This window comes from Monomorium pharaonis, chromosome 4 (assembly GCF_013373865.1).
Source record: "Monomorium pharaonis isolate MP-MQ-018 chromosome 4, ASM1337386v2, whole genome shotgun sequence".
Taxonomy (NCBI): Eukaryota; Metazoa; Arthropoda; class Insecta; order Hymenoptera; family Formicidae; genus Monomorium; species Monomorium pharaonis.
The window spans coordinates 21,639,195-21,752,965 of NC_050470.1; the positions used below are offsets into that span (position 1 = coordinate 21,639,195).

Here is a 113,771-nt window from a genome sequence, read left to right on the forward strand (position 1 = left end):
ACGTGAACGACCTGGTGAAACAGTATGATTAGGATGATCGAGCCGTGATGCGTCTGGTAGCAGGCCGGCTGAAGGGGCACGCACGACAATAGTACGATGCGCGACCACGATTGGCCGCTACATGAGCAGAGATGAATAAAGCGCTGAGACGGCAGTTCCGTAAGTCTGTTCCATTCACTAAATTATTACGACAAGCCGCCGAAAGTGCACGAGAGTGCACCCGGACTCGGCGATTGCTATTTTCAAAAGTTGAGTAAGGATCGGTTGTTCCAACTTCTTGGTAAACTTACCTACCAGGTAAGCATGTGTCTATCTTCATTTCTTTTCTTAAATAAATAAAGACAAGCATATATTTATCTAATAGGTAAATTTATCAAGAAGTTGGAACAACCGACTCTAAGTTGCGTAGATTGGACGTTGAGATACCTAATAAGTATATCTCATCGATGCAATAATCGACGGAATCATGGACGAGAATATTGCGAGGACGGTCATTTACTACTAACTTTACGCATATTATGACACTACGTTAGGTAGCATCCTGCTGAAAGGTAACAGGGATAGGGATGCACCGGGTTCGACCGTAAAAAACGACTGGCGGAGTGTTCGCAATCAGATCACACGGACGTAGACGACGAGAATACCAAGCCGACGAACAATAACGATACCGCGAAGGGTTATCGAGAAAAAACACCTCACAGATTACACAATCAATACTCGATTGTGAGCGATATATAGATAAAATATAATTTGTTTAAGGGGTTAGGCCACTCTAGCGGCGGAAGAAATAAGCATATTTGGGAATATTTTTCAGCGGAACAATGAAATAAATCAAAATTCTGAAAAAGGTCCTTTATTATACAATCAATAAACTGTAAAAATTATTTTTATCAAAGCGATACAAAACAAAAAAATGACGGCTGTACAGCTTTTCTTCGATAAAGCCTTTTTTTTAAGGGTGGGCGGTCGGACCAGCGGCATCTGCGATTTTTAAGTTAAGCTGAAAAACTTTTTTTTCAATTATATGTGAGACTAGCTACAGAAGTACGTAGGATTTTTTTGATATATCGATTTTTGCAAGAATAGCGCGTTTAAAAAAAAAGTTTAAAATTATATATTATATATAAGTAGTTTAATATTTATTTCCCCTTTAATTTAATAATTTTAAGTGGTATATTAATATAGTTATTTTTTAATATTTTATATACAATTGCACTTTTTATTAATAATGTGAAAAAAAATTTATTTTAGTAGTTATTACAATTTAACAAAATTAATGTCAACGGCACATGGTATTCACAAGCAGTCACTCATTTAAGCACAAAACATGCTCACCGTTACTTGACTTCAGTGATTGGACGAGAACTGGTTTTTTTTAAACAGTGCTTATTTGATCCATTATACAATATATAACTTTATATAAACCCAATAAACAAACTTAACCGTATTTACAATGCTTAGTAAGATCGTTGCGGGCTCATCAGAGCTACTCTCAGGAGTTTAATAATATCGAGATATTAAAAATATCTTAAAGTAATTACATTGTGGCTTAAAAATAATTAATTGTATAATTGCTTATGGCAATTACTTAATATTAAACTTATCTCATATTCTAATACGATAACCGGATAAAAAAGGATGAGCAAAAAAGTCCGATGACAATTTGGGACGAGAACTGATATCTCCAACGTGATATGGCCGTTGACGAAATACATACTTTTAATTTTTACAGATATTGTATAAAATATGAAATATATGTTAAATATTCTACGCGAGTATTGTATAGAATTATATTAAAAAGTGTATTGTATAAATTACTACAACTGTTTTAATATTAAAATAAAAATATATGTATAATATAAATTTAAATTATACTGATATATTTAAATCTTTTTTATGTTACATATTGATAAAATATGGAAATTTTTTAATTAGATTGGAATATTTTTAAATAAAAGTATACTTCTTCACCGTACATTTTTGAAAAAAAAATTTTAATTGCTATTACAGTTTAAACTAGCAAAAATAACATCAACGGCACATGGTGTTCCCAAGCGGTCACCCATCCAAGTACTAACCATGCTCAACGTTGCTTGACTTCAGTGATCGGACGAGAACTGGTATCTCCAACGTGATATGGCCGTTGACGAAATACATACTTTTAATTTTTACAGATATTGTATAAAATATAAAATATATGTTAAATATCCTACGCGAGTATTGTATAAAATTATATTAAAAAGTGTATCGTATCAATTACTACAACTGTTTTAACATTAAAATAAAAATATATGTATAATATAAATTTAAATTATACTAATATTTAATTCTCTTTTATATTACATATTAATAAAATAGGGAAATTTTTTAATTAAGATTAGGATACTTTTTAATAAAGGTATACTTCTTCACCGTACATTTTTGAAAAAAAAAAAAATTATTTTTAATTGCTACTACAGTTTAAACTAGCAAAAAAACATCAACAGCACATGGTGTTCCCAAGCGGTCACCCATCCAAGTACTAACCATGCTCAACGTTGCTTGACTTCAGTGATCGGACGAGAACTGGTATTATTATTTATTTATGAAATAGTTTTATTGCTGGTAAGTGGAGTACATTATTGTTTTATATGAGACGTACGTTAAAACTATCAAAAGTACGTTCTAGATTTATCTTACTGTTGTGTTTTGAGCGGTACGGCCTTTCGCTCTCGTCGCTGCGTACAATGTTTGTTAAATTGTAGAATAATCGATGTATTTAAGGATTTATTTAGCTTATTACAAAATGTAATTTATAGCTTGTATGTTTTCTTAACGTGTTATTTTAGCGCAAAAAAGTGCGGGTCCAGCTGATGCCGTGAAAAAATCGCTATATCTTGTCTTATTTTATTACTTATAATTAGGTGATTACTTACTAACTAGGTGTTTTATGAGAATGGGTGTGTACGCGATTGATGAGATGAATATATTTACAGGTGATATTTTAATGAGCTTGATGTGATGTATTATGTATATAGGTAACAGTATCATATTCGCTTAATTACGTTTAGTACTAAGTGTGGGAGTAACTACTGACTTGATGAGAGTATTAGGTAAGTATTGAAGTATTTTATATATTATTATCTTAATGAGGTAGTTGTTTTTGGGCATGTTTCTTTGGTAGTATAGTACTTATAATAGTTGTAATATTACTTTTTTTTTTTTTTTTTTTTTTTTTTCCCCCTCCCTTCACTTGGGATTAGTGTGTGTGTGCTTGTGTGCTTGTGTGTGTGTGTGTGTGTGTGTGTGTGTGTGTGTGTTTGTTGTGCTGTCAATCTGTTACCTTTGTGTGGTATTTTTGGGTCTTTCTCTTTCTATCTAGTTTTACTTTTATGCTTCTGTTAGCCACCAGTATCTATCTTTACTTTTATTTTTTTTTTTTTTTTTTTTTTTTTGTTTTTAGGTATATTTGGGATGGACGTTTCATATTTCCACGAGATGTTGGAGTCCTGTATATTTGAAAATGGTAAGTATTTAATTTTTTTATTGTTATTATGCCTTGGGTACAGGGCCTGTGTGGCTGTCAAGGGGTTAGAAGCCCAACTGCTGCCGAATTTCTGTTCCAGAGACCTGGTGGCGGTTGTGATCGAGGCCATCAGTGAGACTAGGACTAGAAGGAGGGTGGTGGTGGCGTCGGGTTACTTTCCACACGAAGAGGACGACCCACTACCATCGGACCTGGTGGTTCGCCTGGTGGAGTACTGCCAAAAGGAGCAGCTTTCCCTCATTTTGGGGTGCGATGCGAACGCGCACCATACGGTGTGGGGAAGCACGGACACCAACAGGAGAGGAGAGAAGCTATTGGAATTTCTGGTGTCTACCGACCTGGAAATTCTCAATAGAGGTAACGAGCCCACCTTTGTCACTGCGGTGAGAAGGGAGGTGCTGGATCTAACTGTCTGTTCTAGGCAGTTGGTACGGGAGATGACCGGCTGGAGGGTCTCCGATGAACCCTCATTGTCGGATCACAGACAGATCACCTTCAGACTGGCAAAGGCCAAGGCGAAGGTGAGGACTGTGAGGGACCCAAGGAAGACGGACTGGGATTCATTCCGTGAGGACCTGGCTGTCGGTCTCAGGGAGTTCCCCAAGAGACACGGGACCTCACAAGAGATCGAGCTGTGTGTCGAGCACCTGCAAAGGGCGCTCATCAACAGCTTTGAAAGCAACTGTCCGGAGAGGACGGTAAGGAATGACAGAAAGGTTTCCTGGTGGAGCCCAAAGCTGCAGGATCTCAGGGGTGCGGCACGTCGGGCCTGGAATAGAGCCAGGAACACGGGCCGCCAGACTGACTGGGACCTTCACCGAAGGGCTCAGAAGGTCTACAGAGACTCTGTGGTAAGGGCAAAGAAGGAGAGCTGGAGAAGATTCTGCGAGTCGGTGGAGGGGATACCCGAAGCCGCCAGACTAGGCAGGATCTTGGCTAGAAGTCAGGACGCGGCCTTGGAGGCCATCCGGCTCGATGACGGGACGATGGTTTCCGGGGAACGTTGCCTGACCTACCTGCTGGAATCGAATTTTCCGGGCTTCTGTAGAGACCCGGGAGCAGACATCCAGCAGGGAACCTTGGACCCATGCAGGGCACGAGGGAATGACTGGTCTCTTGCAGCCAAAATTGTGAGGCCCGACAGGGTCAAAAGGGCTGTAGGAGGTTTCAAGCCCTTCAAGTCGGCTGGACCGGACCGGGTCTTCCCGGCCCTTCTTCAGGAGGGGCTGGAACAGATCACGGGGCCGCTCACGCGGACAATGAGGGCTTGTTTGGCCCTGGGCTATACGCCCAGAGCTTGGAGACAGGCGAGAGTTGTGTTCATCCCCAAGGCGGGAAGAACGGGATACAGCTCCGCCAAGGATTTTCGTCCAATCAGCCTGACGTCCTTTCTTCTAAAGACGTTGGAAAGGCTGGTGGATATTTACATACGGGATGTGGTTCTGCTGCGGCATCCGCTGCATGCGAACCAGCATGCGTATCGTACGGGGTATTCCACCGAAACGGCGCTTCACTCTGCTGTATCGTTCATCGAGGAGCAATTGGAGAAGAAGGGTTACGCGGTGGGCACCTTCCTAGATATTGAAGGTGCTTTTAACAACACACCGCATGAGGTGGTATGTGAAGAGGCTGCTCGCAGAGGTGTGCCGGAGAAGATTGTGGAGTGGATCAAAGGCATGCTCAAGCGACAGGTAACGGCCTCACTGGGAACGGTGAGTGTCAGTGGCTGGGTGGAGAGAGGGTGCCCTCAGGGAGGGGTTCTTTCTCCACTCTTGTGGTGTCTGGTGGCAGATAGTCTGCTCGGAACACTGAACGAGAGGGGGATTCTTACATTGGGATATGCGGATGACCTGGCTATCCTAGTACGAGGCCCCTTCTTGGAAACACTCCTGGAGCTCACGCAGGGAGCATTGGAGGTAGTCGAGGAGTGGTGTGGCAGGACCGGTTTGTCGGTAAACCCACTGAAGACCGGGCTTGTGGTATTCACTCGCAAGTACAAGGTAGGTCCGGTGGAAGGGCCAGTCCTTGGAGGGACGAGATTAGTCCCAACCGGGACGGCTAAATATCTGGGAGTAATCCTAGATAGGAAGCTGGCTTGGAGGGAACATCTTGAGAACCGATGTAAGAGTGTATGCTCTTACTTCTGGATATGCAGGAGGACATTCGGACAGACATGGGGTCTGAAACCGAGGATAGTCCACTGGATTTACACGGCGATACTCAGACCCAGGCTGCTATACGCATCTGTCGTGTGGTGGCCGAGGGTGCTGAAGAAAACCGCCGCGTCAGCGCTGGAGCATATCAGGGCTCTGGTTTTGAGAGGGGCCTTGGGAGCTATGCGGACCACGCCGGTGGCGGCGATGGGCATGCTGCTGGGCATCGAGCCCCTCGATCGGGTAGTAGTGGCGGCGGCGGCAGCGGCGGCCTACCGCCTGAGGTGCGAATCAAGGTGGAGGGCGGGAGCCCTGCACACAAGATTCCCTGAAGGAATTCTATCGGGCCCCATTTTTGCGATGGGGCAAGATAGAAGGCCAGTAATTCGTACCTTCGAAAGAAGGTACAAGATAAGCTTTCCCAAGCGCTGGGAGTGGGACGGCTCCAAGGGACCGGTTCCTCGGGATGGGGACGTCTGGTTCACGGACGGCTCCGGAACGAGCACGGGCTCTGGAGCTGGGCTCTACTGCCAGCGCGATGGAGCAAGAATGATCGTTCCGCTTGGCGAACACGCAACGGTATTTCAGGCGGAAGTGGTAGCTATCATGAGATGTGCCCAGAACCTACTGGAGCTCGGTAGGGTAGGAGGGCGCATCAGAATTTGCTCGGACAGTCAGGCAGCGCTCAAAGCGCTGGAAGGTCCGAGATTTAACTCGCGGTTGGTCTGGGATTGTAAAATTGTACTAGACGAACTGGCGAAGAATAATGACGTTGGCCTAGTATGGGTCCCCGGGCATTCGGGGATCGAGGGCAACGAAATAGCCGACTTGCTTGCCAAGGAGGCAGCAGAAACAAGGTTGGTGGGACCGGAGCCGGCTGTTGGGATCTCCTTCTGCCTGGGCAGGAGGAGGATCGGGAGCTGGCTCCGGGACCAGCACCTTGAGCACTGGAGGAAAGTTACGGGGGTCAAATGCAGACAGGCCGGAGCCTTGCTGGGAGACTGTCCCGGTGAGGACCTGGCCAGAAGCATGAGATCCCTAAATAGGAGGGACGCCAGGCTGGCGACGCAATTGCTCACGGGCCATGGCGACCTTAATTATCACCTGTATAAGCTGGGCAGTAGCGATACGCCCGACTGCAGGTGGTGTGGCGAAGAAGAGGAGACTAGTCTCCATATTCTTGGGAACTGCCCAGTATTGGTCGGACCAAGAGCACGCCTGCTGGGCTCAGGCATTCTGGAACCGGATCAGGTGGGACAGCTGCCCTTAGAGGATCTTCTCCGCTTCTGGAAGGAAGCGGGGCCCCGCTAAGGACAGCTGACAACGGGGAGATACAATGGACTCTGTCTGAGTGTCAGAGGCGGGACCCATTTGAGGACTGCCCCCCGAACTCATTATTATTATTATTATTATTATTATTATGCCTTGGGTAATGGTATATAATTGGTATGTTGTTTTGGTCTAATATGTATCCCATTTGGTCGAGGAAGATGAAACCTTCAGGTGGTATGTTACCGGTTGTTAGTGTGTAGTCATAGTATAATGGATTTGGGTATAGCGCGCTAAATACTAAGCTGTTCTGTTTTATTTTTCCTACTTGTAAAAAGTGTTCTCGGGTTAGATATATCATGAAATTGTCTATTCGTTGAATTTCTGCTTTGCTGTATAATGCATTGTTGGTTACATATTTGGTATAGTTTGATTCGGCAGTTCTATTCATGTTTAGACATGCTCTTAGGCATTTTCTTTCGAAGAGGCGAAGCTTCTCCATGAGAGACGCACTTATGTTGTACCATATGGGGCAACCATAAGTTATGATTGGTCTTATTAATGCAGTGTAGCATATTATTTTTACATCTGTGTTTAGTAGTTTGGAGTAGAAGAGTCTTTTTAAACTCATGAATGTGTTTGTTGCTTTTTTTAATTGTGTGGTTACATGATTTTTGAAGTGTAGTCTCTCATCGAGATATACGCCGAGATATTTAACTGTATTTTTGTGTGGGATGGTCTGAGATTCGTCGTTTTTGGGTCTACTTACTATTTTGAATTTTTTGTAGTTATTTCTGACGTTGCGATTTGCGTACATTAGTGTGGATCTGAATAGGATGGTTTCACATTTATCTATATTTATTTTTAAACGCCAGGTCTCGTAGTAATCTTCTAGTTTATGTACAATGTCGTTAAGTTTTTTTTGAATATCGGTAATCCAGCGGTCCGCCACATATACAATTACATCGTCCGCGAAAGCTATAATTTGAGGGTGTTCTGGTATATTTAGATTAAATAATTTTAGCATATCACTTGTAAATATGTTGAATAAGACGGGTGCGTTGACTGTTCCTTGTTGTAGGCCGTTTTGTAATTCGTATGTTTTATTTGCCATTACTTCTCCGTATGCTGTTATGAGTTTCCTGTTTTTTAGCATGTTCCAGATTAGTTTTGTCAGGTTTTTTGGGAATTCTTTTTTTATTAATTTGAATAAGAGGCCTTCGAGCCATACGGTGTCGAATGCTTTTTCAAGGTCGATTAGGCATGCTCCTATACAATTTTTCTTGTTCAGGTTCCAGTTGATGTCCGACGTTAATCTATTTATAGCGTGGATTGTGGATAGATTTTTTTGAAATCCGAATTGTGATTCGGGGATGATTTCTTTTTCTGCGCAGAAACTGATTATTTGTTCATTTATTATGGTTTCGTATACCTTGCTTATATTTGGTAGTAAGCTTATCGGTCTGTAGCTATCTGGTTTTTCTTTATCTTTATTTTTTTTCTTGATTGGTACTACTTTTGCTATTTTCCATTTGTTTGGGAAGGCGTTATTATTTAGGAGGTTGTTGAATAGTATTGTGTATATGTTAATTAATTTTCGTGGTATATGTTTTAATACTATGTTGGGTATGTCGTCTAAGCCTGTTGATTTTTTGTTGTTTAATTTTCTGAATATTTTTATCAGCTTTTTTACGCTTATAAAAGGTTGATCTGGTGCTGGGTTGTCAGATGTGTTGGTGTTGTTAAAGTTACAAATTGTTACATTGTTGTTTTCGTCTTGTTTTATTTCTTTTATAAAGCATTTTATTTTTTTATTAATTATTTCGTTGAGCTCTGGTTTATTGTTGTCTCTTGTCCCATTGTTTATGCTAGCAAAGTGGGCTCCCATTATGTTTAGCTTATCTGTGTCATTGGAGATTGTTATCTCATTTTGATCGTCTTTTTTAAATTCGTTTTTGTTGATACCTGCGTTCGCTAGTAGTTGTGAGTCGTAGTCCAGTTTTAGTGGGTCGGTTTGTGCTATTTCTTTTTTCCTGAAAATTTTGTTAATTTGAGGGAACATATTCGCTGATTCTTTTTTTGATATTTTTGATATTTTGTTTTTCCAGTATTTGTTAATTGATAATGTGAACTCAATTTTTAGTTTTTCTCTGATTTCGTTTAATTTCTGTTTCAGGTTTTCCGCTTGTTCAACGTTGATATTTGGCCAATTTCTCCGGTTGTGATGGATTAAGGTGAGTATTTTATTTTTTTGTTTTTGCAGTTTTTTGATTTTTTGGTTTATATATGATTCCATTGTGTTTTTGTCTTGTATTTTTGGTATGGTTTCTTCCATTGTTGTGATTATTTTTTGGTTGCATTGGTCAAGGTACTCTTCTACTTCTGTTAGAGTTAGATTTTTGTTGTTAGGTATGGTGTCTGTGATTGATTCTTCTAATTTCTTGGCGAATTGACGAGAACTGGTATCTCCAACGTGATATGGCCGTTGACGAAATACATACTTTTAATTTTTACAGATATCTTATGAAATATGACATATATGTTAAATATTCTACGCGAGTATTGTATAGAATTATATTAAAAAGTGTATTGTATAAATTACTACAACTGCTTTAATATTAAAATAAAAATATATGTATAATCTAAATTTAAATTATACTGATATATTTAAATCTTTTTTATGTTACATATTGATAAAATATGGAAATTTTTTAATTAGATTGGAATATTTTTAAATAAAAGTATACTTCTTCACCGTACATTTTTGAAAAAAAAAATTTTAATTGCTACTACAGTTTAAACTAGCAAAAATAACATCAACGGCACATGGTGTTCCCAAGCGGTCACCCATCCAAGTACTAACCATGCTCAACGTTGCTTGACTTCAGTGATCGGACGAGAACTGGTATCTCCAACGTGATATGGCCGTTGACGAAATACATACTTTTAATTTTTACAGATATTGTATGAAATATGACATATATGTTAAATATTCTACGCGAGTATTGTATAGAATTATATTAAAAAGTGTACTGTATAAATTACTACAACTGTTTTAATATTAAAATGAAAATACATGTATAATATAAATTTAAATTATTCTGATATTTAATTTTCTTTCATATTACATATTGATAAAATAGGGGAAATTTTTTAATTCGATTAGGATACTTTTTAATAAAAGTATACTTCTTCACCGTACATTTTTGAAAAAAAAATTAATTTTAATTGCTACTACAGTTTAAACTAGCAAAAATAACATCAACGGCACATGGTGTTCCCAAGCGGTCACCCATCCAAGTACTAACCATGCTCAACGTTGCTTGACTTCAGTGATCGGACGAGAACTGGTATCTCCAACGTGATATGGCCGTTGACGAAATATATGCTTTTAATTTTTACAGATATCTTATAAAATATGACATATATGTAAAATATTCTATGTGAGTATGTATAGAATTATATTAGAAAGTGTACTGTATAAATTACTATAATTGTTTTAATATTAAAATGAAAATATATGTATAATATAAATTTAAATTATACTGATATTTAATTGTTTTTTATATTATATATTGTTTTATGGTATCAACGCGAATATTTTACTATCCACGCTGCGTTTAGGTTTGTAGATGAAGAGTCTTGTGATTATGGTATTTATTACGTTTGTAATTATTTTATTGACATAGCAACACTCCGCGTTTATAATGTTTGTATTATTTATACCAGTTTGTTTGTATAACGACGAACTATATGTTTGCCGTATTCTTATTGTTTATTGTAATCGGAACGTGCACAATTAGAGTACAAATGATCGTAACACTTCGCTCGTGTATTCACGTTGTTATAGCGACAACGCCTACGAGCACGTATGCTCTGAGTCGCTGTAGATTGGCGATGTTGCGTTTGTGACCGTCATGGACCGCCTAGAGGTATATACCCTGAGACAGTCGTTTGGCGATATTGTAAGAGGCGCGACGATAGAAGCGCGGGTGTGTCGCGAGGTAGCGCACCCTGCGAGCGGCCGTCTCTCAATTCGGAGATGTTTTTTTGTTTTTCGGCGAGCAAGACGAGTCAGTCAGAATCTGATCGCGCTGCGAAGCGGTAGCGTGTCCTTACGGTCCTTATGTATTTTTGTTGCCTAAGTTTCTTTATGTACACATAGTCGGTGAAATATGTTTGTTATCGATTCAATTACGTTCTGGAATCATCCTTTGTGTCTACAAGCCGCGCGTGTGTTCCTGACATTAGCATTACTTAAATTGAGACATGTATAATTGTGAGTCCGAATTCGGTCATCTTCTCACAATATCGACTAAGATTTGTAGATCTTAGGATCGCTATTATTGTAATGCGCGTCGTGACTCGAGATTGTCGCGTATCGCGTCGTGTATTGGTTAACGCACGAGATGTTAGCGGCGAAGGGTCGGACGATTCGTTTACTGCGTATTTCGCGGAGAGAAGAAAATTATGCTTGCTGCCCGAGGACCGAATAGAAAGTGTCCGCTTTCCCTCAAAGGGCATGCCTTTATACGAATTTCAACTCGTTCTGGAAAATTCTCATTTTTTGCTCGATGCACTATCCGTAAACAAAGAACGACCGTTGGCGACGGCTGTTACAAGCAAGTCTGAACATGTTCATGCATGCATGCTAGCGTCACGTACGATTCTCGAGCCCGAACACGCTGTTGAATGTATTCGTGATATTTTGATATTATATTAATTTTATCGTGCACGATTTGTGTACGCAACAAAAGCAGAGAGGAATTCAGTAGCCATGGCCGTTGACGAAAGGTATACTTTTAATTTTTCCAGATATCTTATGAAATATGACATATATATGAAATATTCTATGTGAGTATTTCATAGAATTATATTAAAAAGTGTACTGTATAAATTAGTACAACTGTTTTAATATTAAAATGAAAATATATGTATAATATAAATTTAAATTATTCTGATATTTAATTCTCTTTTAAATTACATATTGATAAAATAGGGAAATATTTTAATTAGATTGGGACATTTTTTAATAAAAGTATACTTCTTCACCGTACATTAAAAAAAAATTTCAATTGCTACTACAGTTTAAACTAGCAAAAATAACATCAACGGCACATGGTGTTCCCAAGCGGTCACCCATCCAAGTACTAACCATGCTCAACGTTGCTTGACTTCAGTGATCGGACGAGAACTGGTATCTCCAACGTGATATGGCCGTTGACGAAATACATACTTTTAATTTTCACAGATATCGTATGAAATACAACATACATGTAAAATATTTTATTTGAGTATTATATAGAATTATATTAAAAAGTGTACTGCATAAATTACTACAACTGTTTTAATATTAAAATGAAAATATATGTATAATATAAATTTAAATTATACTGATATATTTAAATCTCTTTTATGTTATATATTGCTAAAATATGGAAATTTTTAAATTAGATTGGAATATTTTTTAATAAAAGTATACTTCACCGTACATTTTTGAAAAAAAAAATTTTACTTGCTACTACAGTTTAAACTAGCAAAAATAACATCAACGGCACATGGTGTTTCCAAGCGGTCACCCATCCAAGTACTAACCATGCTCAACGTTGCTTGACTTTAGTGATCGGACGAGAACTGGTTTTTCTTTTTTTAAATATGTGTTTATTGGATTCCTTATTACAATATGTGACATTACAAAGCTAATAAACAAACTTATCTATATTTACAGTTTATGAGATCGCTGCGGGCTTTTTCAAGCTACTCTCAGGAATTTTAGCGGTATTATAGTGTTACAGTATCTTAGTGTAATTACATTATGTGTGCTTATAAACTATTTAAATAATTGCTACGGCAATTTTGGTAAAAAACTTATCTTATATTTTAATATATAAACCGGGTAAAAAAGCGATGGGGACTAAGGATGGTCAACGATAGCTCGTAACTAAAACTTTTTCACATAAATTTTTAAACTGTACTACATAAATTGCGAAGCTAAAAAAATTAAAAGTTGATTAAAAACATTAAGAGAATCATTTTATAGTATTTTTATTGATATACTTGAATTTTAAATCATGAAAGAGAATAATTCGTTGGAAATCTACTACAGTTTATGTTCTTTCGTAATTTTGCAAGCTTATCAGAACTGTATGTAAAATTAATATATTTTGTTATTATCTTTATACTAGCAGGTCACTTTACAGCTTTCGGAAGATGCGCCATAGTATTTTCAATGAACTACAGTTTTAAATTAATAAAACCGAATAATTCATTAAAAGTCTGCCGCTTCCGATTTTTTCTCGCAATTTTCCAACTTTATTGATTAAATATGTAAGGTTAATATTTTTGGCCACATATTTTATACTTGTAGACCATTTAACAACAAAGAATATGTCATATTAATTTCATTAATATACTTGAATTTTAAAGAAATAAAAGCGAATAAGTCATGAACAATTAATTGTTTCCTATTCGTTTTGGAAATTTTGCACGTTGGAATAAAGTCTACAAATTGTGAAGTCTGCTGTTCGTGAAAATGTGTGTCTACTTACATTTTATAAATAAACAAAATATATTAATTTTACATACAGTTCTGATAAGCTTGCAAAATTACGAAAGAGCATAAGCTGTAGTGGATTTCCAACAAATTATTCTCTTTCATTGATTTAAAATTCAAGTATATCAATGAAAATACTAATGAAATGATTCTCTTAATGTTTTTAATCAACTTTTAATTTTTTAGCTTCCCAATTTATGTAGTACAGTTTAAAAATTTATGTGAAACATTTTAGTTATGAGCTATCGTCGACCATCCTTAGTTCCCATCGCTTATCGCTATGAATAACATTGCAATGAATAGCAATGAATTTTATTTGCGCTGTCCTCGCCTCGCGGCGAGCGACGACGATCATCTTGTTTCCCACCGCGCTCGTGTTTCCGTTATAGCCGTGCGTATATTGGCAATATTTCACTATTTTCCGACAATAATTATAAGAACTGTACGCATGGAATCGAAAAAATTTAAAGAGCTTTTCGTCTTGGATTTTCGTGGGCAACACGATGGTATAAATATTATGCGAAGGTTTATTAACACCCTGTATATAATAAAAATAATAAAGATAAATTATATATAAAAGTAAGATACAAGTGCGGATATAAATCAAATATCCAGCACAGGACGTTCTGAATAGAACATCCGTTTAAATTCCAATAATGGACATCCAATGAATGTCCATTTTATGTCCCTGGACATGCGGACCTGAATCGGACTTAAAATGAACGTCCTTGAAACATCCAGTGCTATTTGGGAAGTGATGTGTTGTGATTCATGTTGTTAGTGAACGTTGTGACCTGCTTGTCTACATATTCTGAAAATTTCGGTTTTCTTATTGTTTCTCTATTATTAGTATGGGCAAAGAATGCTCCCATCGCGTTTAGTTTGTCGTTTGTATCAGTTATGTGTATATCGTTTCGAGCATCCTTTATTATGTTTGAGCTATCTAAATTGTATATGTTTAAGATATGTTGTTCAGTAGTGGGTATTTTTAGATTTGCAACTTCTGCTATGCTTTTTTTCTGTATATTTGGTTTATTTGTGGAAACATTGAGGCTGATTCTTTAAGTGGTATGTTCTTGATTTTTCTCGCCCAATATGTATTTATCGATTTTCAGAATTCTTTTTTTAATTGTGCTTTAATGTTTATCAGGAGGTCTTTAAGTATTTGAATTGTATGTGCGTTCTTATTTGGCCATGTCTTTTGTGTTTTATGTAATTGTGTAAGTATGCGGCTTTTAAATTTCTGTAACTTAATAATGTCTGTCGTGATGTATGAGTCTATTGAATTTTTTGCCGATATTTTGGGTATATGTTCTTGCGTTGCTGCTATTATTGATGCGTCTATTTCTTTTAAATATGTTTCTGTTTCAGTTATGGTTAGGTTTCTGTTGTGTGGTATGTTTGTCATATATGAGTATCCTAACTTTTTAGTAAAGTTCTCCCAGTTCGTTTTTCTGAAATTGTGTTTGTTTAACTCTTTTTGGGCTTCTATTTGGAGACTATTATTTTTGATAGATACTATTGCTAATGTAGCATTATGGTCGCTATCATATGGAAAATTCGGGAGTTTGAAAGAGTCTATCGTATTTTGAAAATCGAGTCTAGTATCTGCTAGAATCAGGTCGAGGAAGGATCCGCCGGGGAAGGAGGGGGATTGTGTGCAGTATAACTTTGTTTTATATATGAATTCTTTGTGTTTTATCCATCTGTCAAGAGCTATCCCTCTCTGATTATTATTTATGTTTAGCCAATTGGTATGCTTGGCATTTAAGTCACCGGCAAGAATAAAATAGTTATTGTCAAGATTTAATTTTAATTGTTTAAATAGATTTTCCAAATCAGGTAGAAATTCCTTTTGGTTTCCGCATGCTGCGTATCCTGCTATAATATACAGGTTTGCATTTGCTTTAATTTTTATTTTTACTATAGTATATTCTAGTATCGGGTTTTTGCTCGGATTGTATATATTTATTTTTTGATAAGCAATATTTTTTTTATAACTATGGCAGTGCCCCCGCCCTGTCTAAGACTTCTATCTTCTCTAACTACGTTGTATTCCGTGAATCTCATCACATGTTCCTTTCTAAGTTTTGTCTCGGATAGGCACATTATATCTGGGTTATGTGTTTTAATCGTGTTATAGAGAGATAATCTTTTCTGATTTGAAATAACGGAATTTACGTTTATTGATATTATTTTTAATTTGTCTGTGTGTCTATTTTGGGTCGTGTGGTTAATCATTTTGAGGCATCAGTGTGTCTATAACGTTTAAAATATAGTTTGTCTTATTTTCGGTGTTTTCTATTAGTTTACTTAGATTATTTAATTGTTCTTGTTGTTTCTGTAAAGTGGCTATTATTTGAGTTTGAAATTGTTTGAATAGCTTGTTTATGCTTTCTGCATTTTGTCCTACTTGTGGATGTGTGGCCGTGTTGGAGGGGACTTGACCTGAGTTTAAAGGAGGGGTGTGCATAATGTGTTCTTTGTTTTTTGTTACCTCCGCGAAACTGATGTTTTTTCTGATGGAAGAATTTAGTTTTATAATCTTTCTATCTCTTTCTTCTTGTATTTGCTTTTTCTTTTCATTCGCTTTCTTTTTTAGTTCTATTAAAATAGGGCATCCTCTGTAAGACGCTGGGTGTCCGTATTTTTTACAGTTTATGCAAAATAGATTCTCTTTGTTTTCCCTGCTCGTCGTAGGTGTTTTACAGCAGCCTGGCTCATGTTGTTCGCTGCATTTTACACAGCGATACTTCAAGTTGCAATTAGAGGCGACGTGACCTAATCTCTGACATCTTTTGCATTGTATAATTTCTTTTCTTTTTAATTTATCCCAGGATATTATATGGTGGCATAATCTATTTACTTTTTGTAATTTATGGATTTGTCCGTTTGCCTCTAATTGCACCAAGAATATCGGAAGCAAGATGTTCTCAGCAAGAGATCTTTTAGTTGTAAAATGTGTTACTCTAACGAAGTTCAGTCCTTCTATTTCAAGTGCCTGTAATTCGTTTAAAATATCTTGTGGGCTGTATGAATTGTGCAGCCCTTTGAGCAGAACAGATATTAATTTATCCTTTTTTGGGGTATATGTATAAAAGCATGTATTTGTTGTAACTAAAATATTTTTGGCTTTATAAAAGTCCTTTGCTGAAAGCATCTGCAGTGAGTGCTTGGTATTATTTATTCTTTTTATGACGAATTTTACCTGACCTAATTCGCTTATTACTAACTTTTCTGTGTCTTTCGGGCTTTGATACAGGATATTGATTGGTGGGGGTTTTTCATCCTTCTTCTTTTCGTTATTTGAGGTGTCTCTATTGGCCTGAGTTTCCTCCGTATTGCGGGTATGGATTGACTGGTCTTTGTTTCCGACGTCCTGCTGTGTCAGGTCTGTTTTGCCGCTGGTTGCCTGGCCCTTTATCGTATTGTTCTTTTTTTTCAGGTACTCGACGAAACTTTCGCTTTCGCTTTCCACGTGTTCGGTATCCATTGAGACCGCGCTGTTGCTGAGCGCGGCATACTTATTATTAATTATCACATTACAATTTGACTAGATATCGGTGTGTTGAGATATTAGTTGGTGTGATTCTTCTTTAGCGACTTCTTGTGTATTGGTATGATTCTTCTTTTCTATCTTTTTGGGAGAGCTGCTTTCTTGCTTCCTCCTTTTGGGGGGGGGGGGAGTCAACGTCATCTGATTTGATTGCTTATTGAATCTTGTCATCTTGATGTTCGGTGTAAGATTTTGTTTTCTAATCTTGTTATCTTTTATGAGGGAGCGGCGTAGTTTATATAGTGCCGCATCTGCTCGTTCCGGTCTCAGCGCCGGAAATTTTTTAATCAGCTCATTTATGTTGAGACCACAATTCGCTGGATTAACTCCAGCGGAGAAAAAGTGCCCTACGTCCGTACCGTACGGCTGCCAGACGAGAACTGACGAGAACTGGTATCTCCAACGTGATATGGCCGTTGACGAAATACATACTTTTAATTTTCACAGATATCGTATGAAATACAACATACATGTAAAATATTTTATTTGAGTATTATATAGAATTATATTAAAAAGTGTACTGCATAAATTACTACAACTGTTTTAATATTAAAATGAAAATATATGTATAATATAAATTTAAATTATACTGATATATTTAAATCTCTTTTATGTTATATATTGCTAAAATATGGAAATTTTTTAATTAGATTGGGATATTTTTTAATAAAAGTACACTTTTTTACCGTACATTTTTGAAAAAAAAATTAATTTCAATTGCTAGTACAGTTTAAACTAGCAAAAATAACATCAACGGCACATGGTGTTCCCAAGCGGTCACCCATCCAAGTACTAACCATGCTCAACGTTGCTTGACTTCAGTGATCGGACGAGAACTGGTAGATTTAGATTTATGAAATAGTTTTATTGCTGGTAAGTGGAGTACATTATTGTTTTATATGAGACGTACGTTAAAACTATCAAAAGTACGTTCTAGATTTATCTTACTGTTGTGTTTTGAGCGGTACGGCCTTTCGCTCTCGTCGCTGCGTACAATGTTTGTTAAATTGTAGAATAATCGATGTATTTAAGGATTTATTTAGCTTATTACAAAATGTAATTTATTGCTTGTATGTTTTCTTAACGTGTTATTTTAGCGCAAAAAAGTGCGGGTCCAGCTGATGCCGTGAAAAAATCGCTATATCTTGTCTTATTTTATTACTTATAATTAGGTGATTACTTACTAACTAGGTGTTTTATGAGAATGGGTGTGTACGCGATTGATGAGATGAATATATTTACAGGTGATATTTTAATGAGCGTGATGTGATGTATTATGTATATAGGTAACAGTATCATATTCGCTTAATTACGTTTAGTACTAAGTGTGGGAGTAACTACTGACTTGATGAGAGTATTAGGTAAGTATTGAAGTATTTTATATATTATTATCTTAATGAGGTAGTTGTTTTTGGGCCTGTTTCTTTGGTAGTATAGTACTTATAATAGTTGTAATATTACTTTTTTTTTTTTTTTTTTTCCTCCCTTCACTTGGGATTAATGTGTGTGTGCTTGTGTGCTTGTGTGTGTGTGTGTGTGTGTGTGTGTGTGTGTGTTTGTTGTGCTGTCAATCTGTTACCTTTGTGTGGTATTTTGGGTCTTTCTCTTTCTATCTAGTTTTACTTTTATGCTTCTGTTAGCCACCAGTATCTATCTTTACTTTTATTTTTTTTGTTTTTAGGTATATTTGGGATGGACGTTTCATATTTCCACGAGATGTTGGAGTCCTGTATATTTGAAAATGGTAAGTATTTAATTTTTTTATTGTTATTATGCCTTGGGTAATGGTATATAATTGGTATGTTGTTTTGGTCTAATATGTATCCCATTTGGTCGAGGAAGATGAAACCTTCAGGTGGTATGTTACCGGTTGTTAGTGTGTAGTCATAGTATAATGGATTTGGGTATAGCGCGCTAAATACTAAGCTGTTCTGTTTTATTTTTCCTACTTGTAAAAAGTGTTCTCGGGTTAGATATATCATGAAATTGTCTATTCGTTGAATTTCTGCTTTGCTGTATAATGCATTGTTGGTTACATATTTGGTATAGTTTGATTCGGCAGTTCTATTCATGTTTAGACATGCTCTTAGGCATTTTCTTTCGAAGAGGCGAAGCTTCTCCATGAGAGACGCACTTATGTTGTACCATATGGGGCAACCATAAGTTATGATTGGTCTTATTAATGCAGTGTAGCATATTATTTTTACATCTGTGTTTAGTAGTTTGGAGTAGAAGAGTCTTTTTAAACTCATGAATGTGTTTGTTGCTTTTTTTAATTGTGTGGTTACATGATTTTTGAAGTGTAGTCTCTCATCGAGATATACGCCGAGATATTTAACTGTATTTTTGTGTGGGATGGTCTGAGATTCGTCATTTTTGGGTCTACTTACTATTTTGAATTTTTTGTAGTTATTTCTGACGTTGCGATTTGCGTACATTAGTGTGGATCTGAATAGGATGGTTTCACATTTATCTATATTTATTTTTAAACGCCAGGTCTCGTAGTAATCTTCTAGTTTATGTACAATGTCGTTAAGTTTTTTTTGAATATTGGTAATCCAGCGGTCCGCCACATATACAATTACATCGTCCGCGAAAGCTATAATTTGAGGGTGTTCTGGTATATTTAGATTAAATAATTTTAGCATATCACTTGTAAATATGTTGAATAAGATGGGTGCGTTGACTGTTCCTTGTTGTAGGCCGTTTTGTAATTCGTATGTTTTATTTGCCATTACTTCTCCGTATGCTGTTATGAGTTTCCTGTTTTTTAGCATGTTCCAGATTAGTTTTGTCAGGTTTTTTGGGAATTCTTTTTTTATTAATTTGAATAAGAGGCCTTCAAGCCATACAGTGTCGAATGCTTTTTCAAGGTCGATTAGGCATGCTCCTATACAATTTTTCTTGTTCAGGTTCCAGTTGATGTCCGACGTTAATTTGTTTATAGCGTGGATTGTGGATAGATTTTTTTGAAATCCGAATTGTGATTCGGGGATGATTTCTTTTTCTGCGCAGAAACTGGTTATTTGTTCATTTATTATGGTTTCGTATACCTTGCTTATATTTGGTAGTAAGCTTATCGGTCTGTAGCTATCTGGTTTTTCTTTATCTTTATTTTTTTTCTTGATTGGTACTACTTTTGCTATTTTCCATTTGTTTGGGAAGGCGTTATTATTTAGGAGGTTGTTGAATAGTATTGTGTATATGTTAATTAATTTTCGTGGTATATGTTTTAATACTATGTTGGGTATGTCGTCTAAGCCTGTTGATTTTTTGTTGTTTAATTTTCTGAATATTTTTATCAGCTTTTTTACGCTTATAAAAGGTTGATCTGGTGCTGGGTTGTCAGATGTGTTGGTGTTGTTAAAGTTACAAATTGTTACATTGTTGTTTTCGTCTTGTTTTATTTCTTTTATAAAGCATTTTATTTTTTTATTAATTATTTCGTTGAGCTCTGGTTTATTGTTGTCTCTTGTCCCATTGTTTATGCTAGCAAAGTGGGCTCCCATTATGTTTAGCTTATCTGTGTCATTGGAGATTGTTATCTCATTTTGATCGTCTTTTTTAAATTCGTTTTTGTTGATACCTGCGTTCGCTAGTAGTTGTGAGTCGTAGTCCAGTTTTAGTGGGTCGGTTTGTGCTATTTCTTTTTTCCTGAAAATTTTGTTAATTTGAGGGAACATATTCGCTGATTCTTTTTTTGATATTTTTGATATTTTGTTTTTCCAGTATTTGTTAATTGATAATGTGAACTCAATTTTAGTTTTTCTCTGATTTCGTTTAATTTCTGTTTCAGGTTTCCGCTTGTTCAACGTTGATATTTGGCCAATTTCTCCGGTTGTGATGGATTAAGGTGAGTATTTTATTTTTTTGTTTTTGCAGTTTTTTGATTTTTTGGTTTATATATGATTCCATTGTGTTTTTGTCTTGTATTTTTGGTATGGTTTCTTCCATTGTTGTGATTATTTTTTGGTTGCATTGGTCAAGGTACTCTTCTACTTCTGTTAGAGTTAGATTTTTGTTGTTAGGTATGGTGTCTGTGATTGATTCTTCTAATTTCTTGGCGAATTTCTCCCAATTTGTTTTTTTATAGTTGAATTTTTTTGTTTTTGTCTCGTGTTCTTTCATTATCTCGTGCTCTTTCTCTAGTGATATTTGTATTTTTACAGCATTGTGATCGCTGTCGTAGATTATATTTTCTAGATCGTGGTCGTTATTGATGTTATGTACTTTTAGTCTTGCATCCAGTAGTACAATGTCTATATATGAGTTTCCATTTGGGTATGAAGGGTATCTTGTGCTTAGCATTTTCAGTTTGTATTGTATGTTGTGTGTTTCTATCCATCTTTGAAACATTTCTCCTGTGTCGTTGTTATTTGCATTTTTCCATACTGTGTGCTTAGCGTTTAGGTCGCCTGCAATAATGTAGAAGTTGTTCATTTCGTTTAGTTTCAGATGACTGAATAATCTATTAATTTGCGGGATGAATTCTTTATGGTATCCACTTCTTGCGTATACTGCTATAACGTATAATGATTTTTCATTATTCGTGTCTAGTTTGATGATAGTGTTTTCAAGTATTTTATTTTCGTTATTTTCAGGTAGTGTTATTTTTGTGTAATTAATTTCTTTTTTTATTGCTATAGCTGTGCCTCCTCCAATGTGTTGCTCGTTCCTGTCGTTTCTGATAATGTCATACTTTTCGAATCGTAGTACGTGTTGTTTGTTGAGCTTAGTTTCATTTAGCAGTAGTATGTCTGGTTGTTGCGTGTTCATTATATTTAGTAGTGATGCTCTTCTTTGGTTTGTGACTATGGAGTTTACGTTGATTGATAGGATTTTTAAATCTTTTAGTGTGATTTTGTTTTTTCTTTCTTTTTGTCTATCCATGGGATTCCTGCGTTTGTATAAGTTTTTCAAGTAATGATGCTATTGTGTTTATTTTATTCGTGTTTGCTTCCACTATTTTCTTTAGATTTAGGTGGTTATTTATTATTTCCTTCATCATGATTTCTATTGTGGGTTCAAAATTTTGATTATATATCCTCTTGGACGAGAACTGGTATCTCCAACGTGATATGGCCGTTGACGAAATACATGCTTTTAATTTTTACAGATATCTTATAAAATATGACATATATGTAAAATATTCTATGTGAGTATGTATAGAATTAAAAAGTGTACTGTATAAATTACTACAACTGTTTTAATATTAAAATAAAAATATATGTATAACATAAATTTAAATTATACTGATATATTTAAATCTCTTTTATGTTACATATTAATAAAATATGGAAATTTTTTAATTAGATTCGGACATTTTTTAATAAAAGTATACTTCTTCACCGTACATTAAAAAAAAAATTTCAATTGCTACTACAGTTTAAACTAACAAAAATAACATCAACGGCACATGGTGTTCCCAAGCGGTCACCCATCCAAGTACTAACCATGCTCAACGTTGCTTGACTTCAGTGATCGGACGAGAACTGGTTTTCTTTTTTTTTTTTTTAAGAGATGTTTATTTAATCCAATTATACAGTGTTCTAATATATACAGTAAGTCAATAAACAAACATAGAAACTATTTCTTAATTTAATACAAATATCACTGCGGGCTCAGTTCGAGCTTTTCTCAGTAATTTACACTTTTCTTTTTAGGCTATATTTTAAAAGTGCTCTTTCTTAATCGATAATTGTGACAATAGTCACTGCGAAACAATCTTGCTTTGGCTTTTTTTTTGGTGTTATCCGAAGAAAAAAGGATGATAAAAAAATTTTCGGAGCGATATCACATTTTTCTTTTTTAAATTATAAATAAATACTTAACCTAAATCTTATCCTAGTCCTAATTTTAAGAGGGGGGGGGGGATATATACATGGGGGTGGTAAGGCTGTTTCGCCTTTACAATTTTGATCTACAATGCGTGCTTAATTATCTAGCCACCAGTACTTATCGGTTTTACGTCTGTATTTGTCTGTTTCGTCTTTGAGTGGAAGTGCCCTACTATATCTTATTTTGTCTTTGTTACCTATCTCTATACAGTCTGTGTTTGGATTGTATGTTACTTTTTTAATATTCTTATGTCTATATATATGGTAAATTATCGGTATGTTATTTTTATCTTGGATGTATCCTTTTGCGTCTAAGAATATGAAAGCTTCCGGTGGAATGTATCCTGTGTTTAATGTTTTTTCATGGTATAATGGGTTAGGATATAGTGCGCCATAAATTAGACTATTTTGTCCTATTTTTGCTATGTTGGCAAAATGGTCTCTGGTCAATTTTAATATGAATGAGTCTATTCTTTTTATGTCTGCTTTGTTATATAGTGTTTTGTTGCTAAAATGTTTTTTATAATTTGATTCCGGAGTTTTATACATATTGAGACATGCCCTTAGGCATTTTCTTTCAAATATTCTTAACATTTCCATCTGTGACGCGCTCATATTGTACCATATTGGGCATCCATATGTAATGATCGGTCTTATTAGTAATTGGTAGCATATGAGTTTTATTTTTTTGTTTAGGTGTTTTGAATAAAATAATCTTTTTTGTGAGAAAAAGATTTTTTTTGCTTTATTTAACTGTATGTTGATATGTTTGTTGAATTTTAATTTGTCATCTATGTTAATTCCCAAGTATCTTACTACGTTTTTGTGAGGGATCTTGACGTCACTGTCTCTACTTTCTTTAATCTGGAATTTTTTGTAATGTCTTTTTACGTTTCCGTATGTTAGGTTCGGTCTGAATAGGATCGTTTCACATTTTGACGAGAACTGGTATCTCCAACGTGATATGGCCGTTGACGAAATATATACTTTTAATTTTTTCAGATATCTTATGAAATATGACATATATGTAAAACATTGTATGTGAGTGTTGTATATTTTTGCTGCTAGATCCTTGGGAGTATTCTAATTTCTTATTGTTATTGCGTCTGGGAAAGTGATAAATAAGCGTTATATTATTGTATCCTGTATCAATTCTTTTTCGTCTAGATACAAAAAACCTTCCGGTGGAATAAAACCTGATGAAAGCGTTTTTTCGTAATATAATGGGTTCGGGTATACTGCGCCGTAAATTAAGCTATTATGAAGGATTTGGCTTGCTTGTAGAAAGTGTTCACGAATGAGATAAATTATGAAATTGTCTATTTTAGGTATATTTGCTTTGTTGTATAGTTTTTGCTGTTAACGAATTTTACATAGTCTGATCCTTCGGTTCTGTTTATGTTCAAGTATGCTCGTAAACACTTTCTTTCTAGCACTCTGATTTTCTCCATGATAGCTGCATTAATATTGAACCAGATGGGGCAGCCATAGGTTATTAATGGTCTTATGAGTAATTGATAGCAAATTATCTTAACGTTTGAATTTAAGTGTCTAGAAAAGAATAATTTTCTGAGGGATATAAAAGTCTTAGTTCCTTTTGAAATCTGTGTTTCCATATATTCTTTATAATGCAGTGTCTCATCAAGATAAACGCCTAAGTATCTAACGGTCTTTCTGTGAGGTATCGATGGTTCGATGTTGTTTTTCGGTGCCCTTTTAATTGCAAATTTTTTATAATGTTTTCTGACTACTCTGTTTGCATATGTTATTGCCGGTCTAAATAGTATGGTTTCGCATTTTTTTATATTAATCTTTAACTTCCATGTTTCAATATACCTCTGTAGTTTACAGAATATATCTTGTAATTTGTCTTGTATTACGGTCGGTCAATTATCCGATACATACACTATTAGATCATCCGTATACGCAATGGTTTTGGGAATTTTTTGGTTTATTTAGTTCGAATAATTTAAGCATATTACTAGTGTATATATTAAATAGTACCGGGAAATTAATCATATCTTGTTGTAAGCTATTTTTTAATATATATTTTTTCTTGAGAATGTTTCGGCGCTATTGATTATTAATGTCTTATTTGTAATCATTGAGTATATTAATTTTATCAAGTTGCTTGGAAATTGTTTTTTTATTAATTTGAATACTAAGCCGTCTATCCAAACTGCGTCAAAGGCTTTTTCTAAGTCTATGAGGCACGCTCCCAAGTATTTATTACTGTTAAGAGCCCAGTTTATATCCGATGTTAATTTATTAATTGCGTGTATTGTGGAAATGTGTGGAATGTTTGGCGGAAGCCAAATTGACATTCAGGGATTATATTATTTTTGTACAAAAATACAATATCTGATCGTTTATGATGCTTTCGAATATTTTATTAATGTTAGGCAATAAACTTATTGGTTGACGAGAACTGGTATCTCTAACGTGATATGGCCGTTGACGAAATATATGCTTTTAATTTTTACAGATATCTTATGAAATATGACATATATGTAAAATATTTTATGTGAGTATTGCATAGAATTATATTAAAAAGTGTACTGTATAAATTACTACTGTTTGGGTATATAGAATATATTGACGAGTCTGAGAAGGCCAGCGCGATACTGGCGAACATTGTATTATTGTATATGTATTTCGACAACTGACCTCGGAGTCAGTCGGCATCTAACCGTCGAGAGATACACATGCAATGAAGAGCACGTATTTCAAATAAGATATTCTAGTCTATAATCTCTGGCGGCTTTTTCTTAACGGAACGGCTGCTGTTCAGAAAATTAAAGGACGCATATGCATGAGAAGGTTTCTATGTAGTTGTGTACATTCGTACATGATTGATACCGAGGACGTTGACCGACTCCTCGACGCGACTCACGTCTGATCTTGCTTTGTTTGACCCAAGTTCTCTTGACGACGCTACAAACAGACAGTCAGATTTTCATTCATTCTTTCTGAGACGAGCGTCAGAGTAAGACGTTCATTCAGATTACAATACACACGTATTGTAAAGGTTTTCGTTACGTGCCACGTATCTCGTGCAATTGGTTGCACATTCAAAGTAGAGACTTACCACGGCCAAGTACACTGCATAATCAGTTTCTGCAGACCCTACGGGTTGCTGAAAGATAGAGTTCGAGTTCAATTCCTGCAGTCACCACGACGAGCAGAAAGAGTGAGAGAGAGGGACATTCGACCCTAAATTCTACGGCCTATCGAGAGAGTGAGAGAGAGGGACATTCGACTCTAAATTCTACGGCCTGCTTAGAGAGAGAGACCAGGAGATCGAGCTCCAGGTACACGGAACCTCTGTAGAGAGTTTTCAATTGAGTTCTTGAGAAGTTTTCATCCTGTTTCGGATTAGCACGACGGCGAACCGACAGGACAGAACTCAATTCAGAGGTTCCCATTCAGCTGTACTATGCAGCAATTATTCAGAGACATTTCATACCGTCGTACTTTCGAACGTAATCTATTAGATGCGTTCACATGTTGGCGTCACTATCAGACGTCATTCAATCAACTGTTTAGAGACATTTTTTGATAAATGTTAAACATGTATGAATCAAAAGTTTCAGTGTAACCTTCTTCTGCATATGCGTTAATTACTTGAAATATTGTAAATTCATTTGAAATACTATTGATGTAAAAATCTAGAATCACTGTAATGTTCCGTAATTCTCATTACGCTTATCATTCTCAACTAATTTTATGATTCATTTGTAAATATTACGATTATAATATGATTGCATAAAGCTTATGGTATGGAATGCATGATTATTAATTTGAATAACCGTTTGACGTATTGTATGAATAATTTTATAATTTATTAACCCTAGTAATTTCTGATTGTTGTGTATTCTTATATGTATTCTATTCTATATGTGTGTAATTCCATATGTGTTATTAACTATATTTGTTGTGAACGTCCGTCATTAACCGAATTGTCATAAAGTAATCAGAATATCATAGATTATCAGACTTGTCATAGATTAAATTTTATATTCTGCCAAAATTATTTTAAAGTTATTAAATTTTTCTGCCACCTTTATTTGACTCTGTAATCATTTTCAACCGGCGTGCTTGTTTATTAACATTTTTTGGTCCTTCGAGCGGATATATATAAAACAAAAAAAAAAAAAGAGAAGAGAACGGAGAATTATTGAAGATGAGGCTCAGCACGTGCAAGCTCACATTGAGCAACAGTTTATTTTATCTAAATTCATACGAAGGCATATGATAGTTTTGTTGGTGACGGATTGTCAGATGTTACTACGAATAGAGTAAAGTCTCGCTTGTCGACCTTGAAAGATGACTGGGAGCGTTTCTCTGCTTGGAACACAAGGCAATATTAGTAGCAATGCACGAATTAAATGACGATGATCGTCTTGTTATTCAAAGTCACGTATATTTTACTACAAATCTTTATTCTCAAACTCATGAATATTACGTTAATGTAGTTGACAAAATAAATTCTTTACTCGAGTCTGAGCAGGAAGGCGTTCCTAGTACACCGTCTACTCAGGTCGCATCATTCTCCTCTCCTGAAATTCCGGCATTCTTTCATCATGCGCGTCTCCCACGACTTGATCTCCCAAAATTTAACGGAACTCGTCGGATTGGCTTTCATTTAAAGATTTATTTCAATCGCTTGTTATTTCAAATCCGACATTGTCATCCGTAGAAAAGCTTCAGTATTTGATAATCAGTCTCACTGGCTCCGCCGCCTCAATATTAAAAAATACAACGTTATCAGCTGAAAATTTTCAGAGATCATGGGATCACTAAATTCATTTTATGAAAATAAACGTCTTCTCGTTCACGCAGCAATGAATTCATTGTTTTCAATCAAGCGCATGACGAAAGAATCTGCCGTGGAACTAAAGAAATTATATACACAAGTTATGCAAATTTACCGAAATTTCGAAAGTTTAGAACGCCCTGTCTCGACATGGGATGATTTTCTTATTTTTGTCGTGGTGCAACGTCTCGATTCCGAATCTGTTAAGGCTTGGGAGAAACAATTAGGATCATCCAAGGAGCCGCCTACTTGGCAACAATTTAGTGAATTTCTCATTTCTCAATTGTTAACTCTTCAAGCATTTGAAAATTCTCGATCTGGTTTACTCCACTACAGCCAAATTCAAAAGCAGTCAAATCTCATTATCAAGGAAAAGTCAACCGAAAATAAAGTAAATAGTTCATTCATCTGCCCTATCTGCTCATCAAATCATTATGTATCTAAATGTTTACAGTACACTTCGAAATCTGTTCCGCAAAAAGTCGCGCTTATCAACAAGCACAAATTAGGCTTCAATTGCTTAGGAACGCATCGAGTCTCGGCCTGTCAAATAACAAAGCGCTGTCAGAAATGCGGACGGCGTCATCATACATCAATTCATAAAGAATATAATAAGTTTAATTCAATCTAAACACGACACTACTAAAAAATCCGTCGAATCATCGGATAGTTCGACACCTTCAATTTCCTCTGAAGCTCAGACTCTTCATTCCAGTTGACTAAATAATAACATTCCGTGTGTTCTTCTTGCTACGGCGAGGGTGCTGGTTATATCACCTACCAAAGAAACCTTCGAATCGAGCCTTACTTGATCAAGGATCGGAAATCTCTTTGATTTCAGAACGTATCGTTCAGCAACTTCGACTTCCTCGAAATCACTCATCATTTCTTTGGTAGGAATCGGTGCCACAACATTCCAATAAAACTAAGGGTGTCACAACTATTAAATTACGAGATCGTTTTAATAAGTTTGATTTTTCAATTCAGCACACATTTTACGTAAACTTACTACATCAATTCCTTCTACTCAATTAACAAACCAATATGGCCGCACCTAAAAGGACTGCAATTGGCAGATCCGAATTGTCTTTCCCCTCGGTCCATCGATTTAATTTAGGCGCCGATATATATGGACATATTATTGAAAATAAAGTTATCAAGGGACCCCCACATTCACCCACTGCTCAATTCACAAACTTGGATGGATTGTGTCCGGTCCAACAGACACTAAACGTTTTCTAGTAATACCTCGCACAGCTACCATGTATCTGTCGATGATGAACTTTACAGATTATTACATCGTTTTTGGGAAATAGATGAGATTCCTTCCGTAAAACACTTCATCGTTATCTCCGCTGATCAGAGTGCGAAAATCATTTCGTATCTACACACAGTCGAGACGCTCATGGTCGATACATCGTTAAACTACCGTTCAAACGGTCTCCTGATCAGTTAGGCAACTCACGAAATAAGGCCGTTCGATTAAGTACAAACTTATCCAACAAGTTTTCAACTAATTCTGTTTACCGGCCCAGTTATATTCAAAATTCATAGTCCGAATATGAAAGCTTAGAACACATGCAAATAGTCCCTGAATCTCAACCTGAACCTCAACCTGTGTATTACCTTCCCCATCAATGGAGTTATGAGAGAGCACAGTCTCACCACCAACTCCGGGTTGTTTTCAATGGTTCCAGTCGAACTACCTCCGGCGTATCGTTAAATGATCTTCTTCACACAGGAGCAAAACTCCAAACAAATCTATTTGATGTTCTCGTGTGGTTCAGTAAATTTCATTGTGTCTTTGTCTCTGATATGGAGAAGATGTACAGGCAAATCAAGGTTCATCCAGAAGATTGGAAATTCCAACGTATTCTGTGGTTCAATCAGAGCAACTGTCTTCGTACATATGAACTAACTACCGTCACATATGGACTAGCTTGTGCTCCTTTTTTGGCACTTCGTACTTTACTTCAACTTATTGAAGACGAAGGTCAAAACTTTCCTCGTGCCAGTCCATCGTTGACAAAAGGGCGATATGTCGATGATGTATTTGGAGGCGCAGATTCCATCGACGAAGTTTAACCGATCATTACTCAATTAAATCAACTCTCGGCATGGCGGGCGGTTTCACTCTCCGAAAGTGGATAAGTAATTATCCTTCCATTCTTAAGAAGACATTCCAACTGAACATCAACGAACCTCACATCGCTAGAATTCAAAGATAGTACAGTTTTTAAACGCATTAGGATTATGCTGGCAACCAGCAATTGATGCCTTTCAATTTACCTTAAAACTTCCTTCTACAAAACACATTACGAAACGATCTATCTTGTCCACCATTTCAACATTGTTCGATCCCCTAGGTTTGCTATCTCCAATCACTATTAAAGCAAAAATACTCATTCAAGAATTGTGGGCCATTAAACTCGATTGGGATGACCATCTTCCTATGATGGTAACCACAAGTGGACCACGTTTCTCAATACTCTTCAAGAAATGACTCATCTCACGTTTCCTCGTTGGCTTGGATGCAAGTCAACGGAGTAAAATCGAAATTCATGGTTTCTGTGATGCTTCCCAACAAGCAGCTGCTGCCGCTGTATATCTTAGATCTACAGATTCAAATGGCATCATTTCAATAAATCTTGTGGCTTCAAAGACAAAAGTCGCTCCATTAAAGAAACTTACGATACCCAGACTCGAACTTTCCGGAGCTGTTCTGTTAGTAAAGTTAAGTTCACACATATTGAAGGTACTTGAAATTGGAAATATTCCTATTTATCTGTGGACGGATTCTGCCATTACATACACGTGGATTAATAATCATCCATCTCGATGGAAAGAATTCGTTCACAACCGAGTGTGTTACATTCAGGAAACCTTACCTTCCGCACGTTGGAAATTTGTTCCGGGTAATGAGAATCCGGCTGATCTTGCTACCCGAGGATTGACTCCCATTCAATTATCGGAACACCCAACATGGTGGACCGGACCCCCATGGCTGTCACAAAATTCCTCAAAGTGGCCACAGCCACCCAAGGCACTTTCTGTTAACGAAAACCTTGTAGAACGTCCAGTTAAGATTTTCACAACTAATCTCACGCCTCCACCACTTTGGGATCTTGTTCATAAATATTCCACAGTAATGAAATTGTTCCGCATTACTGCCATTTGTCAGCGTGTACTTGCTCGAATGCGCAAGCATCCACAATCATCATTAACAATCCCACTAACCACACAAGAAATAGACAATGCACGATTTTTCTGGATAAAACATATTCAAAATTCTTCATTTGGTCAAGAAAAAAGACTCCTTTCGAGCGGACAATCATTGCCTAAATCTCATTCACTTGCTAGACTAACTCCCTTTCTTGACGCTACCCGGATTACTACGAATAGGAGGTCGCCTTCAGGCCTCATTATTACCTCCGAACGCAAAACATCCTCTGATTCTTCCGAGAAAGTCACCGTTAACCTCGTTGATTATTTTAGACTCCCATTTACGAACAATGCATGGAGGAACACAACTCACGCTTAATTATATCAGAAACAACTATTGGATCGTTGGAGGGCGGGCTCCTATACGCTCTTTTATTTGAAGTGTGTAAAAATGCACTCGATATCGACAAAGTCGAGCTCAACAACTAATGGGGACAACTCCATCTGAACGAATCACACCTTCGCGTCCTTTCTTGCACTCAGGCGTTGACTATGCTGGCCCTTTCACTATAAAAACCTGGAAAGGAAAAATGGCCAAAACGTATAAGGCATATATGGTTTTGTTCGTTTGTTTTCGACTTCGGCAATTCATCTAGATTGGTCACTGATTATACCACCGAGGCATTTATTGGAGCATATAAAACGTTTCATCACCTCTCGAAGAGGAATATGTGCGACGTTGACTAGCGATTGCGGAACAAATTGCACAGGAGCAGATTGCGAATTGAAAAGATTATTTTCTTCCTCAACAAAGGAACTAGGCGAGTTGGCATCCGTCCTAGCGAACGACGGCACTCAATGGAAGTTTCATCCTCCGGCTGCTCCTCACTTTGGAGGAAAATGGGAGGCTGGAGTTAAGTCCGTCAAATATCATTTAAAACGCGTAGTGGGAGATACATTGCTCACGTTGAGGAGATGAATACGTTGCTAACTCAAATTGAGGCAAGTACTCAATTCACCGGCCCTTGAGTCCTCTTACGGATGATCCTGATGACCTTCAGGCCTTGACTTCCTGGGCACTTTCTCGTGGGAAATGCACCTTCAGTCATTCCCGAACCATCGTTGGAGACAGTAAAGTCTTCACGACTTTCTCGATGGCAATTGACCCGTCAAATGTTGGATAGTTTCTGGTCGCGATGGTCCAGGGAATGTCTGCAGCGCTACTATTCTATTCATAGTGGAATCAACCATCTCCATCTCTGTCAAATGGCTCCCTTGTGCTAGTCATTGACGAGCGCTACCCTCCGTCTAAATGGCCTCTAGGGCGCATAATTCAAACTCACCCGGGCCCTGATGGTCTTGTACGAGTCGTGTCCATTCGGACACAAAAATCAATTCTAAAACGACCAATGGCAAAACTCTGCCCATTACCTATCAAACAATGATAGTCTCTAATTTGTTCATTAACGGAGGTTAATGAAGGCGGGCGGTAATGTTCAGAAAATTAAAGGACGCATATGCATGAGAAGGTTTCTATGTAGTTGTGTACATTCGTACATGATTGATACCGAGGACGTTGACCGACTCCTCGACGCGACTCACGTCTGATCTTGCTTTGTTTGAACCCAATTTCTCTTGACGACGCTACAAACAGACAGTCAGATTTTCATTCATTCTTTCTGAGACGAGCGTCAGAGTAGACGTTCATTCAGATTACAATACACACGTATTGTAAAGGTTTTCGTTACGTGCCACGTATCTCGTGCAAATTGGTTGCAATTCAAAGTAGAGACTTACCACGGCCAAGTACACTGCATAATCAGTTTCTGCAGACCCTACGGGTTTTGCTGAAAGATAGAGTTCGAGTTCAATTCCTGCAGTCACCACGACGAGCAGAAAAGAGTGAGAGAGAGGGACATTCGACCCTAAATTCTACGGCCTATCGAGAGAGTGAGAGAGAGGGACATTCGACTCTAAATTCTACGGCCTGCTGAGAGAGAGAGACCAGGAGATCGAGCTCCAGGTACACGGAACCTCTGTAGAGAGTTTTCATTGAGTTCTTGAGAAAGTTTTCATCCTGTTTCGGATTAGCACGACGGCGAACCGACAGGACAGAACTCAATTCAGAGGTTCCCATTCAGCTGTACTATTCAGCAATTATTCAGAGACATTTTCATACCGTCGTACTTTCGAACGTAATCTATTTAGATGCGTTCACATGTTTGGCGTCACTATCAGACCGTCATTCAATCAACTGTTTAGAGACTTTTTGATAAATGTTAAACATGTATGAATCAAAGTTTCAGTGTAACCTTCTTCTGCATATGCGTTAATTACTTGAAATATTGTAAATTCATTTGAAATACTATTGATGTAAAAATCTAGAATCACTGTATGTTCCGTAATTCTCATTACGCTTATCATTCTCAACTATTTTATGATTCATTTGTAAAGTATTACGATTATAATATGATTGCATAAAGCTTATGTATGGGAATGCATGATTATTAATTGAATAACCGTTTGACGTTATTGTATGAATAATTTTATAATTTATTAACCCTAGTAATTTCTGATTGTTGTGTATTCTTATATGTATTCTATTCTATATGTGTGTAATTCCATATGTGTTATTTACTATATTTGTTGTGAACGTCCGTCATTAACCGAATTGTCATAAAGTAATCAGAATATTCATAGATTATTCAGACTTGTCATAGATTAAATTTTATATTCTGCCAAAATTATTTTAAAGTTATTAAATTTTTCTGCCACCTTTATTTGACTCTGTAATCATTTTCAACCGGCGTGCTTGTTTATTAAACAGCTGCATTATTCTGTCCGATCCACTCGAGATAAATACATTATCTTGATTTAACAAAATTATAAGACGGGAATTAACATAAATATCTTTCGAGCCGGATATATACATACATTATTTATCGTGAGATAATTGGTCAATGCCTGTGTTTTCGCCTCGACGAAAGGAAGACTAGTTCGGAGTTTTTTTCTTGTTTGCTTCTTTGACATGCTGTTAATTGTGAATGTGAAAATAAATTGTAAATACGGTGGATGCCGACCATAGGTGAGCTGTGTGATTCCAAGAAAGGGCAGTTGTAAATTCGACTATCATCGAGCTGAGCCAATTCGGTAACCATTAAAATAATTATGTTTGCTAATTGTTTGAGAATTAACTGTTTAAATATTTAATAGATATTGTAAGCGGTTGAGTAAGCTACATATTGATTGATTAAAAAATTAAAACTGGTGGAACCAAACGTTAAAACGCTTCTACATAAAAGAGTAATAATCAAGGGTCAAATAACAAGATTCAAAGCCTTTCTTGACGGTTACACAGTAAACCCAGATGTAAGTCAACTCGCAGAGCGATTAGCGAGAGTGAGAGATACGTGGAATGTTTACGACGATATTCAGACAAAGATAGAATTATTTAATGACGAGGCCGACGTATTGAAAAGAGGTTTGTTTGAAGATAATTATTTTGAAGTCGTGTCGAGAGCCGAGCAATATATGTCCGCGGAGAATACAAGTAATAGTATGGATATAGATAGACAAGTCAGAACATCGGTCTGTAATCTAGAATCGAGTAATAAAGCGCGAGTAGTAAAATTACCGACTATTAATTTGTCAACATTTAACGGTGATTATGATAAGTGTTTATGCTTCCATGACAATTTTAAATCACCTATACATGAGGATATTGATGTCAAGCCAGTACAAAAATTGCAGTATTTGAGATCGTGTCTGAAAGAAGAAGCCGCGCAGGTTATAGAATCGCTCCCTACAACCGCTGAGAATTATGAAATCGCGTGTGCGTTGTAGAGCGATTTGATAATAAGCGAATTATAGTGCAAAATCATGTTCGAGCGTTGTTTGAATTACCGAGTATGGCGAAGGAATCTTTATTGTCTTTGCAACTGTTAATAGATACTGCGTTGAAGCATTTGCGAGCGCTCAAAGGTCATGGGCCAGCAAACGGAGCATTGGGATGCTTTGTTGATACAGTTGGTAACGTCTAAATGAGATAGAAATACATAAGGAATGGGAAAAACGTTGACGATCTCTTCACCGGAGCTGATACTTATGAGAATGCTTATCTGATTCGAAATGAACTGATCGGACTCCCAAACAGAGGTGGATTCCATTTGCGGCAGTGGGCTTCCAACGATGGCAAGTTAGTTGAGGACCTTGTTGAGTGATCTGATGTTGATCATCTTTATTTGGAGAGCGGAGACACTGTCAAGGCGTTGGGAATTAACCGACGAAGAAAAGAAGATATCATTACATATGATATTAATCCACATATAGAAAGAGGCGAGCGTGTCACGAAGCGCACGTTGTTATCGCGGATCGCGGCGATTTTCGATCCTTTGGGACTGCTGGGACCAATTATAGTAAAGGCAAAAATTATTATACAGCGATTTTGAGAGCAAAAACTAGAGTGGAATGAGACAGTTCCCATAAACATAATTGCTACATGGAACAAATATAGAATGCAAATTAATGCGATCACTTCTTTCAGGTTTCAAGGGAGATAATCATTGATGGCTATCGTAGTTTAGAATTGCATGGTTTCTGTGACGCCAGCAAAGCAGCATTTGGCGCATGCATATATTTACGCTCGATGGAATGAGGGCGGTCAATGCGTCGTGAGACTCGTGTTGTGCCAGGTCAAGGGTGGTCCCGCTCAAGAAAGTGACCTTGCCGAGGCTCAAATTGTGCGCTGCATTATTGTTGGCGATTCTGTATGCCAGTGTAAATAGAGCTTTGGAGAAACCAATTTGATCGAGTACAATTTTGGTTCGACTCAACTATTGCCATCCAATGGATACAATCCTCGCTTCACAAGCTGAAGACCTTTGTGGCAAACAGGGTAACTCAAATACAAGTGGTTACGATATGGCGTTTTGGAGACACATTCCATCCGAGCATAACCCTGCTGACGCGTTGTCTCGCGGACAGTTTCCAGAAGAATTTGTAAAAAACGAATTACGGCTGTCCGGGTCCGGTTGGTTATAGGAAGAAGAGTATAATTGGCCAGTCAAGTTAATGAAGAGGATCGAATCCCGGAACAGAGGGCAGTCATTAGTCTCAAGATTGTAGTTGCGATAGATATCGTGGAGAGATTTTCGTCACTGAGCGCATTGCGTAGAGTTATAGCGTACTGTTTGCGATTTGCGTATAATACTCGGAGTAAGGTCTAGCGTGAAGGTTTTATTGCCACTGCCGAGCTGCAGCAGATTACGAACTGCGTGGTTCTTTTAATCCAGTCTGATGCATTTGCGAGGAAGCTGTCTGATCTGCGGAAAGATAAAGCCATCAAAAGTAAAATGTTATCATTAAATCTGTTTCATAGATAATATAGGAATATTGAGAGTGGGTGGAAGATTAAAGCACGCTAATTTAGGATATAATCAAAAACATTCCATGTTATTATCTAGCAGTAGCCACCTAACAAAATTAATACTTAGAGAAGCTCTTATTAAAAATTATCACTGTGGAGTTCAAAGTACTTTTTTCGTGGTCAGACAGCTGACTGGCTTTTAAAGGGCAAGAATGTCGCTAAGCACACCGTGCGGACGTGCGTGAGATGTTTTCGCTTTGCTTCGGGCGTGCCCAATTATGTGATGAGTAATCTTCAGGGGGACAGATTGGTGAGCACGCGTCCGTTTGAGACGGTGGGTGTTAATTATTGCGGCCCGTTTTTCATAAAGGAAAAACGCTATCGGAACAAAAATAAAATAATATCTATGTGACGATATTTGTCTTACAACAAAAGCCGTCTACCTGGAAGTTGTATCTGATTTAATGACTGAGGCATTTATTGCTGCTCTGCGTCGTTTCTTCGCCAGGCGGGGAAAGGCTAGAATAATTCATTCGGATAACGCTACCAATTTGCGGACGCTAGTAATGAATTAAGGCAGCTGTATGACTTGTTTTGGTCGGATCGGAACAATGAAAAAATTTATCATTTTTGTGTCAATCAAGGAATTGAGTGGAAATTCATTCCACCTCGATCACCGCATTTTGGCGGAATGTGGGAAGCCGCGGTGAAAGGCTTCAAACACCACATGCGTCGCACTCTTGGTGAAACATTATTCACGTACGAGGAATTCAATTGAGATTGAAGCAATCCTTAATTCAAGGCCGCTCACCGCTCTGTCCTCGGACCCGAACGATAACTTGGCGCTCATCCCCACGCACTTTTTGATAGGCTGTACTGTCCGATATACCCGAAGACAATCTCCTGGATGCCTACAAATAGATTGTCTACATGGAAACATATCCAAAAAATTAAACAAAATTTTTGGCGTCGTTGGAATAAAGAGTATATTAACGAATTGCAGCAACATACAAAATAGTTGAAATCAGATATTAAACTAGGGACTTTGGTTCTCATTAAGGAGGACAACTCGCCTCCACTGCAATGGCAAATAGGTAGAGTAGTGGCTGTACATCCGGGAGACGACAATATAACCAGAGTAGTCACAACAAAGACCAATCATGCGACATATAAGAGAAATGTAAGAACTCTTGCCCCGCTATCCATTTATTAAATTATTTAATTATGTTCAGATGGAATCAATTTGTAAAAAAAATTTTTTTTAATTATTGTAATATATTAGCATGACATTATTGAAAATATCTTAAGGGGGGACAAGATGTTCGGGCTACATAGAATATATTGACGAGAAGGCCAGCGCCGATACTGACAAACAATTGTATTAATGTATATGTATTTCGACAATGACCTCGGCATCTACCCGTCGAGAGATACACACACAATAAAGAGCACGTATTTTAAGTAAGATATTCTAATCTATAATCTCTGACGGCTTTTCCTTAACGGAACGGCTGCATTATTCCTGTCCGATCCACTCGAGATAAATACATTATTCTTAATTTAACAAATTATAAAGACGGGAATTAACAACTACAACTGTTTTAATATTAAAATGAAAATATATGTATAATATAAATTTAAATTATACTGACATTTAATTCTCTTGTATATTACATATTGATAAAATAGGGAAATTTTTTTAATTAGATTAGGATACTTTTTAATAAAAGTATACTTCTTCACCGTACATTTTTGAAAAAAAAAAATTTAATTGCTACTACAGTTTAAACTAGCAAAAATAACATCAACGGCACATGGTGTTCCCAAGCGGTCACCCATCCAAGTACTAACCATGCTCAACGTTGCTTGACTTCAGTGATCGGACGAGAACTGGTATCTCCAACGTGATATGGCCGTTGACGAAATACATACTTTTAATTTTTACAGATATTGTATAAAATATGAAATATATGTTAAATATTCTACGCGAGTATTGTATAGAATTATATTAAAAGTGTATTGTATAAATTACTACAACTGCTTTAATATTAAAGTAAAAATATATGTATAATATAAATTTAAATTATACTGATATATTTAAATCTTTTTTATGTTACATATTGATAAAATATGGAAATTTTTTAATTAGATTGAAATATTTTTAAATAAAAGTATACTGCTTCACTGTACATTTTTGAAAAAAAAATTAATTTTAATTGCTACTACAGTTTAAACTAGCAAAAATAACATCAACGGCACATGGTGTTCCCAAGCGGTCACCCATCCAAGTACTAACCATGCTCAACGTTGCTTGACTTCAGTGATCGGACGAGAACTGGTATCTCCAACGTGATATGGCCGTTGACGAAATACATACTTTTAATTTTTACAGATATTGTATGAAATATGACATATATGTTAAATATTCTACGTGAGTATTGTATAGAATTATATTAAAAAGTGTACTGTATAAATTACTACAACTGTTTTAATATTAAAATGAAAATACATGTATAATATAAATTTAAATTATTCTGATATTTAATTTTCTTTCATATTACATATTGATAAAATAGAGGAAATTTTTTAATTCGATTAGGATACTTTTTAATAAAAGTATACTTCTTCACCGTACATTTTTGAAAAAAAAAATTAATTTTAATTGCTACTACAGTTTAAACTAGCAAAAATAACATCAACGGCACATGGTGTTCCCAAGCGGTCACCCATCCAAGTACTAACCATGCTCAACGTTGCTTGACTTCAGTGATCGGACGAGAACTGGTATCTCCAACGTGATATGGCCGTTGACGAAATACATGCTTTTAATTTTTACAGATATCTTATAAAATATGACATATATGTAAAATATTCTATGTGAGTATGTATAGAATTATATTAAAAAGTGTACTATATGAATTACTATAACTGTTTTAATATTAAAATAAAAATATATGTGTAATATAAATTTAAATTATACTGACATTTAATTCTCTTGTTGTTAAGAAAATAGGGTTTATTTTTAAAGAAATTTTGCGACCGTGTCGAATGATCTAGCAACATACGCATTCGAACGGGCCTTTGTTAGCTTGTCATTGCTTTCTTAAGAATTTCGAAGCTTCTCGATTTATCGATCTGCACGTTCATGTCCGGACATGCATAATTGTAACCATCTGCGATCATAAACCACTGTCGTCAACCGGTTCGGGGCCACCCCCCCTCGCCTTGCAAAGGGCTGTCCCCACTTTTGCTGCCTAAGATTTCAGTGTTTCTAGTCGTTTATTGGAAATTGCGTAAAATATGTCAACTCCTTCGATATCGTCTTAACCAATAAACTATTCAGAAAAGCGGCAGGAAATCTGAGCGATGAGTGGGGACAGTAGTCACGACGAAAAATTAAGCGATCTCTCTACACAGTCTTTGTGCAGACAGCCCTTCGGATACGTCTCTCGAGATTATTAGCGAAAATTACTGTACGGCTAACTTTGTCAAATTCAGTCTGTTCGCGCTTATCCTTTTTAGCGAAAATTACTGTACGGCTAACTTTGTCAAATTCAGTCTGTTCGCGCTTATCCTTTTTGCTTCTCTGTTTGTCGGTTATACGCAACGTATAAAGCATAGAGTGCAAACGAGTGCTACTTGCGAACTAACGTTTCCTCAATTCGCGTTATATCAATCCAACGCGAATAAAGTGTAAATCCTTCGCCGCGACAATTACATCACTCCTGGCGATTCCACATCAGACACCAAACAACTACTTGCCGTAGCAACATCAGGAGACGATCTACCTGCTGTGCGGGGTTAACGATCAGGAGACGATCTACTTGCCGTGCGGGGTTAACAATCTACCTGCCGTTCTGGGTCAAGGACCGTCGGCATCAAGCAGCTGTACCTCACATTTGGCGAAACAGGGAAGTCCCCTCTTTCTTGATACATTTGGATCACTTTTGCTTAAGTGATAACACAAACTTAGCGCATTAGTAAGCGCCGGTTATTATCACACGAACTTAGCGCATTGGTGAGCGCCGGTTAATATCGTATGAATTTAGCGCATTGATGAGCGCCGTGTTTATTTTATTTTGATTGTACTAACGTCATCTCTTCGCCGATTCATGTATAGAACTCAAGCGTTTGATTCCAACTGTCAATTTCGATCAAAATTTTGACTGCGTACCGTTCTACTTAAATTTAAAACCACCGTTTAAGTCATTCGGACCAGATCAATATATCGGAAGTTGCGACGGGATATTCACGATCGACATTACTTGTTGTATCTGACTTATCAATTCTAATGTTAGACGAAAGACCGAAATACATTGAATCCTTTTGAATAATTAACTGTGTCTTGTTTTTCTTGTCCGCACGCCGGGACCAATTTCCCTTTCGGTTATTATTGCGTTAACACTTGTATATTACATGTTGATAAAATAGGGAAATTTTTTAATTAGATTAGAATACTTTTTAATAAAAGTATACTTTTTCACCATACATTTTTGAAAAAAAAATTAATTTCACATGCTACTACAGTTTAAATTAGCAAAAATAACATCAACGGCACATGGTGTTCCCAAGCGGTCACCCATCCAAGTACTAACCATGCTCAACGTTGCTTGACTTCAGTGATCGGACGAGAACTGGTATCTCCAACGTGATATGGCCGTTGACGAAATACATACTTTTAATTTTTACAGATATCTTATGAAATATGACATATATGTTAAATATTCTACGCGAGTATTGTATAGAATTATATTAAAAAGTGTACTGTATAAATTACTACAACTGCTTTAATATTAAAATAAAAATATATGTATAATATAAATTTAAATTATATTGATATATTTAAATCTTTTTTATGTTACATATTGATAAAATATGGAAATTTTTTAATTAGATTGGAATATTTTTAAATAAAGGTATACTTTTTCACCGTATATTTTTGAAAAAAAAAATTAATTTTAATTGCTACTACAGTTTAAACTAGCAAAAAAACATCAACAGCACATGGTGTTCCCAAGCGGTCACCCATCCAAGTACTAACCATGCTCAACGTTGCTTGACTTCAGTGATCGGACGAGAACTGGTATCTCCAACGTGATATGGCCGTTGACGAAATATATGCTTTTAATTTTTACAGATATCTTATAAAATATGACATATATGTTAAATATTCTACGTGAGTATTGTATAGAATTATATTAAAAAGTGTACTGTATAAATTACTACAACTGTTTTAATATTAAAATGAAAATATATGTATAATATAAATTTAAATTATACTGATATATTTAAATCTCTTTTATGTTACATATTGATAAAATAGGGAAATTTTTAAATTAAATTAGGATACTTTTTAGTAAAAGTATACGTTTCCACTGTACATTAAAAAAAAAATCAATTAATTGAAAAAAAATTAATTGTTACGCACTTTTTATTAAATTTGAATTTGTCTTTAAAATAGTTTTACGACAATATATGTATATTAAATAAACAAGAATGCTGCGATTCAAAAAAAAATCGCGGTGCTAGCAATAAATCGCAAAATCGCACGTCTCTATTTTTTGGCCGGACATTCTTTCTCCGACAATTAGCGCCGTCAGCAAAATCAACTATGTCTTCCGCTTCGGATTATCCTTTATCCCCCTCTCCCCGACGTAATTTTACACACCGGGATTTTACGTAATCGACATCTCGCTTCCGACATGACGATAGTGCGATCCCGGTTTATTGCTTCAATCTGTGCTACATTCTTAAGATTTATCTTGCATTAATGAAAAATTTATTAAATAGACGTAAATATACGAAGGAAAAAGGAAACACCTTTACATAAGAACTTCTAATAGCGACGTGTAGCTTCACGCAAGATTCTCGATTAATTATATTTATACATTATGCATATATACATTAATTATATTTAAATTAATCGCGCACACAACGTGTTGCCGCAATCTTATCGTCCGATCGTTTTCAATTTTTCAACCGTCGTGGATTGAACGCAGCAATGTCTCGAGCTTTTTTTTCGTATTTTACGTTTTGTCACATCATTACTTAAAACCTACACTACGCACTTTTCGCTTAATGCCGTTTTACCTCTTCGCGTGACATTTTATTAAAATTATCGAAATAAAAGTCAACAAAAGGGACAAGAAACACGATTGTCGACGACAGCAGCGTCATTGGGCTTGTCATCCAGGTCTAGATTTTCGAAGAACAAAATATCCCCAAAAACTAAAAAAAAACGCAGAAACTCATTTTTGATCACAGATACCCCACTAACCCAATAAGAACAAATTAAAGTATAAAAATACCGTTTAAATTATAACAAAAACTCCACTTACCCAAAGACAATAATTGAAACTAATATATAATTTAAATAATCAACTTAAAACCTTAAAAATCCTATTAATCAGACAGCAACAATTTACAATGCAAAATTAAACACACTTTTTAAACTTGATACATTGATAAAATTTTGTATTTTAATTTTAAATTGCTGTCTTCAGTTTAGAATGATCTTAAGATTGTTTTTATTGGTTAGTAATTATTATTGATTAGTTTAATATTTAATGATTGAAAATGATGGTAGCTAGATTAGTGGGGTTAAATGTTTTTTGTTTTATGTTTGGATCCCAGATCTGGGTTTCCAGACTTACGCCCCCCAGGTCTGAGTGGGTCCAGACCATTCAGAGTGCAGATGACGTCCCCGGTCGACGAAATAGCGCGCGAAGAGGTAAAGAAAGCAATGAAGGAAGAAAAAACCAGGAAACAGAAAGCAAAAACGAGAGCATGCACGTCGCGGATTAGCTGTTTCAACCGCGCACACGATTTTTGCGGCGATATTCATTCTCGCCGACGCGCGCGCTTTCAAAGAAACGAGAATAATGCTCTCCTTCGCTAGCGGATAATTACGGAACGTAGGGGATTCCTCTGTGGCAAGACTCGTTTATTAGAGTGCAGCACTCGTTAGCGGTTCGAACGGCCGGGCACTTACGCTCGCCGCGATTACGCAAAATTGCCGACGGGAAACGGAGCGGCGGTCCCCGCGCGTTTAACTTGCGCTCTCTTACACAAGCGGGGATGGCTCTTTTTCCCCTCCGCGCAACGGTAATCCCGATTACGGGAATTACAATGTCCGGCGCGCGCGTTACAAAAGCGGACGACGCGGGTTCTCCACGTGTCCGCGCGCGAACGCGCCGACCGACTTTTTCGGAGGACGTATGCGGGTACACGCGCAAAAAAACGGAGGATCTTTCGTGCTTTCGCACGCACGCGCTGAAAAAAGTTAAATGATGATGGGATTTTTTATCTCTACGAGTTTGCATTTATAAAAAATGTTAATTAAATGCAAATGCGAGGGGGGAAAAAATTGCTTTATGTAAGAACAATCTTGTAATAGCTACGGCTTCGCGTGCGATTCTCGAGATCATCTGCGAGATAAATAGTTTTTTATTCTAATCTCCTCTTGCGGTACGTGTTGTTTGGACAAGACGGTGTCCCAGATTTTAACGATTTTAAGAGTTGCGTCAATATGTTCTGCACAAATAAAAAGAGAAGAGCAAAATTGTTTAATATAAATATTTTGTTACATAAATAATGAATTCATAGAAGTTATATAAGAAAGTCGCCAAATATTGACATAGATCCCTTAAAACACCTCATGTTTCTGAAACTAAATATGTGCTGTTTTAATTCAATTAAGAATATTATTTGCTCAGACAATTTAAATAATAAAAATTTATAGCTTGTATATTCATGGTTTTTTTTTTAATATAAAATCTGCTAAAAACGAATTCTTCGAAAGATTAAAATCGATTTTTTGCAGTTTAAGCAAAGCGAGTATATTACTATAATATTAAATAATAAAATAATTTTATATGTTTATAAAAAACTAATTTGTTAATTTTTTTCTTTTGTATTTTTCTTATGATATGGTATAAAAAATAAAGTTATCGTAGAGCGTAAATTTGTACTCCTCTGTTACTGAAAACTAAAATCATAGTATGCTTTAACTTCTGAAACTGTCAAATTTTGATACTAGATTTTTACTTTTCTTTGTTACAATTTTTTAATAAGATTTCTGTGAACTTATATTTATATAAAAATTGGTTCTTATTTTTATTTATAAAATACTAGCGCAATACTTTGAAATTTTGAATATTCTGTATAATACATATTACTGGATTTTTAAAGCGCCTTTTCTTATCGACACGTAACTTGGATTCTGTATTATATATCAAAAGGAATCACAAGTATAAATAGTAGTCATAAAAAACTTTCCGGTTCTAATAGATGAGACCCCGGTCATTAATCATGCAATTCAGCGTGAATAAGAGAAATGGCGACATAACTTTATTACAAACGTTTTGCTTCGCGGCGCATGCCGCGACTAATAAATATTCAGCGAAATTTCTCGGATTCCGCCTCGGCGCCGACGTGGCCCATTCGTTATTCATTTCCGAAACGGTCTTCTAAATTCGTGTCGGGACTTATGTTCGTAACGCGAAACATAAATTCGACATCAAAAGTAGACTTCCTAGAGATTAAAGTCTTGAGATAAACTTGAAATTAAAAAGTCCAGTATTCAAATGTTGATGAGCCGCGTTATGTCAGAGCGTCCGGGAAAGCGCGATTTTTTATTGAAAAAAAAGAACTAATGCGCGTACGATTCAGAAAAATGGTGCCATTAGGCGTTTCTTCGGAGAAGAGGAGAGCATAGAGAGAGAGAGTGAGAGAGGGTCTTTCAACATATATAAATCTCGTTGTAATGGCACTTTAAATTAAAATTACGATAAAAAAAGGTGATCCTTGTTCCTCTTAGTTTCTAACAGTAATGTCGAAGAAAGCGTACGATCGACCTCTGGCATAAGAAGAAGAGATGTGTGGGAATCTTTTCACTGTAACGCGGTGTCTATCTCAGGTAGCTATCTAACGTAACACGCTTTGGGTACGATAAATCGCGTTGTACAGCGTATACGTTACGTTCGTTTGCAAGCCAACGTGTGAACGATTGCATAGCACTCGCACAAGCCTGGCCCGACGATACTACAGCCAGTACAGCCCCAGGTTAGGTCCTAAAAAGAGCACCGTGAATATCCTTCCTACGTGGGTAATTATCACCGTGGTATGTGAAAAGCGGTGAAACGCTTCCGGTTCGTTCGTATCGTCGGCCGTCGTCGCAATAATAAGCGCGAACCTTCTTTTTCCCCTCTACAGAGCAACACGTATTATATCTTTTACTATAAAACGTAATTTTATCCTGCACTTATAAAGATTACGTTTTATTGAAAATTCTAGCAACTCCTTCCTGGAATAAACGTTGCGTATTCTTATTCCTTATCGTCTTTTTAGATCGATAATTATTTATACTTGGTTATTAAGTTACATATGATAAATGTTTCCAGCGATCATTTGCGGACTTGAAGACTAATAAGATCTAAATTGCACTTGCATAACTATTAAAAAGTTTGCTATTTTATACTAAAATACGTGTCAATTTCCTAGACTTATATTAAACTCATCATCTTCCATATTTTTATTTTCTTTAATGTTGTAATAAAAATGTAAACAAACTTTCACGTTTGTTTACATTTTTATTAGACATTAAGAATTATTAATCTCAAAATTCGTATCGTATGTTTCTATTTATAATAATTGACTTCCGCTTTCATTTTTTTAAAGAAAATTTTTAGATGCACCTATAATGTATATCAATTAAATTGTATAATTGAAATTTTAAAACATTTTATCGATACAGTTATTTGTTTTATGTTAAATAAATAAAGTTGGGAATATTTGGAAAAATAGATAAGACAAAAATTATATGATCTGAGGGAAAGAGAGACAAATAAGGGTAAAATTAATTTAAAAAAAAATCTATTCTAAGATTAGATAAAGATTGCCGTCATTTTTTAAATAATAAATTTTTTAAATAATAAATTTTTTAATATACATAATTTCTAATTACTTTGCACATACATATAAAATGTCAAGGTTAAGTTATCGGGAAATAAATAGTTTACGAGATATTTTATCATTTATTCTAGCATATCTCGATATAAAACAAAATATCTTGAAATACTTAAAATAACCTACTACATTATTTGAAATTAAAACACTCTGTATATTTTACGAAGCAGCTGAATACGTACAATGTGCAGGAGACATTTGAATTTCCAAGACACTGCTATATTTTCCATCGTGTATTTAACGATGCGAAATCAAATTAAATGGCCGGTAATTTTCGTTACGTCAATTTGAAGATTCAAGACGTACGTTTACCTAACGATTGAGCAATTGCTTGATAACGTAATAATGTCGTCGGACGCGATTTGTCCGCATTTCCAAACTAATTTCAGAATTGCATTTGTACGTACGTGCGTGTCAATCTCATCAAAATCTTTTATCTCATCAAGATCTCCGAAACTTTTACTGTATACACAGAAAAAAAGAATATTCTTGTTTTGACAATATCTCCAGTTTCAAAACGGAAATCTTGAAATGAGATTATATCGCGTTAAATCAAAAAGATTTACTTGAATAAAGATTTATTTCAAAATTTTATATAATTTAACCAAGAGAATAATATTCTTGTTATTTAAGAATAATTTTCTTGGAATGGAAAAGAAAAATATTGGATAGGAAATATTACATGTTTAAATCGAAGATTATAATTTTCTTAGAATAAAATTATCAAAACAATTATATACATATTTTTAAAATAATACTTATAGTATTGAAATAAGACTGTAATATCTTGAAATTCAAGATTTTCAATTTCTTCTAAAAAGATTATATGTTGTTGCTTATATATGAAACAAGGATCGCGTTAATTTGAATATATATAAGTTTCAATTTCAGAATAATTCTTTTTCCGTGTACAGTATTATTAAATTTAATTGAAAATTACTAAAGCAACAACACAAACTGAAATATAATGTCGAGGTGCCAGGAACACTCCGCGCGAGCGATTTCGCGGCGAGCAATTACAATATCACCCGCTTCGCCACTTGCACTTTATTCGGGGTCTCACTTTCCTCGAGAGCAGCAAGAGGAGCGACCTTTGCAGAGGTCGTCGAGACCACGCTCGAGTTTCACCGGCGCGCCGCTTCGTTATAACCAACGTCGATTCCCTCGACGCGTTGTTGGAACCATTCGGCTCGCCGCTTCCTTCTTCCCGACGCGTTGCGGCTGGAATTAATAATCGCTCTGAGCGACATTTATGCATCGGTACGCATTGTCTCGCCAGATATTTATCGGCCAGTGCGGAAAACTGTCGTTACGCAGCTGGATGCATAACTTAACGGCAACGCGAGCGTGGCTCCGTTTGCCGTTTAAAGGGAACCCGGAGTAAAAGCAGCCTTACGTCCGGGAGGAAGAGATCGCTCTGGGGGGTCCCGGTTCTCCGCGGATCAACATTCGCGATCGTAGACGCGTACACATAACCCGGTGCCCGTGCACGCGGAGATCACTGCCAAGATATGCGAGCGCCGAATAATTAATTATAAACTCGACCCGCTGATGATAGATAAAAACACCAGATACGGCTGCATTAGGCTTAATTTTCACTTAAGTATCTTCAAGTGCAGGAAGGGCAAATCCTTTCTACTGTCACATGTAATGTGATCCGGAAATTGTGAAAGATTGAAATTTAGATATATATATATATATATATACATTTTTTTTCAGTTATTAAAGAAGTCTCTAACCAGCTAAAAGTCGTTACGTGATTAATAATAATGAATAAATTTAGCGAAAATGATTATATTTTTGAAATTATTATATTTTTCATTTCTACTATAACTTACAATATAATGTATTATTTTTTAGTTTTGCAATAAGAAACTTATATTTCAAAAGTGCATCACATGTAAACGCAGATGCATCTTCTCCTGTGTACAGTATCGAAATCTGATCTGGTTGAGACTGTACCGATCCAAACTGATTCGTATTATTAGCACGTGGTTGTTAGATCCGAAACGCCACGAAATAATGAAAAATAGCAAGGATTGTTAGCGATCGTTAATGAATGGTTGCACGATATCGAAAGGAGGCAACGGTCGAAGATAATGGCGGTGGCGATTATGTAGTAAAGTTACGGCCCTAAATAATAGAGAGAGAGAGAGAGAGAGAGAGAGAGAGAGAGAGAGAGAGAGAGAGAGATGAAAAGATAATCTATATTTACTTCCTACGTGATTTTATTTCCGGATAGGTCGTCGATAATGTTTTTTTTTTTCTGCCATCGACCGCGTCTTTTCACAAAGGCGAAAACATCGAAACACATCAATGAGAAACTCGCATACAGTGTATATGTATACGTGATATATCCATCTTCGCGCGCAATTGCGCAATCATAAGTCGCTGAGAAAGTCGCTGCTCTTCGCGCTCTATTCCTTTAAACTTCGCGTCCGTATTTTCGCCGACACGTTGCACGATTAATTGCCGTGGCATGATACCGCGGGGGGATCCCGGCTTCTAATGCGCGAGTCGCAATTTTCCCCGTCGACGCGCGAGCGCGCCTTCCTCGATCGCGTGTTGCCGGTGAGTGTTTTTCCGACGATTATCAGAAGTCAGCTGAGCGGCGCGCCGATAAGAGAAGTAAAATCGTTTGCTTTTATCGAAACGCAGGAGAGATTTCTTTCAATTCGGTAAATCAAGCGTGGAAGCTAAGAGCAACGCAAATAGGAAAACAGACTTTCCTAAAATAACGAAATGGGGTATCGAGAAGTCTCGCGAGCTTTCTCGCTGACTACACAGAAAACAAATTTAGTGTCGATTCAACAATTATTGTCATATATGAGCAAGAATATAAAATCTTCTTTCAGGAGTTTGATAATCTTAAATCTCAACGAAATGTTATATTATTTTAATATTATAATAGTTATATGTAACAATATATTATATAATTGTTTTGATAATAATATTATTTAAATTTAATTATAACATTATTACTCTCTTCGACATTTTTTCTTCCTGCTTATGAAAGTTATTTTTTAACAAAGATGAATATAATTTTTCTCGATAAAACTACATAGCCTATTTTTTCACGCGAGCAAGTAATGTCTTTTCAAAATTGATATTTTTGCTTATTGTAAATTTGAGTAAATTGTTAAAGTTACAGTGTTACAAGCACATGAAACTTGTTGCCCCATAGAAAAGATCGATAAAAAGGAAAAAAAAATGCGGCAGGCATTGGTGATAAGTCAATCGGTAATTGGCCTCCGACTTAACGTTCGGCCGATTCGAGCGCACGATTCGCGATGCCTTAGCTCGCACGGAGCCGGTCGCCCGTAACGAGCGAATAATGACCTGGGTCGCTCTCACGCGTCTGCCTCTCTCAGCTGTTCACTTCCGCTAGTGAAAGGTGCATGCACTGCAGCCGGGAGCTATGATAAAATGCACTTACGTGCATCCTCGTGGCGCGCGTCTAGAATGCGCCAGCGCTCCGTTAGCGCGACGGGAAGACACAAGCTCGTCCTAGATTTTAATTCTATTTTAAATATAACGCCTAAGATCTATCGAGACTTTAAAATCATAGCGCGCAAGGCATTACGCGATCGTAGCGAGGAGTATTCTTCGCGAGAGAAAGAGCTTTCGAGAAACTAATTGACGAGAGAATAATCTCAGGCGCGTCTATCTCATCGAAATTCTACGGGGGGGGTCTATCGGATTATGTAGGCATCGACATCGAATCTTTCACTCCTCGAATGCTCCGTTACGCAATTCGCGTACACGCGTAGTCATGCGCTCACCATCTCGCGCTTCGCATGCATCATACGTACAAATCTAAGCAGATGATTCAACCGATTTTCAAGAGAGAAAGAGAGGAATGCATGAGGGGAGCTGGGGAAAGGGTTCTTGAACGCTTAGGAAAGTTTATTCTCTATTCGTTTAGATCGTAATCGCAATTTTCCTTGATTCGTAATATACCTCCAAATACGAAATATTTCATCAGAAGAGAGAAAGAGAGAGAGAGAGAGAGAGAGAGAGAGAGAGAGAGAGAGGGAGAGAGAGAGTGCTCTTCCTAGATATTAATAATTCTAGGAAGAACACTTCTCTTCCTAGAATTCTAGAAGATTAGCTGTTCTTTTATTAGAATTATATAGTTTACGATAAAATTTTCTTCTTTTCTTCCTCGTTAAAATTATTTATGCTTTTTCACTGCTTTACCAAACAAAATTTTACGATGTCGTTATGAGAACCGTGAAAACATCTGTGGTAGAATTTATTTCGCACAAATCAAACTAAACTAGGACATCACGGACGTAACAACACGTTTTAGGAAGCCGAGAAATCGAAATCTGCCACTGACCTTGATATCAAATTTAAAAGGGGACACTAGTTAGAGAAAGAACAGGCGACACGCATTACGCAAAAGTGAGAATCGTTCACTGATCTTTATATTTCGCTGCCTTGGAGATTGATATCGCTTCTTCTTTAAAACTCGAGCTTTAAAAGCAACTGTCAAAAGAAGGCAAGTATCACTTCTAATTATCTTGAATTAATTTTTGTGATTTATTCAAATTAAAATTTTTAAAATTTTAAATGTCTTACAAATACTTGAATAAAAGATTATTCAATGAAAGGTGGGAATTTTTTTTAATTGATAACAATGCTTACTTATTTTATTGCTTAGTATATAACATAACATTTTTATTTTAATATAAATAATATTAAGCTAACTCCATATAATACTAATTTATATTTTATATTATGTATAGAATATATATAAGCAATATAACAATATACAATAATAAAATTTATACTTATTATATAAACACATTACTTAAACTACTTTATTTTTAAACATTACTATAATTACATAATTATATTTAAATTTATAATAATTTTAATTAAATTAATTAATTACATCATAAAGTCAATGTTTATTAAAAGATATTTAAATTTGTATATTTGGTTTAAAATCTATATTATACATCTATAAATATCTATAAATATCATACTTTTTATAGCACTGAATTATATTATAGAATTTCTATATTCTTTCTTTCAAGAAATTTTTACTAACTTACTTCTTTACATTAATAGAGATATTTACTTTAATAAGGCATATCCATCTTATTTCTAAATTTCATAAATACGACACTCTGGCTTGAGAGCAAAGACGACCTTTTTAAATGTCACACACGCAACGTGCGTATAAAGAGATGAAATCGGGAAAACATCAGCGAAATCTCATCACGTACAGTTTTGCGATTCTAACGGTCGGAATTTCTAAAGAATTTCTAAACCACGTGGTGCCGTCTGCCAAGACGTGCAACTTAAAACATATAAAGCCGTAAAGCCTTGCGTCATAAGTGGCGCCGATCCAATCGGTTTAGATCCATATTTATAAAGCATACCGGAGTGTTTTGTTTGTGCCACGTATCGCGTATTTGTCAGTGGCTTACGATACGCGTAGGAGGATCCTTTAACGGAAACGAATGTACGATCTGCTGGAATGCAATCCAACGGAATCGATTACGTAAGTATCGGGCTTGTAAAATGAAGGATTACGAGAGATTCGAAGATTTTACGGAATACGCGAAATTTAAAAGTAAAATGGAGTCTCGTGTCGCCTGTAAGTCAATGTATCGAACAGCATCACAATCACCCAATCAGTACAGGATCGGATCGAGCTCGGTCTCGGCCGCTTCGATCTCGGTCGCCATTCTCCTCCTCCGCGTGCAGTGTGCGAGATTCGGCAGCGGCTTGTTCTTGCACTTCTTCGTCCAGCCGTCCCACGCCTTGAAGCCGTCCCGATCGAAAATCTTCTTGGCGCAGGCGATGTCGTCCTGTATGTCGTCGTTCAGGAAGTCCTCGCAGCGTTTATTGCATATGCCACCTGCACGTCCCCTGGTGCACCACTTGGCGCTATTGATCTGGAAGATACCGTGAGAATAGCTGGAGGCCGTCTTCGGGCCAGTTAACAGCGCCGTGTTCATCCCACTTTCGCTTTTCATCAGGCAGACCCAGTTGCTAATTAAGGTCTTGCTGATTTTGGCTCGCTCGAGCTCCCTTACAGCTTCGCATTCCGCGAGTATCCTCCCCTCCACTGGCGAGTGGACGGCCACCAGCGTCAGGACGAACAGGATCACCCACGACCCCCTCATTCTTCGACGGGAATGAATATTCGCCGAGGTCGCAAGTCGTGTAAGAGGCTTTCTCGTTCACTTGAATCACTAATTGAGCGATCGCTCGGAGGAATCGAGTGACTGAACTTGCGAGAAGTGGTGATCCAACAGCTGTTGCTCTTGAAGAATCCAGTTGTTGGATGAGCCAACGCTCAGGTCTAAATACTTTGTGTGATCTTGAGGCAAACGTTTTATCTCAGTAGGAAGACGTTAAAAGATCTTCTTCATTGAATCTTCCGGCATCTAATTCGGCACTTTAATCAAAATGTTTTTTATCGTATCGTTTCCGATAAAGAACTGCACTCACAAATAGCGGTTACATCGGATACTTCCAATTAAAAATGTAACCGGCTCTTCGTTCGAGACCGAAGTAAATTGGTGATCTCGCGTTTTCCTTCCGAAGCGTAACATGGTACAAGGTGTTGACAACAATCGGCACTGAGGATTCACGCGGAACTCTGTCTTATAAATGCGCCGTCTGTGCGGCTAATATCGCAAACGTATACGGCCTTGAGCTTGAGCGATATACGCTATTATCTACCAACGCCGTAATAAAACGCAAAACGGTCGTAACGATAAGACGGTCTCCTCGCTTTCCGCTGTCGTCCGTCCCATCGCGATTCGTCGCTCTCTATCTGTTTGCCAATGCAGATCTTCCATGGCGTTCACGAGTGAAGAATTGCACACTCTATAAGAGTTACGTTCTCCTCAAGAGGTCATTAGCGCTCTTTGAGACAAATATAAGATAATAGAATCGAAGTTGTAATGCCATCGACCTTTTAGAGAAAAATTACGCAGTCTTTTCTCTACGAGATTCGTATGCGTAATGTTCTTGGGATCATAGTTAGAAATGAGAGATCACAAGTTACGAATGAAAACAACTTTATAATATCTTCTCTAACGTCATTGTACTTCGAGATTGTCTTTGCATTTGTTACATTTTGGTATAATACAACTCGCAGAAGCAGTTGGCGAAGGAATTATTCATTTTGCTTTTCCAAACAACGGGTCCCAACTAATCGCCACTAACTAACAATCATTAACCAACTGCACGTAACCAATCGATACCAACCAACAGCCAACAAACAACGAGTTCCAAACAAAGTTTGTTTACAATTAATTAAATGTTTATATGTACTAATTGTTATTATTATAAATTATTCATATGCACCTGAATACTTTGGGATTAAATGCAGCTCTTTTAAGCTTTGATTGTTAAAAAATAATTTTTTTCCTAATGTTCATTGATCTTAGAGAATTTCTTCTCATTTTGTTTTATTATTAATAATAAAACAAAATAATAAAATCAATAGTCAAATCTCTCGAAATGTTGTCACTATTTTTTTATTGTTGGATTTGAAATAAATGTCTATTTATTTCTCGTGGAATCATCATGCGTCATTTAAATATTATTAACGCTTACAAGAATAGTTTATTTTGCGCAATGTGATAAGCATCATTATATAACAATTTATTGCTCATATTCTAAATCACGGTATCTATTCTGAATACTCGTGGTGCGATGCACCACTCGAGGAAAAGCCACTGTTCCGGGAAATATAATTTGTTATCATCTATTATCAAACAAATCGTACGTTATAAATTATCGCGTTTTTAATGCTACTTGTTTTTATTTTGTTTCCTTAAACATCACTCAAAAGCTCGATAAACTATCACAAGCAGCACAAGCTATTAAATCAACCCATTTCTCAATTCTCATAATTCTTATGAAGCAGCAGCTATAACTTTAGATTAGAAGTCTGATCCAACAGTGTTTCTAATTACGGAATTTCTTAGAAATCTAATTTTTTCAAGATGCGTTCAACAAATGACTTAATACCAACTCAATCTTGAATATTTTAGCCAACAAAGATAAAAGTAAACAAAACTTAAAAAAAACCATATAAAATTGTTTAAGATGTATCTTAAACAATTAAATACGTATTAAAGTATCTGAAACGTTAAGACGTCAATTAAGCGTTTTTATGACACTTTAATAAATACATTATATAAAGTTATTAAATAAGTAAAAATATTTATAACATTTTAGTAATGTCTTATCAACAATTTGTACTCTACATAATAATTAAATGTTTCATTAAAAATATAATAATATCCATGAAAAATTTACCCATGTTATTTACCTAAATTATATTTTTTAGTTTAAAAGCGAATGACGAAAATGATTAAAATAACGTTAATATTTAACATAAGAATTTTATTCAATAAAGCGTGAGTATTATTCCGATTATTGCAGAGAGACAGAGCCTTTTACATGTAAATATATAAAATACGAATAGCACAATGCGACAATTTAGAAGTATCTATGTCTACATCGAAATATAATCATAACGGTGTGTTTACATTTGGCAGTACATGAAATTGTGAAGAAATATTTTAAAGGCACAATAATATCACATTTACTTATAACACTTAAACTTACTATCTAAAATGATTTCATAAATGCATATCATTACGCACGATTTCTACAAAAGTGTCGGCAATTGCATCAGCAAAAGTGAACAATACTCATCGTCTGCTTTTAGCCTCGATAAAAAAAAATTATTGGACGATAGAGAATAATATCATTACACATAAACTAACAACGAAAACCACATCACTAGTTTAACGTAACAAATCTATTAGCATGCCTGTAATGACTTTGGTGATCTTCATCGATCGCCAGATCTATCTTCGAAAATGGTAATACTAAACATGCTTCACGATCAAACTCTTTTGAAAATTGAATTTTCGATTAAAGCTTCAATATACACATTTCGTTATAAAACAAAATAATAGAGAGTATTGATTTTTTTATTATTTGCTTGCACGACTCACACAATCATACTCCGTATTTACACAGACATGACTACTCTGGCACCGAAAGTTCAGGGTTCGGATAATTCATTCATCAACGTTACATTAACCTAAACTTGCTACCAAGACGCGTGTGCAACGCGAAAGAAGAAATATTTTTACAACTTCTGCTACGATTTCTAATGAAATTGTATAGTTTTTTCAATGGCCGATAATTCCAATTTGGCAGATCTATCGTTAACCAGCAGGATTCGTCCTTCTCTGTCTCCTCTCTTTGGCAAAGCGCAGTATATCCAGGTTACCATAAATCATGTTTGCCAAAGTCTCGACTCCGGCGTACGTGTCAGCCTTGGATCCAATGCACATGGACAGCTGAAGGCTAGAGAGCTCTCTGCTACACTCTATCTCGTGATACACGTGCACGAGGTGCCTGTCCGCCGCCCTGAAGACATCGAGATCCGACTTGACTGACTTTTCGAAGAACTCCACGTCCTCCTTGCCCCAGCCTTGAATCGAGAGATCCAAACCGCCTATGGTACGATAGTCCCTCTTGTACAGGGAAACGATTCCGAAGCCGTACTGCCTCCAGTGCCCGGAGAGCTCGTTTATGGTGAACTTGTCTTGCTTCCTGGTGTCGCCGTAAACGACTTTGGGATTGTACTGGCTGAAGACTATCGGGAAGTACACCCTTCGGCCCGGTAACGTGTTCAGGCGTATCCTGTTGAGCGCCGAACTCGTAAACACGATGTCGACATCGATGAATAGCATCAGATCGTCGGCCTGCAGCCTCGACACCCCCAAATCCAGGGCTCGGGCTCTGGAGAAGTCTCCGGAAACCGGTAGGACCTCTATGCTGGCACTGCGATATTTGTACTTTAGCTGCTCGATCAGATCTATCGTCTTGTTGAAGGTGTTCTCGCTTTTGTGCTGGTAGAGCACAACGAGCAGAGACGTCTTCTCGCCGCTAGTCAAGCAGATATCCTCGTAGTTCTGGAGAAATCTTTGAAAGACCTCGTAGCGGCCCGACAGAGGTAGGATGAAGTTGATAATCTTGCTTTGCACCGGGTCTTCCTCTTGAGCGTAGAAATTGAGATTCAGGAAGCCACCGTAGAGTAAATTGCGAATAGTTTTGTCGTCTGATTCATGCCGAGGTTGGACTTCAACGCCATTTACGGTCTCGCGCATCTCTAGCCCTGCAAGAATATTTAACGTCTGTTAAATTGAAGCTAGTACTCAAACAGCTGCTCTATTTCAACAGTATTTGAAATATTCATGAATATATTATCATAAGCTTTATCATGTAGAGACATTAGAACCTAACAAAATCTTTAATTTTATCTATAATATATATATAAATTCATAACTCAATAAATTATATTGTCACGTTATTTCCTCAGTAAAGCAATTACAATTTTAAATTTCCAGAAAAATGTAATTCTATAATTTAATTGCTTAAATATTAAAAGATATCCAAATTTATATTTAACGTTAATATATCTGTAACATTATTATTTAACATATCATCATATTTTATCAGCATTAAAACAATGCAGTGTTTCCGAGAAATAAGAGAGTGCCGCTTTAGAAGGCCTTCCTCTAATAATTTCATTCTGCGTGCGTATATGAATGCAAAAGCATCTGCAGTCGTACCAGTAAAATGTTGATGGAGATAAATGTGTCTCCTGACGGGAAGAGTGATCTTCCTGCCCCGGTACTTCCGATAAACCAGAAGGAGATCCAGTATTGTGTCAGCCCCATAAGAATTCACCCTTCTGTATCCGTAAAGAGCGGACCGTTCTTCAACTACACGGCCCCGCTGCCTCGAATAGGAATTGATCGAAGCCATGACCTCCCTGGTGATGTCCTCCAAACCCTCTTTAATGTCGCTGTGAATACGTCGCCTCGGATTAGAGTCGGTTAAACTATATTCCAATTTCAAGAGGAAATCCCATGGAATCACTTCGTCGCTCGTCGCCGGTTTGAACGAACGAAGACTCGCCGGCACACCTGCATAAACAAGATTTCATTTAGCAAATCAACGAATTCGACCGGTTTCCATCATTAACATCGAGAATTGAAACTTGAAAGTTAAACTTGAGACTGCGTTGCAAGTACAAAATCAAAGACAAAAACTAGTTTATAAAAAAATTTTTTTTAAGAAAATTAAAAAATTTGTAAGAAATTAAAAAATTAAAATGTGCTAAAGTAAGTTTCTTACTTCGATGTTTAACACCTAATTATATCCATGCTCTAATTATGCTTTATTACTACAGCTAAATAAAAAAAAATTGTTCTAATTGTATATAAAGAATATTAAAATCAATATTGATATAATATTGATAAAATTAATATTAATGTAAGATTATAATATTTATCTGTGAATACCGTTGCAATTTTTATATGAAAATCGTGTTTTTTTTTTACATCAAACGTTATAAAGATGACAGAAAATTAATTGGAAAGAGCAAATAAATGTGATAATTTTCTGTAGAATTTCGATATTTTTTGAACCGCAATCTCTATTACAACTTTATTAGTAAACTATATCCGCTTCAGTTTTCAGTCGGTTAATTCTGATTTATTGCGGAGTACTCATGTGTATAAATTACACATGAGTTCACGCGATAAGACGGCGAGCGTGAAATCTGAAAGAAATGTGATAAATAGAAGCGATTGAAATAATAATAGAAAAGTTTTCTCAATCGTTTATACGAGTATTTGATAAGTATGCCGAAATATCTCTAATTCATCAACTTACATAAGATTTTTTTTACAGAATAGATGTGTCAATAAATAGACTGCAGACTATAAATAAATCAGGAATCTATTTGTAATTTTTTTTATTTTATCGCTTTTTAATTCTAACGTATCACCGTTGTTCAATAAAATATAATTAGATATAACTAAGAAATCATTTTAGTCAACATCTTTTAATTCTGTGGACACAATTTATGTATTTAAATTTTTTTACAATTTTAATAATAAGCAATTTAATGATTGCATAATCAATACTTAATTTTTTTAATTAATCTCTTAGATCGCGGAATAAATGTTTACCACAATATTGAAACTCACGTAGATATCCACAAGTCCTTTATTTCTCGTGGGATTTACTTCGTGAGCGAAACTGTTGATGAAATCTAACGCGAGAAGCAGAATACGACAATACAAAGTCACGCATCATGCTCTCACGTCTCCAATTTCCGAATAAATTTACAATTCCTCTGGGATACGATTTAATATGCGTTGTGATTTGATTCAATGGCACGTCGGTGATAGTCACACATTAAGACGACAAATAACTATAGTCGGTCGTATCAGACACGCAGAGCAAATGCGGAAACATTAATTTAATATCGATATACGGTAAAAGTTTTATGACCGAAAAATGTGGGTTGTTATCTTTCTAAACATATATATTTTATGGTTTGAAAGGCTGCAGATATGTTTTAACAGGGAAAACGACAATAATTTATGGACGTGGCCAAGTAGCGCGTAACGCGGAATATTCATTAGATAAACAGTCGTTACATATTTATGAGCCTGAGGAGGGCTCGAAGTGCTGTTAGAAAAACACGTGAAAGTGTTACTTAGCTTATAAAAAAGCGTATAATTGTTAATTAGAGTAAACGCATACCTTTATGAATCTAAAGAGCCATCTCTTCGATTATTCTCACGATACGTTATCCTCGTTAAAAAGAGATTTAAAAAAAAAATATAAAAGTAACGAAAGCGCAAGGAGTTGCGTAGCTCTCTACAGGCGATATTTTTATCGTATGTTTGCGATAACGGAAGTAAGACAGCATACCCAGTATGTCCGTGTCGCCGGGATAATCTTCGGAATTAGGATCGACCGGAAATAGACGTACGCCCTCAGCTATTTCGTAGTTCTTTAGGCTTTCCAGGCTCACTCCCAGCTCCTGGGCCATCGTGTAAATGTCCCTGTGCAAACGTATCCTCTCTTGCTGCAGGTCTTGTATTCGCAGTCCCTGATAGAACACATGTATAATTGTTAAAAGCATATCATTTTTTTTTTTTTTAATAATAAACGTCAATGCCGTAACGGCAACGGTAACGAGACGTCAAAGACACGAGTCAAGAATCGCGAAGCAATTTCCTTCTCGCATAGCTCGCGTTACCTCTCGCTCGTCCGTGTAACGGTTATCAAATTACTTAACAGTTCACGGATAAGTAATGCGGCTTTTTCATTGTAGTGATTACCGTAATTATAATACCCGATGTTATACCAACCCTCATGTAATTGTGCAGCCTGTACATGTGAGGCGGACTTTTCACAGGATGCAAAGTGATGGCACGATGAACCTCCTTCTTCTTGAGATTTCCGGTGAACGCCTGGGCCCCGCTGCTGTTGTGATAAAGAATCGACTGCATCTGCGTGGCATTATCACGAGTACTATGAATCTACTATCGCTAATTTCGAACAACGATACACAGTAAAAAATTTCATGTTAAATTTAACACATTTCACATGTCCCAAATCATCCACTCAAATTTTTGTGTTAATTTAACATATTAAAATACAATATGTTAAATAGCAACATAAATATGTTATATTTATCATAAAAATAAATGTAAATTTTTATGTAACAATTTAATGAGAAAATTATATCAAAGTAACACACGTAACATGTTACTTTAACATTATAATAATGTTAATGTAACATATATAACCGTGTTACAATAACATATTCTTTAAGAAAGAGTGTCACTTGGGCTCTAACACCCTTTTCAGTTTCGCTTTCAGTAATCATATGGCTTATTCTTTTTCGCTACACTGCTGCATTGGCGCAACAGGGTAGAGTAAGACAAATACATTTTTTCTCATTCTAACTTAGCTGCTGCACCAGTGCAGCAGTGCAGCGAAAAAGAAAAGGATTTACGACTTTTACTTCTGCCTTATGAGGTATTCCTTATGCATACTCGTAATACTCGTTTATTACTCGTACGTTACAATAACATATTATGTATGGTTATTTTAACATTATATAATTTTATATATTTTAACACGTTATATATGTTAATTTAACATATCATATATGTTCAATAATAATTATTTTAAAAATGCTGAAACAAATGTCTTACAATTGCATATATAGATTGTTTCAGGATTATCGACTAAAACTTTATATGTGCTCTCTAAATTTTTTGGAGTGAACTATTTTTGGCTTGCCTTAATCGCGCAGCAAGTAGTCTTTATGTAGCGCATCGGTTGCATCTTATTCCCGAGAGAGTTAAAGCCGCTTGCTCGCCTATCGGCGATTTGGATATTATTTCAACATTTTAATAGTCCAAATGTTTTCTTCATAAATTCTTCTCTTTACAGAATATAATGAGTATATTTTTATTAGTAAAACTATAAAACATACTATCATGTTAGAATTTAACGTAATAGTATTCACGTCTTTTTTATTCGAAATGACTTTCACGCGCTGCGCTTGGACGAAACTCATTTAAGAAAACGACGGCTTATCCGATGGGATCGCGCTCGCGTTGGATCAACGCGACAATGATATCGCGTCTGTCAATTCCGCGCGAACCCGGTATATTAATCCGTCCCGAATGTCTGAGTGCACGCGCGAAACGCAACTCGTCAAACTCGTGCAATTAGCACGCGGACAGGGAAGCGGAGTTTAAAGTACGAACTTCCTGCCGTGTGCGCGCACTACGACCTGTAATAATTACCATTGAGAACGTTCTATTCGGAACGCCTGGAACGAAACGTCAAAACCCGCGAAGCCGCGAGTGTTGATCATAACGCTGGGTGTGGTGGTTTCTTGTTTCGCAGAAATTACGTCGGCGCCTCGTGACGGTCGAAAAGTCGCTTGCGTGACTTGCTCCGGCAGTTACGTAAAAAAAAAAATATATATATATCACGCTTCGGATTCGTTGAGGTTTCGCAAAAAAACGCCTTTCGTTAAAAAAAGATTATTTTAAAAAGCGGAATGATTGTTAAAAAAGTTTCCGAGCTGCTTTTTGGGGTATTCATACACTTGCATCTGTTTCTCTTCAAGAATCGTGTGTATTCCGTAAATTAACATGCGTTCGAGTATTGAAATTAAATTGACGCTTTACATACAAACTCCATTTCGATGTTAAATTTCTTCAAGGTTTCTGTAGAACCTGCTGTATTTTCTCTAACTTAAGTCTTAATCTTCTTTTTTTTTTTCAAAATACACTTTATAATGATGAATTGATCCTACTTTAGATAAGTTATCATTTTCTTTCGCTAACGTCTTCAGTCGCCAATTAATTAGAGGCCGCTAATTCAGTGGGATTAAAGTCGCAATATCCGCAGCGCCGTTACCGGCCCCTCTCGACAATAATAATGGATGAGGCGGAAGACAAAGGCTCTGACAAAGACATGACCACTAATCGTAAATCCCTTATCGAGGTCTCGCGCACGCCTCGGCCGACACATCCATCTCGCGGCGCGCATTGAATGCATTGCACGCATTCGGCCGCGTGCACGTCGCACGCATCGGGACGGGATCGTTAAGTGTTTCGACCTTACGTCGAGTGTCAAGACGGGAACGGACGGTCTCTAGCCTAGTGGGTCACCGGGCTACGATTTGTTCTGGTCTAACGAGTGACATCCTCATCTATACACTTTACCTTTCGTAGCGGCGGCGACGCGCGGAGTGCATCGCGATTGCAGCGCGACGGTGTCGTCTCGCGCCTCCCCCCCCCCCGGCTGAATAATGAATGAATGATTATCAACGGGTAAATTGTTAAACGCGTTTACATCTGTAACAAGCTTCGCCGAATCCATCCTCGCGCGCGCGCGCTCGAGACCGTTTGAAGGGCGTATATTTTTCTTAAGTGGATTTTTGCTTAATCATAAACTAAAAGTACTTAATTGTAAAACGAAGATTCTCCTTTTTCACGCGCAAATTAACTTGTCTATTGATGAAAAAGTATAGATTAACACGTAAAAACATAACTAATTAAAGACAAGCCTCATGTGCTGATATTTTTTGTACGTTTTTAAAAATTGTATCTTTTTAAATTCATTGAACTGCGCGCCGAATAAATTAGTTTTTGAATAAAAAATGGTAATAAATACTATTTCGCAAAAAATTGACGCGTAGTTTTATTATGTTATTAATTACACAATTTTTATACTTATTTGTATTTATATTTGCATATTATCTCTTATATTATATATTAACTTATTTTTGAAAATAGAGTTTTTGATATCAAATTATGTTTCGTTCGAGCAGTATTTTCTTTTTTTTTCAAATTTTATATATTTATTTCATTCAGAACCTCTTCGCGCATCAATTCTATTTGATTGCCGCAACATACGCTACGAAGATTTAAGCACTTCGTGTGGATAAATTGTTATATACCATAAACGGTACAGTCTAATGTGACCGCGAGAGTACCAAGATGAAGAAGAATGGCTCGATCTGGCCACTGGGTTAGCAGGGTGCAATTCACTTTTACTTAACGACTAACATCCTCATCTGCACGTTGTACCTTTCGACATAATCCGCTACCTACATTTTCGGTACGTGATGCAGATGTTTCATGTATTTAAATCGACGATGACGTGCCGTATGCCCATTATGTGATCCCTGATTCCCGATCAAGTTACGCACAATTTAATTTGGGATTTAACTGGTAAAGAGGAAATTAACCCTTTAACATTCTGAAATGACGAATTGCTGTACATGAAAATAGCTCAACCATCAATTGATGATTGCTAGAGAAAAGTATATACGTCTCTCGTGAAAACTTTTCTTAGAATCACACTAATTCCAATATTTTTTAGATATACTGAAGAGTAATGAAAAAAATCTATCCTTTTTTTCCCCAGTATTTTTTAAAAGTGTTTCCAAATTGTATAAAAACTTAGAGAAAAAGTTTTACCGGGAAAAAATTGGTTCATCTCTTCCTAAATAATATATTAAGATAAAGGATGCATGATTGTATTCAGAAAACTAGTTGTTCTATTTTATTATTTTAATCTTTAAGCCAGAAACTTTTGAACTTTAGTACATAATAATAGCAAGTGACTGTTAGCGTCTGTGATGGCACAAAAAACGAGACTATCACACGTGAGACATTTTTGTATAAACATTTACTTAGCCCTCCAAAATTTTTGAGAATTGAAGAAATAATGTTTTGAGATGGAAGAAAAATTGTTTCAACACGATGAATAATTTGCGGTCTGCAGTCATTCTGCTCCGATCGTTTGCAAGTTGAAAAACGCATAGGTAGAAGTGTATGCAACGTTGGATAAACCGGCGCAACGTCTAATCTTCGTTGCATGTATGTGTTAATCAGTAAATCGTTTAGTATCGCGTACATGCGTTTCTGCGAGTGCACGCGGCGGAGTCTCGGAGGAAGAAATTGAACGCCCAGAATAGTATCACGCCAATGAAACTGACCAAATGGTTGCACAGTTTGTACAATGGGATTCTAAGTAGAAGCAAATTCCTCGTGACATGAAGCAACGGCGGATTGTATGTTACTGTTGTAAAAATTATGGTCAAACGGGACGAAAAGGGAAGAAGTTAACGTCACAATTAACTTGAATATTGTTAAGGTCAAATATCACATTTACATGGTTCCATTTGTTATGTCATCGCTTTAAATTGTGGGGGAAAGCAACGTTTTCAATGACTATGCACGAAAGACCAAGGTGCAATAATGTTTTGGCAATCAACAGCATCTAGCGCCTACTTTTGTCGACTCACGATAAGATAAAACGCTTTGATTACCAATCTACGTACGACACGACGCACTTACTCCGGATGATAAAGCGGACGATAGCAAAATGTAAGCGTTCCTCGAAGAGAAGAAATATTTTTTTCCAAATCGAGCCCTTTCAATCAATTTTTCTCGTGCCTATTTCTTAATTATTTCCATTTACTTTTCATTAAAAATATGTAATTCTACATAATTTTACATTCCCGATTTGAAAAGCCTAAAACTGTATATTTTTCAAAAAAATGTTTCGAAAAAAACATGCTAATCTTTAGGAATACTTTTAAAGGATGTTCTTTAACATGATTTGAAGAGTAAACTTTTCGCCTTAGGAAAACTTCTTCAGGTCTAGTTTTATTCGTCTGTGAACAACGATCCCCTTGTAATACGATCATACTAATTTCATGCCTCCGTAAACGTCATGATGAAGAAGCATTTACCTCGTAGCTCCAAGTGCAGGGAATCCCGGCGTACTTTTTCACGCATCTTCCGAGCTCGACGTCCTCGTGCGTGGTGTACAAATGGCGCAGGCAGTACCTGATGTGCGGCACGATCCTTCTAAGCGTCTCCCTGGACAGCACCACTCCCGGACCACCCATGCAAAAGTTCTCGTCGTAATCGAGCGACAGCAGCCCGAACTCCTCCGAGTTCCCTCTTCCCGCCTGTCCGATGTACATCGCCCTTCTGGAATCGACGGATCTCAACAGGGTCTCCAACCGGTCTGCCCTCACGTATACGTCATCGTCCGCTCTCAAGAACCACTCGAAGCGGTCGCCGAAGTTGCTCCACATGTACTGCAGCATCATAAACGACTTCTTTTGCGGCGGATAGGTGTCGTCCACTCGTGGAAGCGGCACCAAAGGTAGATCCGGACAGTTTTCGGGAACCGTCGAGGATTCCGACGAGAAGAAGACTATCTTGCCGGGTAACTCCCTGCCCCAGGTCTCGTAAACAGCTTTGGCTCGTGTGTCCAGATACTTTTGAGCTGTCATCACGCCCACGAACACCAGATTCGAACTGGAGCTGTTGATTCGCTCGTCGTCTTTCAGCCACGGCACGTTTCGTTCCGATGTTCTCGGCGATGATCGTACAGCGGGCACCGAGGTCCAAATAGCGACCTGTTGCTGCTGATTGAAGACTATCAGGCGGTAACTGAGAATCAGAAAACCCAGGATCAGGCCTACGAAGAGGCCCAGAAAGGCGCTGCCCACTCCACGCCGTTTACGCATCACTGGGTGATACGTCACCTCTCCCATTTGCACTCTTTAGGGGTCCCTGGGTCTTCGGTCGAGTTCATCCTCGTACCCGCTATGGCCTCAGGTATAGTAATTAGTCTCGTCAGAGAATATCCTGTGGGCAATCCCATCGCTCTACTCGCTACCAAAATGGAGAGACTTTCTTCATGATGTCAAAAATCTCAACCTATGAATATATAAAGATCGTTCTACGTTAGTTAGAATTTTTTAAATAAAAATTATTTCTTCCGAATTTTTTTTTTTGTTACACTATTTGGTCTAAATATGTCTGTAGAAATAGAATTGCACTTTTTTACTATACCATATTCTAATTTAATTATTCTGTTAACGTTTAACAAGTGCTGTTTATAAATGTTTATAAATGTAGCAATTAAACCTTTTTATATATTACATTGAGAAGAAAACCGAAATATTATCAAGCAGACATTACTTGTTTTCTTCGATATTTATTGATAAAAAAATTTGCTTGTAATAATGAATATTTACATATACATTTTTGTGAAATATACGTCATTCTTCACATTATTTTGCTCATTTTGCCGTATTTAAATAAGGATTTACTTCATTAAAATAAATTTATATCCTACAAATATACATTTTTAATCATCTTGTTCTCGGCGTAGTATATTATTGTTTACTCTCACATTTTATTATCATTTAGAGACTAATGTATATTATCGATAAGATAACAGTTGCAGACTTTGTATCTTAATAAATAACATTTCCTAAAAGATTTTTCGTAGAAGACAGACTTCTAGAAGCAGTAAACGGACAGAGGCGTAATTGAGGTCTTAAACGAATTCTACGAGTTGCGGACTTTGATTTATGTCCCATGTTATTTGTAAAACAAACTTCGACTGTGTTTGATCTTCGTTTCTATTCGCAAAGATGCCTTTTAGTCAATTAGTCAATCCTCTTTTACATAAGAACTTCGAACTTGATTTTTTTCCATGCGTTGACATTTAACAATAATAATTCTTAATTAATGGATAAATGCAAAAAGAGATTTATAGCAAAACTCACGTCAAATTTGTCCTTCAAAGTGTCGAAGATAGCCATGTCGCATCATCTTAAAACGACGGAAGAATGTACCATAAGAATGCATTCGTATAATAATCTGAAATTAAAGCAAATTATAAACGATCGAGACAAGTTGTCGGATTAGCAATCACGAGAAAATTAAATCTAATATGTACAGCCATGCGCGGCTTTAAAAAACGAGGTCACACACGTGTTATGGCGATTCAAATTGACGACGTCAGCAATTAATACTCGGACATTTTTCGCCATCAAGCGTTGCGCGCAAGATGCGAATACTTTATTATAATACTGAAATAATCACGATATTAACGTGCATTCACAAAAGAAAGGATATTGTTATTTTGACAATACCTTTAGTTTCAAATTGAAAATCTTGAAATAAGATTGTATTGCGTTAAGTCAAAAAAATTTACTTAAAAGAAGATTTATTTTAAGATTTTATATAGTTTAATCAAGAAAATGATATTGTTATTTAAGAATAATTTTCTTGAATGGAAATGAAAAAATGTTGGATAGAAAATACTGTGTGTTCAAATCAAAGATTATAATTTTTTTTAGAATAAAATTATCGAAATAGTTATATTATATTTTTGAAATAACAACTATAGTATTGAAATAAGGCTATAATATTATTGAAATTCAAAATTTTCAAATTTTTTATAAGAAGATTATATATTGTTGCGTAATATATGAAACAATGAATGCGTTCGTATAAATATATAAAAGTTAATTTGACACTTGCTTTTTTTCTGTGTGGACTTGCAATGATTTGATCTTAATGATACAAGGTAATAATTCCAATTATGAGTTACTTAAAAAGACTGAAATCATTTTCATTCAATTCGTATGAATTTAAATTTGAATAAATCATCTTTTTTGTCGGTGTTTAATTTAAAAAATTGGACGTATAATTGGAACCGTCACTTTAAATATTAATGAAAAATTTATCATACTTATGATAAAATTCGAATTTTTCCGCACTTATAAACTATTTTTACTTTCATATAAATATTTATTGTGCGTTGTATCTTACAATTGCAGTTAAATATAGTGTAATTTAGAATTATCTAAAAAAAAACAGCGTATCATTCCGGTTGGAAGGAGCCTCAGTCTTAATAAGTTGCGGCGAGTCGACGGACATTACGTAAACTCAAGGAAAAAAAAGAAGTTTCTGCATGATCGGTATCCAACGCCCGGTCGTACGAACCGCGATAACGGAAATGGGAACAAAGAGCGGGCTCTGTGTGCATATCTGGAAAGTCGTGAAATGTGTAGCGGACGGAACGACCTGTCCAGAAATGAGAACCCGACGCCGTTACAAGTCCTTGTGCGAATTAACTGTGCCGCTTCTGTTAGGTCTTTCACGATCGCGCCCAGAAATGCAACGTTCCGTTTGCGAACCCGCGTGGCCGATTTTACCCGCGGCGCACGCGAGTACACGTTCTCGTGTATTTACAGTTAACGAGTTGATATATTTAATCGAACGACACCGGCGTTATCCGCGTTCGTACCACGAATCTCTACCGCTTGTCGTTTCCGTTCGTATCGGCGAGCCTTCGTTTACCGATCTTCACGGTCGAACGTTTGTTCGATCTGTAAAAAAAAAAAAGGTGTAAAAATAATTTCTCAGCAAGCAATTACAAATGTCTGCGGACGAAGTTGCGGTTGGACGTTTCAGTTGCGAAACGACGAGCGCGCGGTTTTTGCAGGCGGAGCGAAAATTCTAATCGCACGAAAGGGACGATGCATTCCTCGCGCGCTACCCCTCGCTCCGGACGCCCTTTCTAAATCGCATTCGCGTCATCGTCGTCTTCTAATTTATATCCCTCCGAAATCGGCGTAGACAAAGGCTATCCAGCTCTCGGGAACCGGTTTCGGGCCGGCCGATGTATGTATAATACGCGCGCATATATCGACAAAAGTATAAGTAATGAGGCACTCTTTGCAATTCCGCCGAGCCGCAAAGGTCGCAACGCAAATCCATCAGTTTTTCCCGCGGCATGTTTGTCACCGGAGGAATAATAAGCCCGCGAAGGCAGCCTCCTCTTCTCCCTCCCCTGGAACGCCCGAGAGGATTAACATAATTTTGCAATTCCGCGCGTTATACGTTCGACAATTTCTTCTGCCGGCTGGAATATCTCGAACGCCTCTCCTCGGGCTCGCGCGGGAAGATAATGAAGCAGATAATTGAACTTGCGTAATAATACGCGTGGATATACGGATTCATTATTTATAAGATCGCGCGGCCGATCGCAATCGCCGCGGATGCTTCTTAGGCAAATTCTCGCGCGTCCGCTTCCGTTCACACGTATCACGTGGGATCATTGAGGGAGACGCCGTAGGAGCTAACCCTTCTCCTTAAAAATTCATTCAAAGGTCAGTTAACTTAGGCGATGCATCGGCACAATGCGGCGGATGACAATGCAGGTTTCGCCCCGCTGCCGATCCGATCGCATCTCGCACAATTATCCGCAAAACGCATTAATCACCATCCCAATTACATCCCTCTCGTTAAATCATATCGCGCTCGCGCCAACGTGTCCTGCCTCAATAAACACGAATTTCCGTTTAGTTCGCTACTTGCAACGAACTGTACTCTTTAAATCTCGCGGAGTAAAAATTGTGCCTGTGCAATTTTTCGAGCAATCCACCGTAAAAATTCGATAAGCCGTGAGAAACGTTTCTTATTAGCAGGCAAAGCTTTGATTGATACGTGACAAGTGAAATAATATCGTTAATCACAAAGTTTTGTCGTCTTAATAAAATATTTTGATTGGCTCGAACAAAAGTCACTCGTTCCAGGGAGAAACGATAATGAATTCGACATCGAAATAATGATTTCGATGTACTATTTCTCACTGGGCGTATCAATCAAATTTCACACTCGACATTTCTCCATTGTTTACAGAGTGAAAACGAAGTTCGTGCAATCTACGAGTGATTGTTCACTCGTACGCGATTTGGAGAACCTTATCGGTCGTCTTATTATAAAATGTATTAAAAAAAAACTGTCGAATTTTGTAAGACTCACGTTTCTCCGAGAGGCCGAAGACAAATGCCACCACTTTGCCGGTCCCGCGCACAGAATCGCCAATACCGATACCGTTGAAGACACAAAGGCAGAAACGTGAATGACTTACGGCAACCTAGGAAGGCGATGCAGATGTATCGATTACAGTTACTCTTTCCGCGGCTCTTCCGTTATTACGCGAAGGGGGGAAAAAAAAAAAACCTAAACGCGTCGCGTCAGATGCAAGAACTGCTGGCTGCGGCGGTCCACGAGATGACGAGATTCGTTCGGCGCGCGAGCGGCCGGCGCGCGGTTGTAATCGCGATTACACGCGCGACTCCTCGAATCCACGAAATCCCGGTGTTCGTCCCGTTAAAGGAGACGCTCCGGAATGACGTGCGCGATCCGAGCGTGCGACGACGTACACGAGAGACGGGAGAACCGGTTTAGGCCGAAAGCCGGCGCCGCCGCGCGCCGCGGTGGATGCCGCTAGATCCGTGCGTCCGGAACGTTCGGCGATTCTCTAGCCGCACGATCGATGCCGCGGGGGGAAAACGATGAAGTGCCGTGCGTTTTAGGTCAAGGTGGCCCTTTAAGACGATAAAATTACAGGTTCGAGCCGACACGCCGCAGAAACACGGCGGACAAGGTAAAGGCGAAGGAACGTTGCTCGCGAGTTGTATGATTGGGTGTATGGTTGCTCGTGAATTCATTCGTGGGTCGTATTGAAAAGCTTATTTATCAATTTTATTGTTTATATAATATATAAATGTGTACTTTGATCTCTTCCCGTGATTAAATACTCTCTAAATTTCTTAGAGTGGAAATACTGCCACTACAATTTTTCGAGTGATTTTTCACTCAAAATATGGAATTCACTCTAATAGAGTAAGTTTTTAACTTTTATTGGAGTAGAAAATCACTCGAAAAATTATAGTGGCAGTATTTTTGCTCTAAAAAATTTAAAGAGTAAATATAATCTCTTTTTAATCTCTGGCATAATTAAAATGCCAGGGATTATCCCTTTCCAATTTATTATCCTCATTTTGTTGTCAACAAATTATAATCCATTTGCAGTGGAAATTATGCTTATTACCTATATTCATTTTTAGCAGCTTGTATCCATTACCAACACATGATGGCTTGAGAAAAAAGAGCCGAAACATTCACAACATATTTTAATTTAAACGTTTTATGATTGGCATTAAGTTATTTTCGCGCACCACGCACCACGCTTGACTCATGGTCGCTGCTTTATTTATTTTTCTTTGCTACTTTCACGAATCCCATTATATCCTATTTTTAAACCATTTATTTTTACCTCCGTTAGGTGTTAACGTAACGGTTTCAATTATGGATCGAGTCCTAATTATGGAATGAAATTTGCAATTAAATTGTTTTGGAGATTAACACGACTTAATAAAATTGTAGATAGTTTTTTACATTAACCTTTTTGTAATTATTGTAATGTAAATTTACATTATCTTTTAATCATTGCTGATATATCGGAACAAAGCGAAATATTATCGTTAACAAACTTTATAAATACCTTTTTAATAATTTCTTAAAATTACATTCTTAATAGATGTATTTAATACACAAATCATACAATAATACATTAAAAATATATATTAATGTACATTTAATTATATTGACCTATAACTTTGAAACATTTTTACATTTTCTTTTCAAAATTCACAACTAAATGTATAATAATTTCTCTTTAAAAAGTTACAACATCTATTACTCACTTAAATGACATTAATAACTTTTTAAAAACTTTTTAAGAAAAGGTATTTAAAAAAATTAAGATGTATATTTATAATATAACTTGTTTATTTTTTACTTAAATACGGCGAAATAAAATTTCTTAGTGAATAAATCAATTAAATAAAAAAATTATAGAATAAAATTCTTAGGAAATAAATTTTACAGAAACGTATATTTCGTCATCACGTCATCAAATCTTTTTGTACCCAATAAATATCGAAGAAAACGTCATAAGCACCATTTGCCCGCTTATTTTAACATCAATTTATATATCAACTTATAATAACATTTAGTGTATAAAACACCGAAAGAATATTCACAAAATAATTTCGTACGCCACAGGCAATTCTCCTGAAAGGTGGAGTTTCTAAAAGTGTTTGAAGGCGTCTTCTAAAACAACTAAACCTGGGGTGTCTGGAAACGCGATACGGTCAGCCGGTCGCGGAAATGTCGGTTTACATTAGCGACACAAGGAGTGCATATCGTCGGTTTACATTAGCGACACGAGGAGTGCATGTCGTTGATATCAAGCCGCGGCGATCACCGAGAGCGCAGGAGAGAATGAAGCTTTCTCGACTCTGAGAGGGAATGTCGCTCTTGCTAATTGTTCCCACAGACAAGGGCGAGACGCGCGAAATCATTCGCCTGACCGCTGACGACGGCTGCGGCCAGATTGCCGCGGTCATGACTCGAATCGAGGGGAGACGATCCAGTAAAGAGAGAGAGAGAGAGAGAGAGAAAGAGAGAGAGAAAGAAAGAGAGACCGTCCGATCGACCGGTAAGCTGGGGATGACCGTAGAGGAGTCATCGACTCTCGCGCGACACCGGACCACGGCGAATCGTTTCGCCGTTCATCGGATGACTCTATTTCATGGTCTACCAGACCCCCCGTGGGAATACCGACGGCTCTTACCGAATTTCTTGATCTTATCGCGCGCGCGTGTAAGCATACAGCATAGAAGCTTTCAGCAACATTGCTGCAACGTTACAATATTACGAGTTGCAATGTAACATTGCGTTTCAGAAACATGCAATATCAATATTACGTCAAAATGTTCCAGTAATGTTGCAGAAATATAATAAAATTCTGAAAATATACATATTAAAAAACATGCGTCAAGTGTTCCAAATATACGTGCAACTTCGTGTAAGAAGACATTTGTGACATTTTTAAATAGTTTTGTGAAATTTAAATATTTGGATTTGTGTGCAATATTTATACCAAAGATTATAATCTTTTTGAGATTTATAATAGAACAGTAAATTGAACAATTTTTTTAATAAAAAATAAAATTATCATACATGATTGTGCAATTAATACATGATAAATTGTACAATTTACTGTTTTATTATAAATCTCAAAAAGTATAATTAATTGGCTATAAATATTAATGCTAGGAAATTCATATATATTCATATATATGTATTTATTAATATTATTGCTTTTGACAATAACTAAAATAATGCTACTTAATTAAAATAATGCTACATAGATAATAAAATATTGTGTAAGTTTTTATTTTTATAAATATTTTTATAAATTTATTAAAATGTAATAATAATTTTCTAATTTTCTACTATGCTTCTAATATATTTTAGATTTTAATAGGTAAACTTTGAGAGTATATAAAAATATTCAAGAGAAATAAGAAAAAAACTCATTGCAATTGCGTAAATTCACAATTTTTTATCCGAATTTTGGATGCAAAAAGATTATAAAGTTGCACAAATTGCAACAAATTTCTTTTTATCTCTCTTGTCTTTATATATTCTCAAAGTTTATCTACCAAATTTGAAGCGTGTTATGCATATATTTATAGCAACGCGTTTCAATGCATCAAATACATTGCACCGTAACATTGCAGCAGTCTTACATTGTAATATTTCTCAGGGCGGACATTTCAGCGTTGCCGCAAGCTTGCAGTAACATTGCAGAAACATTTCGCAACGTCCACGGAATATTACAATATTTCAATGTAAGATTTCTGCAATGTTTTTGTAATCTTTCGGTGCTGTATGGGAGCCCGCACAAGTGGATTTTCTTTCGAGTGTTGCTGGCGTCATTGATCGGAATTTTATCATCACGCGGATGTATTTTCTTCGGTGACTTAAAGTACCGAGATACGTGAGTGCCCCCCCCCCTCTCTCTCTCTCTCTCTCTCTCTCTCTCTCTCTCTCTCTCTCTCTCTCTCTCTGCTCTTATCTCTAGCTTTAAGCGTGCCCGATGAGTAGAGCGACGGAGAAGCGACAGATGATCTTCTTTCTGGAAAACTGCTAATTCGCAACGTCATACGTCGCTATGAGAGGCACAGCTGTGTGGTCATTGAGATTTGAAGAAATGCCCGACGCTAGAAACAGGAGCGTCGTGAGAAGGTGCACTAACCCTGCTGTTCATTGCGATCGCCGGTTGAATGAACCGCATCAGCAAACTAGAGGATTGAACAACACGACGACGGGGAGATTATCGTGCATCACCGAGAGCTTGGTTGTAAAAATCGTTGAAGACCAGAATACATTTTAACGTTTTAACTTTGACACATATGCGACTTCTTATTTGCTTTATTTCCTGCCCGACTCAACTTGCAAAGTTTCTTTTTTTTTTGAAACGTTAGCCGCTGAAAAATTATTACAAAAGGTAAAGATGTAAACATGTTTTTTTTTAAAGATACCTGAAAGAGAAACAATACACGGAGAGAATTTTCTCTTAAAAATTATCCTTAAAATCGTGGTAATAGTGAGACAACGCGAACCTTGAAGAATTTTACTATACTTTTAACAAAATTTTAGTAAATCGAGGCTTAATTCGAGATTCACGTTATCTCGCAATTATCACCATTTTAAGGGTAATTTTTAAGAGAAAATTCTCCCCGTGTATATCTTCTTTTTTCCTCCAAAGGGAAAATCAAGTGGTTTACTTCGCTTACAGTCGAGTCTCCGCAGAGTTTGGGTAAATGGCGAATATTTAATAATAATTAAAACTTATTAAACAGAATTAATACGTGAAATTGAGACCGATGTTGCAGGCCTACGTCTTCACGTTTGACAAATATTTGTCGCTCTATAAAACCAAATTGAGGCACGGGGGGATTATTCTGTGTGATTGCTGGAGTATTACTGAAGCAAGTAAAATCATCTCTCACCGGGGACAACAGCGAACATCCGTACGCTCAACTGACGTTGATTTTGTTGGACGCATCGCGTCACGTTCTTCCGCGGAAGAAACGACGGATTTCTTCGGCGGAGAGGGAGGAAAAGGGTAAACAGAAGGCACGTTTCATTGTGTCGTCTTATCAAAATCGATCGCGCGTCCGCGGAATGCGACCAAGGAGAGAAAATAAATCTCCCTCTCGAAGGAGAAACTTACTTTTCGAAGCTCGACCGACCGACTTCGCTCGTCAATGCCACACACGCCGTTTCCGTTCGCACATCACACGTGGTGGTTGCACGTCTCGTCTTTTACGACGAAATACATACCGCGTATTTGCGGCTTACACCTATACTCCACCCTCCCGGCAACCGTAAGCCTTCGCGCGCGAAACCGCACAATTTGTATTCGCACTTATGTATTTTATATGTATACATAGGCGAGACACAAACTACGAGCGCGACTCTCGTGACGTCTCTCCTTCGCGCCCACCAGGCGGTCCATTGCCGATTATTAATTCGGCCGATATACCGACTTACCGATCACTATATTAAGCTATTTTAAGCGGACCGATTTAAACGCCAAAGCGGAGCCGCCGCTTTCTCGGGAGAGAAGGAGAATAAAAAGAAGCCACTGTCCCCGCAAGAGAAAAAGAAAACCGGAGCTTCGTTCTTCTTTTCTCTTTCCCTTTCCTCTTGCAAGTTCGCCTCGGACGGTTCTCAATTTGACATATGTAAAAATACGAACGGCACTTTTTCCCGACCGGTTTTCCCTCACCCGCACTTCCCCAAGGCGATCCACTCTTTACCGCGGTGCACGCGCGACAGAAGCGTTTTATTAAAAGGGGAGGGCGATAAGGAGGACCCGGTTTTTCTTTCTTAACGTTTGGCAAACGCGACGCCGACCGTCGTGCAATCGCGCGCGACTAAGCGGAGAGGCTTACCGAGGGCCGAAGAGCAAACCCCCTCGCAGCCACGCCGGAAATGCAATCTGATTAAAAACCAGCGCGGAACAACAGCGGCGGCGGCGGCGGCGACTGCCGTAGCGCGTGTGTGTTGCGAGCAGGATGCCACCGCCGCGACTGAGAGGGACCGGAGTCGACGGTCACCGCAAAGGCGCAAAGGAGGCGAACGGAGCGCAGCCGGCACGCACGACGAGCGAAACCGACACGGCCGGATCCTAAAACCGACCGGCCGAGAGAGCTTTTCGATCGACAGCTTCCGCCTACTCCTCGGCCAGCTGGACGCCAATCCTTGCCACCCCGGGATTGTCCCTGACCCCCCGTGGGACCGAATCTCCGCCTCTTCCGGTTCTAACGTCCCGGAATTAGCTGAACAGTGAACGACTGTTTCGAGAAAAATATCGAGACTTCGGAACGGCAGATTGCAAATTAATTGATACCTTCTAGGTCTAATTTTCATAAACTGTAAAAAATTTGGTGTTAAATTTAACGCATTTCACGTATCCTGGTTTATCCGTTCAAATTTAACATAATGCAAATGTGTTTAAAAAAAAACACAAATAATTTATAATAAATTTTTAATAAAAAATGTTTTTACTGAGATATGTTTAGTGTTATATGTAACTAAAACAAAATGTTATTTTAAGATTTGAAAAAAGTAGTTGTTTATGGTTTCTATGAAATTAAAATGTTAAATTGACATAATTTATGTATTAAAAACCTTGGCGGGAACCAAACAATAGAAGACAGCGAAATCTTTATGATTAATGACATAAAAAGTACGTCCGTTTAACATATGATAACTGTTACAAAAATAAAACTAACACAGTTTATTTTTTCACTTTAACATGTAAAATATGTCTTCAAAAATTTACGTATTTACATTATAAATAAAAATTGTGTTATTTTAACTCTTGAAAATATTTAATATAAGATTAATATACAAAAATATAAGTAACATTTATGATGATGTGTTAAATTAACACATATATGTGCTAAAAATTCAACACAAAACTTTTCGCACAGGAAAATTTTAACACAAATACAAAATGTTTTTTACCGTGTATAGATTTAATTAAAATCGTCATTTTTTATCTGAATATGTAATTATGTTAAGTTGTTTTTATTTGATCATTGACTGGTGCAATGACCTTATATTCCGGATGAATTTCGCCCCGCGTGATAGGCTTATGAGCAATCTTGCGCAATCAAAACACCCTCGGATATCTTCGAATTTATCGCGCACATTTTTAACTTTTTCATCAAAAATAGAGAGAGAAAGAGAGGATTGCTTTTTATTAATGTTTATTTAAGATCTCTGGTATTTTAGCATGTTAAAGTATCGTCAAAGTATTTCGAGTATTTGAGTAGAATAACGTCCCGTTACTTATTTGCGTCAGGTTAATATAAAAGAGCCTATTATTTTGTATGATTTAGAGTTAAGGCAGAAACGTTAGTGCCTCGACGTTTTCGCTAATAAAAGTTGACCCTTTTCTCAAGGATCAACCTCATCTTACGTACACATGCTTACTTCCCGTCCGTTCTAATATTCGACAAAATTAAACCGCCGTGTGTTTTTAATAGAACAGCGTCTGTATTTCACATATTTGAAACCTTGTAAAAATAACAACTCGGGAAAAATCTTCACATCAAGGATCAAATTATATCAGAGCGGATCTAACTTTGTTAGTCGATTTGATATAATTTGACTTCTATTTTGATATAAAGATTTTTTTTTTCAAAAGCTAATAATTGTTGGCTTGTATTTATTAGCCAATGATTATCATTAGAATGCTTTTAAGCTCAAATGCTGTCGAATCGAGAATAGAAATTTCTATTCAAATCTGTGCAACTTGTAAACCTTAGAAAGACAAACGTGATAAATACGGAAAATTCCGACACCCACTGATAACAGGAACAAATAAGATTTCTTCGATCTGCGACGGTGGCTGACAGTCGACTGAGGCCGTTGAAGCGCAGTTTCTCTCTGCCACCGAATTACAATGTAAAATCCCCTGGATCGCAGGATGACTGAGAATTATTGGCGGCAAGCGCCTGACACGTGCAGTAGCGATCGAAAATTATGCGTAATAACAGTTTGCAAAACTACCCAGCAGTCGACGACCACCGTGGCCGCGTGTGATGAGTCACTTTCGTTAATCGTAAGCGCATTCCGCTTTTCGAATGACACAGCGCATCCGCGGGTCGATCGGGGATCATTAGAGCGAGTCATTAATCCCCCCCTCCCTCCCCCGCGTTAAGAGATAAGTGACCGCAAGATGTATTTAAATAAATATTCAATTGTACTCGATCGCTATATGTGCCTGCATCAAGCGCCGTGCAATCTTCTCATTCAATGGTGATCTGTCTATCGATTCGAGCCAGCGTCTGGATCGTTAATGAACCGGAAAAGTGGCGAATTGAAAGATCGGCTAAACGCGTCTTCCGTGTTTGGTACTTGATATTGAAACAGATAACGGTGTTTCGTAACGCAATTTCTTCCCTCGATCGACCGTTAATGATTCATTTTCTTGAGTGATTAAACGCGATTTTAATCGCTACTTGCCCAACTTGTCAGTTATTTATCGATACTTTATTTCCTCGAAAAATCCATCCACTCGCAATATCACAGCTTGTGTTTGAAGCAAGTTGATTAATGTGTATAATGTCTGTAATTAATTAAGACTATTTAAATACAACCGATAACAAAACGATAGCATTTTGTTTTGTTAAATAAAAGTTTGGCTTTTAAATTTTATTACTATAATTTTTATTTTTACTCACTTTATTCATTTCATTCATTACGTATAAGCTCGATCAATTATATACGTATAATTAATTAAGTTTGCTTATATATAAGTGAAAATGTGGCAATACTTTATTTTACGGAATGGGGAAGTTTAAATCGCTAAACTTTACCGCTGCAACTTCAACTTTCGGCACCATTCGCGGAAGCACGTTTGCCGGTGCTTTCGTAATTTTCGTGTGTATCAGCAGAAATTTGGAGCGAATAAATCGAGCGCCGAACTCTCCGTCTCCGCGACGGGCATTACGCACAATTTTACATCGCACACATGTGCGTGACACATCATTGCGAGTGCTCGTTAAAAGCGTCCACCCATATAGTAAGAACAGTAGAAGCCGCCGTTACAGCCGCAAATGGCTGCGTGTCTGTAAAGCAGGAACTTCCGTCGAAATAGAGGCGAATTGAACTACCTTTACGCTTCGTAAATTTCGCATTATCTCTTATTCGCCGCGCTCGATTCTTGATAGACCGGAACGATCGAATTAAGACACGCAGGAACGATGCGTAGGAGTGCATGCGCGTAAAAAAAAATTGCGAAACGACGTGTCGGATTATTATCCGGAGCTATATATACGGAAAATCTGCTGTTTCTGATAATATAAATCTGATAGTAATTCGCGTATCTAACAAGTGACTCTTGCAATTGACAATCTGTATCTTGAAGGCCATTAAAAAATCTCTGTTCTTACAATTTTCAAATAATTCGATAATTTAATCACAAAAAAATTGAGAATTGTTTTGAATATTATTATTAAACTTAAATTAATGCTTTTTTCGATATTCTATGTATTGCAAGTTTTATTAGAAATAGATCTACTAACTGATTGTGATATTGTGTGTGTGTATATATATATATATATATATATATATATATATATATATATATATTGCGATACATAATTTATGATTTTAATAGTGCGATATGAGTGATACAATTGCGCAATTTATTATTCCTTGTGAATTCTGTAGAGAAAGTGTGAACTGCAGAATAAATTTTCACTTTGTGAACACCGAATGAATACGATAATTCACGTACATTTATCATTCTTTTATCAGATAATCGAATAGCTTTGTGTAGCAGCTGTCCTAACGTAGAAAAGATATCGAATTACATAATTTTGTTGCAATACATATATGCGCTTAAAGAATTCCCTTATGAAAAAATACTATTGGACTATTGGACTATTCGCCAAAAAACTACTGAAAACTATTGAAACTAATAGTGTGTCCAATAGTATTACTATTAGTTCCAAGTTTATTTTGCAGTTTTTAGTAGTTTTTTGGCGAATAGTCCAATAGTATTTTTTCATAAGGGTTTAAAGTAAATAGTTTTAGAGATAATTGAAAATTTTTTTAAAGCTTTTAGAATTTCCGTATAATTTTTAAAAATTTCTCTAATTTTTTACACAAATTACATATATACAAAAAATTCTAAGAAAAGATGTTCTCAGTATTTTTTAAAAGTATTCTATAATTTATATAAAAATTCTGGAAAAAGTTTTTATCATAAAAGTTGCACACGATTCCGCTCTGTATTTATATTCGTGGCTTTCAGATTTCATGGAATATTAACTGAATATCAACTAGAAAAATTGATACGAGATATTGCAAACACGCAAGTTTCCCAGAACTCTTGTACCGCTATAAGTACGTACAGTTATAAGAATACCAAGATTATAGTTCAACGCATTATTATGTTGTTTATGCTGTTCACAGTAAATTGATAAGTGAAGTTCAGCAAAAAAAAGTTTACTTGCTAAGGAATTCTCAAGAAAAGTTGAAATAGTTTTATAAATTAGCGAATAATTTCTTATAAAAGATTGAAAAAATATTCGCACAGATGAAAAAAATTCTATCTACGTGTTATTCGTACATTTCAAAGTAAACTAATTATAATTATTTAACAAGTTGTATGTATAGCAATTAAAAACTTGCTCTGCTTTTAATATTGGTAAAGTAATAATACCTAATGTTAAACATTATAGATAATAATAAAACACTTTTCATTACTTCTGATAAAATTTGAATTTTCTATGGTCTATAGTTTATTGAATTTATTAAATAACATAATTCACGTAGTTTACATTATAATATAGATTATGCATATTTTACGAGTAAAAAATTCCGCTTGTGAAGAAAAGCTGCAACAAACGATCGAGCGATTATCTCGTCGCTGTTTGATCATGAGAGTGCCGGTAAAGTCGCGAGCGATATTATCGACAGTTTCATCGACAGTTTGAAAATCGAATTTTCGAGCTTCCTGTTCAAGTTGGCACGTCTGACGCGCGACCGTTTTAGACTAACCGCTTTTCCAACCGCTCTCGTTGAACATTTTATTAATTCCGACCGCTCCTTGGAGGTGTGTGGTTTTATTGTTTGATCGGGCGAGGCAGGCGTTATCGCGGCACGAGTGGCCGTATGACAGCTGGCGACCGAGACCATCGAGCGTAAGGTGTCAAATTTGAAATGTAGCGGGTACTAATAAGCTGGAGACGTGTGACGAGTACTTTGTTTTGCGCCCTTCATGTACCCGTGATCTTCGTCGAGATGAGCGCGACGCAGGACGAGGACGAGCGTAGAAAACGCTCGCTGGAGGCCGGCAGAGAAATGGTGAGCGCGCCTTTCCTTCTGTTTCCCACATTCATTACTGAATTCTCCCCATTGTTCATCCTTCCTGGTTGCTTCAACAATTGGAGCGATTCCTTGTTTGTTTACATTGTTAATGTTACATTGTGCGCGTTGTCCTTCTTTTCTTGTTATCTCTATTTTGAGGAGACAGTATAATAAATGTCCCCTTTCGCACATAAGAGCGTTTTGCATTCTGTTGTCAACGCCTAAATATATGACTGTATCTTGATTGTTGCAGTTGGAGAAGTACAAGGCAAAACGATCAGGCAAGGACAATAGTGGAAATGTGGAGAACATGGAACATTCTGATGAAGAATCGTTGAACAATGACAAGTCCGTGCTGCTCAAGGAGTCTGGGGTAAGATGAAAGAAATAATAATTTGCATGTCCGATTGTGCACTTGATTTACTGCATTTCCACATAAATTACAGTATATTTTTCTTCTTTGATGTATTAGATAATTGAAGGCATATCCTCAAGAGATATAACACACAGCAGCGTTAGCATTAGCGAGGGAGAGGCTGATGCAGATTTGGAGGGACTTGCAGGACGAGTTGCTGAACTCGAAGACTTATTGCATGGGAAAGAAGAAATAGTCGGAGCCTTAAATGCAGAGATCGATCATTTACGAGCAGAGACATGCTCCCCAAATTCATCTCAGAGTCAAAATAGCAGTATACATGGGAGAGATATTATATCTCTTTATCACATGAAAGTATGTTATATCTTTGTCTATAAATATAATTTTTTTTAATCTTCAAGTGGGAGTATGTTTGTTGTATGAATATTAGTAGAATGTATATGTATTTTAAAAATTGTTATAATTTTGATATTCATTATTTAACTCTCACTTTTTTATATAATAAAAATTGCAATTTCAACTCTAACATTAATTGGTAAAATATAAAAATAAAATTGTTCCTTATAATATTATAATAATTGATAAAGATAAAACTTCCTTTTTGTTAACCAAACTGGTAGTTTTTATTAAATTAAAGAGTTAGAATGTTTCAACCTTAATTTTAGATCCTTTTAAGGTTTCCTGATAATAAAACTGAGAATTGAGATTTTTAAATTGTAACTATTTAATTTAATCATAAAAATGTTTATATGTATTCTTATTAAGCTGGTATATATATATATATATATATAATGTTAATGTTATGCCTTGTTTTTTTTTTAACAGTTACAGGAGTTTGAAAAGGCAGTAAATGAACGCGACAACCTAATAGAACATTTGACATCATCTTTAGAACAAGCGTTATCTGCTAGAGATACTGTAACAGCTCAACTTAATGCCCTAAACTCCATACAGTTGAACAACCCTGTGACAAACAATATGAATTTGCAACAAAAGGTGAGAGAAGTGATACGCTTTATACATTTACATTTTATTAATAACCTTATTAGACGTTTGTTCTTCATAGCTAAATTAATACGCACTTATTGTGGTTAAAATAAAACAGATATACATTTGAAGTTTGGCGAGAACGAGACAGAAAGTTATAATGCAGTTTGATGCAGCAATCTTTAAATGTTAAATGTTGAATTTGAATGTTTCAGATTGAAGTTTTAGAGACTACAATGAACGATCAGGAAGCGTTAATTCGTCGATTAAATACGCATTTAACGGATATTCGTAAGCACGTGCAAACGTTGGAGATGGAGAGAGAAACGCGAAATGCGGAAATCAACGATTATAAAGTACAAATAAATAATCTAAATGAACAAATTCGCATTGGCGCCGCAGAGAAGAATCTGAATATTGATCAACAATTGGAGCAACAACGACAATATGAGGCCCGCGTTGACAAAATCAAACAAGATATGCAGCATATATTGAACAAGTTTACCATTGTAACAAATACCAATGAAGTACGTCATCAGCAAGAATTAAAAGTAAGCATTTTATGATAATATTCTTTTGTACGATTAACTCCTGCTTGCATGTATAAACATAAATGATTTTTAAAATTTGCTAAAAATACTCATAAAATAAACTAGAAATTTATATTATAATTTATAATTATATTGTTATTTATAATTTAGACTATATTTGTAAAACTTAAATTTGTATTGTAATTCATAATTTAGATTTAGACTATATTAAAATTGAAAATACTATACTACACATTTCTATTTTATGAATATTTTTATCAAATTTGAAAAGTAATGTACTATTTGTATATGTGAAACAAACTATTATATATCGTTATAACAATTAAATCAACTAACTGTATTGATTTATTTAAATATTTATAGGATTTAACCTCAAAGAATGAAGCTGAAATTATGAATTTAAAAGTCAAGCACGAAGAATGCATGAAAATGTTAAAGGAGGAAAACAAAGTATTGGCCGATCGTTTGAACAAGGAATTGCCAGATTTGGAAAGCAGACATGCCAAAGAATTATCTGTCTTTCAGACGCAGTTAGCCCACTATAAGAAAACTGTTGAGGCGTTAAAACTAGAATTGGTAAATCACGCAGAATCACAGAAGGTCGCTCAATCAGAAGTTCATATGTACAAAGCGAAACTCGATGAATTAAGATTTGAAGCGGAAAATGAACGACGCATGCAAAAGCTGGAGTTTCAAAAGGAAAAGGAATTATTGAATGAACGGATTAGACTGCATAGAATTCAACTGGAAGAAATGACGTCAAAGCACATTACATCAATGAGTATTCTGGATTCCAAGGAGAGTATTGAGCGATCGCTGGAACAGGCTTTAGCGAATGCCGCTACGCTAAAGCAGGAGAACGATGCTCTGAAATTCAAACTGGACGATTTGTCGTGCAGGTATTCCGCGGCACAGTCAATTATCGAAAATAGTCAAACGCATGAAAAAACTCTTAGACTATCCGAGATAGAGAGATCTTTGTCGCGGTTTGATGCTACGAGTGTAAGCACGGTCAGTGAACTAGGGGAAACAATGTATAAAACTTTCGACGAGGAAGTTCTTCAGCATCAACTAACAAAGCGAAAACTCGAAGAGAAAATGGAGCTAGAGAGGCAATTGATTGAAAAAGTTCGTGTTCTTGAGGCAAATTTAACCAAAGCAAATGACCAATTGGAACAAGTTAATATCGCGAAGAAAACATACGAAAATGTCGAGCATGATTCAACTCGGCGGATAGAGGAACAACAACGGGAAATAGAGAGTTTGAAGCTACTAACGGAGCAAAAAGAATCGGAGAACGCGAGATATAAAAAAGATTTAGCTGAAATCATAGAAAGAGCAAAGAAAAAGGAAATGGAGTGTGAGCAATTGAAGGATGGATTAGCTCATGCGTGGAAACAATGTGCTGATTTTGAAGAAAGATTGAATCAAAGTTTAGCGATAAGTAATAGTAGTAAGGTTAACACTTCATTAAATAGCACAATTTCCAAGCTTCTTAATGAAAACCAGAGCTTGGATGATAGTATATTAGATCAAGATGCAGCAAATCAAAAGAAAGTTTTGGAATCAAATATTGACGATGCAGTAACAGATAATGATCACTTAAAAAACAACAAGAACCTGTATAAGGAATTACAACAAATTTTAGAAGGCGAGTCGAGCTTGGACGAAGTTAAGTTAAAATTGTCTCGTTATTACGCGCTATGCGAGAAAATAGCCGCCGATAAGACGCAATTCTCGGCGGAGAATGTCACTTTGCAAAAGCAACAGGACAGTGAAAACTCGATGCAAAGGCCTTTGGAAAACTTACAGGTGGAGAAAGAATTGCTAAGCCAAGAAATCGAGGGCCTGATGAATCGACATAAAGAAGAACTGGAATCTGCTAAAGCAGAGTCTGCCAAAGAAATCAACAGATTGCGTTCGTTACTGCAGAATTTCAAGGCAGGTTATTTTTATTGTTATTCTGGAATAATTTATGTGCTCGTATTTGTTAACATTGTACAAAACTTAAACAATAAGGAGAACATAAATCAATATGTGAAAACATAATTAATTAGAGATCATCCTTTATTTAGTCATGGTTAGACCTTAAAACTATTATGTTTACATATATTTTCATGTTTACCATACTGTGCGTGGAATACATTTTTGGTCTTAAAACAATTTTAAGCTGAACAAGAATAATAATATTGCAATATTAAATTGAAAATGTATATAAAGTCACACAGGAGATCAGTGCTAAAATCAACTATAATCAAATAAGATTGATTTTTAATTAACATTGTTTAAATTATATTTTTTGTTTCTTAAGGATGGTAATGCAAGCCTAAACGATCTGAAAATTGAACTCGAAGCACGTCATGCTAAAGAGATGGAGGAATTGAGGACATACTTTGAGCAAAAGTGCTTGCAGATGGAAAAACAGTACTCCGAAGAAGTCTTCAGCCAACAGTCAAAACGAATTTCCGATAATGATAGCGAAACTGAGGAGCTAACAGACGATTTATATTTTGGTGGTGCCGGAGATTGTTTGAACGTGTCGAATTCTCGAGCGGTGACACCTAGTGCTATCGAAGAATCCCTGAGGAGCAAGGTTCTAGATACTGAAAATCAAGCACGTCTCGAGACGGAGTATGAGGACAGCATCCAAGCGTTACGACAGGAGTTGGAACACAAAGTAAATGAAATTCAGAAGATCAAAGCTGATCATGAGAAAACGATCGAAGAACAGAAGGAGTTATACGAGTGTCAAATTCGCGATCTCGAAGCGAAGTTGGAGCATGCATTGATTGTACCCACTGTGCATCAGGTAAGAAAAAAATGATATATCCGTTTCATTAATACTGATTCGTTGACTACAATTCTTGTCATTAAATGTGTGGTGTATAAAGGTTTATGTATAAAACTATAGACGCATGGTGTGATCACTATGTATTACCTGTCATTAGTACATCTCAATCTGATCTTCATGATCTCCTGTGATCTGTAATGTCTATAATCTTGTACATTGTAATTAATATCTTTTTCCTTACTGTGCAATAATGAGAAAATAGATTATTTGTGCCGTTTTTCAATAACTTATGTTGAAATGCAAATTTATCTGTGACTAACATACCGCCGTGTGACTTCTTGTTTGCATGTAGTATTGTCAGACAGAATGGGAAGCACTGGAAAACGGTGAATTGTCGAGTCTGCGTGATGCATATAATCATCAACTAGAAGAGCAAATTGCGCTAGCTAGACAGGACATTGTCAACGCTCTTCAAGAACAATTTCAGGTAGATGTGGATCATGTGTAAAAACTGACTTAAGAATGAAATACGTGCGAAATAACAGATTAAACCTGGTTAAATTATTCTGGTTGTCGAACAAAATCATTTTTGAATGTTGCTTTATGTGTGTTTTTATGTTCTCCTGAAAACCTTTGATTAATGAACATTTTCTCGATATATGAGACTTATTAGAAGACACTTGAAGATGTTTATTAAGACTGTTATAATTGTGCAGGCATTATTATCCGTCGAAGCAGATAAGGAAGATAATTGGCCTACTGAATTATTAGAACTGCGAGATAAATTTACGTGCAATGCTAAGAAAGAAATCCAAGAGTTGAAAAAAACACATGGCGCTGAATTAGCTCGTCTAAAGGATGAATATAATTGCGTTATAGCCCAAATGCTTGAGCAACATCAGAAAGAAATTGCCAAACTTAAGAATACAGATGACAAACGCGAAGTTGGTCTTGTTGGAGTGTCATCAAAAAATATCATGGAAGAAAGGTAAATGAATAATAAATGTTATAGTTCAGCAGATAGAAAATTAAGACATCCATATAATTTTTTGTTTAATATGATTTCTGTCACTTGACTCTTTATTGCATATGTTATGTTTCATTTTTCAGGGACAATCTACGAAAGACATGTGTAACTCTTAAGAATGTAATTGAAGAATTGGAGAACTACTTCACTGTCTGTGAAGAAGAAGTTAACAACACTCTGCTTCACGAAGTTTTAAAAAGACAATTGTCGGAATCCGCTTTGGTTGAAGAAAATTTAAGCAAGAGCGACAACAGTATTTTATCCGAAACACCGCATAAAGACTTACTAAATCAACAGATCAAGAGAGTTCATTTTGCTCCACAATTGAGTAAAATAACTTCCATTGTCAATAACGATAACAAAAAGTTACAGAGTTCAATTGATGAAGATGTAAATGATATATTAAAAAAAGAACTGAAAACATGTTTGAGACGTTTGAAGTCTGATAGCACACAAATTCTTAACCTTTCATCCTCGTCTGATGGTGAGGACAAGATTATATCATCATCAAACGAGAATCTTTTAGCAAGCAAAATTAACGAAGAGCTCTCCTTGAAATTGAATCATGCTGAGGCTTTGATAGTAAATTATCAAGAAGAAATAGAACAATTAAAATTACATATTTTGGAACTGCAGCGAAAATTGATCAGTGCAGAAAACAAAAAAGAAGTTATCACGGAAGGATATGGCGAAAGCGATCTTTCTAGAGGTGATATTGTGCTACAAGATTTCTCACAAGTGCAAGAAAAAGGTAAATTCTTACACGATTTTTATGTAAATTAAGATATATTTTTTAATTTGTTTTTTTATGTTTATACTTTTAATTTCAAATTGATTATAACAGCATTTTGAATTAAAAAATTTTAAACCTGTATCAAATATAAATTGTGTTGAGTTATTCTCTATTTCAAATATATTTTTAACATTTTATATTTTTGTTTAAACCACAGCTAGACATGCGTTATCTAACGGTGGTGGAGATATATCTTATTTGTTGCAATTAATAGAAGAGCTGTGCAGACAAAATGACAAATTAACAGATGACGCAAGAAAAGAAAGAGAGGATTTACAACAACAGGTAAAATTGTTTTTATTATTATTGTCACTCAGTTGCATTGTTGCATGACTTCTAATTGTATTATGCACACTACAGAGTGTTTTAAGAAAGCGGAATATTTCGATTCTTTCATCCCAAAATCCCTTGGATGTGTCATCTGTGTTGGAATCATAAATCTTTAAATATCTCTGTGTGGTTGTAATTTTAATTTAAATTTTATTTTTATTGACTTTTTTTTATATCTATATGTTCCATGATTCATAGGTATTGAAGTTCTTGTCTTATGTAAACTTTTTAAATTAGATTTTAAACCTATCAGCAATTTAAAGATAAACTCACTTTATTTAATATTCACTTTTCTTTATACACCCTGTATAAAATAATATTCGATATTTCTCAGTAATTTGTAAAACAACCAGAAATTAAAACATTGCGCATGCATATGGCAATTTAAATGATTAAAAAATACTATTTGTCAGTAAAACAAGTACTTGATTAATTAATAAGCAGCATTTTCCAAAACAAAAGTGCAGAGCTCTGCAATGCAGGTTTTAAAAGATTGATTGGCGTTCTATTGTCTTGCCAGCAGGTACCTTTAGAACCTAGTCCTACCCCATACATTCACAAGGTTTGCTGCAAAAAGGTAAATTATAGAATTACTAATATTATTGTAAAGCTGTCCGTAAGTTATTTCCAGATCGGCTATAATAAATTAATATGTATAATATGTCATTGTAATTAAGAAGTAAAAAAGTTTGCATTGAAATGTCATTTATATATATCTCATTTCTAATATTTGTCCATATAGCAATAATTACATATATTTGTCATATGGTTACTAAAAAGCTTATATAATTATTCACTCGTTTGCATTTAATTATTACATGTTTGCCAATATTTATTGCGTGTTGTAACAATGCCTTGCATGCTATATTGTAGATGTCTAAATATGTCACTATAATTAGACATGCTTTTTGCGTTATATATTTTCTTTGTCACCGCTTATTTTACATTAGATCGAAAATTCCATATTAAAGTAATATTTTTGTGAAACATCAAATTTGCAATTAATTCAGTATTCAAATACATTTTGGCTTTTATATAAAATTTAAAAAATAAAACTATTTTTTATATTGATGCTTTAATTTCAAAAAATATTAATTTTTTAAATTAAATAATTATATTTATGCTTTAACATCGAAATAATCTTTATTTTTGTGTATAAATGAGCGAATATACTACTAATTTAACTTTATATTTTATCACATTTTATTATCTTTGTATTATTTTATTTTACTATACGGATGAAATATGAAATCAGCCAAAATTAGAAATATTATTAAACTAATACTATTAATTTCTTATTAGAGGAAATATTCTCTCAGAATTGTAAATATATATTCAAAATTTTTAGTTTTATCTTTATTGATTTTAAAATATAAATACAAAAATATTTAAAGTATTGATATCACTAATTCTTTACAACTGTTAATATATTTTTTTACCATTAAAGTTTTTTTAATCTTAAATTCTGAAAAATTAAAATTAAGTTATATTTTTCTTGTATATAAAAATATATAACTAATTATAGTTAAAATTGTATTGCTTAAATAATTCAGCAAGTTAATTATTCTATTCTATTTCAAGTTAATTACTTTTATTACATGAGCGTAGTAGCGCATGGGATACGATAATTATCTCTAACTAGTATTACGTTTGTTTAGATTGAGGCAGCGGATAAGCAGTTACGAGCGACGCGTCGGTTTCTGGACGAGCAAGCGAGCGAACGCGAAATGGAGCGAGATGAAGCTGCAAAGCAAATTCGCTTTTTGCAAGAACAGCTCAAGGAACGCGAGCGCGACAAGGAAAGAGATATGCGTATTACTTCTGAGGTAAAACTTTCGTTTTATTTTCTGATTTTCTGATGAGATATTTTTTTAATGTAAAAAAATTTTCGTTGAGTATAAACACGATATGCTTTTTATAATCACTCGCTATGATTAGCTTTAAGGTTTACTGTTTCTTGATTAATCCTTAATTAGTTAATGGTAATTGAAAAGATATATGCTAAATATTACAAAGTATTTTAATGTTAAAAATTTTTTAGGGTGTGATTATCCTGATAATAACTTCAAAGAAAAATATAATTTTGATTTTTTAAATTTAAAGATAGTAGTAAGAATCTAAAAGAAATACTATGGACTAATTGACTTATGACTAATTAAGGATTAATTAATTTAATACAGACTTTCCTAATTCGCTATAGTAATTATTGCACTAACCGGGAAATTTTAACTGGCATAATGACTGCCATTTCCAAAACTTAACTATAGGTTTCTATGGTTTATTTTATTTATAACATTTAACATAGATTTTAAAAAAACTGCTGGGAAAAACTGTATATTAACTCATGAAAAATGGATTATAGTTTATCGAGTAAAAATATTAGATAAAATTCCATTATATTAAAAAATCTGGATTCTATAATCCGAAAATTTTTCTACAAAATATGCACTTTGACCAACAGATTTCTTATTTTAAAAATTAAAAATCTTTTGAAAACAATATAATATAGAATGTAAGTTTAGCTACCAATTATAAAAGGGTTATTGTTTTGGAAATTAATAATATCGCCAATTTAGTATCACGCATCACAACTAATTCTATTAACACAAGTTTTTTCTGCACTCTGGTTTTGGTTTTCTGTTTGTCGCACAAAGCAGTCTGAGCTATCATCTGAAAGAACTTCAGACAACCCTGAACTTCAAACAACTGACATCAATGCAGCTGTGAGTGTTGTATTTACTTTTATTTTTTAACCTTTTGAATTTTTATTTTTTACTTTTGCTATGGTTCTATGTTTATCATACAGTGAGTAAGAAAAGTACCCATTTGCTTGTCAAAGTGTTTGATAAGGCGTAATAAATTACAGTTTACTTATTTGTTTATATTTGCGTAATTAGCAAAATTTATTTAAATACTTTATATCTATATAGATACATATTTATAAAGGTATAAATATGTATCTGCATTTTTTTGTAACACGTAAATACAACTTAAATATAGCGTAATAAAAAAGTTCAGACTACTTGTAGATATAATTATTTTATTTATTTTTTTAAATAAAATAGTATAATTTTTCTTATCATTAATTAGATATACAATTATTTTTATTTCTTACCATTTCTTACCCACTGTACATTAGCTTAAAATAATTACAAGTAGATATGATACATACCATGTCTCCTCATGCTTTACATGTTGGGTTACGCTTGACTGGAGATATAGGTGACATCCTGTAAAATCGATCCGTTGATAATTCGCATATATATACATGTGATTTATAATCTAGGTGGAGGCTCTTGAATCTCAGATGAGAGAGATGTCGTCATTAATGTCCGACACTGAGGCAAAGAGATCAGAAAAGGAGAGCGAGTTGAAGGCTGCAGTGGACAAAATATGGGTCTTGCGAGACATTATTGGCGATTTGGAGCAGCAACTGCAAGTCAAGAGTGAAAAGGAAGAAGCCTTGCAAATGCAGATTAATCAATTGGAAGCAGTAATAACCGCGCAAACAAAGAATCAACAGGAGTTAGTTCAAGAACTGGACGCTATCAAATCTGGTAGCGAGAATAGACATCTGAGCGAGCAAATCAACCATTTGCAAGTAAGTAAAGTGAGAAAATGCATAAATAACATGTATGATGAAATGAAGATAATTACAGGATAACTTTGTGTTTTAGGAGGAATTGAATAAGCACAAGTTAAGTTCGGAGCACTTTAACGTCAATTCATCCGTTTTGAAACAGATAAAAGCGGAACTACATGAGATGCAGAATCAATTAGATAAGAGAATTCGAGAGATGGAATCTGCTCACATGTGTGGTTCGAACTTGAGTTTGAGTCAGCCGAGCGAAGACGTCTCGATCAGAGAACAAATCGACGCAACGAGGTGTTTGACTCCGGACGATCCATCATCGCCACCGATGCTACCGCTGGATCAAATACTCAAGCTGAAAGACAAAATGCTGAAGCACGCCCGTGCGGAAGAAGTAGCATTCAAAAGGATCAAGGATCTGGAAATGCAGTTGACAACGATGAAAAATCAGAATGAGGAACTATTAGCAGAACAAGAGATCTTGCATCAGACGGCATCCGAGCAACTATTCCAAATTGAAGCGATGCGCGGTCGTTTAGAGGAGCACAAACAAAGCGCACCTTTTGCTCAAAAACAAGCGACATCACGTTTAGAGTTGCAGTTGCATGAAGCTACTGCAAAATATAATTCTTTGGAACAAACTATTACTAACAAAGAGATAGAGTTGAAAGAGTTGAAAGCTCAACTTGAAAGAGCTAATCAGATGTTAACAGAGAAAGAAGCTGAAATGGAAAATTTTATGCAATCGGTAAATGGCGCTCTACAGAAGATCGAACGATTAAAAGATCAATTGAAGATCGTTCAAGAAGAAAAGAAAATGCTACAGATAAAACTTGGAACACAGGAACATGCTCAACTAGAATTACCGCAACTGATCGACACCATCCTAGCCGATAAGAATGAGGAAATCGATCATCTAAAGGAACAACTCTCCAAAAAGGAGAAACAATTGAACGCCTATTCCTCGCTCGCTTTAGATGACGTGCAACTACGAGAATTAACGAAGCAAGTAGAAGCAAAAAACAGTGCGCGAACATTGAGCGACATTCTCTCTATTCATTCGGAATGCGAAGAATTTCCGGAAGCTATTCGAGCGACTAATACAACACTTGCGACATCACATAATGTCTCTAGTTTTAAAGTTCCTACATCTGTGTCAAAGAACACGCTACAGACAAACAGTTTTAACACTTTAGAAACACCAATGGTCGATGCAGATAAGATACACGCACAAGTACCACCGCTGGATTTGCATTCCCAGACGCATAGTTACAGTAACGGTAATGTCGGTCACTCCGGAATGGAGTTGCAACGTTCTGGAGAAGAGTCAAAATTATCGTCTCCCAAAAATAACGATATCAGCGAAGATTCTCGACGAGCTGAGGAATTACTCAATGAAAAAATGAAAGAGATCGAAAATTTGTCGAATCAGTTGCAAGTTCTACAACAAGAGCTAGACTTAAAATCTGACCTTTTGAACAAATATGAGACAGATTTGATTACATTACAAAAACAGTATCAGAACTTGCAGGATGAATTTAAGGATACAGTTGATAACTTGGTGCGAGATAAAAATTTCTATAGAGGACAATATGAGCTTGCTCAAGCATCGGAAAGTAAGATAAAGAAAGATCTAGAGGAAATAGAGAACATCCTGAAATTGAAGACGGACGAACTCGAAGATCACAAAGATAGAATGCAGGTGAATGAAAGCATCATTACGGAATTAAACGTAGAAAATACGAAGTTAAAAAGAGAGATCGAAGTTAGAGAGAAGGACCAGAAGAAAAGGAACAATTCCTTGCTGCAAGAATTGCAAAGCTTCAAAGAGCTCGTCCTAGATAAAGACATCGCGTTAGAGACCCTTCAGACGCGTAATATTGAGATTGAAAATGAGAATAAGCAACTGTATGAATTTAAAACAAAGGTTCATGCGCGCGAGCGAGAAATCACAGAGTTGCAGGACGAGATCCTGCGGCTGACCGATGGTTTGAACAATCGAGATCAAGTCATTCGTAAATTGGAAGAAATGGCGAGACGAATGAGTGACATTCAGTCAGGAACATCCTCGCCGTCTTCTTCTAGCAACAAAGATCAAGAGATCCATCATCTGCAGGAATTCCTAAAAGAGAAGGACAAGGTAATTAGGCAAATGAGTGACGATAGTAAGAGTCTGCATCGAGCATTGGAGACTATTCAAAGCAAGATGAAGGAATCAGGTAATATCGTGGAATTGAGAAGAAAACTGAAGGAAGAGCGCAGACTAAACGAGGAGCTCAGAGATACAGTACAGAAGCTTCAAAAGGAATTGGAGAATGTTTCTATGCAACGCTCGCAAGATGATAGCGATATCGAGGACATGGTTCAGCGAGAATTGAATCTTTCTGCACGATTGGATAAACAAATTATGCAAGTAATTAAGGATGACGAAGTTGTAGATGGAGTGACAGAGAATCATCATCAAAGGACAAATGAGGGTTACAAGGACACCGAGTTACTGAAGAAACTAATGGATGATTTAGAAGTCGAACGAGACATAATGAGACATCAGCTCACCGAATATGAGAATCGTATCCTACAACTGAAAGCGGATTTAACGGAGGAGGCAAAGAAAGTAGTCAAGCTAGATAAAGAACTTGTGTCGGAGAGGAACGCGGTGAAATTCTTGAGGATGCAAATAGAAGAACATCGTCGGATGGTGGAAGTAGAGCGAATACGGGACACTCAATCAATCGAGTTCCTGCAGACAAAATTGAAAGCTTCTCTGGAAAACGAGGAGAGGCTTCGTAATGAGCTAACATCGATGAGACACCAACAGATGAATCTTGATTCACAATTGACATCCATGAAGAAATTGATAGAAAACGCCAATAGGAACTTGTCAAATTTTGCTGCAACCGCGCAAGACGAATCGGAGAGGTATGCGTTTATTTATTCTTTCAAATATTTTCATTTTAATATTCTTATATATTATTTATGTTTATCTGCCTGTAATCTCTTTTCGACAAATATTGAAATTGATTCCGATAGAATCAAATTACGAGAAGTAACATAACTATAAAAAATTAAAGTTGTTTCAAAAGTGCTATGTTATTTTTTAATCTTTTCTTCTGTATTTAAGAACGAGCGGAAATCTCGAGGAAAGTCGCGAACACAATGCGGAACTACGGGAGAATATAAAGAAATTGGAGAATGAGATTAGTAAATACAAGAAGAAGTTAGAGATTGCAATGGAGGAACAAGAACGATTAATCAGCAGTCTGGCATTAACCAATGGCCTAAAAGAAATTCAAGAGGCGGATCTGCGGAGAATTACAGAAGAGTTGAAAGCACGAGAAGAAGATTGTAATTATTTACAAAAACAACTAAAGATATTAATCGAAAGCAAGAAGGAAGACCAACGAGACATTGAGCTGGACGACATCAAAGAATTACGCAGGGAGATCAATATTGCTCGAGAAGTTAGGATGGAGTTGGAGATTGACTTAAATCGTGCGAAACAGGAACTGAAGGAATTCTCAAATCGGGAATTAAAGCTCATTCGCACTGTGGATGCCTTGAAAGAGCGAGAAACCGAACTTAATACGAGACTAACAATTTCAAAAGAAAAAGAGAGGAAACTCAAAGATTTAATTGAAAATGCCCGGGACAATCCCGCGAATTTTATGCAGAAAATTAAGGAGCTAAATGAAACAATTGACAGATGTGTTATGGAGAAAAGTAATCTTGAAGATAAAATCGGCAAGATGAGGTCACAAAGAGAAATATTGTCGCAACGGGTAAAGTTGCTCGAAAAGCAACTTGTGAAACAAAAAATTCCTGCCGAAAGGGTATAAAATCTTATTTATTTATTTTAATCTAATATTTAAAATTGAAATGATTCAATATTCAATATTTTGAAATCAAAAAGTTATTAACAGTGATTTAAGTTAATGTAAATGCTTATATTTTTTATTATAATATATGTGAAGAGATTAATTAATTATAATTACGTTGCAAAATAGATAGTGACACTATGAATTTTACATTTCAGTTACAAAACTTCTATGGCAAATATCTAAGAGCAGAAAGCAGACGGAAAGCGTTAGGCTATCAGAAAAAGTACCTACTGTGCGCCATTGGTAGCTATCAATATTGCGAAGAAAACACGCTATGCGTGCTTGCGCAGCTGACTCAAGATCAACGGTCTTACACGCGACTACCTCACAGCAGGAAAGTGCGTTTCAAGATTGTCGTGATCGTAATAGTCAGTATACACAGGATGAAGTGGTTGATCCAACGCTGGCGAGTGGGGAAACGCGTGGGTGCTGATGTTATCATGGGTGGTATTGATCAATTAATTGATTTACCGCCTGTCCGGAGAATAACATCGAATCATTCTCCACCCGTGAGAGAAAGAGCGTCAAAGTAAGTAAAATGATAATCAAGTATATTATTGAAACAATAGATCGATCATAGAGATTACACAAAGTACATTTAATAAATATAAAAAGAATTATGCCAATAAGACCCGGAATAAGATTTACGAATCAACTGCAGTTTACACCTGCTCTTATTGGAAATTTTTTAAATACTTATAAAATATATTAATAAAACTTATGAGAGAGAAATAGTTATTTTAAAATATCAAAAATTTATAATAAATACGTAGAAAAGGATAAGCCAAAAAATATTAAAAAAGAAATCATCTAATTTAGAAATTTATTGTGCTTTGTTTTATTCAGTTTAATTTCGATTAAAAAAATATTTTGCTGAAATCAAACACATGATTGATTAAAAGTTCAATTATTAATTCGTTCGATCAATCGTTAATTGAAGATTATTAGATTTTTCTATCATTAACATAATTGCGTTTCGAGCATTTCAACCGTTTGGTAAAATTTTAAATATATTTTTTCAATTTTTTTTTTTTTTTTACAATCATATTGCATTGTATGTTTCAGTGGAGGTAGCGGGTTTTTGCTCGAACAGTATTACCAAGAAGTAAGAAATTTCCAAGAGACACTCGGCTCAGTTAAGGCAGAGCCTGGTACTAGTCATATTATTTCAGAATAACATTATATGTATATTTTTAGAATATGTAGTTTAGCTGTACAGTGTTAATATTATGAATATCGTGTAATTACTCAAATAGCATATCATACAGAGTTCGCGTTTTTTAAAGATAGGTTATTAATGACTCAGCAATTTTTTAATTCCTTTAGATTTTTTGACAAATACTTTTGAAACTTTACATTGAATCTACATTTTGATATCTTACAAAACCTAGTTTTACATATATAAAGTTAAATTTCTTTATCGAGTTTTTGAAAATTTAAATTCGTTAATTAAATTTTTAACGTTAAATTTGCGATTCTACTTCATTTATATTTTTCATTTTCTTGATAAACGCGCTCTGTATTTTGTGACTAAATTGCAATCGTCGATGATCGATCTGCATGGGATTTCTATTTCCGTTCGACTGCACGTTTTGCATCGCCCTAATTAATCATGAACAACCAATGGTGAGAATGTGAATTTCGTCAGCTCGACCGGAAATGATTGGAACTGGGCATTTATACGGACTTTATAATAGACTGCCGGTTTTTATATATTTTTAACTCATTACCGTTTTCATGTGAGACTTTGATTGATGCTGTCTTTCTCTTATTGATCTTGGTGACGCAACTCGAAGCGCCACTTATAAATTGCGAGAAACATGAATAATGAAACGTTATTAATAAAGTAAGAAGGATGTGTGCATGTAAAGTACGTTTTAACGTTGTAAGACATAGGAGAGGCTTTTATCGAATGTTAGCGAAGTAAAAGCAATTTCTGTAGAAAAAAAACATCGGTTTTAAGCCAGATATTGCTTTTACAGCATATTGTTATTGTGTAAGTTATATAGGTATATTATAAGTAGTATATAAATATGCGAACCTGCGTGCCTTGTACGCCGTAAAATGCGTTTAGTATTTATTTATCAACGGATTGTAATAAGCTTTTTATATATCACAAGTTGCATGTTGTTTTCCTGATGCCTGTAATAAAGAATCAATTTTTTTAATATGTCTAATACTTGTTAAATATGAAGATGATGTGAGATAGTCACTCAGGATGAAGGCATTCATCAAAAATTAATGCACAATCAATCTCGTTTGTTACTTTCATTTTGCCGTGATTATTTATTACATTACGCTTATTAATAGTCGAGGGAGAAAAGCGCGACTGCGTTTTTATAAAGAGAAAGAGAGAGAGAGAGAGAGAGAGAAAAAATATATATATAATATATATTTCTAAAGCACTATATATATTTACATATATACAATAGAGTGTATGATAAAATATATAATAATCGACTAATCGGTTTTTATTAGCGCTATCGTTTTTCTAAATTTATTTAAAGATACGTTAATTTAAAGTTTTAGACATATATATTTCTATGAAGTTAAGGCTTGCTTCTTACTAAAATTTATGTACTCTCCTTTTTTCTCATTTTTCTTCAATTTTATTTTATAATTTCTGCCAATTCTCTTAGAGCAAGCACAGACTTTTGCATAAGAGGATTAATCAATCAAAATTTTTTATTTCCTTTATACAAGATAGAAATGAAAGACTCTCGTTAAATTTCTTATACGTTATGCAAAAGTCTGTGCTCTCGTTAACTGTACTTCGACATAATGAGATGTAAAAAATTTTGAATTGAGCCCGAATGTCCAAAGAACAATCTTATATATCTGATGTATTATTGTTAGAATCAAAATACTTTCTTGTTAGGTGATAAAATTACATTTTAAGCGATTTACGCCTTTAAGAGAAATTCGTTAGGAAAATTGAAGTATTAGCTCTCTGCAGATTATTTCACGTTAGTACTAATAATTACTTTCACATCGGCTTATTTATCTATAACGCATAGTGCAAGTTGGAAACTTGCTCGAGAGCCGCTCGATATATCTGCCTGTCATTCGAGAAGTGAATTAAAAAGAATCATCCTCGGTAAGAATTAATCCTTGTAAAGTCTTAAACTTTTGATCTCCATGAAAAACTGACTTTATGTGTCATGCGCTTCTTCGCTTTTATCTTCTATTTTTATTCCAGGACGAATTTGCCATTTTTTAAATAGAATATTATAATATCTTACCTTATAGACTGCGTTAAAGCGCTTTTTCTCTTTGTGTTCATGAATATAATGTTCGTAAACAATAATGATTGAACGGCCATTATATTTAGGATAAAAAGAGATAGAGAATCTAAAAAAGTGCTAAAATGTTGAAGTTTCTAATTTCGAGGAGTTAAGATATATACTATCACCGAAGATGAGTGTCTCTTTCTCATTCTTTTTATCTGGCCTATTTTCTTATTGGAACGACCTTATTTCACGAGCTAACAACAAGGTATGCCCATTATTAATTTTAACGAATTTTATGACTCGAACACGCGTCCTTAAAATTCGTCGCGTTGAACGGCACGAAGTAGTCGTCGTGTAACTGCCTGACAATGTTTTCTATCGGGCACAGCTTGACGCCCTTCTTACCCATAAATTCCCCGTCGTCGCTGACGTAGGTGTTGGCGTTCTTGCAAAACGGTACCTTCGGCGTCAGGTCCCGGCCGTTGGCGATAATGCGGAAATAGAAGTCGCTGGCGAGGCGATTGTCGTTCCGGGGGTTGATCTTGTAGACCTCTATGACGAGCCGCGAGGCGTAATGGGTCGCTACGTCCGAGACTATGCCGAGGGCAGTGGCGAGGTACTCCAGAGTCTTGTCGTGGCCGGAATAGAGGACGATCTTGGGCCTGGCCTCGGAGATGATGCGCAGCATGAAGGTGACGATGCCGCGCAGCATCCCGTACGCCTTGAGCAGCCCGTACTTGTTGCGGCTACTGCTCTTGGCGACCTGCTTCGACTCCCAGTCTGTGTAGGCGAACAGCCCGGTAACGTGGTCGGTCTTAACGCACGTGCGTTGGGCGTCAAGATCCGCGCACGGCAGCGAGGCGCCGTGGCACACGTACGTCAACAGGGCGTCCCTCAGCGTGTTCGGGTCGCACGTATGCGCCTGATCCGGAAGCTCGAAAACGGCGCTTGCCGCCTGCTTGATCAGCTCCCCGACGGCCGGATGGGATTTCAGATGGTTGGAGGTCTCCTGGGGAAGGTGGAAATAACGTGTCTGCAGAGGCCGTTATCCTCAATGTTATCGTGAACTCTCCCTCCGGAGCCTTCAGCGAATATTTTATTAAAATCTGAACTGAATTATTCTTTTGATTAGCAATAACAAATTGAAAATGCGAGTCAGCACCTCGATAGAAATTTCGGTAATAGAATTTAAATGAGCTTTGAAGATTTGTAAAGAGCCCCCGTCAAGTTTTGACTTGTACTCGACAAAACTCGACATCCGAGTGGATCTTGAATCTTTGAACTTTTTTATTAATTAATCTTCTGATTGAAGTACTCTTCGACTTAAGACTCTTGTGACAAAATTAATTATCGAAACGTTTAGAACGTGCTCCCTTGAAATTTGAGAAGAGATATTTTCTGTGCATTAAACGTACAGATGTCTCTCCACGTGCCATGTGCGATATACAGACAACAAACGAGAGTTACGAGACGAGATAATTTTCACAGAAAAAAGATTCTTATCGCGTGCAAGTATTTTATTTGGATAACGCGCTGACAAATCAGCGTTTGCCAGCCTACAATGACCCAGATAATTTTATTGGATTTCCTGAGAAAGCAGGGAGAAGAGCGATGTTGATGCAGATTATTTAACATGTTTCCGAGAAAACTGGAATGAGATCTCAGGCCATTAAAACTTCCTCAGAAGACAGGAATAGCACAAATGTAAACTTATCGAATCTACTTTAAGAAGCTGGAAAAGCAGCGACAAGTCCATTTTGCATACTTCTTCAAAAAATTAAACAAAACTGCGCAAGAGATATTCGACACAGATTTAAATTACTTCGCATAAAAAAATTGCTCAAAGACGATTTCATAACTGTATACCCTCAAATATCAATCGCATAAATTTGTATAAACGATTATATATTGTTATATCGCTCGAATTCTCATGGGAAGTCATTAACGTAATTGCTCTTTGCCTCGTGCATCGAATGCAGGCAGGGCTTCCATATTTTTTAGACAAAGTTCGTGCCAGTGGTAAAAGCCATCAGCATTTTCTGGAAAAAAAAAAACTAGTCTTCTCTATTAAAAACGATAAAATAAACAGAAAACAATGAGAGAGAGTGCTGTCAATTGAATAAATCAATTGAGAGTGCTTTCCAATCAAGCTTCATCCAAAATAAAAACTCGTAATAGATTAGAAATTGATGTGGCGAATAAACTGGGTTTTTGTCACAAGATGTTGAATAGAAGCGCAAAACCGATTTAAATATCTTAACTCTATTATTATTGTTTTTCTCTTGAACTAAAAATTAAGATAAAATTCAATAATGCTTCTATTTTCAAAGTTTTTGTTTTAAAAATTGTATTCCGCATATTAATTTAAATTGAAAAGACTTTATTATAAGATTTCGTTACTATTGATTGATTTTTTTTTTTCCAGTCATAGTGATTAATATATGATTTGTCAATTAAAGTAAAAATATATTTCTTTACATAAAATTACGTATAAATCACAATTTTTAGTATTATATATCAGATTTATTTTTTCCATTGCGTAAAGTCCGCGGATAAAATTGCAATTTATCGCGATTTTTTTCCTTGGTTTTACAACCACTGGTTTTACAACCTGAATGCAGAAGGTCTAGAAGGACGGGTTCTCCTCGCGTGTATGTACATACATTTACTATTTTTACCTTTAAGTGCTGCTTCAGGAACTTCTCGGCGGCGGGGCAGGCGCACTCGTTGCTGCAGAACGCGTAGCTCTGGCTCTCCTGCAGGCTGATCCTCGCCAGGCTCTGGAAGCCGTCGTTCTCGAAGAGCGCGTACAGCAACGCGACCGCGCTCTGCACGGTCCTGCGGTAGGAGGTACTGTAGACGATAACGTCCCTGCCGTACGTGGTGCCGTTGCCGAGATTGAGCCGCTGGTGGTACGCGTTCCTAAGGGCGACCCCGGTCTTCAGCAGCTGCAGGACGCCGAGGGTGGTGAGCTGGCCGATCCGGCAGTCCCGCGCGTTCGCCGGCAGCACGGGGAGGCCGTGGAACGGGCCCAGGAACTGGGCCCACGCGGCCCGCGAGTAACTCGACGCGTTCTGCACGAAGCTCACGTAGTTCTCGTAGATGGCCTCGAGCTCGCTCGCGGCCCCGTACTCGCCGACGCCGCAATTGATGCTGCTTATGTTCCGTATGTGCGTCAATGGGCCCCGGTCGCCGTGACGGATGAAGATCAGGATGCCGCTTAATGTCAAGTTGCCGTCGAGCTTCCCTGTTAGAAAGTGAGGAAGCGCGATACTTTATGCGCGTTATACACGCAATCGCGTAGGATAATAAGATAATTTTGAAACACTCTACGTGCGCTTTATGCGCGCACTTGTGTAAGAAGAAAGTGATTTACGCCGATTTCTAGTGGCTCTCGAGCGAGATCGAGCGGGATTATTGACTTCGTGCCTATTCACTGTTTATTGTGATTATTAGACGCGAAGAGCTTTTGTTGATCGATTTCTTTGATATTTGTGAACGCGCTTAATAATATGATTGATGAAAATTATTGATTAATGACACGAAAGTGTTCGGTCATCGTGATTGGCGTACACACACACACACATTTTTAATTTCTTTTCGCGTGCAAAAGTTTCAGAATAATTCGTATGTGGGTACCTTCGGTGTCTGCGGCTATCTCGTGTGGCAAATTGCAGAAGCGAAAGATCTTCTTCGTCTTCGCGTCCGACTTTAAGTTCCTCGGGAATTCTCGCAGCGACAAATCATTGTTTGGAATTCTCGTTTGCACCGAGGTTTTCTCATCTACGCCGATATATTTGTACATACCTGCGCGACAAGACAGAAACCATCACTGTAATTGACAACTTTTAAATCAACAGCAAAATTTCGTTATTATTACGATTTATGTCATTAAATGGCAATTTTAAAAGAAGCTACGTTGTCATAGCATTTTATTTAAACTAAATAATTTCCTTCCTTCTAACGTATTTTGACTTATAATCTATCAGATATATATTAATATTAAAATAATTCAATCTACATCTAAAATTGACAGTTTCTAAATCGATAATAAACTGTTATTTTATTTAATTTTGCTTATATTATTATTACATATTATCATATTATTTGTATCTAACATATTAAAAAGAACGTTTTCTCCTCCTCCTTTCAACGTTTTTATTTATGTATTATAATTTTTCCTTTTCTAATGTATTTTAATTTAATATAATTTGATAATATAAATAAATATTATAATTAAATTCACATTCATAATCGACAGTTTTTAAATCAACAATAAATTTTATTTTGTAATTTTGCTTACATATTATCATAACGTTTTATATTGTCAAACAGCGGTTAAAAAAGACCACGTTCTCTCTTAACATTTTCATTTATGTATTATAATTTCTCCCTCTCTAATGCAATTCAATTTAATCTGATCATACGTATTAATTATTAAAATAATTTCTGTGTCGGGGGAAAATGTTAGTTCCATTTTCGAAATTAAATTTCGGCGAAAAATTTGTTAACAGCAAAGTTCTCCGTCGAATAGTGAGATTATGATAAATTTGTTTTTTCCTGACGGTCGATTTAGCATACGTGCCAACGACTATGATTGGACACTTCCCTTATACTTCGCGACAAAAAGAAATAGTCGTCGCCTTGATGGCACCTGATAAAGTCCAGCTATAGTATCTGTTATTGAAAAACTGTTCTATTATTACGGTTCTATTATTAAAATTGAAGTATTAACACGTGCGAAGAGATCAAGTGATGCGCGACAGCTCATCCACACGTATGTACGTTCTATCCTATACTTAAAAATAAACACCCGCGCCGAGAGATTGAAAGATTTAAGCACCCCGAAGGAAATTCGACACGGATAACGACGTGAAACTCGAGAGGCAATTGTAAAACGCGGCGCGAAGGACAATTTTCCTCCTTCTCGTATATCCGATCGATCTCGACGCGAATTCGATATTTTCCATTTGCATTTTCCAAGACGCAAAACGAAGTCACGCTTGTATCGCGATGACGTACAAGACGATGCGAATCGTCCTCGCGGCGCCGAGGAAATCAGGAGGATTCGCGGCTCGAAATTACGCCGATTCCCACGACGGGGAGACCGACTATAACACGTTGTTTGCGTTTTACCAGCGACCAGCAGGAAGATCCACACGCTCAGAATCACGTAGCAGTAGAATGCCCTGTGCTGGTAGGACAGCCGGACCATTTCCGCGAGCATCCCTCGGCGGTTTCCGGTCCCGGGGGACCGATTCGCAGGCGGGCGTGCGGTAACGGCGTCCCGACGACGACGTCACGACGGCGACGATGACGACGGCAACGTGGAGCGGCGCGAGGACGAGGACGCGACTTGATTTCCGTCCCGCAGTTCGTAGAGGCCGACCTCCGTGGCTGCATCTTCAGACGCCCGCTTTCCGCATATTCGTCGACGGCCCTGCGACGAAGGTACCGTGCCCGGGCCGAGAGAACAATCAAACGACGACGACGACAACGAGGGATGACAACGGGATCGTTGTTGAATCGCCAACCTCCCTGCGGCGCGTACGCCCGAGATGGAACTGCCGGTCCTGACATGGCGATGGCAGGGGTAGACTCGCGAGGGGTAGAACTTTGTTCCCAGGCGCAGGCGCTACCTAACCCCCCCGCCGATTACCCTCCACCCTGAGGAGCCGCGACCAGAGTTCTCCGCGAGAGACGGGGGTCGGTCTACAGGGTGGCTGGCTGGCTGGCTCACCCGCGACGTTTATCGACCTTCCCTTATCCGGCGCGGTTATCGAATGCGGGGTGCCTCGGTCGCGCGGCCGAAAGGCCGGTCGGTTATACACTCGCCGTCGAGAAGGCGCGAGAGTGTGCACACACGCTCGTCGTCGTCGTCGTCGTCGTCGTCTTCGTCTTCCCGTCGTCACGTTGCGGAATATCAAAAACAAGGTCCCCCGGACTGTAATGACGAGCTTTCTCTGACAATTACCGACCCGAAGAGACGCGAGAGAGAGACGTCAAGATGACTGACGGTTTATTCCTCCACCTGACCGACTTTTACGGCCAAACACAATGTCCAAATGTTTCTCTCTTTCTCACTCACGCACAATACGCGCCGTTAACTCCTACACGTTTATTTTAAAGAGTGTAAGAAATGCGTTTGTCTTTTTCTTCGGCACGCTGAAGAAACACACCGGTTCCCGGCGTAATCATACGGCAATTTGGACGCTGAAAATACGTCTTGACACAATCGTCCTTCGTAAACATGATTATTTCTTCCTTTCCTCTCGCGTTCTCAACTAGGATTAGTTACTACTAGATATGTTACTTTTGACAATATTCGTAGTTTCAAGGTAACTCGAATCTACGAAGTTAGAAATTAATTTCAAAGATTTGAAGCTTCAGAGTTTGAAGGTAACTTTGAAGATTTGAAGTTTCGAAGCTTCAAAGCTTCGAGGTTTGAAGCATCGAAACTTCAAATTTTCAAAGTTACCTTCAAACTCTGAAGCTTCAAACCTTTGAAATTAATTTCTAACTTCGTAGATTCGAGTTACCTTCAAGCTTCGAAGCTACGAATATCGTCAAAGGTAACAGTAAATAACCCCGAAGGCTCAAAACTTCGAAGCTTCAAGTTCTTTCGAAACTTTCAAATATTCGAAGTTGTCAAAAAAATCAATAGCCCTAATACACACAAACAAGGTAAAAAATGAGTCAAGGAAACGATGTATAACGGTTTCTATAAAATTGCGAGCCGCTTGCAGCAGACGTATGTTATGCCGAAGCTCTGTTATTTCATCAAAAGGATCAATTCGACGGTGCACAATCCTGCCCCTTGTTAATTTCCTTTCCGCGCGCGCGGAACAGCGGCGGGCTAAAATTATCGCGTATCAAGCGCCGCGCGATCAGATTAAGCCGCGGGTTAATTCCGTCCGCCTCGGTTTTCGAAATTAATCCGGTTTATGGGGGGGTATATCCGGTTACACGGAGAGATTCGGAGCCCTTCGTTACGACTGAACGCGGAATTCCGCGTCGATCCGGGGTCGCGCGGACGTGCGGATTCGACCTCACTTCGATCGCGTCGATTTGCGCCGCTTGTTGCTCCGAAGGTTTCTCGAATTTTTACGTCGTGACGTTTCTGACACCTGGGGTGAGGTGCAAACGCGAAGGTGCAAGGCTCGCTGTCCGACGACGACGACGATGGATCCCGGGGATCGCGCCGAGAAAAGCGGATGCTGTGATATCATCCACGGCGCGAACGGCTTGTCTCTCTCTCGCGCGCGCGCGCGGCCCAGCCTCGTAAATATATTCCGTTTAAGACTGATGGCTAGATTGTCCCGCAGTTGACGGTTAGTCACGGGGTTCTCATATCGGGGCAGGCCGAGCTACACGCGGATAATCGCGCCCGTCTAGCGACGTCGCAGCGCAACGCGACGCAACGCGCCGGGCACGCAATCGTCATTGGTAATTGAACGCCCCCGCGGGCATTGCCGGACTTAAACGGTCCCCAGACGAGCGATATTCTTTGTTAATAAGAAATCCTCCTTCCCTCACCCGAGAGAGAAGAGAGAGAGAGAGAGAGAGAGAGAGAGAGAGAGAGAGAGAGAAAGAGCGAGAAGATAGAGCAGATGCGTTCGGTGAACCGATTAGGAGATGTCGATTCAGCTTCTCTCTTGAGAGAAAGAGAAAGAGATTTTCCTTACGTATATACAATATTTATTTTACGATGAAGAAATAGCTATCCAGTAAGAGCAGACATTATCAGTTTTATAAGACGGGAGAGCGTTTATTTGAAATGTTGCGAGAAAAAGTGTCGAAGTGACGACAGTTTCGCGCTACCTCGCTTTAGTTCATAATTATGTAACGGTGTAATTGGGAAAGCTGTCAATATCGCCCCGTCAAAACGTCTATTCTTAGCGTCTTCTTATATCGTCCTTTCTCTTCTTTCTTTTCTATGTGTATATACAGAGAAAATGTCTGTTCTTTAAAGTAATACAAATTTATTACTTCGCATAAGTTTAAAAATGAGTATTATATTAATTTGCATTGCGAGCATCGATATATATTTAGCTTAGTAACTGTGTTTCAAATCTGACGAAACCTGTCGACGCGCAATTTAAAATGGGCAGAGATTATAATTAATTTAAAATATTATAAAGATTATAAGTATACTCTCTAAATTTCCCCTAGAGTGAAACATTACTCTAAAAGAGTGAAAATCGAATATATCTATAAGTTCGAGTGATTTGTCACTCTAATTAGAGTGAATTAGAGTGAAAATGCACTCTACAAGAGTGAATTTTTACTCTAATTAGAGTGACAAATCACTCGAACTTAGATATGTTCGATTTTCACTCTTTTAGAGTAATGTTTCACTCTAGGAAATTTAGAGAGTAGGGTTTTCTATATATATATATATATATATTTCATTGATATATTATATTAATTTTAAGTAAATTTACTCACAAAGAGAAAGAGTAATGTAATAATATTCAGGAATAACTTATGTTATATATATATATATATATATATATAAAAGTTTGGTAGAATTACAATCAGGTTGCATTTAGAATGAATTCAATTCGTGCATGACAATAATTAAATTGACGATCAAAGCAATGTACAGTTCGCGACAATTAAATTTGGACGGACGAAAATTTACGTCGCGCAAGCCACGTATTCATAAGCAAATTCTAGAAATTCAATTCTCCCGTAGGTACACGATATAATCTTTAACGAGATAAAGTGCCATCCACAACTCGAGAGGGAATCGAAGAGGCCGCGCGACTATAAGCGTTACTTGCAGTTTCAAGACCGCAGAATCCTTTAATCGTCCACGTAGGTCACCGTGGCGACTATCACCGCCTTGGCATTGGGGAAGAGCGACCGGTATTCCTCTTGTCGGTTCGAGCCTCTCGATGCCTAATGTCGGCATGCGAGAGAGCATCCGGCTGTGACGCAGCGCGTTCACATTGCCGCGAGGAATAATAAAGTTTGCAGCGAGCCGCACGGTCCGGGCGGACTGTGCGACACTTCTAGACGCACAGTCGTCGGCACCGTCGTATCGCTTTGTTATAATTTCGTGAGCGAGCATCAGAGAAATTCCATCCTAGTTGCGATCTCGTTGCGCAATGGTTCCGCATCGGCGCGCAGTCGCCCGAGATCAAAGTTCTTTCCGCGGCCTAGAATGCGTCCTCAAGGATCGTCAAACGCGTTTAAAGTCGGCTATTCCGCTCCGTCTCGCTATCGTTATCATCGTCTACGCGCTCGATCCCGTAGCCTGAGCGAGAGGGATTCATTACCACCGTCACGGAATGTCATTGCGGTAATGATAACGAGTACCCTCATAACAAGATACGCAACGCAGGCGGAAGACAATCTCGGTGAATTCGTCATGTACCAATTTACGCCGTAAGGTTGCCATCTTTCTCTGCAACTCCGGCATTTTTCTTTTCGCCGCATTTACTCAACAATGCGATTATACCAAATGACGCAAATTATCTAGCTGTAGGAAATTAGGCCAGCGTTGCGAATAATTAACGAGACTAACAAGAATTATCATTAGTTATATTGTGATTCATAACATTATAGAGGCGGCGATATTATGGTACGCTATTTACATTTTGTACAATGTACAATAGCTTCGTTCTCCATTTTCATTTGCTAATATGTTGGTCAATCGATTTTGGTGTCGGCTTACTAAATAAATATTGGATATTATAAAATATCTAAAAGTTATGTATAATTCAACGCTATATATTGAAAGTTACCCGATCGAAAAGAAAAATAATATCTTATAATAAATATCGATTGTTGTAAATTGGGCAAATAGCGCCACTGCAAGCCACAAATGATTCCATAAGTAATCACTACAATTCCACATCTAATAACGGAGATATTATGAGTAGTTATAACACATACAACGGTCATAATAATACCGTATTCTTCTCTACTAAATTATATATAGAATGTATGTTATATTGGATAATTGAATTGTGCTGTCTTTAAATATACAAATTGCTTGCATTGAATCAAACATTTTCAATTCAAAGTGAAATAACAAGTTTTACTTAAAATACTTTGGAGTAAACGGAAAGCTTTTACACCTGGATTGTTAATAAATAATATCTTTCCTAACGTCATTGTCCTTCGAGATTATCTTCGCATTTGTACATTTGGCACAAATCGCAGAAGCAATTGCCGAAGGAATTATTCATTTTGCTTTCTCAAACAACGGGTCCTAACTAACCGCCACTAATCGACAATCATTAATCAACTTAGCCAACCGCTATCAACCAACAGTTAGCAAACAACGACCTCCAAGCAAAGTTTGTTCACAATTAATTAAATGTTCATGTGTACTAGGTATTTGTTATCATTACAAATTATTCATGTGTGCCTGAATAATTTAGATTAAACGGAGAGCTTCCGAGTTTCGATTGTTAAAAAAAAAAATAACTTTTTTTTCTAACGTCATTGATCTTAGGAAATTTCCTCGCATTTTGCCTTATTAATAGTAAGACATGAAATCGATAGTCAAATCTATCGAAATGTTATCATCGCTTTTACGCAACGCTGATTAATTTTCTGTTGTGTTAACTTGGGAGGCTGTCATCGCGGAGTTAGCAAATAATAATTTGTATGGATGGTTATCTATATACCAATTATTATTGCAATTTATTTATGAGAAGTAAAAAATAAAATGCTAAATAGCGCGCGCGAAACTAGCCTCTCAGAAAATATTGTTAAAAAAATCCAAAACCCGACAGTTTCAAATATAAAAATTTGTTTTTACTTCTGAGATTTTTTTCTGGACTCAATATTCATGGAATAATGTATTTTTGTAAAACATTCTTTGATAAAAAACTGAGATTACTTTCCTTTTCTTTGGACACAAAAAGAATTATGTAAGTGATATACTCCAGACACTTTCTTCTGAAAAAACGTGGACCAGTTTGAATCGTTGTTTTTGCCTTAATGCGAATTGTTACGAGATTTAAAGATTTTTATCTAAAATATACCGAGTAAAAACTTAAACCTGCAATCTTGATCATAATCGACGGACGTATGCTTTTACTGAAATTAGTGAAATTCAAGCAGATGAATGACGAAAGAGAATGTTTGGAGAAACTAGATTAGATCTAGTACAAAGTGCCAAATTACACTCTCAAGGGTGCAGTCCGTGAAAGTGTCGGGTGATAATTTAAGTCATTCTGTGATTAACCTATTTTGCGGACATAATGTTATGTACATAACAATTAATTCATTCAATCTACTTGTCTTTGAAAATTGTATTTGATTGTTTTAATTAATGCTTCAGTATAAAATAGTTTAATAATTTTACCCATAAAACATATATAATTTAATTTCTTACGCATAAAATTAATAATGGCAATGAAAATATATGTACGCAATATATGTTTAATTATCTTGTTATTATAGGTAATTATTGTAACTTCAATATTTTTCGATTCAATGAATGAGAAATTTTATTTAAAATAATAAGAAAAGGTTAATTTTTTAAGCTAATCTAAACTTCAGAGATGTAAGGTGTATTTCTAAAAGTACCACCACTTACTTAATATTATAAGAATATCTTATATTTTACAAGAGAAATAAAAAATAGAGACATTTAGAGAATACTATAATCCGTTGGATTCAGTCTTAATTATCATTTATTTATAAGAACTATATTTAGAGAAGGAGAGAGACTAAAATATATTTTTAGAGGAAATCTTCGTTTTTATTATGCATCTCATATCATATAATATAGAAGTTCAACTGTCATATTAAGATCACATCAAAATAATTAATGATTGGCACTACTGGATAAGTTTTATTTCTGAAAATTACATATAAAAATAAAATATCCTCATTTTAAAATTCTTTCATATGATAAACGTTGGAAAATTTCTCGAAAAGCCGGCTAAAATTTAACAGGAACTAAATTCAGCTTGCAATCTATAAGTTGAAAGATAGGATTTCTATCTTTCAGAGATATAAGAAAATTCCTAAAGACATTTGGTATAATCTGTTGGGTTTATTGTTAGGATCCATCGTATTATCCGTCGTACGCATTCTCGTCGGTCTTATTTATACGGCGTCAGACAAGGGTAAGTCTGGGAATTTTTCCTGGAATCTATCTGAGCAGGTAGATAGCTTAAGACACCAATGTCAGGATGACTACTACCCAACAGCTTGTATTGTTATCTGATTTAAAAAATCGATTTTTTTTTGGTGCGTATCTTATGGCAGTGTCGTAGAGAAGAACTTGTGCGTGTTAATCACAAATTCCGGACAATTCCGATAATATTTCAGCTTTTTAGAAATCCTTTTTAGAAATATCCTCAGCAAGCAAGATTAACTTGCAACTTGCAGAAACATTTTCTGTATATTTTTATTTATAAAAATTTAAATAATATAATTTCCGAATTCTATGTAAATAAAAATATTTTAATCTTTTAATATCCATCGATTTTTAAATTTGTGGAACTAATTATATACAGTAAACACATATATTTCATATGACATATTTAATTTAATTTATGTTGCTAATAATAATATCGTATCATTTTATACTGAATATTTATATGTTCATAAAAAATTTATCGTAAAATGTTTTACATTTATTATGTATGTATACATATTTACAAGTATTATAACAAAGAAAAAAAAGATATTTTAACAAAATTTATAATTTCTCAAACTATATAACCAAACAAATTTTATTATAGCAAATGATATTAATATAAGACTGATAAATGTAAAACTATTAATTGAATAAAAATATGAATAAAAATAATTACAAAAATAATTTTAAATTTTCGTTTCTTTCAATCAAATTATTATTATTTATTATTTATTAATCATTAAATATTTAATTCTTTTTCAATAAATTTTTAATAAAAGTATTGTTTAATAATTCTTTATTATTTTAATTCATTGAGTTGTCTAAATTGTATCTTTCGCAGCATGTCGCAAAGAATTAACTTATTTTATTACTTTGTTATTGATGGAAGATTGCAATAAGATATCTAAAACATTCAATTCTTAATTTATGTTTATACAAAGCAGTATCGAATGGAGAATATAATAAAAATGTACATATATAAAGATTAATATAAAAATAACATAAAAATATATTAAATTTAAGTTTACGCATTCGGCAATTCTCTAGAGCAACTCTTATGAATATAAATAAGTTTCTAAAATAACGCTTTTATCACAAATTTCCATTTTATATTACTTAATAAACTCAATGACAAGCGGAATCTATCGCGTAAAATAATAACGAAAACGACACGTGTCAAACGACTTGCCGAATAAAATCACATTAAGCCGTAACGCTGAATAAATCATCGGAGGAATTTCCCCGGAGTGGTGGTATACATATCCGCAAATATATACCATTATCGCGGAACGATCGAGTCGATCAAGCGCGAAACGTGACGTAAAAGGAAACTGCCAGGTCGCGGAGTGCAGTAAATGCGCTGCGGTGGCTGATCGCCCGGGACTTTTATCGCTTCCTAATCTACGGACGAGAAGTGGAAGGTCAGACCCGAGTGTCTTGACGTTCACGGGGTGATAATGCATGTATTTACGGCTTGTCGATTTCCCTTTGTCCCTCTTGATGCGCGCCCGATCACTATTTCGTTATCGTCAGCACAGGCACGCGCGCCACGGTATGGACCAGTTTGCTTTCATGCTACGTCGAAAAAAAAAAAACTGCATATCACACCAGGTATCACGGATGTTCGGGACGTTCAACTAACGGTACGTTGCGGGAGAGAAGAAGAAAAACAGAGACGTTAACTAACGATTAAGAAAAAAAAAAAGAAAAAAGGATTGGAACGTAACGATAAGCAAATCTCGAGAACTACGGAGTTACTTAACGCGGAATGATTGATAATAGCGTGTCAACAATTTACGCATAAAAATATACGTCTGATAATAACGATGAGCAAGAGAGGAAGAGAAAGAAGTTGAATGGAGCTTAATAATTACTCGCGATTGCGAGTAAGACGTTTAACGTTATTAAAGTTGATTAAATTTCAAAACACCGCAACTCGCAATTAAAAATTTCTACCGCAAGCAACCATTTCCAATATTTATGCATAAGAATATGTATAAAATATAAGAGTACAAATAATATTCGAGTAATATTCTAGTACACATAAATAAAAGTTGTAAGTATAAAATATAAGAAAATAATTGGTGAACTATATTATGAAACACACACGCACACACACACATATACAGTGGCGATCAAAAGTTTTGGATCAGGCATATTCTTTCATATTTTGAATTTAGGAGAAATAAACAAAAAAAAGAATTTAACTTTAAATAAAATAACACATTTTACTATAAATAATCGTTGATAATGATTTAAAAAACATATAATAAATTAGCTATTATTTTTGGAATATTGCAAAAAAGATATTTGGCTCGAAACTTTTGATCGCCACTTATATATATAGATATATCAAATTAAAATTCATAATCTTCATCGGTTGGACGTAAGAAGCCTCATATCAAGGCAGTCTACTTTTTGGGAGAAAAGAATATATAAATATTTATCACGCATTACTTTATACACCATGGAATATTTATCACACTTAGTGAAAACAATAAGAAAGTATTTTTTCTTAAATAAGCCTCTCGGTCCGTTTCTTTTCGTCCGTTTTTCCTCCCTCCCTCTCAACGTGTTTCATTAATTCTCGGGCATAATTTTTTTTTGTTTTTTACGTAAGAATCCTTGACTGATTGAATTTACGTCTCGCGCATGATTCGTTCCTCGACTTATCTCGCGACGGCTGGAAATAGAGGAGAGGAGTCGGCGAACGTCGTCGTGATTTTGCGGCCGGAATGCCGTTTCCCCCCCGAGATATCGGGCAATATACGGGATACACGAGAGAAGAACACAGCCGCGGTCAGTTGTTACTTATTCGTGGCGCGCAACACGAACGACGTAACAAAGAGCCGGGTATCGATCCATTACGTAAATCGATGAAAGCGGGAGGGGGGGGGGGGGAGAGGTAATTTCGTCTGAGCCACGCGCGACCTCCGACACGACGTTTCGCAAAAACAACGGCGTCGTTTATGTAAACGTTCGCAACCGGTCCGGCAAGGAAGTGTCAAACTAGATAAGCGCGCGGCTGCATTCATTACTTCCGTTTACCACGGATGCGCCACGCTCCATGCGTTTGAGTTGCCACGCCGAGAGAAGATCAGCTCCCGAGATTGTACAGGACGGTCCATACGCCGTACGCCTCTCTCTGTCCCGTACATTCGAGAGTTTTCTCGCGCGCCTCTACCTTTCAAACGGCACCGATTATTAACTGGACCCGTTAGCCGTAATTAACCTATTGCGTCACGTTTGGAAATTAAATATATAAGAGATTAAATATCGTCGCGTTTTGCAAAATGTTACGAGGAATCAAAAATTTTAGATCATCCTATTAATACGTTTAAATATACCTACAACAAAATTTGAATTCTCCAATTAGTTCAAAAGCTATTAATTTTTTTATTCATTCTTGATTCTCGTTACTTATACTTGCAACTTTAAAAGTTTTGCTTGTTATATTAAAATGTTTTTTTTTTTATCGCGGTGTTTGTTCTTTTGCGCAATTGAAAAATGGAAGATGCAAAATATATACACGCTTTAATAAATTTTTAATAACCGGTCTATTTTGAACCCGAACACGGAATATAC

General features: G+C 36.5%; 4 protein-coding genes and 9 non-coding genes across 23 annotated transcripts; 1 reads left to right on the forward strand and 12 right to left on the reverse strand.

Annotated features, from left to right (window-relative positions):
- Positions 1-2,029: 2,029 nt before the first annotated feature.
- Positions 2,030-2,148, reverse strand: LOC118645433. The gene has a single exon (XR_004963126.1). It is a non-coding gene; the product is annotated as a 5S ribosomal RNA (ribosomal RNA).
- Positions 2,149-9,762: 7,614 nt separating this feature from the next.
- On the reverse strand, positions 9,763-9,881 carry LOC118645434. The gene has a single exon (XR_004963127.1). It is a non-coding gene; the product is annotated as a 5S ribosomal RNA (ribosomal RNA).
- Positions 9,882-10,207: 326 nt separating this feature from the next.
- LOC118645435 lies at positions 10,208-10,326 on the reverse strand. Its single transcript, XR_004963128.1, has one exon. It is a non-coding gene; the product is annotated as a 5S ribosomal RNA (ribosomal RNA).
- Positions 10,327-12,054: 1,728 nt separating this feature from the next.
- LOC118645436 lies at positions 12,055-12,173 on the reverse strand. The gene has a single exon (XR_004963129.1). It is a non-coding gene; the product is annotated as a 5S ribosomal RNA (ribosomal RNA).
- Positions 12,174-38,039: 25,866 nt separating this feature from the next.
- LOC114255642 lies at positions 38,040-38,158 on the reverse strand. The gene has a single exon (XR_003626861.1). It is a non-coding gene; the product is annotated as a 5S ribosomal RNA (ribosomal RNA).
- Positions 38,159-38,484: 326 nt separating this feature from the next.
- On the reverse strand, positions 38,485-38,603 carry LOC114255648. The gene has a single exon (XR_003626866.1). It is a non-coding gene; the product is annotated as a 5S ribosomal RNA (ribosomal RNA).
- Positions 38,604-38,930: 327 nt separating this feature from the next.
- On the reverse strand, positions 38,931-39,049 carry LOC118645437. Its single transcript, XR_004963130.1, has one exon. It is a non-coding gene; the product is annotated as a 5S ribosomal RNA (ribosomal RNA).
- A 1,734-nt stretch (positions 39,050-40,783) lies between these two features.
- Positions 40,784-40,902, reverse strand: LOC114254106. The gene has a single exon (XR_003625488.1). It is a non-coding gene; the product is annotated as a 5S ribosomal RNA (ribosomal RNA).
- A 327-nt stretch (positions 40,903-41,229) lies between these two features.
- Positions 41,230-41,348, reverse strand: LOC118645444. The gene has a single exon (XR_004963137.1). It is a non-coding gene; the product is annotated as a 5S ribosomal RNA (ribosomal RNA).
- A 9,914-nt stretch (positions 41,349-51,262) lies between these two features.
- Positions 51,263-52,826, reverse strand: LOC105839214 (lysozyme). Its single transcript, XM_012685370.2, has one exon. It carries the CDS (start codon positions 52,344-52,346, stop codon positions 51,852-51,854), a length of 495 nt encoding a protein of 164 aa, XP_012540824.1. The 5' UTR covers positions 52,347-52,826; the 3' UTR covers positions 51,263-51,851.
- A 1,738-nt stretch (positions 52,827-54,564) lies between these two features.
- On the reverse strand, positions 54,565-90,662 carry LOC105839213 (chondroitin sulfate synthase 1). 5 transcript variants are annotated; one of them, XM_012685367.3, is made up of 9 exons: positions 75,083-75,693; positions 69,246-69,360; positions 66,197-66,290; positions 65,165-65,339; positions 64,358-65,069; positions 59,436-59,576; positions 58,993-59,173; positions 56,835-57,191; positions 54,565-56,377 (listed from the first exon to the last, which is right to left on the reverse strand). In XM_012685367.3, exons 4-9 carry the CDS (start codon positions 65,281-65,283, stop codon positions 55,422-55,424), a joined length of 2,466 nt encoding a protein of 821 aa, XP_012540821.2. In that variant the 5' UTR covers positions 65,284-65,339; positions 66,197-66,290; positions 69,246-69,360; positions 75,083-75,693; the 3' UTR covers positions 54,565-55,421. The 5 variants fall into 5 exon arrangements, with proteins under 5 accessions (XP_012540821.2, XP_012540818.2, XP_028045175.2 ...); XM_012685364.3 differs by having other exon boundaries at positions 74,359-75,693; XM_028189374.2 differs by lacking the exons at positions 69,246-69,360; positions 75,083-75,693 and adding an exon at positions 90,547-90,662.
- On the forward strand, positions 80,140-97,012 carry LOC105829902 (A-kinase anchor protein 9). 7 transcript variants are annotated; one of them, XM_012668976.3, is made up of 19 exons: positions 80,140-80,516; positions 80,773-80,892; positions 80,992-81,249; positions 81,721-81,891; positions 82,098-82,433; positions 82,797-84,374; positions 84,745-85,242; positions 85,577-85,711; positions 85,941-86,212; positions 86,335-87,002; positions 87,202-87,329; positions 87,895-87,951; positions 89,033-89,200; positions 90,029-90,097; positions 90,661-90,975; positions 91,052-93,885; positions 94,088-94,796; positions 95,000-95,373; positions 95,910-97,012. In XM_012668976.3, the coding sequence occupies exons 1-19, from the start codon at positions 80,454-80,456 to the stop codon at positions 96,019-96,021; spliced, it is 8,865 nt and encodes a 2,954-aa protein (XP_012524430.1). In that variant the 5' UTR covers positions 80,140-80,453; the 3' UTR covers positions 96,022-97,012. The 7 variants fall into 7 exon arrangements, with proteins under 7 accessions (XP_012524430.1, XP_012524431.1, XP_012524432.1 ...); XM_012668977.3 differs by having other exon boundaries at positions 90,032-90,097; XM_012668978.3 differs by having other exon boundaries at positions 87,898-87,951.
- A 209-nt stretch (positions 97,013-97,221) lies between these two features.
- LOC105829903 (2-phosphoxylose phosphatase 1) lies at positions 97,222-103,643 on the reverse strand. The gene is made up of 4 exons (XM_012668983.3): positions 103,211-103,643; positions 101,714-101,881; positions 100,753-101,321; positions 97,222-99,083 (listed from the first exon to the last, which is right to left on the reverse strand). The coding sequence occupies exons 1-4, from the start codon at positions 103,299-103,301 to the stop codon at positions 98,358-98,360; spliced, it is 1,554 nt and encodes a 517-aa protein (XP_012524437.1). The 5' UTR covers positions 103,302-103,643; the 3' UTR covers positions 97,222-98,357.
- Between the last annotated feature and the right edge of the window lie 10,128 nt (positions 103,644-113,771).

Coding starts and splice junctions, on each gene's coding strand:
- LOC105839214 (XM_012685370.2), bottom strand. CDS start 52,346: ATGAGGGGGTCGTGGGTGATCCTGTTCGTCCTGACGCTGGTGGCCGTC.
- LOC105839213 (XM_028189374.2), bottom strand. CDS start 65,283: ATGGGATTGCCCACAGGATATTCTCTGACGAGACTAATTACTATACCT. Junction 65,070..65,164: donor AAAGAGTGCAAATGGGAGAG/GTGACGTATCAC, acceptor TCTGATTCTCAG/TTACCGCCTGATAGTCTTCA. Junction 59,577..64,357: donor CCTGCACTTGGAGCTACGAG/GTAAATGCTTCT, acceptor AATGCCACGCAG/ATGCAGTCGATTCTTTATCA.
- LOC105829902 (XM_012668976.3), top strand. CDS start 80,454: ATGAGCGCGACGCAGGACGAGGACGAGCGTAGAAAACGCTCGCTGGAG. Junction 81,250..81,720: donor TATCTCTTTATCACATGAAA/GTATGTTATATC, acceptor TTTTTTTAACAG/TTACAGGAGTTTGAAAAGGC. Junction 82,434..82,796: donor GTCATCAGCAAGAATTAAAA/GTAAGCATTTTA, acceptor AAATATTTATAG/GATTTAACCTCAAAGAATGA.
- LOC105829903 (XM_012668983.3), bottom strand. CDS start 103,301: ATGCTCGCGGAAATGGTCCGGCTGTCCTACCAGCACAGGGCATTCTAC. Junction 101,882..103,210: donor GATCTTCCTGCTGGTCGCTG/GTAAAACGCAAA, acceptor CTTGTCGCGCAG/GTATGTACAAATATATCGGC. Junction 99,084..100,752: donor TCCTGAAGCAGCACTTAAAG/GTAAAAATAGTA, acceptor CACCTTCCCCAG/GAGACCTCCAACCATCTGAA.